This window comes from Vulpes vulpes, chromosome 9 (genome assembly GCF_048418805.1).
Source record: "Vulpes vulpes isolate BD-2025 chromosome 9, VulVul3, whole genome shotgun sequence".
NCBI lineage: Eukaryota > Metazoa > Chordata > Mammalia > Carnivora > Canidae > Vulpes > Vulpes vulpes.
In genome coordinates, this window is record NC_132788.1 from 105,954,495 (window position 1) to 106,076,390 (window position 121,896).

General features: G+C 60.5%; 1 protein-coding gene across 1 annotated transcript; it reads left to right on the forward strand.

The window, feature by feature from the left end:
* The first annotated feature begins 26,035 nt into the window (after window positions 1-26,035).
* Window positions 26,036-121,421, forward strand: PTPRS (protein tyrosine phosphatase receptor type S). The gene is made up of 38 exons (XM_072721701.1): window positions 26,036-26,263; window positions 63,040-63,238; window positions 68,557-68,702; window positions 69,220-69,361; window positions 73,913-74,101; window positions 75,658-75,666; window positions 77,316-77,333; window positions 79,965-80,075; window positions 81,925-81,936; window positions 91,384-91,653; window positions 93,079-93,660; window positions 94,567-94,700; window positions 95,642-95,786; window positions 100,460-100,765; window positions 102,029-102,222; window positions 102,371-102,397; window positions 104,679-104,796; window positions 106,300-106,905; window positions 107,345-107,442; window positions 108,058-108,311; window positions 108,947-109,040; window positions 109,135-109,350; window positions 109,777-109,934; window positions 110,598-110,609; window positions 110,860-110,972; window positions 112,551-112,598; window positions 113,627-113,724; window positions 113,806-113,929; window positions 114,450-114,625; window positions 115,370-115,489; window positions 116,741-116,895; window positions 116,972-117,257; window positions 117,412-117,590; window positions 118,247-118,373; window positions 118,447-118,572; window positions 120,075-120,229; window positions 120,389-120,524; window positions 120,856-121,421. The coding sequence occupies exons 2-38, from the start codon at window positions 63,148-63,150 to the stop codon at window positions 120,922-120,924; spliced, it is 5,844 nt and encodes a 1,947-aa protein (XP_072577802.1). The 5' UTR covers window positions 26,036-26,263; window positions 63,040-63,147; the 3' UTR covers window positions 120,925-121,421.
* The last annotated feature ends 475 nt before the right edge of the window (window positions 121,422-121,896 follow it).

Here is a 121,896-nt window from a genome sequence, read left to right on the forward strand (position 1 = left end):
GCTTGCGGTGTGACCCAGGGGCGGGGGGGGGGGGGGGGGGGGGGGGGCACTGGGCATCTCTGGGCCTCCAAGGGCCCCACCAGCCGGAGGGCTCGGGCGCTGCTGCTGCTGACAGCTGCTGTCCCGCGGGTGTTGGTGGGACAGACACGAGGGACAGGCCGCTGCCCTGCGGAGGAGCTGCTCTGAGCATGGAGGTGAGGCCAGGCTGCTTGTGACCTGTCTTCCCTCCTCCTGCATCCAGCTCCGCCCACTGAGACTAATGCCGCCAGCGCCGCCCCCCCACCAGTCTGTCCTCCCCATCGAGGCCACCCGAGTCACGTCCGGCCCTCCACCACCCACAGCCCTCCAGGGCTCCCTCGGGACAGAAAGCCCACATCCCCCCCCCCCATGGCCCCGAGGGGCTGCACGGCCTACACGGCCTGCCCGGCCTGCCCGTCCTCTCCCCGTCCTCCTGTCCTCCCTCTCTCGCCCCGTCACTCACACTGTCCCAGCCACACGGGCCTCCTCGCGGTTCCTCCAACACGCCAGGCCCAGTTCTGCCTGGGACCTTTGCACGGGCCGTTCCACCCGCCTGGCACGCCCTTCCTCCACAGGCCACCATGGCTGTCTCCTTCTCAGTATTCAGGTCCCAGCTCAAATGTCACCTCCTCCCCAACAGGCCTCCTTCCCTGACCATCCCGGCTAAAGTTGTACCCCTCCCACCTTGGAAAATGTCTATCAGTAATTTTTTTAAAAAATATTTTATTTATTTATTCATGAGAGATACAGAGAAGCAGGCTCCCTGCAGGGAGCCAGATGGGAGACTCGATCCCAGGACGCCGGACAATGCCCTGAGCCCAAGGCGACACTCAACCGCTGAGCCACCCAGGTGTCCCAGGATTGTCATGTCTAACCCCCAGTTCTGCCACAGGCCGGCTGTGTGACCTTGGGGGGCAGCTTACCCCCTGCGGCCTCCACTTGCACATCTGTGAAACGGGTGAGTGTGATGCAGTGATTCACACAGCGCCTCCCAGCTGGTCAGCGCCTGCCATGCAGCTCCGTGACCGCGACGGGCAACCAGCGCCTTGGAGACCTCCCCAGACCTCTGTCTCAGTGACTGCACATAGTTTCCATAAGAGGCACACCAGGGGCTCACCTGCCACATCCCCACCTGGCAGACAGTACCCCCGGCAACCCCGCGGGCGCACCTGTAGCTGCCCCTTGGGGTTTCTGGTCCAGGGCGCCGCGGTCCCACCGGAAGTTGCCAGGCTGCACGCCAGCAGCGTGAGCCCCGCGCCCCCTCACCCTCCTCAATACTGGGTTCTACCCACCTTTCCTCCCAACTCTCTGCCCTTCTGGTGGGCACACAGCAAGATCGCGTTCTGGTTCGATTTTCCATTCCCTTGACCACGGTGACGCTGCCCCCCACCCCCCTGTCTCCTTCTCTCCGTAGAATGGACGTGTCCCTGTGCCCTGGCTGCTGCCACCCACGGACGCGCCCCAGGCCCCAGCACTGCCCGCCAGCAAGGCCAGCTCAGCCCCGGGATGTGGGGGAGGCCAGGCAGCAGGTGCGTGTCTACAGGCCGGGGCTCCCAGCTGCTGGTGGGACCGGCGAGCGCGGTGTGTCCCCCCTCCATCAGATCACGCACCCCTGGGGCAGCCTCTGGAGGGTTGTTTGTTGGGGGGTCAGAGCAGCAGCCCGGCAGCCCCCCACCCCCACCCTGGACACCCTCAGATCAGAGCGCAAGGGAGGAAGGAGAACCGAGTCTGGCCAGTGGGGCTGGAAGCCCGACTTTGCTCCTGATGCCTCCTGCCCCCATGGATCTGGGAGGGCACCGTCACCCTGCGTCCAAACCTGTGTCCACACCTGTGTCCCTGTCCTAGGATTCATTCGTTCTTGCACTCACCCATTCTACAAGCGTTTATCGAGCACCTACTGTGTGTGTGTGTGTGTGTGTGTGTGCGTGTGTGTGTGTGTGTGCAGAGGCCGGGAGCGAGGCTTTGCCATTTGCAACAGTGAGTGAAACAGAGAAAGTTATGGTCGCGCTGGTGAAAATCTGATGGGGACACGGGATGATCGGCGTGGAAAATAAAAAATGGTTTTGAAAGAGCAGTGAAGACAAATGAAGCTGGATGCGAGAGAGAGAGAGAGAGAGGGAGAGAGAGACCCAGGAGGGTCTCTGGAGGGGGAAGCACAGCAGGCAGAAAGAACAGCCAGTGCAAAGGCCCTGGGGCAGGAACGTGCCTGGCCTGTTGGAGGCCAGCCTCCGCGGGTCCTCAGCATAAATCCACGCGGTCATGCAGAGCTTGTTCCCAACATTTTGCAGGGGAGACGCCCAAGGTCACTTCTCCAACGCGGCCCCACAACCCACCCCCGGCTTCCCTCGGTGCTCCTTCCCTGCCTCGTGCTCCTTCCGTGGAGAATCCCTGCTCTGGAATGATTTCTTTTTTTTTTTCTTAAAGATTTTATTTATTTATTCATGAGAGACACACACAGAGAGAAAGAGAGAGAGAGAGAGAGAGAAGCAGAGGCACAGGCAGAGGGAGAAGCAGGCTCCATGCAGGGAGCCCGACATGGGACTCGATCCCGGGTCTCCAGGATCATGCCCTGGGCTGAAGGCGGCGCTAAACCACTGAGCCACCCGGGCTGCCCTGGAATGATTTTTTAAAGACAGGCATGATCATAATGACACGCTTCCTCCTCCTCCTCCTCCTCCTCCTCCTCCTCCTCCTCCTCCTCCGTCATTAATTTTAAAACTACTTGATCGGGAGGAAATTTCTCGTGACCCCCCCTTGGCTCCGGGCGGATCTTCACATGAGAGAATGGTGACGCGGCCCCTTACGGGGAAGGGGGCCGTTCGAGGTTCTTGATGCAAAGTACCGTGCGACTGAGTCCTTGGTGAGGGTGACCCGCGGAGATGAGACCACCCTCGCTTTCTCGTGTCCTCGGCGGTCTTGATCTGCACTGGGACGTCACCATCATCGTGGGCCTCCCGGGCTCCCACCTCCCGTGGCCGCTGTCCTTATTGTTACTCAGGTGAGATTCACATAGGGGGTGCCCGGGTTTGGGATGTTAGCCTCTGACGCAGATCACCCCACTCCTCGGACATCCAGCCTCCTCCCATCCTCCTCCCGCTCCGTGCCCCGAGGTCACCGTGGCTCCTCATCCATCTGTCCCCTTCCGATCTTCTTTCAACGCCTGCGGCCACACGGTCCTCTCTGCCTTTGCTTTGTGTTTTGTCGTCGCCACAACTTTAACTTGGCGGATCCTTAGAACGAGGGCAGGGGTGTTCGTCGGTGACCACGCCGCCCCGGGTGGCTAGAGCAGCCTGGCACACACGCTGGGGGTTCGGAAGGCCCGGGCTGGGGTGGGGTGGTTCGCAAGCGGCTTGTTCAAGTCTCCAACCCGCCTCGTTGACATTCCAGGACCTTTTATTTTTGCCGACGCGTGAACTGGGTGTGAAATGATGAGGCTGAGGACAGGTGTCCCTCTGATTCACATGGACATATGAGGGTTGCACCCCCGCTTCCCCCTGCAGACAAAAATGTTTCCTCCTGTCACGCTGGGCTTGGCGGAAAGTCAAGGTGTCACCAAAGAGCCCTCCAGAACCATCCAGTCTGCTCCTCTCTGTAGAGACCCGGCTCACACAAAGGCTCGGAGGCAGGCCTTGGAGAAAGCACAGAAGAGCCCCGTGCTCTGGGGGTGACTCCGTGCCAAGCCCAGGCCTGCATGCTGTCACACGTCCCGACGATCGTCAAAGAGCCCGGACGGTCAGTCAGATGGAGGAGGAAAGCGAGCCTCAGTCTAGGGGAGTGGTGTGCCCAAGCAGAGAAACTGAGATCCGGAGAGGGGAGTGGGGGGTGGGGGTCCCAGGTGAGAGGCCCGTGGCCACCTGGCTGGGCGGGAGGTGCTCTCACTCACGTCAACATCGCCAAGAGGCCAGGGTGGATGATGATAAACCCTCCCGCATCCAAAATTAATAGGGAGTGGCGTGTGGATGCACCTCGTTGTCCTCTTCCCTCCCCTGGGCCCCACGCAGAATGGGGTAGGGAGGTATGAAAAGAGGGACCCCGGTTTCACCCAATGGGATGTTCTCACTGGGAGGGCAGAGGAAAAATAGTCCTATATGTCCCCGGTAGGGAGGGGAAAATGCGCAGAGCAGCAGGCATAGACTCACCTCTTCCGGAGAGAGCCACAGGCTCCTTCACGAGGTGCCCTTTCCTGCAGGCCAAGCCCTGATCCTGCTCAAGCCCCCGTCTGCAGGCAGGGACCCTGACCCTGGATGAGCCCCGTCTGCAGGCAGAGACCCTGACCCTGGAAGAGCCCCATGTCCAAGCAGAGATCTTGACCCTGGTTGAGCCCCATCTCCAGTTTTGCACATAGTCAGCATTTCAGTTGAGCTACTTGTTAGGACAATCACACACACACACACACACACACACACACACACACCAGTTTGCATGGAAAGAGACTGGCCCAGGAAGCTCGGGCAGGTGACATGCCCAAGGTCACTCAGCTAGGGCCAGTTGGCACTCAGGTTGGCTGAGACGAGAGCCTATACATTTTCAGCTGCACGTAGCTCGCGCTCTCTCTCCCTCCTTCCCTCAGAACCATTTAAACGATTACAAAGATGCTATTTTTATCTCAGGGAAAATTCAATTATAGGCATTGACCTTTACGTGTTTTTCCCAGGCTCACGTGCTGCTGGCCCAGGGTGCAAAAGGCTTCCGTGAATATTCTCAGAAGAGAAATTTCCTCAAAGTCAGAAACCTGAGGAAGGTGAGGGGGGCGGGCAGAGGCCAAGGGTGGAGGTCCAAGTCCGTGGGACCAGAGGTGGGTCTCAGTCCTCAGCCCTCTGGGAGAGCCGGGGGGGGGGGGCAGGAATCCACTTATGTTGCCACATTTTGGGGCCGAGGTCAGTAAAGTCTGGTCTACACTGGCCATGGGCTTACCCACCTGTCTCCAATGGTGTTTTCTCTTTTCCTGGACACATCTTCCAGGGTCTGGCAGTAGTGGATGCTTGTTCAACGCGTTGGGACTTCCCTGAAGTATTTAATTATTCAACAAATATTAACTGTGTGTCAGACGCTGTCCTAGGTGCTGGGAGGAAATGGTAAACAGAACAGAATGAAAATCTCCGTTTTCAAGAGCTGACGTTGTACGCTAAAAAGTAAACAAGTAAAACAGACAACGGGTCAGATGGTGGTGAGAGCTAAGGGGAAAAACCCAGCAGCAAAGGCGGATGAAGATTTGTGGGGAAGGGCTCACCACCGAGATTTAAAAACAGAGTAAATCTTAACCAGGGTGGCCTAAGGGAGGTCCCAGCGAGAAGGTGGCATTTGAGTAGAGACCAAAGGAGGTGGTGGGGTAGGGAGGCAGAGGGTGCGGCCTGTGCAAAGGTCCTGGGGCAGCACTGTGCCTGTGTTGGAATGACAGTGAAGAGGTCCATGTGTCTGGAGCGAGAGATCAAGGGGGAGATGGGGAGGAGGGAAGAAGGGCAGGGAGGGCACGGGGCGAGTCCTGCAGGGCCGGGGGGACTGCAGGGAGGACTTCAGCTTTTCCCCAGGGAGGTGGGAGCCCTGGAGGGCTGTGGGCAGAGGGCAGGACCTGGCTCGGGGGCTCATGGGCGCCCTCTGGTGGCCGCTTCAGGGAGGGCTGCCTGTCAGGAGTCTGGCACTAGGGCAGCCGGGCCTGTGGGGTCCAGGCTGGCGCCCTTGGCGCTGGACCAGAGGATGTAGAGGAGGGAGGAGGATAGATCATGAGGGCAGAGTCAATGGAATGTTCTAAGGAGCTGGTTGTGCAGAGTAGGGAAAGGAGGAGAGCCGAGGGCAATGCCAAGGGTGTCTGCCCTGGGCGCCTGGGAGGGTAGAGTTGCCCTCAGCCTACAAGGGAGGATGGGGGCTGGGTGAGCTGGTGGGGGTGGGGTCAGATCTGAGGTCTGGTTTGGCCTGTTAGCGGGCACCCACCTGGGGATGTCAAGGGGCCAGTTGGATATTGGGATCTGGGGTCCAGGGGACAGATGCCCTCTCTTCACGGTGGTCCATGATAGGAGAAGGTGTTTGAACCCCTGGGGACAGACCAGGGGGCAGGGTGCAAAGAAGATGCCCAAGGGCTGTCCTGCGTTTGGAAACTAGCAGAAACGGGGAGAAGCTGGCGGAGACATTGACGGGGTCCCACAGAGAGGATGGGGTGGGGCTGGGGGGGAAGCCAGGTGAGGTGCAGGCTCCTGGGGCCCAGGGAGGACAGAGTCCCTGGGAACAGAAGGAGGAACTGGCCGGGTGAGACGCTGCTGGCGGTGACCGCAGGGCAGGGGCTGAGGAGTGACTGCTGGATTTGGACGCTGGGAGGTCACCCTGGCAAGGGCAGTCTCGGGGCGGCAGCAAGAAGGGGCAGGGGTCTGAGGGAAGGGCTCTCAGCCTCCGGCCCGCAGATGCCCCAACGCAGGAGTCAAAGCATCAGTCTGAGGATTCGGTGAGGTCGTGGGCTCAGGACACACTCTGCTGGGTGAGGCCCAGCCAGCGGCCTACCATTGGCTATTGTCGTTAGAGTTAGGAACGCTGTTTGTCCACCCACCCACCCACCCACCCATCCACCTACCCAACCATCCATTCACCCGTCCATCCATCCATCCATCCATCCATCCATCCATCCACCAATCCATCTGCCTCTCTCTCCATCCATCCATCCATCCATCCATCCATCCATCCATCCATGCATCCATCAATCCATCTACCTCTCTCTCCATCCATCCATCCATCCATCCATCCATCCATCCATCCATCCATCTAATCCATCCACCTACCTAATCCATCCAGCTACCATCCACCTACCTAATCCATCCAGCTACCTTTCCATTCATCCACTCATCCAACCATCCACCTCTCTCCCCATCTATCCATCATCCATCCACCCATCTATCCACTCTTTTTTATCCATCCATTCTTCCACCCATCCCTTCAGCATCTACACACACTGGGTCCTATGCTCTGCTCAATCTCCAGGTCTGACCTGCTCCCTCCCCTGCTCCCTCCCCTGCTCCCTCAGGGCACCCTCCTCAAATCCTCAAACTAGTGCTAACATTCACCTCCATGGTTCCCTCCCCAATTCCCTTGCTCACCATCGTCTACCTGAGTTTGTCGAATGGACCAGAGCCAGCCAAGCTGTGCCTTCCTGCTCCCTGGCTGCGGGCCGTGCTCCATGCTGGACAGAAGTCTCTCCACCTGAGCCCATCTCTGGAGGACCGGCTCTGGGGTTCAAGCCTTGGGGTCCACAACACTCATATCAGCTGAGAAAAAAAAAATCCCTCCCTTCAGGGGGCCTTTCTGGCCCTGGAGCGAGGTTGGAAAGGCCGACCTCCTCTTGCACCACAAACTCTGAGCGCTGCTGTTCTCCGGGATCAGAAGACCCCTTAGTACCTGCATCAAACATTTCTTCCTTTGAACTGTGTCTTATTTCTGTGTCTCTTATCCCCTGAAAAATGGACAGAATTAGATAGATGGGGGGAAGTGCGAACCCTCAGAGGCGTCTCGCCCCGGCCCTGCCCCTCCGTGCTGCGTGATCTTCAGACACGTCCCCTCTCCGGGCCTCAGTTTCCTTGTCCATACAATGGGGTCACCATCACCCCCACCTCCAGACTAAACAAGTTCTGCATCTAAAGCACATCACGCTTAGTAGTTGCTTAGTAAGTATGATCATTAGATTATTATTATTCAATTGGTAAGTTACAAGTGTTATTTGAATTACTATACAGTGGCTATAAAACACTAATAATGCTTATTACTTATACCGCGGCTCCCAGATAGCAAGCACCACGATGGCCGCCGGGGTGTGTTCATCACATGTTTTTCTAGGCAGGAAAATAGTTTGGGGACACAAGTGGGGTCGTGTTTAAGACCCCTCTCGCCCGGTGAGAAGATTAATCGCAGCAACAATACTCCCAACAGCCCTGGAGAGGAGATGATTTTATTAGTCCTAATTCACAGCAGAGGAAAGAGGCCCGTGACCAGAAGAAAGTCTGGATGTGAACCCAGATCAAGCAGGGTGGGCAGGCCAGGCCGGCGGCTGGTGGGAAGGGCGAATGGGGCTCCTCCAGGGGCGCCCCCGGGGGCCAGGCTCCACCCCAGACCCAGACTTCCTCCTGAAGCCATGGCAACCAGCTCCTTCGAGATGCTAATTACGGGCGAGTAGGAGCCGATTCCCACCCTCAACTCTCCCCTGAGGACAAAAATGCCTGGAGGGCCCTCCCTCTCCCCATCCTCTGTGCTGGCAAGGTGTCGCAGGAGCGCCTGTGGCCGGAGGGACTCGGTTTCCCCAGGTTGCGTCACTTGTTCTAAGTCTGGGTCCCTGGAGGCTGAGGGTGGGAGCAGAGAGGGGAAGGGGTGAGCTCACCAGCTCGGGGATTGCAGATGCCAACCACGGGCTGGGTGCCAGGCCTTACGCACTCTCCATGCACCGTTCACTCGATGTTCCAAAAATTTAGTCTTAGAGATTTCTTTGTTTGGATTGGCCAGGAGAGAACAGAGTGTACAAGTCAAGAGCAACCCTTAGGTGGCACCTGCCTGATGCCAAGCCCTATTTTCAGCACCCGATGGGTGTTAATTCGTTACCTCCTCATCTGCTCGGCCCTCCGAGGCGGGTCTTACCACTCCTGTTTTGCAGGCAAGGATACCAAGGCACAGAGGGGTTAAGTGACTTGCCCAAAGTCACACAGCTGGTCAAAGGCAGAGCTGGGCTTTTTACCAGCTGCTTTTCTGCCTTTTGGACTACGAAAGAGCTCACAGGGGTTTAAAAAAAAAAACACCCAAAAAACAAAAAACAAAAACAACCCAGTCCTGCTCTCCCAGCTGGCCCCAGCCACCCAGCGCCCTTCCCGGAGGCAGCATCGCTCTGGGTCCCTGCGTCCCTCCCCACGACCACCTGTGCACGCAGGAGCCCCGTGAGGGGTGTGGGTACCCAAGTGCTGTCCCGCGCCTTCCGTGCTGTCATTTAGCACGTTCCAGAGAATGTCATCTGGGGCCACGGCCTCTGACCTTCTACGCGCTCCTCTGACCGACTCACCCAGGCTCTTCTCTCTCATCATCGTCGTAAGACTCCCACAGTATAAAATTCACCATCATAACTGCCTCTAGGCGCACAGCTCAGGGCACGGAGTACCCTCACCCCACCGCGCACCCTCCCCCACCACCGCCTCCAGAACCTTCCATCTCCTCACATGGAGGCCCCGACCCCAGGAAGCACTGACCCCCACCCCCCGCCCCACCCCTGGCTCCCACCACCTCCTCTGTCTCTGTGGATGGGCCTCCTCTGGGGACCTCCTGGGAGTGGGGTCCTGCGGGAGGTGTCCTTCTGGGTCTGGGTCCCCTCCCTAAGCCCAGTGTCCTCGGGGCCGTCCACGTGGGGGCAGGTGTCGGGGTCCCTTCCTCCCTGAGGCTGGACAATATCCCAGTGTGAGGACAGCCCGCACTGTGTTATCCGTTCGTCTGTCAGTGGACATTTGGGCAGTTTCCACCTTTTGGCTACTGTGGCTCGTGCTGCCACGAATCTGTGCCCGCGGGTTGTTGTTGGGACACCTGTTTGCAATTCTTTGGGGCTATTAAACCAGACTGTCCGAACCAGTCCCTGGGGAGGGACACTTAGGTGGTGTGCATCTTCGTCTTGCTGCTGCCGACGACACGGTGGGACATGTCCTTCCCTGCTCTGCACCTCAGGCGACACATTCCCTCCCTCAGTTCATCAGCTTCCCCACCTGGAATGTGGGGCTCATAATACCTCCCACCCCAGAGGACGGTGGGAGAATCAAACGTGGAGGCAGAGCCTGGTATACAGTAAGAGCTTCATTAATGTGCATCCTCCTGGGAATTTTGGAAGAGCCTCACCTTTCACCCAGGTCCAGAGTGTCTGCTGGCTGACTGTGTGAGGGGGGCGGCGGGATGGGGCGGTGGCGGGGGGGTGCAGAGATTAATAGGGCGTGTTCTCAAGGCAATCAGGAAAGGCTTCTTAGTGGAGGTGATATTTAGGGTGAGGGCTCAGGGATGAGGAGAAGCTTGGGGAAGCTGTGTCAGCCTGACCCAGTGCATGCAAAGGTCCTGGGGCAGGACCGGGCCCGGCGTGTTGCAGGAGCAGCAAGGAGGACTGGGTGGCTGGAACAGAGTGAGCAAGGGGGAGAGAGGTTGGAGGCGAGAGCAGGGAGGGGATGGGGCAGGTGGTGCAGGGGGAATGCAGAGATTATCGAGAGGGCCCTGGAGACCTGGGGCAGGGGTGACTTGATCTTCTGAGTTAGGTTTTTGTTTTTTAAGATTTTATTTATTTATTCCTGAGAGACATAGAGACACAGGCAGAGGGAGAAGCAGGCTTCCCACAGGGAGCCCGATGCGGGACTTGATCCCGGGACCCTGGGGTCACGCCCTGAACCGAAGGCAGATGCTCAACTGCAGAGCCACCCGCCGCCCCCACCCCCCCGCCCAAGTCAAGTCTTAAAAAAACTTCTGCCACCGCGTGTCACACAGGCTGACGAGTGCGATTCACTCATTTGTTCATTCATTCATTCACTCAGCCATTCCCTGAACGTGTGTCACCGCTGCCACCATCTGCAGAGGAGGAGCTGGTCCAGGGAGGGTGGGAGCCCCAGATCCAATGTCCCGCGGCGCAGCCAGGATGTGAACCCAAGTCCGGGGCAAGCCTGAGTTCTAGTGGCTTCCATCAGTCCCAGGTCCATATCTGAATCACGGGAACCTCCCCCCCCCCCCCTGCCCCCTGGAAGCAGCGCCTGAGAGCGACTGGAATGTCACCGAGGAGGCACATGTGAGCCGGGAGCGTAGTGGCGACTGGGGCTCCGATGGTGCCACACAGGCTGCGGTAGCAGCCCTGGGCAGGGGCATTGGGCCTCCCCGGGGTGGGGGCGGGGGTGGAGGGAGGAAGGGGAGAGGGGGGCCCGGGCATGGGGTGGAGGGCCCCTCCGAGGATGTGTGGGATCTTGGACTGAGCCTGGGGACGAGCGCAGCCACAGATGGGACGGGGCTGCGCAGGGACGGGGGGGGGGGGGGGGGGGGGAAGCTCCGTGGGGGGAGCAGGAGGGAGGCTGGTCCTGGTCCCCTGTCTTCTGGTCCCCAGACTGCTTCACCTCCACAGCCACCCCCACGTGCACTGCTTCCCAAAGTTCCCCCTGGGTCACACACCAACGGGATGCTCCTGAGGGGCCCCCTCCTCACAGTGTCCCCCCAAGGGCCCTGCAGTCTATGCCGTGTGGCAGAGGAGGCAACGCGCTCCCGGCCACCTGCAGACGTACACGCTGACGATGGGACGGCAGGCCAAGAGTTGCGGGGACGGTCCCCACTCAGGTTGGCAGAAGCAGCCTCCCTGGCAGGCCCAGGTTGGGGAGCGAGAGGAGGCCAGGTGGGAGACACCCCCTCCCCCAACACACACACGCAGAGTGGAGTCCAAGGCCCAACTGTCCCTGTGCCCATTTTGTCCCATGCATGCCACCCCAGGTGGGGGCATGATGATGGTGGACAGCGGACGCCAAGGCCCTGGCAGTTCTGGAGGCAGAGCCCAGGTGCAAGATGCAGCCTGGCGGACCTGCCAGGTCCGGAGGGCCGAGTTGGAACCAGCCCTGGAGCTGGGTCTGCAGATAAAACTGATCCGGTCTCCGACTCTGGGCTGCAGCAAGGGGGGTCTGAGGAGGCCGACACCAACCTCGGCCGAGCCCATCACCTGCGAGGTGGTCACACATCCCACTTCATGCCGTCCACGGTATAACAGCACGAGGGTGAGGTTTCTCTGCCTCCTTTGCAGAGGAGGGACGGAAGCTGTGCACAGGGAGCACCTTGCCTAGAGTCAACAACACGAGGAGGAAGCAGTCCAGCCGACGTTTTGAGCCCAGATCGGAGCCCGGGATCTATCCTGGTGTCCTTCCCAGAAGGGTGTGGAGAGTGTTCTGTGGGCAGAAGCACCCCCTACATTCTGGGATGGCTCCCCCACAGCAGACGGACCAGCACCCACCCTTCGGTGCCCACGACAGGCATCACCAATCAACGACAGAACTCCTTCCCCGGGAGGCAGGGCCCAGGCATTGCTAATAGATTGCAGCATCCCTTTTCTCCCCAGAAGCAGCCGTGGGCTCAGAATCCTCCCCAGCACAGCCCCCGGCAGGCAGCGGCTTCCCGGCAACGAGCAGGTGTGCAGTGGGGAGTTGGGCGGTAAACACAGGCTGACTCCTCTTTTCAGGAAACGCGGAGTCTTCATCTTCTGGAATGACATATATTTTTTAAAATTTTTATTTATTTATTCATGAGAGAGAGAGAGAGAGAGAGAGACAGGCAGAGGGAGAAGCAGGCTCCATGCAGGGAGCCCGATGCGGGACTCGATCCAGGGACTCAAGATCATGCCCTGGGCCAAAGGCAGGCGCTGAACCACTGAGCCACCGGGGAATCCCCCCAGAATGACATTTTTAAGTCACATGTGCACTCTTTCCCTGTTAGCCCTTTAGCTTCATTTCGTCACCCCAGGGATGAAATCCAAAGTCCTGGCCCTCGCTCAGCCCTCGCCAGGCCTGTGGCATCTCTGAGCGCCTCGGGGAGACCTCCCCTGCCCCCCACCACCCTGGCTCAAGTTTCTGCCTCACCCTGCTTTTATTTCTTGGGAGCAGTTGCTGCAATGATCTGCAATGATCCTCTTTGTTCTTCGGTTCGCTTGGCCCTCCCACGAGGCAGGGTGTGGTCCGCGGGGGCTGGAACCTACACTGGGTGCCTTAGGGCCCTCTCTCTAACCCTCTGCCCCCCCACCGGAGTGAATAATCGGATTGGCTCAGCCGGGCCCCTGGTCCAGTCTGTTGGGACAGGAGGGTGGGGGTCACACTGTGAATGAGGCCGGGGGAGGGCGGGTCACTGCGTTAGTGAGGCAGACAGTCGGGGCAATTCTTAGGGTTGGGGAGACACCCCAGAAGAGGAATGATAACAGTAACCACAAAACAATAAGAAGAGCTAATAATAATAGCAAGGAATCGCAGTTAATGTTAAAATTCCAATAGTAAATATTACCTGTATGTGGCAGATGGAGAAACTGAGTCACAGGGAGGGAATGCAATGCGCCCAGGCTCACAGGGTAAGTACCCAGGCTGGGTTTTTTGCTTTTTAATTTAGAGACAGAGAGAGGCAGAGACATAGGCAGAGGGAGAAGCAGCCTCCCTGCAGGGAGCCCGATATGGGACTCAATCCCAGGACCCCGGGGTCACGACCCGAGCCGAAGGCAGATGCTGTCACTGAGCCACCTGGACACCCCAGTACCTGGGTTTTCACTAGAAACTTTGCTCCCCAGGAGGATAAACGTGCCCCTAAGACCAGACCAAGACAAGACCCCACGCGTGATCGACGACAGGATGCGAGAATCCCGTCCCCTGGGGGCTGTGCCCCTGCCCTTGGCATCTCCTGCCAGGCCCCAAGGACGATTCCCTCCCCACGGTGTCTCCGGTCCTCTGTGACCTTCACTCAGCCTTGGCAGGGCTCCGAGAACACAAACACGTAGGGCTTTAACTCCGGAGCAATTACGTTCCTTTGTGGCTGCCCCTGCCCCAGCCTCCCTGCAGGGCGGGCCTGCCCCCCCCCCCCCCCGCCGCTGCCCCCCCTGCAGCTGTGGGTGAAGTTTGCGCCTCGAGGACAGGAAGTGTCTATCTTTATATTCCCGGCCCGTTAACTGAGCCCGTCTCATTGAAACGGCATTTTCTTTCTCCTCCTAATAAATGAGACCATTTTTTTTTTTTTTTTTTTAGCTCTTCCGCCATCACTTGATTCTCAAGTCTGAACTGTCTGAAGGCTTTGAAACCCTTCTGACTCCGTCAACGCATTTTTAACGTTTTCCACTCCGGAGTGAGAAGCACAGGAAAAGGGGTTGGGGTGGGGTGGTGGCAAGTGAAACCGTTGTGATTGTATTAGCAGGGGTATGGAGCATAAACACGGGGAGGTGATTGTGCCACTTTCTCTGCTTGAACCTTCACCGGGAGGAGTGTATTTAATTCAGAAAACTCTGATAAATGGGAGCACAGAGGAGAAGCAGGCAGGACTGGGTACAACACGTGTCGTTCAGGTGTTTCTTTCTTTTTTTTTTTTTTTTCATTCACCAGCACTGCTTGAGCACTGAATGTGTGTCAGGTGTAGTCCAAGGTGCCGGGGATACAAGTGTGAACAGGCAGGGCGCACAGAATGTGGGGGGAGACAGATGTTCTGAGGTTAATTAGACAATTAGCGCTCACAGTTAATGATTTAAACACAAGCCGTGGCAGGAGGCAGGGAGGCAGGACCGCAGCTGAGTTCTCAGCTACCAGCGAGAGCCAAGGGCCCGGGAAGAGCGTGCCCAGCAGAGGGAACGGCACGTGCAAAGGCCCTGAGCCAGGAAGGAGCTCGCGGTGGAGAAGGAGGAGACAGAGCAGAGAGAGGGGTTGGCTGGGCCCCGGAGGTCCTGGGGATGGGGAGTCACCCTGTGGAGCCCTGGGGTGCTCTAGAGAAGAGTCAGGTTTGGAGCATGCGAGGAATAATCAGCGGACTGACCCTTGAGAGAGAGAATATTCACTTGACAAACGTTTCCTGAGCATCTGCTGTGAAGCTGGGAGCCACAGGCCCACGGGACCAGCGAGAAGGGGGATATTGCCCTCTTTCTAACAGTTGGAGGAGAAACTGAGACTCCGAGAGATGACTTGGCTTGTCCGGGGCCACGGAGCTGCCAAGAGGCAGGTGGGTGACTCCAAACCTGGGATTCATCTGGTCTCCCATCCTGCTCCTCAGGGGAAAAAAAAATCTGAAGGGCTGCCTGGAGGAGGAAAGGGGAGAGGGAAGGAGGATTTGGGGGAGGAGGGAGACTTTCTGAGCACCCTCCAGGCAGCAGCGGAACCAGGCCAGGGAGAAGACCTTGACCAGCCAGGTTACAGGAAAATAGCTCTTTGCGACGCCCCCGAACCAAAGTGGCTCTCCCATGTGGGGAGTGAGGGTCCCATCACTGGAAGTGTGCAAGGCCAGCCCGTGTCAGAGAGGGGTTTCTGCTCAGGGAAATGCACTGTCCTCCCAGCCCCCCTCGACTGTCTGGGAGCCCGTGGTGGGAGGGCAGAGGGGGCCTGGGCTGAGACCCCGAGGCAGCCCCTGCTCAGCTGTCCCCGGTGCCACCAAGACCCGGTTTCCAATTCCAGCTCTGCTGTGCAGGCCCCAGGTGGGTCCTCAGCCTATTTGTGCCTCACCTGTACGACGGGGTCACCGCACTTCAGATCCGCCAGGGCTGCAGGGGGTCCCCGGGAGAGCACCAGGAGCGGCATCTGCAATGGACCATGCGCCCGGGGGACATCATGCCCGGTGATATCCCTGACTGTGGTCCTCAGTGGGACCGCGGGCGTCGCCGCCGGGGCCTGGGCGGGGTCTGGGGCTCACTGCAATGTGCCCGGAGCACGTGGCAGGCCCCTGGGAGCAAGGTCGTGGGGCTCCCCAGCTCAGCCCTCGGGGACAGCTGCTCAAACGCCTTCACTGAGTCCTGGGGCACACGCAGCCCTGCCCGGACTGTCTCATAGCATCTGGGCCTGTCATCTCCCCACCAGCTCCCACTCTCCCTCCTCCACCCTGTGGTCCTCCCCTGAGCGACCAGAGAGCACCTGTAAACACCTGGATCAGGGACCACACTCCTCTGCCCTCCAGGGGTCCCGCCTCTTTGGGTAAAAGCATGAGATTAAGAGCCCACAAAGCCCCGCGTGACTTTCCCTGTTCCCTCCCTGCCCCTCCGCCCCCTCTCACTCTGCTGCGGCCACAGGGGTCTCCTCCAACACACTAGGGTCTGCCCTGCCCCAGGACCTTGGCACGGCCATGCCCACTGCCTGGGATGTTCTTCACCCATTGCCTTCAGGCCTTTGTCCACACCTCCCAGCGAGGCCTTCCCTAATCACCCTATTAAAGGCACACCCCCAACCCTTCCCCTTTCCTGCTCCATGTTCTGTCCTAATACTCCCCACCCTGGATTTGTTTGTCTGCTTTTGTGTCCGTCTCCTCTTAGCAGAGTCAGCCAGGGATCGTGGCCTATTCTGTTCCCTGCTATGCCCCGAGGGCCTGGCACACAGTAGGTGCCCACTAAGTATCTGTCAGACGCATGGATGGATCAAGGAATGAGCTAAGTCAGACCCGGGACCCAGAGCGCAGCCCCGCGTCTCCCAAGCTGCATGAATGTCAGGCCCCCACCCACCTCCACCCCGAGCCTCAGTTTGCTCTGCTGTAAAAAGGGCAGAAATCCTCAGTCTTGGTGCGTGAAGATGATTCTGGCAGCTCGGCTCTATGGGAAGCTCTCAGCACCCCCCACCCCGCCGCCGCCCTGCCAGGGGCCCATGGGATGGAAGTTTCTGTTGTCGGGTGGGAGACCGGCCGCCCCCTCCGGCTAGCGTCCCAATATCTCAGTGTTTTCCTGTTCCAAGGAAAGTCATGACAATGCTGGGGTGACGAGGACAGCGACCGTGGGCTGGGGGGCCCAGCATGTGCAGCGTCTGAAAGGCAGCAGCCCTGCGTCTCTCCAGCCCCGGGGGGCGGGGGGAAGCGCCCCCCTCGAGGGCCCTGGAGCGCCAGGCACCCGGAGAGGAGCTGCACGGGTAACTGGGACGCCAGGCGAGCGGATTTATTTAGCACTTCCCGTTTTATCCTGCGCGACATCTCCGCTGCCAGGACGATCCCACTCGCAGCCGCGTGGTCGGGTGGGAGCTTGAGAGGGTGGCGGGGGGAGGGAAGCTCCAGCAGGCCCACTGTGTGTCCTGGCCCAGCTACATCCCCTCTCCCCAGAGAGGCACATTTCCTTGGGAGGGGGGCGGGGGTGTGAGACAGCAACACCTTGATGTCTACCGCGTGCCTACCTGCCTACCGTGCGCCAGGTACAGAAGCACAGGTGACCGAAGAGGCCAACCCAGTGACAGGTGCACCGTGGTCCACACAGGCTGGGTTGGATGCCCTGCCCCGGGCTGCTCCTCATTCGACTTCTGGAAGGACACAAACCCCGGGTTAAGGATAGCTCTGTAACCTTCTGGGGGAGAAACACGCTTCTAAACGCCTGCTCTGATTGGCTTGTCGTGGGGAGACAGGTGCCCCCCTGACCCACCCCACGGCAGTAAGAGTGATCTGTCCCTCATCCTGCCCACTCGTGCCAGCTCAGAGCCTTCTATCTCTGCCCAGAATAAACCCGTCACCCCTTCGTCTACCTGTCAGGGTGCTCCCGGGCTAGCCCCCACCCCAGGCAGCTGTGATGCAGCCTATTCCCAAGATGCACCTGGGTGTGGTATGCAAATGAAGGGAGTTAACCCTTTCCGCACAGAGGGGAGGGCCTGCCCACTCAGCAGGTGTTCAGCTACCCCCAGGGTGTGCTGGGCTCTAGGGATGGGCCGATGAGCCCCCTGCCATCCCCTGTCCCCAGGTCCCCAGTCACCTTTCATAGTGACTTCTACATGGAAGACCAGGGGTTAGGGCTGGAGGGGTCAGGAGGGCTTCCTGTAGGCAGAGGGCAGGGAGAGGCAAGATGGGGAGTGGCCAAAGGGGACAGAGAGGGGCACCTGGGGGGCTCAGTCAGTTCAACATATGCCTTCGGCTCAGGTCATGATCCCAGAGTCCAGGGATCAAGTCCCACATCGGGCTCCCTGCTCAGCAGAGAGTCTGCTTCTCCCTCTGCCCCTCTCCCCCTCTCCCCTGCTCCTGTGCTCTTGTGCTCTCTCTCTCTCTCTCTCTCTCAGATAAATGAATAAAATCTTTAAAGAAAGAAAGAAAGAAAGACACAGAGAGGGCAAGCCTGGCAGTAGGCACAGGAGGGGAAGACGTCCAGAGGCAGGACCGTCAGGGCAGAAAAGGTTATGGTTTCTGCAGGAAGGCCGCTCTTTGCTCCAGTCTTGTCCCCTGAGCCCGTGAGGTCACCTCCTGGAGCCTCAGTTTTCTTATCTGTAAAATGGGTCTCAGGAAGGCCAGGTTTCAATAAGATAATTCAAGGTGTGTTGGGCTTTGGTGCTCCTCAACAGCAATCTCTCTGCAGGGCTGGACCACTAGTTACTTAGTATTTTCCTTAGATCCACGTGCTTCCAGGTAAGTAAACATCCCTTTTTCTTTTTCTTTTTCTTTTTTTTTAAATTTTATGTATTTATTGGAGAGAGAGAGAGAGAGAGAGCGCGCGAGAGAGCACCAGCCAGGGGAAGGGCAGAGGGAGAATGAGAAGCGGACTCCCCACTGAGCGGGGCTGGATCCCCGGGGCCCCGAGATCACGATAGGAGCAGATGCTCCAACCCACTGAGCCCCCCCAGGCGCACCCCCAGGAAGTAAACTTGCTTAAAAAAGAAGGACCGTTGTATCACACCTCTCCAGGGCAGGATGCGAGTATAAACGGAAGGGATACAAGACAAATAAAAATAACAAGTCAAAGGAATAAGGTGAAGTTTCAGGAGACAATCAAGTCCCAGGTGCGCAAAATTAACAAATGTTGATGAGAGAAATTATGAGATGGGAGCTGTCTGCCTGTGTTCTCCCGCACGGACTCCAGAGCCAGGCCGTTCTCCTTGTGGGGCAAAGCGTGGAGCAAATGTTAGCAGGTCGGCATTCGGGGCTCACCCAGCACCCACCTGAGACTTCCTCCCGGACAGAAGATACAGGTGCAGAGCTCTGGCAGTCAGCGACTCTGTGGTTCTTCATGCTCTGTGCGAAGTATCTCGATCACCCCGTGTCCTCCCGGGGTCCAGCTGCCAAGTGTGGGGCCTGTGTTTTGTTTGTTTAAAGATTTTATTTATTTATTCATGAGAGACACACACAGAGAGGCAGAGACAGAGGTATCAGGGAGCCTGATGTGGACTCGATCCCAGGACCCCGGGATCACTCCCTGAGCTGAAGGTGGATGCTCAACCACTGAGCCCCCCAGGCGGCCCTTGGGGCCTGTGGGAAAAGTGATGGGAGGCCCCTGGCTTGGCGAGGCTCGTGGCAGGGGGTCTGGATGGCAAGGCTGGGTGCATCCCTCGGGCCCTGGATGCAGCACCCATCACGGCCCCCCACCACACCCCACCCTGCGGAAAATCCAGGTCTCTGTTGCTGAGAACAGCCCCGTCCACTCCAGCAGCTGGTAGGGCATGACAGCGGCCAGTTTTGAAGACTGTCATCGGATTCCCCAGTGAGGTGGTGCCATAAAGCCCCTTGATCTCTCCATGTGCCCACCAGGACCCAGACCTGGCCCCTGGGATGGGGTCCCCCAGCCTTCCCCAAACACCCAAAGCCCCAAAGCCTGGATCTCATTGCCAGGGTGCTCCTGATTTAGGGTCCGGGCCCCGGCGTCTCCAGCAGTGTGTCTCGGGGATGCCAAGCCCCTTAATTATCCAGGAGCAGCGAAGCGCTAGATGCGTTTAAGCTGAGTCACCTTCTGGGCACGGTTCTGTTATAGCTTGAATTGCGCTCCCCTAAAAGAGATGCATGGGAGTCCTAACCCCCCCGGGGGGGGGGTGCTCAGAATGTGATCTTATGTCAGAAGTCGGTTCTTTTCAGGAAGTCATTAAGCTCAAACGCCGTCGTGTGCGTGAGCCCTAATCCAGTATGACTGGTGTTCTGTGAGCAGGGACAAAGGACACAGAGGAAGACGGTGTGAGCCGTCCAGGGAGAAGAAGGCGGCCGTCTATAAGGCAAGGAGAGGGTCCTGGCCCAGATTCTCCCTCGAGGCCTCAGAAGGAGCCAGCCCTGCCGACAGGGCTTCTGACTTAGGGTTTATGGCCACCAGGGCTGGAGGCAACGCGATTCCACTGTTTGCCACCCCAACGGGTGGTACATCATTATAGCAGCCCCAGGAAACAAACAGAGGCTCCCGGGGCTGGGGGTCCTGCAGGGTCCGGACCCTCCACCCCACTAATGCCCTCTGATCTTCTTGCTCCAAAGATTTAGGTTCTGCCTTGCTTTCTTCTCTCACAAACTGTCCCTAAGCACTTACACGGAGAATGGCGGGGATCTGATGGAGAGTTAGGGAAAGCAGCTCCCGGGGAGCGACCCGAGGCGGAACGTGCAGCCTGGCGTGGTTCACAGGCCCCGAAAATCAGAAGCAACACTCATGCCCAGCCATGGGGGACACCCTGGACACACACACCGGGGGCATGCGTCTTAGCCTTTCGACATGCTCCTTTAAAAACACTTTATTTTGAAATAATTATAGGTTCAGGAAGAGTTGCAAAACTAGTACAGGAGCCCACGGAGCCCCATCCCCAGCTTCCCGCAACGGTCACATCTTCCAAAATCGGAGAATACTGTCAATATCCGGAAATTGGTGTGCTACAACCTACCCATGTCTTTGGGACTTTTCAGGTTTACACATGTGCATGTGTGTGTGTGTGTGTGTGTGTGTGTGTGTGTGTGTCGTTCTTCACCGGTTTTCACACAGTCAGCTTTCCAGGACCATTACCTCAACGGAGATGCACAAGTATTCCATCACCACAAAGACAGAAAGCTTCCATTTTAAGAAAGAATTGTTTGAACGACCCGTCAATTCCACTCCTCATTTTATGTGGATGGTGGTGCTGACCTGGGTCTGACCTGACATGCAGATACATGCATTTGCTCATGTTGCAATAATGGAAAGGTAAGCCGAAAACTTCGATGGAAGGCAGAACACGATCATCAAAGCTCTCCACTTGCATTCGTCACTAACAAATTATCCTGGAGATCCTTCCCCTTGGGTGTCCATGCTCCCCATCCTTTTTCATAGCTGTAGGCTACATTCAACAATGCTGACTTCCACCTTGTTGAATGGATAATTCAACCTCGTTCCCTCCTCTGGGATATTCAGATTCAATTATTTCTTTACACTTTCCCCTGCGTCAGGGCTCTGGTGACCCTTGCAAAAACCATCATCATCACCGACCACCCACAATCTAATTTTAGAATATTTTCTTTCTTTAAAAAAAAAAACATTTTATTTATTCATGAGAGACAGAGAGAGAGAGAGAGAGAGAGAGAGGCAGAGACACAGGCAGAGGAGGAAGCAGGCTCCATGCTGGGAGCCTGACATGATCCCAGGACTCCAGGATCACGCCCTGGGCTGAAGGCGGCTCTAAAGTGCTGGGCCACCGGGACTTCCCAGAATATTTTCATCAGCCTGAAAGAAACCCCAACAGAACTCATTGTCTGATCCAAGATCATCAAGATCTACACCTATGTTTCCACCCAAGAGTTTTAGCCCTTCTGTTTAGGTCTGTGATCCCCTCTGAGTGAATTTTTATCTATGGTGTGAGGTAGGGGTCCCAATTCATTCTTCTGCGTGTGGATATGCAGCTTTCCCGGGACTACTTGCTGAAAAAGACCATTCTTTCCCTCACTGAATTGATGACCTTGTTGAAAATAATCGACCCTGGGGTGCTTGGGTGACTCAGCGGTTAAATGACTGATTCTTGATTTCGGCTCAGGTCATGATCTCAGGGTCAGGCTCTGAGCTCAGCAGGGACTCTGTTGGGATTCTTTCTCCCTCTCCCTCTGCCCTTTCCCACCCCTCTCCCCCTCAAATAAATAAATCTTAAAAAGAAAAGAAAACCAATTGACCCTACATGTTTATTCTGAGCCCTCATTTCTATTCCATTGATCTACATATCTATTTCTACGCCAGGACCACGGTGCCTTAGTGACTGTAGCTGTTTTTTTGTTTTGTTTAAAGATTTTTTATTTATTCATGAGAGACACAGAGAGAGAGGCAAAGACACAGGCAGAGGGAGAAGCAGGTTCCCGCGAGGAGCCCAATGTGGGACTCGATCCCAGGACCCCAGGATCATGCCCTGAGCCAAAGGCAAAGTAGCCCTCAACCACTGAGCTACCCAGGCACCCCTGTTTTTTGTTTTTTGTTTTTTAAGATTTTATTTATTTATTCATAGAGACACAGAGAGAGAGAGGCAGAGACACAGACAGAGGGAGAAGCAGGCACCATGCGGGGACTCAATCCCGGGTCTCCAGGATCACACCCCGGGCTACAAGCGGCGCTAAACCGCTAAGCCACCAGGGTTGCCCTGTTTTTTGTTTTTTAAGTAGGCTCCCCACCCACCCAGTGTGGAGCCCAACACAGAGCTTGGACTCATGACTTTGAGATTAAGACCCAAGCCAAGATCGAGTCTGTTGCCCAACTGATTGAGCCACCCAGGAGCCCCCAGTGACTGTAGCTTTGTAATACAATTGGGAAATTGGGACGTGCAACCCCCCCCCAACCTTTGTCCTTTTTCAAGAGTGTTTTGGTTATTCTGGGTCCCTCAAATTCTCATATGAATTTCAGGATTAGCTTATCGGTTTCCGCAGCGAGGCCAGTTGGGATTTTGATAGGGACAAGATCGAGTCTGTAGTCCAATGTGGGGAATACTGCCATTTTAACACTATTAAGCCTTCCAACCCTATCCACAAATGCGCTATCTTTCATCTATTTAGGCCTCCTTTAATTTCTTTCAGCAACTTTGTTGTTTTTATAGTATAGGTTTTGCATCTCTTTGGGTAAATGCGTATTTTATTCTTTTTGATCAGTTGTAAATGGAATTGGTTTCTCAACCTCATTTTGTTTGTTCATTGCTATTGCATCCGAAGTACAGTGGATTTTTGTGTATCGATCCTATATCCTGCAGCCCTGAGGAACGGGTTTACTACTTTTAATACTTTCTTAGTGGATTCCTTAAGATTTTCTAAATACAAAATGATGTCATGCACGTATAGAGCTAGTTTTACTTCTTCCTTTCCAATCTGGGTGTGTCCGATTTCACTCTCTTGCCTAATTGCGGGTTATAACCTCCAGGACAGGGTTCATTAGGAATAGTGACAGCAGACATCCCGGTCTTGTTCTCGATGGGCGGGGCGGGGGGGGGGGGGGAGAAGAGATACAGTCTTTCACCATTAAGTATGATGTTAGCGATAGATGTCAGGTTGAAGAAGTGCCTTTCTATGCCTTGAGTGTTTTTATCACGCAGCGATGTTGAATTTTGTCAAATGCTGCAGCCAAGATTCGAATTTATGTTTCTCTGACTCCGGAGCCCTGGTGTTTATCCGATACACTAAATTAGTGGACCCCCTGGAGGAGCCCCACATGGAATCCACTAAAGAGCAGGTGGTCAGCAAATGGAGTGTTCCCATCTGCCCCTTTTCTCTTTGGCATGTGAGGCAAACCTGCAAAGATAGAGACAAAGAGTGAGCAAGAGAGCACGTGTGCATCATGTTTAATTGGAGGGAATGTGTAATGACGGTGAAATTGCTGGCATAGGGGCAAACTTGCTGGGGAGACATTTTGGACCGGTCTTGTAGGGCTTTAAGGCTGGGTTCTGTGCAGACAATCCTGAACTTGGCATGAAGAGTCCTGTTTATATATGGTAATGGACAGCTGATGGTTCCCTTGCAGTTGCCTGGACAAAAACACGTCGGAGCTAATTACCAGGTTCTGGAAGACGCTGGGGCAGAGGCTGGGCTGGCAGGGAAGGAGAAAGCCTTCCCCACCCTCCTGCAGAAGATGGAAGTGTTCATTGACTGAACTTTTCATCCAACAGATGATGAGTCACAACCCACAGCTTGCCAGGTGCTGTGGTCTGCAGACACAGAAGAGACCCAGAGCCCACCAGGCCCCACCTCCCGATCCGACTCATTCCCACAGTGTAGAACTTTGAGGCTTAAACCATGCCCTGGGGAGAACATTCCCTCCCGGTTCTCTTTGAGCTTTGGCTTACAGGAAGTCTTGGTTTGGTGTTACCGAATCCTTAACACCTTTCTGACACTTGTCAAACTCCTGTGGCTGCCAGAAAGCTGTGACAGTATCAGACTAGAGTGTTCTGTTCTCCTTGTATTGATTTTTTTATGGTCACCTAGCTAGGTACCCTGGTTTTCCCACTTACAATGGCCTCATTTATCAAGAAACCTCTTCTAGGTTCGGTGCCAGGTGTTTGGCACGATGTAACCCATTTTACCCTCCCAAACACCCTAGGAGATACAGTTACTGTCCCCCATTTACAGATGGGCAAATGGGGTCAAAGCTCCCATGGGGAGACAGACAAAAAAAAAAAAAAAGCAAACTGACCAAAATATAAAATCAGTCCAAATTGTAATAAATACATTCATATTGACACAAAATGAATGTTAGCGGAATGGTCAGGGAGGGTCTCTCAGACAACCGAAGGAAGAGGGGTATCTGACCTTGGGAAGAGAAGGAGGAACAGTATCCTAGGCAGAGGGAACAGCCAATGCTAAGGCCTCGAGGATGGACTGTGCCGTTTGCAAGGAACAGTGAAGAGGGGGTAGGGGTGGAGTGGGGCGAGCCAGGGGTACAGCTGGAAGTGAGGGCAGCCAGGTGACAGGGGCACGTTGTTCAGGACCTTGTAGACCACAGGGAGGATGTGGGTTTCACCCTCAGATACCATCTATCTCCTTCCCTGGATCGTTAACGCCTGGAAGGCAGGAATTTTTTTTCTTTTTTTTAGCCTGTTTTGTTTACCTCTGTGTCTTCAACCTTTAAAACAGCACAGCACACAGAGTGACGGCCTGGGCGGACCCGTTTCCTGGGCATATGCTGTACTGGATCTTACGCCCTTTCCTCTGCTGCTCGGGAGAACTCTCAGATGCGGTTGCCCCTTTAGCAGATGGGAACGGCGAGGCCGAGTGGCTTGTTCCAGGTCCCTCCCCTAATAGGTGGCGAGGCTGGGGCTCCTGCCACATGCAGCCTTCCAGAGCCGGCAGTCTCCCTTCACTCTGCCCTCACCGGGCACACACCGCCGCCAGATAACCTACTGTGTATGAGAAACCATCATCAAGACGGGGGTTGGGTCTCCCTTGCCTGGATGAGAAAACCAAGGCCAGGCTGCCGCCGCTTAGGTCAGGGTCACGCAGCTAGGAAGGAGAACCAAATAGGCTCTGCAAACCTGGCCGCTGCACTGGCCGCCGGGAAACTCCGAGCTTAATTTAGGTTCCTTGTTTAATTATTCATTCTCTCCTCTCTCTTCTCCTATTTATGACTTCCGCCTTCTCATTTTGTTCTCGGGGTTAATGCCTTTTGTTTATATCTGCATCTTTGGCCTGGAATGAATGAATCAACGATTTTGGAGGAAAAACCCAAACTCTAAACTTGTGTCCTTTTGTAGGCGCAAGGCCCTGTCCAGATACATCCCTTGGAGAAAAAAACCGCTTTCAGCGTGTGCAGAACTCACCCAGAAGCGTGCAATCTTGTTTGGTATCTTTGGGCCCTCCAACCTCCCATGGCAATCCTTCCCCTTTGTTTCTTTTTCTTTTTTTTTTTTTCTCATTCCATTTTCAAGCCGCTAAGAAGACAGGCGGGGCAGCACACCATCACCAGTCCACCCGGAATTCCACTCTCTACCTTGCCCCACTTCACAGACAGGACACTGACCCCCCAAAGGGACAAGCCCGTTTTGCAGGCGGGAAAACTGAGGCTCACGGACCCACACAGCGACTCAGTGCCCAAGCTGGGGTTCCTGTGATGATTCATGCCGACTCCAGCCAGGGCAGCAGGGAACGGTAATGAGGGGGGAGGAAAAAAATGTTCCCTCGTCCATTCGACCCATAAAAGGGATCCCCCGGCCATTTGGAGTCACACCTTCGTGTGACCAGAATGAAAGCAGCCCTGATGGATCAGAGAATGGGGCGCCGGGAGGCTGGTGGCGGCGACCCAGGAGGGCTTTTCCCCGGAGCTGCCATCGGAGCAACAGCCGCAAGAAGGGGAGGCCCCCGGGGAGCGCTATTCCGGGCGAGGGGGCCGAGCCCGGAGGGAGCCGGCGGGGCTGCAGCACGGGCACACGTGGGCGTACTCGAGGGGGGCTCGGGGGGCCACAGCGCGTGCCCCGCAAGCACCACGCCCCGGGGACCGAGCGTCCCGGGGGTCGGACGCCGAGCAGCTGCCGGACGAGTCCTCGCGCCGCCGCCGCCGCCCACGCGCCCCGCGCCCCACGTGCTCTCGCGGCCCTTTAAACGCCCCGGGGCCACGTGACCCACCCGCGCCCTCTCATTGGCCGGGGGCGTGGCCGCCGCGCGGCTGCGCAGTGACGCGCGCGGCCCGGCCCCGCCCCGACCCCGCCCCCGGCCGGCGGCGGCCGCGGCGGCGGCGCTGGCGGAAGGGATGACGTCACCGGCTGGGGGGGCGCGCGAACCGGCGCGAGGGGAGCGCGAGCCGCAGTGAGTGTCCTCGCGCCGCCCGCCCGGCAGCCCGGCCGGCGCGCGCACGCCGCGAGCCGCTGGCGCCCGGGCTCCGCTCGAATCCCATGCAACAGCCAGGATGTGAAGCGGGGCAGAGCCGGGGGAGCCCAGCCCAGCCAGCCTCCAGGTAAACGGGCGGGGGGGGGTAAAACGCGAATTGGATCAAAAAAAAAAAACCAACTGCAGGCGCTCCGGCGGGGGTCTCGGAGGCGGCGGAGTGGGCAGCGCGCCGGCTTTGTGCCGGGAGAGCCTGCACGGCCATTGTGCTCGGAGGATGCTCCGCTGCAGCCGGCTGCACGCCCAGCCCTGCGCCCGGCTAGCGGCGTGCGAACAATGCCCCGGAGGGGCCGGGCCGCGCCGGGCGGGGGCCGCGGGGGGTTCGGCGGGCGGGGCCGGGGGCTTCGCCGCGGCGGGGAGGGGGCTGGGCTGGAGGGCCCGGAGCGCGGCTGGAAGCTGCCCAGCGCCGCCGGCTGCACCACCCGGGCGCGGGCGGGGCGGAGGCGCGGAGGGGCACGCGCGTGTGTGCGGAGGGGCTGCTGGCCCCGGCGGCTCCGGCCCCGGCTTCCCGGGCGGGTCCGGGAGGCAGGGGGCGCTGTGCCGGGGGAGGGGCTCGCGGGCGCCCCGGAGCGGAGGCCAGCCCGGGACCGGCGCTCCAGGTGGGAGCGAGGGCGGAGCGGCCGGGGCGCCCGGGGGGCTGCTCTGCCCGGCGCCCGGCTCCGCAGGCCCCCGCCCCTGGAGACCTCGGACTCAACGCCGCCTCCCCTTAGCGCCCTCCTGGCCGCGTAGGTCCCCGGGGGAGGCCGCGCCTCCAGCGCCCCGGCCTTGCCCCACCCTTCTGCGGCCCCGGCGCCCCCTCCCCGTCCCCCAGGCGGGGCGAGGCTCAGCCCCCAGCCCCCGGGACGCGGACGGACCGACGGACGGGTGCGCGCGCCCGGCACCGACCTCCCCTCGGGGATCCCGGGAGAGGGGAAGCCGCCCCTCGAGCCGGCAGCCCAGGGGGTTTTGCGCGCCCCGGGAGCCCCCTTAGGGGCGGGGGGAGGGGAGGTGACGTCATCCGGGGGGCGGAGTCGCCGGAACCCGGTGAAGGGGGCGCTGGGGGGGGGGTGTGCCCTGAGGACAGCGCCCGGAGTCGGGGCGCAAGGCTCTCGGCCAAGTTCACTGCTCCTTGTGGAAATCTCTCCCAAATTTACGATCCCACTTAGCACCCCCAAGTTCTGGTCACTTCCCTCCACCCTAAACCGGAGAACTCCCCTGCAGCCGCCTTTCTCCAGAATTCTCAAATCAGGGAACCCTTCCGCAAACTGGGATTTTTTTTTTTTTTTCCAGACACAGCCTGTGTCGCCCCCCTCCCCCCCCCCCCCCGCCCCCTGCGTCTGGAACCTCCTCCTTAGCGACCCTTCCCCCAATTTCAGATTCTCCTCTGGTCGCCCTGCAAATGGGCAGCTTTGAGAATACCCCTTTCCCAAATGTAGTCACCCCCTAGGGACCTCGTCTCCCAAATTAAGAAACCTCCCCAGCGCCTCCCAACTGGGGGACACCTCCCCTCCCCTTGCTAGGCTCAACTGGGATTCCCCCTGTATCCCCCATCTCACTCTGGGGGAGTCCCCATTCTGGAGCCCAGGGCCCTTCTATCACCCGCGGAACCCCTGAAAAAAAAAACCGGCCTGGCCAGCACAGCTAGTGGAGGGGGGTGTCTGAGGCGTCCAGGTTGTGCGTCCGTTCTCACTCCAAGAAGCCCGGACAAAGCTGGAGGGTCCCCGAGAGTCCCAAGCACGGGGACCCACCTGCTGTGGGCCCCCAGCGGCCTCCGCCCAGACTTTGGCTGCTGGGGTTCTAGCTTTCCCGGCGTGGCCCCCATCACTACTGTTCCTGGGGTGCAGAGGGCAAGGTCTCCTTTTGTTTGGGGCGCCCTGCTTCCCCCTCATCGCCGCCTCCCGCCTGCGAGGAGAGAGCCAGTCCGCGCCTCTACTCCTGCGCTACCAGCTGCTGCTGCTGCTGCTGCTGGAGCTTTTATTAATGGCCGAGGGATTCGGTCGATTGTGCTATTTGCATAACTCCCCTCCCCCTCCCAGGGTCCCTTCCTTTGTGCCCCCCTCCTCCTGCCAATCTCGCCCGCCTTCTGTCCCTCCGCTCTCTTCTTCCTCTGCCAGCTGATACTTTGGCTGCGGAAGGCGGGCAGCTGGGGCTGGGGGCGGCTGCTTCCCGCCCCCACCTCCCGGAGCCCACCAACTTGGACTTGGGTCTGGGCCGCAGCCCCCTGCCCCCTGCCCCCTGCCCCCTACGATGCCCTCCGCTCAGCCTCTGGGCTGCCTGCCGCCGGCGTGCATCTCCATCATTCTTCTCCAGAAAGCTCCGTCCTGCCCCATCCCCTGGGCCCGGGGGGTACCTCGCCATGACGGTGCAGTTCTTGGGGCCCCGGCCCCCCACGGCCCCAGGGGGATGCCACGCGCCATACTCTATCGCCCTGAGACTTGGTATAATTGGGCTCAGGCAAACAAAACGTCGCGGGAGACCCGGCCTGCCGGTGAGCTCATGTGCTTTTCTATTCCTGCCATCCTGGCCCCGATGACATCGGCCCCCCAGGGGGGTGGCGGGGGCTGGTGCTGTCATGCCAGTGGCTGTCCTAGGGCAGAGGCAGTGGCCTGACCCACTCCCCACCGCCTGCAGGAGACGGGATGGGGCGTCCTGCTATGGCCGGGTATGGCCTTGGAGGACGCTGCCGCTGCCCGGGTGGTCGCTGCGCTTCCCCGGGGATCCGTCCTTCTCCCGGGTCCCTTGCAGGGCCCTGAGCTGGCCGTGTGGGGGGTGCGGGGAGAGGGGTCCTGAGAGCCAGGCACCTGCCTGCTGCCCGCCCAGGTCATCACCCATGGCCCGTGCCTCTGCTTCTGTCCCCTCTGGCAGAGATTCTGAGCACCCTTCTTGCTTCCCTGTTTCCCAGGGGATTCCGGGTGTCTTCGCCTGTCCCTGGGCCACACTTGGGGGACCTGAGGCATTTTTCTCCCAACCCTGGGACTGTAGCTCTGGATGTGAGGGTGTGAGGAGTGGGTGCGAGGGGAGGAGCTCCCTGGACGTCAGGAATTTAGTGGTGGCATCTGGGTGGGTAGTTCTGGAACCATCACCATCCGCCCATTTGCTGCCTCTTTGGGTCACACCGAGCTTGGAGCTCAGCCTGGGCTTCTTTGGACCCGGGGCCGGAGATGGATCTACCTCCACTGGCCAACTTTCCGGGGGGGGGGTTGTGTGACTCAGTTTCCCTTCCTGCTTACTGGGTTGGCAGTGAGGCGCTTGTCACAGGCGTCAGAGTGCAGTGCTCACCTCCGACTGCTGCTGCCTGGGGCCGGGCGCCAGGAGACCTGTGGCTCCGCTGATTGCTCCAGCCGCCAAGTGGCCCGGACGATGGTCAGCGAGGTGGCCCGGAGGGACGGGGGATGCGCGGGGATGACGAGGCTCCAAGGTGCAGCGTGGCATTTCCCCCCGATTGCCCTGCAGCCCCGCATTCACCTGCTTCCCGTGACTCGTACAGCCGCCGGGTATGGGGTGGGGGTGTGTGTGTAGAGAGTTCGGGATTGGGAGGAAAACCCTAAAAATAAAGGTGGATATTTATAAACCCAGTGGGTTTGGGGATAATTGACAAAGCTTAATGTTTTCAACCGAGAGCGATCCACCCCCCCCCCCCCCCCCGACTGCATTAGTTCCATTTGTAAAGTCATTGCGAACCAGCGGAAGGTTCTTGAAGCGTGCGAGTTGCGGGCTGTGGTCCCTTTCCAGGGGTCTTGTGCTTCTGGAGGGGAGGCAGGGGGCCCAGGCAGGGATGCTGAGACGCCGGAGTCCCCAGCTCTCTAGCGCATCCAGCGCAGCCTCCTGGCATCCCCTCCTGCCGGTGGGCATCCCGTTTCCCAGAATTTGCAAGAAGGAGGCTGCCCCTCTCCTGCGAAGCTGGCGCAGGCTGCCCTTGCTCTGTCCTTCCCCGCAGCAGAGGGTGCCTGGGTGGGGTGTTTGGAGAGACCCCAGCTGCCTGCCTGCCGGGCAGGGTGCCTCAGCCTCCGGTGGAGACGAGGGTGAAAGCATAACCACCGTGCCTGTGTCGGATCCACGTGCCAATCCGATGGCAGACCTGCCGTGGGTCCCTGGACAGAGTCGCACCATCCGCCTGTATGGGGGTGGGGGGGGTGGGGGCGCAGGATGGGGTCAAGGGCTTTTCAGATGTTTTTAAAATTTTGTCTTAGCCTCACCTGGCTTTGGTCTGGAACCAGAAAGCTGCCGGCTTGGATTGCATGGCTCGCGGGGCGGGGAAGAAGGGGCTGGAGGTTCAAGTTCATGTCACCCTGTCACAGGGAGGAGGGACAGCCCAGAGACAGACACCTGCTAGCTCTGAGATGCACAGGTGGTGCTGACACTGGGGTCTCTCACCACCACCATCCCCGCACCCACCTCCCGGTCCAGGTTGTCCCCCCCTCCCCAGCCTTCTAGAAGCTCTAGGTATCTAGTGTAGTATGTGGGGTTTTTTTTTTCCTTTAAGGAAAGAAAAGACACTCAGGGAAGAAGGAAAAAAAAAAAAAAACCCCGACGTACCATTTCTGTCTTGTCTCTGGCTGATATTTCAGAAGCGTGGGGGGGTTGTGCGTGGGGAATATGAAAAATCAATTGGCTTACACTTCTGCAAAGGCGAAAATTAACGAGCGGGCGGGAGTGACTCATGGACAGGGCCTCGACTTTCGCACTGCCTCATTTTTGTCTTTCCTCTCGATGCCCTCCTCCGAGGAGACGCTGGTCCCCCCCCGAGACGCTGGTCCCCCGCCCGTCCCCGGGGGCCTGGCTAGACTGGACGTTGGAGGGGGTTGTGGGCAGCGGGGCGGGGGGGCGTTGAGGGGATGGTATTCGAGCTCCCAGGAATCCCCTCCTCTGCTCCCTGGGATCCAGGCCTCCTCAGTCCTGTGGAGGCCAAAGTGATTCCACACCAGAAAATACACCCAAGGTTTTGTCTGGCATTTGCGTGCCTGCGGACTTCACCCTGCTGTTAGGGGGCGGGGTGGGGGGGGAGGCTCGGAGCTTGGGTTTCTGGATTCCAGTGACCCCTCCTCCAAAAACGCCTTAACTGGGGCTCAATCACATTTTTTTTCCTTTTTTTTTTTTTGAAGGGTTGAGAATTTGTCTCGAACTCTGTGGAACTCCCTAGGTGGTGTCTGTGGTTTTTTTTTTGAGTTGTAGATTTGTTGGTTTGTTTGTTTTTTAAATCTTTCCTGCTAGCCCCTTTTAGGAAGGCCAGGAGTCTCCTGTCCTGCTGGGAGAAGTGAACATCCCGACTTTTTCTCCTCCTGCTGGATTGTCCTGTCGTTCCCCCCACCCCCCATCTCCCTCTCCGGTGGCCTCACAGCTCTGCCCCTTGACCTCTCTGTATGGGAGCCTCCTGGCTTGCAGAATGGGGTTATGCCTCTGGCTTCGGGGTCCTGACTTCCGCGGCTCTGCTCTCCTGGAGCTGCGCAAACTGGCAGGTCGGTTGACCTCTCTGTTTTTTCATCTCTGAGATCAGGACAAGCCCAGCCCCCTTCCTGGCCCGAGCCAGGACAGGAGACAGATGCTTCTGGCAAAGCCCCTCCCTCTGTTCTCTCGGATGCGACCGCTGCTGGCCATGCAGGCCCTGTGACGATACGCGGACCCTGTGTGGTGCAGCAGCAACAGCCCCAGAGGCCTGGGGGGCCTAGGACCCTGGGATGGAGGCAGGCTGGGTGCAGAGCGGATGGGAGGATGCTCTATTGTCATGCTGTTGCGTGGGTAGAAATTCAGGGGTTCTGGGGAAGCGAGGTCGACGCGCCTGTGTGTGTATAATTTAATGCCGCTTATAATTAACCCCGTGATCAGCAAATGAGGGGATGTCGGGGGGATGATAATAGCCACTCCGCCTTATTTGGACTTGGCGCCGTTTCCGGGCCCTGTGCTGAGCAAGCACGCGAGGAGCGTTCTCGTCGCCTTTAACCTTCACTCCCCTCCGCCACCCCCCACCCAGCAGTGCAGTTTTTGAGCTCCAGAGCCCCATTTTGCCGAGGGGGAAACTGAGGCCCATGAGGTCACATAGATGAGTGACAGAAAGTCTTCACCCAGGGCCACTGATGCTAGAACCTGAGGTCTTCACGCCTGGGCCTGGGAACAGGGGCCTGGCTCTCGTTTGGATGATGGTTCACCTGCTGGGGCATCTGGGGGTCGCTGTGGAGACGCGGGGGCCCCCCGGGTGCCTCCCTCGGAAGGTCAGAGCATGCATGCCAGGCTGGGGCTGCCTGAGGCTCGCATCCCCGCTCCGGCTGGGCCACGGGGCGAGTTGCTCAACTTCTGTCCTCCTGTTTTCTCGTCTGCAGAATGGAGGATAATGTACCCCTCGCGCGGCCTCATTGGGGGGCCTAAGTGGATATGTGGATTGCGCTGCACTGACCTGCGGCTCGACCCACCCGGCAGGGGCTCCCCGGCGGCCCCTCATGGGGTCCAGCCTGGGAGAGCTGTCAGGATGACTCAGCCACTGCAAACTGGGGCGTTCCCCGTCACTGGCTGCCTAATCAAAGCCGCCCCACTTCTGCGGCAGGATCCGAGCCACAGGAGGCCCGGCGAGGTCGGTGGGGAGGGTAGGCGGCGGCCACAGGCGGGGAGGGCACAGCGGAGACCCCGGGTGGCCCCCCACCCCCCGGCTTCCCAAGGCCCAGGGTGGGTCTAAGCGAGCACCCCTGGGGTGAGGTCTCCGCTTTGACGGCCGCCCCATGGAGGGGCACCCTGGAGAGGGGTCAGTGTGCGAGCTCGGCGCAGGGCCATTCATTCATTCGCCAGTTCGTTCGTTCGGTCAGTTAGCATCTGTTGCATACCGGCCGCTAGAGCACTCTGGAGCCAGACCTGGGTTCGAATTCCATCCGGCTCTGCTACGAACTAGCTGCGACGCACCACTGTCCCTGGCTAGTTCTGTAGCCGACCAGTGCCTCAGCGTCCTCATCTGTAAAATGGGTGCTTTGGCGCAGCCTCACTCACGCTAGGGGTAGGGTGAGGGATATAGGAGCTAAACTGTGCCTGGCAGACGGAGAACTCTGTGTCCATTCTTTTTCCTTTTTTCTTTTTCTTTTTTTTTTTTTTTTAAATAAAAGCAAATTGAAATTAAATTCAGGGGATGCAGCGATAAACCAGTCAGTCTTGGTCCTGTGTTTCTCGGACCCTGCAGTTTCCTGGAGGACAGTGAGTATTTACATAGGCAAGGTGGGGTTCACAACAGTCCGGTTCTGCTGAGACCGGAAATCCAGGCGACACCCAGGGGGACACGGAGGGCCCTTATCAGGGGCTGACCTCAGACGGATGCACAGGTGTCCGGAACGGCAGGTGTGAAGCTGGGAGCGATCTCTGGTGGGAGAGGTGGGAGTTAAGTGGGCGGCCCTCCCCCCCCGCCAGCTCCTGGCCAGGCCCCCAAATGGCTCCCCGGCCAGGCCCCCAAATGGCTCCCCAGCCAGGTCTGAGAGAAACCAGAAATCCCGATTTTACATGAAATCGCCCCGTTTTACATCCTTGGATCGTTTCTTTTCCTGCAGACGCCTGCTCTTGCTGATCGTGACCTCAACCCCTCCTTTGCCCATCGCTGGGCCTCAGGTGCCCTCCTGGGCCGTCCTACAGGTTTAGGAGCCACTGCCACCTGGACGGGTGGTTCGGAGGCCCTGGCGAGATAACTCGGGGAGGGCTGAGGACGGCCGGGGCCAGCGTCCATGCTCGATAACTTTGGCTCTGATTATATTAATATTGGTCGTCACGATAAACTTGACTTAGATGAAATGCGTCGCAGAAGGGAGCTTGCTGGTCCCGAGGGGCAAGGCTGTGAATTATCTCCTGGCTGCAGGACCTGTTCCTCACACGCTTGCCGTTTTCTGGAACGTAGCCGTTTGGTCTTGGGCCGGGCCGCTGGTCACCGGCATTAGCCGTCGAGTGTGTCGTAGTGGTTTGTAACCCGAGGCGGTTTTGCTCCCCACAGGGGACACTGGGCCGGGTTTGGGGACATCTGTGGTCGTCAGGACGGGATGGGGGGGAGCATACTCCTGGCATCACGTGGGTGGGCCCGGAGATGCTGCTCAGCCCCCCACAGCACCTGGGATGTCCCCTGAAAATGATCTGGCCCTAAATGTCGATAAGGCCGAGGTTTGGCCACCCCAGTTGGTCCTGAAGACCTGCGGCGGCGGGGAAAGGCCGCGGGCAGCTGCCCGCTCGGCCGTGACCGTGTGCCTCCCACGCTGCGCCGCCTGCTGGACCGGAACGCCGGGATTACCGATGGGATCCCGCCGCACACCTGTCCCGGCCCCGCTGCCCGGTTGATTTGCAGAAGCGGGTAATTGCCCCTGACGTATGGATTCTGGAAAGCGTGGCCGGCCAGGCTTTCTGGCGGCGGTGCTGGGACTGGAGCACGGATTGGTGGCCACGGCCTGGCCTTTCTCCCTCCGTCCACCTGGCCCTGGGGACCTGGCCTCTGTCCCCACAGGGAATGGCTTAGGGCGGCCTGAGCACTTGAAGTTGGACTCCTGACACCGGCCGTCCCAGTTGTGTGAGGAGACCCGTGATTCCCCTCTCCCCAGCCCACCCCGAGCCTCGGTTTTCTCATCCATAGAACGGGGACACGTCTTGCTGCGGCACGGGGATTAAACGGTGTCACGTGGATAAGCCCCCGACGGCCGGTTGCAGGAACAGGGACTCGGCGCCTGTGCCCTCCTACCTGTCATCTCCATGAGGAGGAGTTGGAAGGAGGTGAGGATCCCCCCAAACCTTCAATTTCTCAGACTACCGCAATGGGGGAGACACTGCCCAGACAGGTGTGGGATCCCCCAGCCACATGCCCGAGCCTCTGGCTTTGCTCCCGTTTTCTCCTTTCACCCTGAGAACGGCCCCCAAAGTGGCAGCCGTTGCCACCACGTCGCTGGTGGAGAAACGGAGGCCTGGGTGGGGACGAAAAGCGGGAATGACTGGTCTTTTCTTGGGGCCGCCTGTCCTCCCACGGGGGCGGGGGGGAGGCCAGCAAGACCTGCACTGGGTAATGGTCTGTCCGTGCTTTGTGGAGCTGCTCATGTTTGCGCCCGGGGCTCTGCGTGGCTCTGCGGGGTTCTGCACGGGCCGCACGGTTAGGTGGCAAATGTGTGGCCGGAGGCTGCTGCTCACGGCGATCGGAGCCCAGGGTCGGGGCCGGGTGGTGGGGGGGCCTGGGTTCCAGATCTGGTCCAGAGCCTCTCACGAGCGGTGTGACTTGAGCAAAGCCGCACCCCACCACCCCTGTTGCCAGCCAAGCCCCTGCAGGCTTCCGCACCCTGTCCCGCTGCCCTCTCCCCCCCACTCCTTCCGCACCAGCCGCGTGGACCTTCCTCGCTGCCACCTCCATCCCCGGGTCCTTGCTGTTCCCTCCGACAGGAGCTCCGTTTCCGGCCAGGCCGGCTACTCCGCCAACGTCCCCAGCGCTCTTATTTTTACTTTCTCAGTTGCTGTTTTATACTCGGTCTGCCTGTCCTTTCCAGAAGGGGAGTCCTCCCAGGCCCTCCCCAGACCAGCCTGCCTGGCTTCTGAGAGCTTCCGCCACCCCCACCCCACCCCACACTGGCATCGGTGTGTCTCGTGGTCCATCCGGATTTCAGGTCGTGGCGGGGAAAGCTCGCTGGGCAGGGAGGCCAGGAGAGCAGGTCCCCAGTGGAGGTGCTCTGTGACTTCGGCCACTTGCTTGCCTTCTCTGAGTCTCTGCATGTCTCTGGCGTCTGGCACAGGAGCGGAGGGGAGTGGCTGCTGAGAGCCAGGGGTCCTGAGGATGGGGCTCAGGGGGCCCTGGAACAGTCTATGAGGTTTCCTGTCTTCCGGGGAGAAGATAAGAAGCCCAAAGGCCAGAGACCCCACCCCCCCAATGCATAGTCGCCGGGCTTGGTGATTTTGAGACTCAGTCAGCCCCAGCGTTTGTTTGATACCCTGTGGGTCTGTCCAGATGGGTAGAGAAGTTGCCAAGGAGCCCCCAGGAACAGGCCAGGATTTCTGTAGAGGATCATCTTGAGCATCCGAGGACCCGCATTCAGGTGTCGGCTTAGCCTCATGAGCATCGTGTCCCTGGGTCAGCAGATTCATCCCCCGGGACCTCTGTCTCCTTGTCTGTAAAACGGGGGTGGGCCTGTTTGGAAAGTGCTGGTCTGCCCAAAGCCCCCCAATAGCTGGCTAAACGTCGTCCCACACTATGGTGGTTAATGCCTTCTGGGAGTGCCTGCCGGGGTGGGGGGGGACACCCGCATACAGGACTTCAGTGGACAATGGGTTTGGGGCCGCTGGGCAGCGGTGGTTGGGCCCCCATCGGGCTCAAGTGAGGCCCGGAGGCCTCCCTGCAGTAGAGCCGAGAGCAGGCTGGCAGGGGGCTGGTGGCAGCCCCGGGCACACAGAACCGCAGGCCACGCCGACGCTGTGATCACGGGGACGGGAGGCTGCCCCAGGACCGCCTGAGCCACCGCGGGGCAGCCCATCACGCCAGCATGGCCGGGGTGCGTGGCGGGCGCTCGGGTGACCTCGTAGACCTGTGCTTTGGTCACCCTGCGGGCGGCATCGAGGCCTCTGGACTCCCCGACCAGTGCTCCGCTGGGCACCAGCCACATTTCAGCCATCCCCTGTGATGTGTGTGCCTTTTGCGCCCTAATGGTGCCCCCCCCACCGCCCGTCCGCAACGATCACCGTCTTTGAAGCCATCTCTTTTAAAAACAACTTAAAAGAGAAAACTTTGGTGTCATTCTCATGAATGGGGGACCTGGTCCGTCCTTGACACAAGCAGGTGGAACCTTAAAAATAAACGTGATGAGAGTAAAAAATAAAGTAAAATGAAATAAAATAAGGTAAAATAAAATAAAGTAAAATAAAATAAAATAAACCCCTGACGTTAGATCATGTTGCTGCCGCCGCAGGCTTAGCGCACAGGCCAGGGGCGACTGAGGCACGAGGCCGCGTCAGCACCCGCCGCACACGTCCAACGTCCGGAGGCCGGAGGGAGCCGGGTACAGGGGCGGCCCCCTCGCTGGCCACGTCTGTGCCACCCAAGGCGGTGCAGGTGCGTGGGGTCTCGTGGCCGCGCCGGGCGGCTGGGTGCCCTCCCGCCTCCCCGGCAGAGGTGCCTGGCCTTCTCCCTGGCATCTGAGTTTTCTTTCCCGACGGTCTGGGGAGAAGGTTATTTCTCCCTGAATTCAATTAATGAGCCTATTAAAAACTATTTATTTTCCCTGACAGTTGTTTACTGAGGAGAAGGAGATGGATTGGCCGGGCGGCCTCGCCAGGCAAGGCACAAGGCAGGACGGGGCGGGGGGATGCCGGGTGCCCTGGGCCCTGGCACTTTTGGGAGGCGTGGACTGTAGGTGGGGGTCCTGCTCCTGGGGAGCCAGGAAACGCGGGCTCCGAACTTGGGCTCCGGCTGCTGTTTCCCACCTCGGGGTCTTTGGGGAGGCAGAGCCGGGGACGAGTGAAAACCACACAGGTCGTGGAGGCAGGGGGGCTGGCTCCAATGACGACCTCGTCTTCTGCCCCCCCCCCGCCCCGCCCCCCATCCTCGGGCCGGGGATGCACTGGTTTGACACCTAAAGCCTCACCCCCGTCGGGCCTCATGTTTGTGGTGGGGTCTCCCCATATCCCTTCACCTCCCCTCCTTGGTGGTTGAATTTCTACAACTAATCTGGATACACGGCCACCTGGTCCGGGGGAAAATAATTTTTTTTCCAAATACACGTCATCGCTGTCTGTGCTACGTGGTTCGGTGCCGTCCAGTAAGATAGGCCAACAGAAATTCCCGGAAATGCCTTTGAAGGGAGCAGAATGTGCTCCCTTCTACCCCCCGTCCTTCCGCCGCTGGAACATGGAGGTGATGGCAGGCATTGGGGCAGCTATTTTGGACCAGGAGGGAGGTATCTCGGGTAAGACGGGGGGAACAAAAAGATGAAGGATCCTGAGTTCTGGAGACTGTGAGGTGAGCCAAATAGCCCTGTGAAAGGTCAACCTAGGAGCTTCCTTTACGGGAAGACAGGAATGACGCCTCCCCTGTGAGTTTTTTGGCACCCGAAGCCCAACTTGGTCCGATGAGTGGTAGTACATGAGCTTCCAGACACAGTGCTCTTCTTCTATCCTTCAGGGTCTCTGCTTGCTGGGGAGCGAGACCTCCTCGATCTCCCTCGTAAGGTCCACAGAATCATCATTTGCAGAGTGACGGGTGGGTGAAGTAATCGCTTGCAAAACCCGCCTCTGCCCCACTCCTCGTCCGGCCCCTTACCTGCCCTGATTTTCCACGAAGCACCTGCCACGGGCTTCAGTGTTGTAGGCATCTTACTCATCATCTGCCTCCCGTGTGGGCTGGGACTCCCCGGGGAGGCATTCCCCCCCCTTCCCCCCGCCGTGTCCCCTCCGGTGTCCCCTCCGCCGCTGTGGCCACAGCAGCAGCACCTTGCACACAGTAGGGCTCCGTGGATGTGTTTTGTATTAAACGGGCCTCTGCTGGCAGGGGGGCGGGGAGACGGAGGCCCTGGGATGGGGTGCCCGAGGTTTTCCAGCTGGCTGGTGGCTCCCCAGCTCTCCCCGGTCCCCGCCCCAGAGTCGGTCAGTCCCCGGCGGCAGCTCCTGATCCTTCCTCTCGCCCCCGTGTTCTCACCTCGCCTCCAGAAATAGCCCCTTTAAAATAGCCGCGTCCCCACGTTCCCGGGCCTCTGCCTGCCTACGGTCGTGACGCGTGCTGACGGGCCGGCCTCCTTATTGCTGGGGGATTTTTAAAAATATAATTGGTGTTAGGTGGTGTTTTTTCCCCCCTTTTATGCCCAGAGATGCCCAGCCATCGACAGGATTGCTTCCCTGTCCCCGACTCTTCCCTGCGAGGTTTTCGTGTCGCTGGGGATGCTCCCTTGAGCCACGGCTCCCCCGCAGGGGTGGGGGTGGGGGGGTGGCATCTGGTTTGTGGGGCCTGCAGTTCCAAATCTGGCTGGGAAGCCCCACGTTGGAGTCCCAGTGCCTTCCCTCTTGCTGGCTGGCTTTGTGACCTTGGGCAAGTGGTCGGACTTCTCTGAGCCTCGGTTTACTTGTTTGGAAATGGGACCAGTCAGGGTTCGGTCAAAGGGTGGGACTTGCCTGAGCCTTGGTTTACCTGCCTGCGAAATGGGGACATCTCGGGGCTTAGGCAGATGGCCGAATCTCTCCGAGCCTCAGTTTATCCTTCTGCAAATGAGACGCATGAAGATTGCCCTCCGGGGCCCGGCCCACTGGGTTTCCTCGAGACGTGAGCCAAGCTCCTTACGACACTCGATCCCTGTGGAGTGAGCGCCGCCACCCCTCTGAGGGAAGGATGGAGCAGATGGAGCAGCAGCTCTGGGCCTGCCACTTCCGGGGAATCTTCAGGAAACCGCTCCCTCCCACAGGGACTCGGTTTTCCTCATCCTTAAAATGGGCCTGTTGGCACCAGTTTGTGTGTCAGGAGGCAGCGGGAGAGGAGCCTCCTCCGCCGCTCCCCTCACCTCTGGGCTGAGCATGCAGCAGACGCTCTGGGATGCCACAGACGCTTTCCTGCCATGTTTACTCTTGTCACTGACCCGGACCTCGGGGACCACAGCTGAAAACCGGACTCTGGGACCAAGCAGCCTGGGCTTGGCACCCAGCTGCCTCCTACTTGCTGTGACTTTGCCTCTCCTGGCTCAGGGTCCTCCTCTGTAGAGTAGGAGAAACTGGTGACCCTGCCCTCCCGGGGTCCTTAGGAGCACCCGAGGTGTCCCTGAGGGTGAAGCCCTAGGGCGGCACTGGGGCCTGAGTGGGGGGCATGTGGCACTTGAGTGTGTGCATCCACCGAACCTCAGGCCCCTTGCATGGGCATTGGGCCCCTTGCACGGGCAGCAGGCCCCTTGTATGGACTTCAGGCCCCATCCACGGGCATCAGGCCCCTTGCATGTGCATCAGGCCCCATGCACGGACTTCAGTCCCCTTGGACAGGCAGCAGGCTCCGTCCACGGGCATCAGGCCCCTTGCACGGACTTCAGGCCCCTTGCACAGGCAGCAGTTCCCTTCACGGAATCAGGCCCTTTGCACAGGCAGCAGGCCCCTTGTACAGATCTCAGGCCCCTTGTACGGATCTCAGGCCCCTTGCATGGACATCAGGCTCCTTGCACAGACTTCAGGTCCCTTGTATGGACCTCAGGCCCCTTGCATGGACATCAGGCTCCCTGCACGGACCTCAGGCCCCCTGCATGGACTTCATGCCCTTTGCACAGGCAGCGGGCTCCTTGCACGGACCTCAGGCTCCTTGCACAGACTTCAGGCAACTTGTATGGACTTCAGGCCCCGTGCACTCTGGCTCTGCGGGGGGCGGGGTCAGGGAGCCGGACCCTTCTCTAGCCTGTCTGCAGGCTTGGCCTCAGGGTCCTGGCTCCAGCTCTGGGGCCTCCCGCCCACCGGGGCTGGGATTACACCAGCCGGAGGAACGTGCCCAGCCGGCCGCCTCTGCTTCCTGCGTTTGCTCAGCAGGTGTTGGGTGGCCGGCTGGCACAGACTGGGGCTGGCGGCTCAGGAAAGGGCAAGGGGGCAGCGTCCAGGGATGGTTCAGAACTGGGGACAGGAAGGGCCCCCCAGGAGGAGGCGTGGAAGCTTCTGCTGCCAGCCCTGGAGGCCCAGCGGCCGGTTTCAGCTGTGGCTGCTGCCTCCCTCATATCAGTGCCCTTGGTTGTCTGGGCAGGTTGCTCGGACGCCTACCTCCTGGGGGCCGGGCTCTCCCCGGGACCCAGCAGGGGACAAAGCACGTGCCTCTGTGGGACCCCAGGTCCGGTCAGGGAGACACAATGAGCAACATAAAATCCTTGTCGTGTCAGGTGGTGATCCAAGAAGACCAGAAGAAATGGGGGTTTGGGAGTGAAGGGGAGAGGGTTGTCATTTTAAGCGGGGTTGTAGGGACAGCTTCGCCGAGGACGTGACAGCTTGAGAGAAAGCCCTGATGGAGGCATGGGAGGGAACCAAGCAGATATGTGGGGGACAAATGGTCTGGGCAGATGACACTGTCCATGCAAAGGCCCTGGGGCAGGACGGGGCCTTGTTCATGGGAGGAGCAGCAAGGTTCCCCCCCAGGCACTTAGCGGCTGTCGCTCTTCCCTCACTTACAGATTTGACCACGTGCATTGAAAGGCTTGTGTGAGTTTGTGTTCTCTGGCTGTTGCCCGATGTCCCCCAACTCTCATCTCCCTATGAAATCGGGCTCAGCTGCTGGCTGGTTCGGCCCTGTAACGTATGTTGCACGCCTGCTGCATACTGGGCCGTTGTAGGCACAGTGGTCAGTGCCGCCCTGACCTCCGCCGCCCCCAAAGTGTGTGCCAACAGCAGCAAGGGTGGGTGGGAGAGCTCGGGGGGTCGCCCACAGAACGATGCTGGGCTCTGGGGCTTGGAAGCACGGAGACAGGGGCTCGTGCTGCGTGCAGAACCCCGACCGGCCCAGTCTGGGCCACACAGTAACTCAAAAGAGCCAGGCTCGGGGACACAGAGGGGTTTCAAGTTGGACCTGCTTTAGGGACACTTTCCATTTATGTACCTAGTTTGGGAGGAAAAAATGATCAGAACCTATGTGTCTTTTTTTTTTTTTAAGATTTTATTTAGGATCCCCGGGTGGCTCAGCAGTTTAGCACCTGCCTTTGGCCCAGGGCGTGATCCTGGAGTCCTGGGATCGAGTCCCACATCAGGCTCCTTGTGTGGCGCCTTCTTCTCCCTCTGCCTGTGTCTCTGCTTCTCTCTCTCTCTCTCTGTGTATGTCTCTCATGAATAGGTAAATAAATCTTAAAAAAAAAAACAACATTTTACTTATCTATTCATGAGAGACACACAGAGAGAGGCAGAGACACAGGCAGAGGGAGAAGCAGGCTCCCTGAGATTTCTTTCTTATCCTCAGCTCACTGTCTTGCTCCTGATGAGGCCCCATCGTCAAGTGCATTTTATTAAAAAAGCGGATGAAGCAATTGGCTTATATGTCTGAGAAGGCTGATATTAGAATAGCTTCAGGCATGGCTTGATCCAGGGAGTCACACAGGCATTTTTCACAGATGACAAAAGCAGGGCCACCTGGTGGCTCAGTGGTTGAGCCTCTCCCTTGGGCTCAGGGCGTGACCCCGGGGTCCTGGGATCGAGTCCTGCATCAAGCTCCCCTGTGTCTCCCTCTGCCTGTGTCTCTGCCTCTCTCTGTGTGTCTCTCATGAATAAATAAATAAAATCTTAAAAATGAAACAAACCAGATGACAAAAGCAGACTCAGGTTGCTCCAACCACATGCCTGCGACCACACAGCTCAGAGGAGGTTAAGCCACGGTTCAGGCTCACGTTGCTCTGAATCTAAAGTGTGTGGCTTGGGAAGGAAGGAGGTCCTGGGTGAGGGGGCGACAACTCCCACTTCACAGACGGGAAGACTGAAGTCCACAGAAGGGCAGTGACTTGCTGAAGTTTACGCGGTGAGCAGGGAGCAGAGCATGGACCGAATTCACGTCAGAACCCTGTGGCCTTGGACCGCACAGATGCAGGTGGACTGATGAGTTGGTCCCACTGAGGCAGAGGAGGAGAACACTTGTGCCAGAGGTCACACTGACCTTGTGCCAGCTCTCTCCGCCCGACCCAGGCGGCGCCCGCCTGCATCCCTCCTGCCAGCTACCCCGGATGGTTGTGACATTCGCTCCCCGCACTTGATGAACACATCGTGGGTGACAGGTGACAGGTGGGGCGGTCCCTGCCGCCCCTGGCTCGGCGCCCACCTGTCACAGGAGGAAACGGGAGTGGCGGCCAATTGTTCTCAGCCAGGCCAGCCGCCTCGCTCCCCGATGCCACCGTCCCCGCGCGTTGGTGCCGCTGTGCTCCAGCCCGCACCCCTTCGCCCCCACGGTCGCCCGACTGACAGCTGCCTGCCTGCCTCCCGCCGTCTCCACCTGGGCGCAGCCCTGCCCCTGCCGGCTTTGTGTCCTTGGGCGGCTCCGTGGCATTTAATGGGCACCTACTGTGTGCCAAGTGTTGGGCTTGGCCGCTAGCCGACACGGCCGGCGGGTACCTCCCTCTGCCACCTCCAGCCCGTGACCTTGAGCGAGTGGCCCAACCTCTCATGACGCTGTTTCCTCATCTGTAAAGTCGAGAGCACAAGGTGAGGTCTTAGGGGGTGCAGCGCTTTGAACAGTGCCCGACACAGTCTGCGGCCTTGAACCCCAGCGAGTGTTACCGCTCTCCCGTTCTCGGGTTAGTGAGTGCAGGTCCGCGGTGCCCCCATCCCCCTTTCCACCCATCCCACACCTGTGGTCCGGGTCGTGCTCTGTCACCCACAGACCCTGCGTGCAGGGTCGGAACCGGGGTTGGGGAGATAGATCCTTCTTGCCTGGCGGCTGGACCTGGTCTTCGCTGTCTCTCCCTCCCCTCCATTCCCACGAGACGCACCTGCTCCCACATGGGCTTGGAGCACGAGTGTGAGTGAGGCTCCCCACGGAGGGCACCCCATAGCCTTGGCTGGGGCTCGTCGCCTGGTCACCCTCCAGAGAGCCACCAGCTTCCCCTCGAGGGGATGGGTGCCATGTGCCATGTGGCTGTTCTGTGGAGCCCGTCTTGCTCAGGGGACCGCATGGCTTCGGATCCCAGACTTTCCTCCAGGCCCCAACAGGAGCTTTCGGGCGTTAAGAACCATTGCCATGTCTTTCTGGGACGTTCACCAGTGGGTATTTATTGAGCACCTTCTGTATGCCAGGCCCCGAGCCACGTGCCGGGACCAGCGTGTTGAAGAAGACAGAGCCCAAAGCCTTGCCCTCGTGGGGCATAGTGGGGGGCATAGCTGGGGGAGGACAGGAAACAAATAAATAGATGATTAACTGTTTAACTAGGGCCTTACCCTGGATGCGATGCTTTTAACAAACTGATGAAAAGTTTAAGAAAATGAAGCCAGGGAAGGGCAGAGGTGATAAGGACGGGTTATTTTAGGGGCACCTGGGTGGCTCAGCATTGAGCCTCTGTCTTCGGCTCAAGGCGAGACCCCGGGGTCCCGGGATCGAGTCCTGCATCAGGCTCCCCCCAGGGAGCCTGCTTCTCCCTCTGCCTGTGTCTCTGCCTCTCTCTCTCTGTGTCTCATGAATAAATAAATAAAATATTTTTAAAAAAAGGGGGGGTTAAAATCCTCAATCTGGCATAGTAAGTCATATTCTGCAAAACTTCTGAGAATTTACCTCTGAAAACAAGAAGTTTGGATAAATTAATATTTGCTCTAATCAGCATATACAAATAAAAATACTTTCATTTTTCCCTTTTGACTGCCTTTCCAGAGTGGTGACAATTCAGTAAAACTGGCAGGAAGTAAGGGAGTGAACTGTGTGGAGTTCTGGGAGAAAAGTGTTCCTGGGAGAGGGAACAGCCTTTGCAAAGGCCCTGTGACAGCAGCAGGCCTGGTTCATTGGAGGAGCACAAGGGGGCCCTGTGGCCGGAGCAGAGTGAGCTCGGGGTGGAGGGGGGTGGAGGGGACAGGGCAGGTCCTGCAGGGCCATGGGGATCACTGGAGGGATGGAGCTTTTACCCCGAGGGAGGTGGGAGCCCTGGAGGGCTGTGGGCAGAGGGTGGACCTGGCTCAGGGGCTCATGGTGCCCTCTGGGGGTTGCTGGGGGGGGGGCGGGGAGAGGTGTCAGAGACAGGAAGGGCAGGGTGCCGAATTTGTCCAGGTGAGGGGTGACGGGCAGGGGCCCAGATGGAGAGGACAGGGGAAGAGGGTGGATCTGGAAAAGTTTTTTTAGAAGAACTAGTGGAGCTGGCCAAGCAGTGGACCCAGGGTGGGGTTGAGTGGGATCCAAGGTGATGGCCCCAGCATCCACAAGGATGGGAGGGGTGGGGCTGGGCACCCGTTACTGACCCCCCCATTGAGTTCCCAGAAGGCAAAGGGGCAGGCTCTTCCTGGAGGCGCTGGGGTGAGCCTCCTGGAGGTGGTGGCTCAGGGCCGTGGCAAGGCACAGGCTCAGTGCTCAGAGCGCCAACCCCAGCTCCCCTGCGCCCCAGGGACATGAGGCTCCCCCGGCCCCCTCCCCCTCTGTCCCACCCCCAGGGCTGCCAGCTTGGGCTCTTGGTGGTTTCCAGGCCCCCCAGGCTCCAGCTTGGCACTCACCTCCCGCCTCCGCGCGCTTGGGGCCTGGTGCCAGGCGGGCTCGGGGGACCGGGGTCTCGGGGAGCCCCCCTCCCCCTGAAACCCAGGGTTTCCTCTGCCCCTGCCCCTCCCCCCACGCTCCCACTAATGATGGACGAGGAATGGGAGGGAGCAAGCGAAATTATATACACACGAACATATAAAAATTAGTTTAGGATCTGGGCCAAGAACCACTTGCGCTTGGCCGGGCATTGTGGGTAATTCATCGCCGATTACCATAAAAGCCAGAGCCTGGCTGACAGGCGGCTGCGGGGCTTTTGTTTAAGATTCTGATGAATATATAATCCTGCTCCCAGCCTGGAGCCTGCGGTCGCCCCCACCCCCCTTGGCCGTGCCCCCCTCCCCCCATGGCTGAGCGCAGGTCCCCCCCCCCCCCCCCCGAAATGCTTGGATCCATGGGGGACACCGCCTCCGGGAAGCTTGGCTTGGCATTCAGTGCCCACCGCCATCCCTGGTGACCCCAGGCCCTGTGGTGCCTCGTGCCCCAAGGCCCGGGTCCGCAGCCCTTCCTCCACTCAGCGTACATTTATTGGGCTCTGACTGTTTGCGTGGCCCCATGTGGGTGCTCTGGGTGTTGGGGATGCTGAGGTGGATGCTACCCTTTCAGAGTCTGGGGGCTCATGGCTGATGACTAAGTAAGACACGCAGTTATCCACCTTTTATTTTATTTAAAGATTTTATTTATTCATGAGAGACACAGAGAGAGGGGCAGAGACACAGGCAGAGGGAGAAGCAGACTCCCTGGGGGGACCCCGATGTGGGACTTGATCCCGGGTCTCCAGGATCAGGCCCTGGGCGGAAAGCAGTGCTAAACCACTGAGCCACCCAGGCTGCCCTTTATCCACATTTTAAAGGTTCCCCATCTCTTGCCCAGGAGATGCAAATGAAAATAATAAGATCCCATGTCTTGTCCACTCACCCGGCGAAGTCACATCTGAAGCTTTTGTAATATCCAGAGAGGTCCGGGCAGCAGGCTCATGCCTTCCAGGCGCCACCGATGGGAGACCAAATAAGTGTCCCCTCTTTGAAACATCTTTTCTAAAAACAAAAAAAAAAAAAGGGAAACATCTTTTCTTTTTAATTTATTTTTATGGCCAGATAACGCATACATGTGGGACATAATCGAGGACCTAGAGAAGAATGCGCAGAAGGGGAAGTCCTCCACCGCCCCCCAGATCCTCAGTTCTCTTCCCCTCCTTCCCTGGAAGCAGCTGCCACCAGCCTCCTGCTAGGACCAGGGGTCCACAGACATTTTGTAAAGGGGCAGATAGTAAATCTTTACTGAGCTCCTCTGTGGGCAGGAGGTGTCCATCGATACTGCTCAACCCTGCCCCAGCCGCGTGAAGGCAGCCCGATTGTGCAGGGGAATGACTGGGTGTGGCCGCGTGCCAATAAAACTTTATTTATACAAACAGCCGGCGGGCCGCGTGGGCCTGTGGCTTGTAGTTCGTGCCGCCTGCCCTGTTGCCCATCTGTGCGGGCCACTATGACCTGTGTCACCATAGAAGTGTCCCCTCCCGGCATTTTCTTTCTTTCTTTTTTTTTAAAAAGATTTATTTATTTACTTATTTATGATAGACACAGAGAGAGAGAGAGAAAGGCAGAGACACAGGAGGAGGGAGAAGCAGGCTCCATGCAGGGAGCCCGACGTGGGACTCGATCCTGGGACTCTAGGATCGCGCCCTGGGCTGCAGGCGGCGCTAAACCGCTGAGCCACCCAGGGATCCCCTCTCCCGGCATTTTCTAATGTGCATGTGCTGTTGAAATGGGAGCAGCTGAAATGTGGCCCGCGTAGCCGTGGACTCGAATTTTACATTTTATTGCATCAAAGTATAAGCAGCCACATGCGGCTCCCGACTGCCGTTGTGGACAGTGCGATTATCCGGAGATCTGGGAGCGTTTGGTGGGCGGATAGATGCACGTCCCTTTGTCTAACCAATTGGTAGCATGTTTTAAACACCTTGTGTTTCTGTACCTTGGTGCGTGCGTGTGTGTGTGTGTGTGTGTTTTTTCTCCGCCACTTAAAAATATAGCATCTTAAAAGTAATTTCATAATTGTGCATCTGGCTTCCCCGTTCCTTTTCACAGCTGCTGTACTGATCTCATAACACTAAGAGATACTAAACTTGCCTGTCGCTCTTTGGTCCCTTGTTCTATATTTAACCAATCCCCCATCGATGAGTGCTTAGGTTGCTTTAAATTGTTTGCCACGGGATTTTCTATGCGCGTCATTTCACGGGAATGTGTCTGTGGGATAAGTACCTGGAGGTGGTGTTAGCAGGCCCAAAGGGCGTGCACAGCTCCCTGCTTTCCAGCCCCACTCCCCTCAGCATCCAGAAAGAAACCTGCTTCCCTGAGAGCTTGGGAAACATTGCCTGAGGTTGGAGGGGTGGGAAACGGAGCCAACCTAAGTGTCCATCAATAGGGGATGGGGCTAACGGGGCACAGCTTTGTGAGGGAAGATGACATAGCAGGTGAAACAACAACAACAAAAGAGTCTGGGGATGTGTGGGCTCAGAAGATAAGAGGTGTCATGTGAAAGAAGTGCTCGCCGGGACACGACCCAAACAGGAGAGCAGAGTTACCTCTGCTCCGTGACTTCACGGCAGAGCTATGCAGAGACTGGCACAAACCCACAGCAGGGGTGGCTTCTCGGGGCAGAGAGGAGGGACTCTCCCTTCCTCCCCTCCACAAATGTATGTGTCTGCGGCGTGCCAGCTGCTCTCCGTGCCAGGCAGGAAGAATTTTAAAAAACAAATTTCCTGCCCTCTTGCAGCTAGCACTCCAGTTGGGGACATGAAGAGAATAAACAAAGCGCAGAAGAAGGAGAAAGAAAAAAAAATCCCACATCAGATGTCAGGGGGTGTTGTGTTGATCTAGGGAAAAAAAAAATTCAGGGAAAGGGAAGGGGGAGCGCCGGGGGCGGGGCAGGGGGCGCAGAATTTTAAAGAAGGGATCTGGGAAGTCCTTGCTTGAATAGCGGTGGTGAGGGAGGGAGATGGGGACGTTTCTGGGGGAAAAGTGTTCCTGGCTGGACACGGAGCCCAAAGGCCTGGTGGTGAGACCTCCCGAGACGCTTGCAGAGCCACTCACGGATGCCAATGGCTCTCCCGTCACTGCTCCTGATGAGCACTGCTTGCCAGAGGCCGCTGCTGGTGAATAATTAATAATAAAAATAAAAATAAAAATAATAATAATATCGTGGTCTGTCCTTATGCCTCCAAGTGGCAGCCAGCCCCTGCACACATGTAGGCTGCTTAGTCGCAGGTGGGCTCCGTTAGGGATGCTGTGAATCTCAGCACTGGAGGGGAAACTGAGCCCCAGAGCGCTGGTGGGAGAAGTTGAGAGCCAGATTGGGTTCAAATCCCCCAGCTGTGCCAGTTGTGAGTGGTGAGAATTGGGGCCCCACTCCTGTGCCTCAGTTTCTCCAACTGGAAAGTGGGAGAATAATGAAACCGAAAGCCCAGTCTTGGAGGGGATTTGGGGACATGCGCACTCGGCAAGCCTCTCCTGTGAGCCTGGCTCCCTTTGCAGGGCTTTGCGCATAGTAGGTGCTCAGTAGGCATCTCTAGGGCTTGGGGAGGTGGGGCGGGGTCCTCATGCAGACCCCTGTCCAAAGATGTCCCCTTCTCCTGGTCTCCCAGCGTCGGAGCTGGGAGCTGCCCCCAGAGAGGTGGTGCCGGCCACGAAACGCACCCAGCAGAGAGCCAGCACTGCTGCCCCCCCCCGCCCCCGCCCTGTAGCAGGTGTCTGGTCCTTCCTGGCTTCTCTACCTGGCTTCTCACCTGTCGGCTGCGACTTGGCCCGAAGTCCCTATTCCCGCCTCTCCCATTCTTCTCAGTTCTGCTCACCCTTCCTCTCCTGGTTTTGCCTTTTCCTTCACCTCTGAGATCTATCACCTCCTCCCTGAAGCCTGCCGCTGCAGGGGAATCCCTGGGGTTGGGCGGGGGCTGCCTGGGTCATCCTGTGGTCCCTTCCCTAGTGCTCAGCCTCTGGGAGCCAGGTATACAGTAGGTCCTCTACAGATGCAGGAGTGTGTGTGGAGACGGAGAACGTTCCATCTTCAGGTGACACGCTCCACCTTGTGCCCCGAAAACCCTGTTTCCCAGCTGGAGCAGCCCCCTCTTTCCCTAGAACGGAGCGTGCCCACTTGTGCCTCGGGGCCTTTGCACATGCTGTGCCCGCTGCCCCGAACTTCCTCTTTACTCCCCCTCAAATCCTGGGAGGTTGACACACCGGGTCCCACCTTCACGAGGGGAGTCCGTCAAGGGCTGCACCCAGCTCTGCCTCGGTTTCCATGATCTTACAGAGGCCCTGAACCCACACAGCTCAGCCCCAGGCACCGGAACACCCAGCCCGCCCCTACGCAGGTGGGAGAACAGGCCCAGAGAAGGGCAAGGCCTTGTTTGGGGCCACGTAGCATTCGGGGGGGTGGGGGGGTGGGCAGAGCAAACGGGAGATACACCCCAAACAGAGGCTGTTCTAGGGGGAGGCTGATAGGGAGGAGGCATCTGGCCTCACAGACCAGCGACAACGATGACTCCCCTTTCGTTTGGTGACAGTTCAAGGAGAAAGGCTCAGTTGGGCGCAGGGTGATCTTCACCGCCAACACCTGCCAGTCTCTTTATAACCATCGGGCCTCTGGCTTTAGCAACAGTATCCAGGGAAGATGGAAGAACCGGGGACATGTTTTCATTGTAACATTTTTTTTTTTCCTCCTTTCTGGCGACTTTCAGGGCTTGGCAGTTAGAGCCCTGCATTATGGAGTTAGTTTCTAAAGTAAATTAGTTTAAGGGAGAGGCATGAGCCAGTTGAATGAAAGATTTAATGAGGGATTTGGGGGATGTGGCAGGAGTTGTGAACAAGGAGAGGAGGATTTTGGGGGCGGTGGTGGGGGGGAACACCAGGCGCGTCCTCCCTGGGGACCTGGCGAGTGCGGAGGCACCTCGCAGAAGAGGACGCAGCCAGATCCGTGAAGGTTTGAGGTGGGAGATGGGCCCTGGCGGGGCTCCAGCCCGGAGAGGCCTGGGGCTGGCAGGGGGACCCCTCCTCCTGCCGCCTTCTAGCTGAGTCAGCAGCCTGGCGCCGGGGCGGCCAAGTGGAGGCCGGCTGTGGTCGGGAGGCCAGCCTCTTACGCATTTCTGCCCTCGGGGCTGGAGCGGCGCTTGTAAGCCAGGTGGGCCCAGGTTCGAAGCGCAGGTGCGTGGGCTTCTGGCTGCAGATGGTGCCTGCCGACCTCTGCCCTGCGCCCCCCCCCCCCCCGCCAGTCACCCCTCCAGGCCTCACCAAGTCTCGTAAGCCGTTCATTCATTCATTCATTTAGAGCGCATTTACTGAGCGCCTACTGTGTGCCAGGCTCTGGGGCCCAGCGGTGACCAGAACTGACAGGGCCCTGCCCTCCCCACCCCCTTCCCCCCCACCCCCCCAACCCCCCCCCACCACCCCCTGCAAAGCCCCACAGAACTTCCTGTGATGACAGGTGCTCCGTCTGCGCGCCCCTGTGCCGTGGCCGTGAGCCAGGCTGGAAACATGGCCAGTGTGACCCAGGACCTGATTTTTGAATTTTACTGAATCTCATTTTGTTTTGTTTTGTTTTGTTTAAATATTTTTTTATTGGGATCCCTGGGTGGCGCAGCGGTTTGGCGCCTGCCTTTGGCCCAGGGCGCGATCCTGGAGACCCGGGATCAAATCCCACGTCGGGCTCCCGGTGCATGGAGCCTGCTTCTCCCTCTGCCTGTGTCTCTGCCTCTCTCTCTCTCTCTCTCTGTGACTATCATAAATAAAAAAATAATGAAATAAATATTTTTTTTATTCATAAGAGACACAGAGAGAGAGAGGCAGAGACACAGGCAGAGGGAGAAGCAGGCTCCCTGTGGGGAGCCCGATGCGGGACTCAATCCCAGGAGCCCAATGCTGGACTCGATCCCAGGACCCCGGGATCACAATCTGAGCTGAAGGCAGATGCTCAACTGCTGAGCCACCCAGGGGTCCCTGAATCTCATTTTTTAATTTAACCAGTCACATTTGGGTAACGGCTCCCATATTGGACAGTGGAGATAGTAAACAAGTGATGCCTTCTGATGAAAATAAGTGTCAAAAGAGAACAACAACAACAACAAAATAGAGAGATGATTGAGGATGACAGGGGTACTGTGTGAGCTGGAGGGATTAAGGAGGGCATCTCTGAGGAGGTGATGTTTGAGGGAGACCTGAGTGGTGAGAAAGAGACAGCCATGAAAATCTGGAGATGTTCCAGCTGGACCAAACATGTGCAAAGGCCCTGGGGCTGGACTGGTCCTGGAGCTTTTTGAACCTGACTCATGTGCTCACACATGCTCTCTGGTGGTGGTTGTGGGGGAGCGAAGGCCGGAGCTGGAGGTAACGGGGGGGGGGGGGGGGGGGGGGGGGGGGGCTGGGTGGGAAGGGCGTGTGGAGAAAGATGGACAAATTCCCAAGAAGTTCAGGAGCGAAGCTTGAGGGCACTTCCAGATGCGTGCTATGTGGGGGCGAGGAAAGAAGAGGAGTCAGGGCTGGCCCCCGACCTCTAGCCCAAGCCCTTGGAGGGACGGAGCTGCCATCCGCTGAGAAGGGGAGGCCGTGGGAGGAACAGCTTGGCTGGATCCAGCCACACCTGAAGCCATCCTAGGTTTGTCCAGGAGGGAAGGACGGCAGGGGTGGGGCGGGGTAACCAGCAGGTGAAGGAGGCAGCGGGGAGCCAGGGCGTGCCTGCGGTGGGCCATCCGCCTGCCACGGAGTACCTGGCAGGCAGACGTGGCGCCGGGAGCGGGCATGAGCGTGGGTGAGGCGGGCTCCTGGCCGGTCGGCACACGCTCACGGCCCCAGGCCCTGAATGCCACACTGGGCAGGAGGGGCTGTTGGGCAACCCCCCGGGGCGGAGGAGTCCTAGGGCTCGGAGAAGGGAGAAAGCTGCCCAACCAGTTTCTCTCTGTCTCGTTCTCTCTTGCTCTCGCTCTGGAAGCAAAGGATGTGCAGTTTGCTGCTGGCCCCTAAATAAAACTTTTATGAATTTTTTTTAAAGATTTTATTTATTCATGCAAGAGACACAGGCAGAGGGAGAAGCAGGTCCCTGTGGGGAACCCAATGCAGGACTCCATCCCAGGACCCCGGGATCACGCCCTGAGCCCAAGGCAGACGCTCCACCACTGAGCCACCCAGGGGTCCCAAAGTTTTACAAATTTTGGCCACAAATGTGAGGGAGGTGGGACAGCTTGAAGGGTATGGGGTGGGGGGACGGCTGGGCCTGGGGGTCCTGCCCCAGGTGTGCAGTCTTGCCTGCATCCACCTGTGGGCCCGACACATCCCACCGGAGTCATCCTTTGCTTAGACGTTACCTGCCAGCAGGGGGGAGCCACAGCTTCCTCTGTGGCGGCCCTTTCTCCCCTTCCTGTTGTTCGCGAGGGGTGCGGTGGCGGGGGGGGGGGCGCTGATTAAACTCTCTGGGCAAACAGGCTCATGATATCGAGATATCGATCCCCTGTGGGCAAAAGAACAGAGCGCACTTGCGCTAGGTTCACTAGGACAGTCAGCCAGCCCCAGGACCTTTGTACTTGCTGGTCCTCCCGTCCCAAACTCTCTTCCCATGGGTCTTTGTCCGTCTGGTGTGCTTGCTCCATCCAGACCGTCGGAGATATCCCCTCCCAGACCTCTCTGGGCTCTCGGACCCTTATAGGGAATCTTATTTTCTTTCTGGCATCTCCTGTAACCGCCCGGCCTTAGTAAGGACAGTGTTTCTGCGTGGGTGTCCGCCCCCCACACCCCCACTTGTCTGTGAGTCCCGCGAGGGCAGGCCAGGGCCGGGGCTGGGCCCAGGGGTAGGAGCTGGCTCTGGCAGGCCGCCCGCCGTGTCTTCAGCAGCCCCGCACACAGTAGGCGCTCAGTAACTGGTGGCGGCGGGTTGAATGAAAATGACCACATGCCACCGGTTTCTCTCCCTCCGGGCGAGGGGTGGATTGTGGGCAATTTTTATTTTCTTCTTTATGCTGATTTCCCCTAATTTTCTGCTGCACGCGCCTATTTTATAATTAGACGAAAAGTTATTTTGAAAAAAAAAAAAAAACAGCCCCAAATGTCCCAGCTGCGGGCGCTGACGTGATGTGGCCCCATGCTCCTCCCCAAGGGCAGCTGCCTTCTGGGTGTATACAGAGGACACACGAGCCGCGCCGTCGGGGGGGCTCCCAGAACCAGCCCCCGGGGGCACCGGGGGGGACGCGGTCAGGTAGGTCTTGTAGGACTGGGCCGCCCTAACCTACGAGGTGTCCCGGGGGCGGGAAGACTCGAGTCCTCCCCTCTACCCTACGCCCTCTTTCTGTGCCTGCACCTGCCCCACAGCCCCTGTTCGCGGGGCTGAGCCAGTGCTGTCACCTCCTCTCTGGTCCCCAGCTCCCTGCCCCTGCCCCCCCCACCTGTCCCCCTCGCAGCAGCCACCAGGGAGCCCCGGTGAGCACCGAGCCGGGTCCCGCCCTCCTCCTCCGTCCTGCCAGGCACAGTCCTGTGCCCTCGCCTGGAGTGCTCCTCCCAGACACCCGTACCTGCTTGCTGTTCTCTCCGCTCTTTCAGATCTCAGATGTCACCTTCTCACCCCCCACGCTCCCTCTTTAGCCTCGCATCCCACCTCAGCCAACATCCCCCCCCCCCCCGCCCCGCACACCCACACACTTTGTTCATCTCTGTAGCCCTTACCACCAACGGACCCACCCTGGGCTTTATTTCTCTCTTTGCCCATCTGTGGCCCGCACTGGAGTGTCAGCTCCGTCAGGGCGGGGATCCCTGCCAGGCTCCGTCACTGCTCTGTCCCCAGGACCTCAGCCCCACCCGGCACACAGTAGGTGTTCAAGGAGGTTTGTTGAGAAACAACGTGGGTGAAAATGGCTGCAGCGCCAGGGTGCCACACAGGGCGGCCCTCTGGGGGGAGAATAAGCTCCACCGAGGGCTCTCCTGGGTGACGAGGGTCCTGGCCACTTACGTAAACGTTTGCTGAGGGCCTACTGTGTGCCATCAGGCCCGGTGCTGGGGATATGCTCCGCCCCAGACAGGCAGAGTTCCAGCTGTGCCCTCTGAGGTCGCAGTCTGGGGGGAGAGGTGGACCCCTGACCAGGCAGGGAACGTGTGGGGTGATTGGAGCCGTGGTGACGGATGTATGGGGCGCTGTGTAGATGGGGCACCCGGCGGGGACAGGCCAGGTCCAGGCCTTCTGCCCCAGAACTCCCCACCCCGACCGTGGAGGTGGCTGTGGTCAGCACGACTGCATGGAGGCAAGAGGTCATCTCCAGGGAGACATGGGCAAGAGGCCCAGATGGGGCAGGGCCAGTTGGGGAGGGGGGGGCAGGTCCTCAGGCACTGTTGCCCCAGGTCACACAGCCTTAGGCGTCTGACAACTGGAGGCATCGAGGGCCTGATGGGTGGCTTATATTACAGATGGGGAAACTGAGACCGGGAGAGGTACAGGCTCTTGCTTGAGATCACATGGGGGAGTGCCTGGATTCAGACCAAGGTCTTCAGGAGCCCTGTGCCTGGGCTGTCAGCACGCAGGTGCAGGCGGAGCCCCTACTTCACTCCTGGGGGCCCGCCGAGTGCCTTGCTCAGCTGGGGGACGTTTTGCTGCCAGAATCCACCCCCATGTTGACAGCGGGACACCCCGTATGTCCCACGTGGTGCTGGGGTGCCAGGCATCCCACCTGAAGCACCTACTGCGTGCCTCCCAGGGCTGGGGCTGGGGCCAAGAGAGGTGGGAGCGTCCCTTTAGCGGGACCCACCCTGTGTCCCTCATGAAAGCGGCAGGTGGAAGGTCGGCACGTACACAGGCCAGGGCACCTGCTGTGTGCCCAGCGCCTTGGGGACCCCAGCACGGGCCTCTCCAGTGCTGCTGGCGGTGGGATTAGATGCTCCGCTTTGCAGAGCAAGAAACTGAGGCACAGGACTCCGAAGGGGCGGCTCACCTGGTGAGGATGGGGGGGAAGGTGAGGAGTGGGTGACCCGCCCAGGGGCCGCTGCGGGGAGTGGGTTGTCCCTGGTCGCCTGTGCTGCCTGTGTGCCCCTCACCCCAGCCCGCTCGCTGGGCAGCCAGCTTCGGGAGGGCGGAGGGCGGGGCCTGTCTGTCTCCTGCACCGCCTTATCCCCAGGGGCTTAAAATTTTAGTGGTTTGTTATTTTTGGGCTCCCGCCGCCCGCAGCATTGTGGGAAAGGGCTCAGCCTCGAGACCCAGGCAAACGTTGGTTCGAATCCCTGTGCTGCCTGACCTTGGGCAGGTCATGTTCTCTGTGTCCCTCCTCCCTTTCCTTTGCAAAGTGGGGGTGACGGCGGGGTGGCGGGGGCGCGCTCAGCGCGGGGCAGACACTGGGAGCCGCCTACATGTGGGTTACGGGCCTCACCCCCAGCCCCCGTGGTGGCACCCGAAGCAGGCTCGCCGCAGAGGGGAGCCGATGGGGAGGCCTCCATCAGGGTCCCCGGCCCCCCCCCCCCGACCGCTCCCCGGGCCCCCGGACCGCTGGGCCTCCGCCTTCCCCGCCTCGCCCGCCCCGGGAGCTTTCAAAGCCGCACGGGGCGGCAGCGCGGGCCGGGATTGGCTGCCTGCGTGGGTGGGGCCGCCCCTCCTCCTCCTCGCCCCCCCCCCCCCCGTGTCTGGGACCTGGCACGGTGACCCCATCTGTTTCCAATCGGGCCCTGCGTGCACTCCCCGCCCCTCGTCAGGGCTGTGGCGGGTGTGGGAGCCCCCGCGTGGAGCCCCCGTCCATCCTCCCAGACCCCCGCGGGGCTCGCGGCGGGGAGGGGGGAGGGGGAGGGGAGGCGTCTCTGTGCCCGCACCCCTCCCCCACCCTGGGGGCTGCGAGGGCATCCTTCTGCCCCTCGTCTGACCTCCTGTCCCCGGGTGTGTGGGGAGCCCTCTGCCGCTGTGTCCGGCATCCTGCCCCTTCATCCGTTGCCATGGCCACGAGCGGTGCCTGGAAGAGCAGTGGGCGCGGGGTGGGGGCTCCCTCCGGGGTCCGGCTTACAAAGCGGGGGTGGGGTGGGGTGGGGTGGGGGCATCCTGGGCTCTGCCCCCTGGGCTCCGACCCCCCGCAGGTGTGCGCGGTGCGGGAACACGGCTGCGCCCCGGCCTGCACCGAGGCTCCCTCCTCCCTCCTCCCGGACCCCGGGCCCCGGGCCCGCCCCGCGGCCCGCGCCCCGCTTCCGGCCCCGCCCGCCCCGCGCCCCCTCCCCGCCCGGCCGCCCCGCCCGCAGGCCCCGCCCCCGCCCCGCCCCCGGCCGAGCTCCTGGGCCGCGGCCTCTCCCGAGTCCTCGCTGCGCCGCGCGCGCGCTCGGGCGGACCCAGGGCCGGGCCTCCGCGGCCGGGGAGGGGGCCCGGGCCGATCTGCGAGCCGGGAGCCGCGGGGTGAGTGCGCCCGAGCCCCAGGCCCCGGGGCCCGCGCTTTGTCCCCTTCCTCGCCCTCCCCCGGCCGCCGGGAGGGGACCCCCGCGCGCTCCCCACCCCCGCGCGCTCCCCACCCCCGCGCGCTCGGGCCCCCAGGGCGGCTGCAGCCCGCTTCTGCCCGCGCCCCCGCCGCACCCCCACCCGTCCAGGCGGGGCGCCGGGTCGGGAAACTCCGGACCGTTATGCTCCGCGGGGTCCCCTCCCCCGCCTGGCCCCCAGCCCGACCTCCTCCCCCACCTCTGGGGGCGGAGCCAGCCCCGGGCAGCCCTCTGCCAGCCCAGGGGCGCCCTGATGGGGGCTTCGGCCTCCTTCCGCCGGGACGCGGGAAGCGGGATGAGGCGCTGGGGTTGGGAGCCCTGTTCGCGGCCACCCCTCCCCACCGAACTCACAAAAGTTTCCCTCTTTTTATTTGCCCCTGTTCCCCTGGGGTTTGAGGATCCCAGGTTCATGCTATACCTTCCTGGGGGGGGGTGTTAATAAGCCGGGGAATCAGGGCAAGTGCACTGGCTCCCACCTCCCAGCTCCCTGTTGCGGCCCTAAGCTCCGTGCCTCAGTTCCCTCATCGCCCACCGGACTCATGCCTCAGCACCCCGGTTGTTGCCTTCAGAGTCCTGGGCTTCCTGTGACTTCCTGGCTAGGGGTCCCGGCCCCCCCCCGAGTCCTGGCCTGTCCTGAGCCTCGTCTCCGTCTCCATCCCCTAAGGCTGGATCCAGCAGACCCTCAGAGCAGATGTAAGTTCCAGCTGGAGGCCGTGTCCTTGTTGGCCTCCCCTGCTTGTGGTGTCTCCTTCTGGCCTCAGTTTACCCCTCTGAAATGGATGTGACCACGAGAATGATGTGCGTAAAGTGCCAAGTGGGGCTGGGCGGGCAGTAGGTGTCTGATATATGTAGGGGCCTTGCCGCGACCCCAGGGTGGGGAGGAAGCTACCGTCTTGGAGGATGATCGACCTGTGACGGGAGACACAGGGTGTAAGGGGAACCCTGAGGGGGCCCTGATCCAGCCTGAGACACCCAGGAGGGTATCTTGGAAGAGGTGACAACGGATGAGCGTGAAGGCCATATTTGGGGGGCAGGGGATGAGGAAAGGTATGCTGGGTAGAAGGAATAGCAAGTAGTCCTCCCCCCATGTGAGCCAGAGGGGAGTGAGTAGAGGCGCCAGTCGGGCAAGTGAGGTGCTGGGGGTGCAGCATGGTGGGGTCAGCGGTTCTGAAGGCTGAGGTTAGGAGGCTGGATTCTAGCGAACGTTGGTGGGAGCCATGGGATGTTTGAGGGCAGAGGAGGGCCACAGTCACGTGGCCACTCCCAGCCCCAGAGTGGCGGGTCAGGGCTGGGCTAAGGCAGGGTCCTGGGATGGGGGTCCAGATTCAGTCTAGGGCAGGGGAGATCTGTGGCTATGCCTTGGGGGATAGTCCACAGGTGGACCAGTTGGAACGGGCACCCATGGTCAGAAAGGCCCAGAGGCCCGAGGCACAGCAGTGCCTCTCGGGAACTACAGTGAACTGTGGGACCAGGTAGCAGGGGGGGCCCAGATGCCGGGCACAGGAGCTGGGAGCCCTGGAGGGTGTGAGTGGGCAGGAGGGCACCAGGTCTCGGCATCTCAGGCTGGCGGGCGGAGGGGAGCCTGGCAGCCCAGGCACTTAGGAGGTTGATTGAGAGCTGGTCTCTGGCCTCAGATCTTACCCGGCCCCCCGCGCTGCCTGCCCCTCACCGGGCAGCTGCCCCTCACCGGGCTCACTTCGTCTGTCAAATAGGAGGACGGGTGGGGAGCACTGAAGAGGACTCCGCACACAGTGGGGGCACCGGCTGGCGTTAACCGATTCCGCCCCGTGGGACTGGGCCTGGGCCTGGCTGCCCATCCACACCTCCTGTCCACTCCCGGCTGCGGGGACCCTTGGGGACAGCACCCAGTACAAATCTTTAGTTACTTAGAGGCGGATCCCTTGCTGGTGTTAGCGCATTCTCGGAAGGTTGGCGCGGCTGGCCTCACTCGGCCCCACCCGGAGCCCTATCCATGGGTGGGTGGGGGGCACCAAGGGCGGGGGAGGGCTTGGCTGGAGCTCTTTGGAGCCCGCTGGTGACCACAGAGCTGGAGCTTGGACCTTCCTTGACATTCTGGGGACACAGGAGTCCAGCAAGCCTAGAAGCCTGGGTCCTGCCTATGAGGGTCTGCCTTGGAAAAGGATCTGTGGGCCCGGGTGGGGGGCATGGGGGATGGAAGGTTGTGCAGGATGGGGGGCTTTTCCCTAAGACCCACAGCCAGCGTCACCAGCCTTCCCTTCCCCCTCCTGGGCCATGGCAGTCCCTGGGGGTCAGGGTGCTCCCATGAGCCCCTGGCCCCCCCTAGGGTAGGATAGACCTTGAGGTGGGGATGGGGAGAGGCAGCGGGGTGTCCTCAGGCCTCAGGAGACAGTGTCTCGTGCGGGTGACACAGAGCCTATTTGCTGCCTGGTCTTGGGTCATAATTGCCCCTTTATGCTTCCTGCGCCGCGTGGGTACACAGGGCTGGCTCCGGGATCTCGTGACCCACGCCCTGGCGACTGGCGAGCTCGCATCTCTTCCTACTCCAGTTATCAAGGCCTCCGAGCCCCCAGAGGCCGCCCAGCAGGCTGTATTGAGCCCAGAGAGGATCGCCCACTCTCCTGCGATCACAGAGGCCAGGAAAGGACATGGTCGTGTGATGGGGAGCGGGCTCTGGACCCAAGTTCCCACCCAGCTGGGGGCCTTGGGCGAGTCCCTACTCCTCTGTGAGCTTCAGTTTTGTCATCTATGAAAGGGAGCATCTGCCTCCGGCTGGCTGCTGGGAACAAATGGGGAGGGGGGCCAGTTCCACACCTGCTCTGTCACTGATGGCCGGGCGGGTGGGGGACCCTCCTTGGCCCTGGGGTCCAGGTCCAGAGGTCATTCACCCCCCTCCCCCATCTTCCCGAAGCCCAGCCTCGTTTGCCATCCAGGTTACTTTCTGCAACTCCCGCGGGTGGCTGCTCCGTTGTTAGTGGCCACACCTTCTAGGAACTCGGGGATTGCTGCATCACGTGGCCCCAATGTGCCTGCCTCAGTTTACCTTTCTTGGCAGCGGCAGGGGTGGTGGTTCAGGCTGCTTTGGTGCAAGAGGTGCAGGGAGGCGGCTTGGCCAGGGCCTACCCAGCCAGGCCCCTCCCAGTGCAGAGCTGCCTAGGGCTCCTTGATGCCCTGTGGGTCCAGTCCATACCTACGTCTCTGCCCTGATCTCTCTCCCAGGATCTCTGGGTACTGCGTCTTGCCCTTCCTCCTGCTGCTCCTTGTGCGGAGACACCCTCCCTGATCCCATTCACCCTTCCATTCGCAGCCATATAATATTAAATTTGTGCAGAGGGCGCAGCATATGGAAAGGCCCTGGGGCAGGACCCTGCCTGGCATATTGGAAGAACAGAAGCCTGTGTGGCTGGAGCAGGGGTGGGGGGTCAGGGGATGGCTTGGGCTTTTATCCCAGGGTACGGGGAGCTCTGGAGTGCTCTGGGCAGAGGAATGTGGCATCTGATTCAGGCTTCGGGGGAAGACAGACTGTGGGGGCGAGAGGAGGACGTGGCTGCATTGGTCCGGGTGGGTGATAGTGGGGCAGGGGCTCCGGGGCCCCCTCAGGGGCTCTGCAGGGGCCTGCCTCAGTCTCTTGGGCAGACCCAGGACCTATTTCTCTTCTTTGCCTGGGGTGCGCGAGCCTCTCTTCCTCGAGTCTGGTCCCACCCCCACTCCCCAATCCCCATTGTCCCATCCAGGCCCCTGTCCAGGCCGCCAGCACCCCCAGCGCTGCCCATTCCCTCCTGCTGCAGGCCCGCGTGGCACATTTGAGGGAGCCTGTGCCCAGATCAGCCCCATCCTGCCCAGATGTTGAGAAGGTGTGGGCCCTGCGAGGCGGGGGTTCTGGGAGCCAGGGGGTAATTAGGGGCCGCTGCGATCTGAAGGCGGCTGCCCCTGGCTCTCCTGGGGTGCGGGGAGTCGGGGGGCTGCTCGGCCGCGGCCCTCCCGGTGGGGGGCCCTCCGTACAGGTGGCCGCTGCCCATGCCTGTGCTCTGGGGAGGATGCTGAGGTGGGGAAGGTCACCCTGTGGTGGCAGGAGTCCCTGGTAGGCCTGGCAGCCCAGAGTTTGAGCCCAGGGGGGCTGCAGCCTTTCTGCATGGCCTCAGTTTCCCCAGAGGCTCTCTGAGGGCCTGCCCTGCTGACCCAAGTGGTCTGGGCCACAGCCCCCTACTGGGATGTACAGCAAGGGTGCATCTGTGGGCCGGGCCGGCTGCCTGTGTGTGTTGTGGCAGGGTCACCCTGGGCCTCCACCTTCCTCCTCTTTGGCCCCCTCCGCTCCTAAAAGGGCTGGTGGTAGGTGGGGGTACCAGCGCGGGGTAAGGGGCTGTGTCCGGGCTTCTCTTTCCCCACCTGCCCCCCCAGGCCCCCCTGGCCGCATCTGAGTATGTACCTGGAGTGGGTCAGCGTGCGGGTCCACTTGGGTGCTTAGAGGCGGGTTCTGGCTTGTGCCTCCAGATTCACTGTCCGGGTGGTACAGGTGCGGTGCGCTGACCGCTCGGCGGGTCCCTGGGGCCTGACCACACGCACACAGCTGAGCCTGAGCTTCGTGGGTTCTGGGTGCCTGTGTGCCCTGTGGACCTCTGACCTGACGGCGCCCCGTTTGTATTTGCCCACAGCCCACCCCTGTGTGTGTGTGTGTGTATTGTGTGCCCGACTGCGACCCTGTGTGTGCATCCGGTCGTGCTATTGGTCTGTGGTCTCTGCCTGGACCCGTGTGTCTCTGATCCCACTGTGCCTGTGGTCTGACTGGTGTGTGGATTGTCTGCCCCATGGTGACCTGTGTGTGTGTGTGTGTGTGTGTGTGTGTGTGTGTGTGTCGTCTGACCCCGTGTTTCCGAGCTCTGATTTTGTGCCTGTTTGTGGTCTGTGTGCAAGTTTCCTTTGCCTGACTGTGCGTGTGGACCTCTGTGTGTCGCCCGACTGTGTGAAGACATCTGGTCTCCCGGTGTGTCTGTGGTCTGTCTGCCTCGGTCCATGGTTCCCGTGCCTGTCCGCTGGCTGTGTGCAGGCCTCCTTCTCCTGCCTGGTCTGCCTGTCTGCAGTCTGACTATGTGTGCACCCCCGACCCTCTCACCCTCCAATCCTGGCTTCCCCACCCCCACCCCCGAGCCCCGAGCAGGCCGCCACCCGCCCAGCCTTCTCCTGAGGCCTCTCTGGGGCCAGGCGAGGTGACCGCAGCTGGGTATTTTGGGAGCCAGAATCACAGGGGCTTACCCCATCATTATGTGGCACCCATCCCTATGGTCATGGCCTGGACCCGCCCGGGGCATGGCCTGCGGTGGGTGTGGGGCTGACCCGGCCGCGGAGGCCTGCTTCGTCCTTAGGCCTCTTGCTGCCTCCCCCCAGCCCTCTGCCCTGGCTCTGGCCAGCGTGGAGATTGGGGAGGGGCTTTGGCCCTGGGACGAGGGACTCTTCGACCCTAGAAGAGTTGAGATTCTTGTGGGAGAAGCAGACCCAGTGACGAACACTCGCAAACCGGGGTAAAGGCGTGGAGGATGGTCTTACTCATTTCTGCAGCTGTGGGATGTGGAATGGGTGGCGGGGGTGGGCTGGGGAGCTTCTGGGGAAAGTGACAGCTGAGCTGGGACCTGTCATGTAGTGGTGGTGGTGGTGGGGACAGCAGGGGCAGGGGATTGAGCTCAGGCAGCTTGGCTGCACCTCCGTGAGAGGAGGAAGTGAGATCAGCAGGAGTGGCTTCCTCTGGGGGCAGCGGGAGCCGCAGAGGCACTAGAACAGGGCAGGGGGCAGGGGGCAGGGGCAGGGACGGGCAGGTGTGCGGGGCGGGCTGCAGAGGCAGCTGGCCCGTTCCCTGGAGCCTCGTCCCTCCGAGGCCCAGCCTGGGAGGGGAGAAGCTGGGATTGTGAGCACCTCTGGCGCTGGTGCTCGGTCCTGGCTGGGGTTGGCCGGGGACCGGGAGCTGGCTCTGTCCGCTCAGGGTGCTGTGCAGAGTCCCACAGGCCGGGTGGCTTGCAGACGGCAGACACGTATTTCTCCCGGTTCTGGAGGCCGGGAGTCCCAAGATCAAGGTGCCGGCAGATCTGGGGTCTGGTGGGGGCCGCTTCCTGCTTCCCTACCGGCCCTAACGCTGTCCCAGGGAGCGTGGGCATGTGAAGCTCCAGGCCTTCAGCAGGGGCTCTGCGCCCACCTTCTGGCTCCCCCACCCCTGTGACTCTCCCCTGCCCCCCTGTGATCCTCCTGCTGCCTCCCCCATGGAGGCCCCCCGGATTGCCCCTCTCCCTTCTCACGCTGCCTCCCTTGTCTCCGCAGACGCTGCCCCGTCTGACGCTCGGCTCAGCTCCAGGCCTCTGTGTGAGGGACCGGGGGGGACCGTCCCCCTCCAGGGTGGAGGCCGGAGGCTGCAGGTAGCCGCCAAGCATGGCGCCTGCCTGGGGCCCCAGCGTGGCATCTGTGGTTGGTCCCATGGGCCTCCTCGTGGTCCTGCTGGTCGGAGGCTGCGCAGCAGAAGGTGAGTCCGGTGTGGGGCGTGTGGGCGTCCGAGTCCGTGTTGCGTGTTTGTGAGCGCACATGTGTCCCCACCTCCTCCCCGGGGCCCCTGGTTTTGCAAGCAGAGCCTCTGTGCTCCACGAAGGCGGCTGAGCCTAAGTGCCTACTGTGCGCCAGTCCTGGGAGGCTCAGAGGCCAGTAATGACGACGGTCGTAAACGCAGTAGCAGTAATGACGACGAGGTCCGTTTCCCCAGCCTCAGCTCTGCACCCAGCCCAGTGCGAACTACAGACTCCACCTGCTTCATTCATCTCCCTCCAGCCTCCAACCCTGAGCCTGCTGGTTCCATTCATTACCTTGCACGTTTTCCAGTAAGAGAAACTGAGGCTCACGGGGTGGGGACTCACTTGAAGTCACTCCTTGAGGCTACGGAGATCACCTTCCCTTGCCACACATTGAGACACCAGGGCCCCAAGTGGCGGATACACAGGTGACCAAACCTTCCCAGGTGGAGCCAGTCAGGAGAGGCTGCTCGGGAAGGAAGGCATTGGAGCTGGGGCTTTGCGGGTGTGTAGGAGTTCTCTAACAGAAATTGCATCACTGGTGAAGGTGCTAGCGCGCGGAAAGGCCCCGAGGTGAAGAAAGGGGTTGGTGTAGTTTGGGGCAGGCCAGGTTTTGTTTGTAGCAGGCACGTGGAAAGGATGACGGTGAGATCTCAGCCCAACACCAAGCTCAACCCACCACGAGGGGCCTAGGGGATGTGTCACTCAGGCCCCTGGGGATACACAGGGTCAGGCCAGCAGGAAGGAAACTGGGATCTGTAGTTAGTCTGGGTTTGAAATCCCGACTTTGCCATCAACCTGCTGTGTGACCTCGGGCTAGTGACTCAGCCTCTCTCCGCTGCCGTTTCCACCTTGACTGAACGGGACCCATAACGTGTCCACGCCGTGGCAGTCCCACGGCAGGGACACGTGAGAAGCCCCTGCGTGCTGCTTGGCTCGTAGCAGGCCCACAATCCCACGCTCTCCCCGTGAGCACAGTAGTTACTGCTGCTGCGTGAGAACACCGGGCACAGGCACACGCACACTTGCCTCGGCCATTCTTGCTGCTGCTTGGTTTTTTTTTTTTTTTTTAAGATTTTATTTATTTATTCATGAGAGACACAGAGAGAGAGAGAGGCAGAGAGAGAGGCAGAGGCACAGGCAGAGGGAGAAGCAGGCTCCATGCAGGGAGCCCAACGTGGGACTCGACCCTGGGTCTCCAGGATCAGGCCCTGGGGTGAAGGCAGCACTAAACCGCTGAGCCACCCGGGCTGCCCTGTGCTGCTTCGTAGTAGATGCGTAACATTCAGATCAGCCACGACAGGCTGAAGGGATGAATGCTCTTCTCATCGTTCCCATTGTACAGATGGGGAAACTGAGCCTCGCCGAGGCTTCATGACAGTCGGGAGGTAGCCACACGGAGGTTTGAACCCGGGCTGCGTGGTGTGAGCGCCCTGACCATCACACCACACTGCCTGTGGGCCTTAGCCAGCCGTGGCTGTGCCCTGGTCTGTGGTCACCTGCCAGGGCCTGTGCCTTCCTGGGCTCTGTTCCCTGCAGTGAGAACAGCAAGCCAGAGGCGACAGGCAGTTGAGCATTTCATCCATCCATCCCAGGGTCAGCCCGTTCCCTGGGGCGGGGCGTCTAGGGCACTGTGGGGGGTCAGCAGCATCCCTGGCCCCACCCACTCCATGCCAGGAGCACCCCCAGTTGTGATGACCACAAGGTCTCACCCCCGGCCCCAGGTGAGGATCGCTGGTTTAACTTACGCTGGTGGGATAAATAACGCGTTTGCTACTTTGACGTCTTTCTCTTACAATAATTAACCAGCCTCAGGGGAAACTGAGTCTGCCCAAGCTGGAGACCCATCGTGAGGGGTTGAGGGGAGCGGCTACAGAATTTGGAGACCGCCTCAGCCTGGGTTCAGATCCTGGCTCTGTCATGTGGCCACAGTGGACCTGTGCTCTCATTCGTTCAGTGTGCCTTTAATAAGCACCTACTGTATGCCGAGCACTGGCTTAGCCACAGGGGACACTATGAACCCTCCACCCCTTTACGGAGCTTGTAGTCTAGTGAGGGAGACGCACTACGTGCCTCTGATGGTGGGTGTGCTGGGGATGTGGGTGTGAGGGGAGGGCTGGGCTCTGCATTTGCAAGGGGTGAGAGAAGATCTGGGAAAGGTCACAGTGAGGTGGCGTCTGAGCAGAGACCTAAGGAGCTGAGAAGTGCACCCTGTGGGTGTCTGGGGGAAAGGTCCCAAGCAGAGGGAACGGTATGTGCAAAGGCCCTGGGGCAGGACCCAGGCATGTTGGCTGGAGCAGCGTGGGCGACATGGAGATGGGGCAGAGAGGAGGGCAGGACCCGGAACGGGTCGGGTCCTGTAGGGCCTTGTGGGATTCAGAGAAGACTCCCGGCTCAGCTCCTACCCAGGGAGGTGGGAGGGGGCCCTGGAGGGCGGGTGGAGACTCGAGTGCTCACAGGCGCCCCCTGGTGGTCCTGTGGGGAGCACAGCGGGGCCCCGGGGAGCAAGGAGGGCTTGCGCCCCAGGATATTAGGCCCTGGCGTGCAGCTGGAGCGGCCTCAGCGGGTCCCCCCAACGAGTCCTGGGAGTGGCATCACCACTCTGACACCCGGGGTGCTCCCAGGGATGAAGACACAGCCCTGTTTATGGAATTCCCGGGGGTTGGTCGCTGGATCCCGTCCGGCTGGAGTCCCAGCTCTCGGCCATCGCGGGTGGGGTGACCCTGCGCCCGTCTCTCCCCCTTCCTGACCCCTGACCTGGCTTCTGTGTGGCCCAGTGGACCCAGGACACACCAGGGGGCTGCTCCCCATAAGTGACTGCCGTACCCTAGGGTGTCTTTCTTGTGTCAGGGGCCCCTGAGCCAAGAAGAGGAGGGAGAGGATTTGTCCAGAGGAGAGAGCCCGAGCGTCTGCAGGGGATTTTCTGATGGGGGTGCAGTGAGCGGACAAAACTCTTGCAGGTCACCTGTGACCCCAGGGCCACCTGGAGATGGGCTGAGGAGACCTCAGGGCCGCCGGGGATCTCAGGAGCGAGTGGGTCCAGTGTTAGGTGGGCAGCAGGGGTCACCAGCTCCCTGGGGCCGGGGGTGGGGGGCTGCCCTGTGCCCACCCTGCTGAGTGGCACGTGACCAGCTCTTTGGGCCCAGCGTGATCACGGTGGCGTGATGGGGGGATGCCCAGGCAGCAGAGGAGCTCCTGCCCCAGCCTGTGGTAATCTGAGAAGGCTCCCCAGGGGAGGTGCTGGCCTGATGAAGGGAGGAGGGAGGGACTCCAGCGGGAAGGACCAGAAGGACCAACCAGGCTCCCTCTGTGTCTCCTCCCCTCCCCACCCAGGGTGCCGGGGGTGTGTCCCAGCTTTGAGGCATAAACAGCTGGATGCGTCCAGTCCTGTCCCATCCAGTAGCACACATCTGCCCTTCCTCCCAGGGGCTCCCAAGGGAGGAGTTTTCCCCAAATTAAGATTCCTGACCCGGCCACAGTGACTTTCCTCCATGACATTGGCTGGGGACACTGGAGGCCCCAATCACCAATCCTGAGGCTTGGAGGAGGGGCCGCCCAGGCTGCCAGAGCCAGGGAGGAGGAGGGCCCAGCCCCAGGCCTGGGGGTGATAGGAGCATAGGACACATGCCTGTGGATGGGGAGACTGTCACCTCCGGGCGCTGCGGGTGTGGCTGCAGCTTCTGCGCCCTGAATCTGCACGATGTGATTAACCACCGCGGCTTCGCAGGGCTGCGGGAGCTGAATGAGGCCCTGCACGCCCGCGTGGCGATTTTCGGAAGAGACAGACACACGGTCACATCAGTGGGTGCGGAGCCTTGAGTAGAGGGAGGCGAGGCCAGTCGGGCCACTGGGGTGGGCACCCCATCTTGGTCAAAGAATTATTATTACTATTTTTTAAAGGTCTTATTTACTTATTCATAAGAGACACAAGAGCGAGGCAGAGACACAGGCAGAGGGAGAAGCAGGCTCCATGCAGGGAGCCCAGTGCAGGACTCGATCCCAGGACCCCGGGATCACACCCTGAGCCAAAGGCAGACACTCAACCACTGAGCCACCCGGGCGCCCCTCAAAGAATTATGTTAAAAAATAATTTCTGTTAACCTTTAAACAGTTATAAATCTCAAAAAGGCAACCAAGTAGGAAGAGTCTCCCCCTCCGCGGTGTCCTGCACCCCAGTTCCCTTTGCCTCCCCTCCTGATTTTTCTTTTCACACAAACTGTAACCTTCCCTACACCTTCTACCCCTCGCAGTTTTGCATCTTACGGTATCTCTACCTTGCTGTTCCTGCCCTGCTGGCTAGGAGAGTGTCCTTGTCCCCTTGTGCTGCCTGCTGTCCCATTTCGGGGTGGTCCCCTGTCCACAGTCCCCTTTTGTTGGATAGATAGGTAAGTGGTTTCCTACAGGACCCCTGCCTGCCCTCCTGCTGCCGCCCTTGAATCTATCAGTGAAAATCTCAGGACTCACCGAGCTCATTTAATGGGCTCCGTCGTAGCGTCCCCGCCCCCCAAGTGGAGGTCCAGTGTCGCTCAGAGATTTCGGTGAAAAGTCAGCAGCGAGAAAGCAACAGGAATATACTTTCACAGGACGCCTGGGTCCGTCCCCAGTGCAGGGTGGAGGCTGTAGGGGGTTAAGGACCCCGTAGGCCCCACTCGAGGCTCTCTCACTGGAGGGGCCGAGAACATGATCACGGGTCCAGCCTGGTTCGAACCCCGGCTCAGCCACGGGCTGGCTGTGTGTCGAAGCAGAGGCTGTGCCTCTCCGTGCCTTGGCTTTGCTGTGTGTCGGACGGGGACCATGGTGGCCCTGCGCTCCGTGCCATCGGAGGGTTAGATGTCACTGAACTACACACCCCTGCATACAGTAGGTGCTCAATAAGTGCTTGCTCTGGTGTTGGCAGCATCTTACCCTTGGGAAACGCGGTCAGCCTCTCTGAGCTCCTGCCCCCAACCCCTCGTGTCTGGATGCCTCCCAGGATGGAGCCAAGGACCCCCCCCCCCCCGCCGCTGCCCTCCCCCCCACAGGGTTTGGCTGGTCACCACTAGGGGCCTCCAGGTGCTAAATCTGAGGACCCAGAGTCTTGGGGGAGGGCTCCCCTCCCATATCCTCTGGGACCCCTGTGAGGTTGGAAGCACATGTGAGCCTGCATAGCTGTAGTCCGGGGGTGGGGGTACGCATGGGGACGGCCCGGGGCGGGGGAGGTTTTTGCACGGCCCTGTGGGGTCTTGGCCTCCTGCCTGGGCCCGCCGAACCCCTCCTTTTCTTGCTCTACCCTCCCCAGAGCCCCCCAGGTTCATCAAAGAACCCAAGGACCAGATCGGTGTGTCGGGGGGAGTGGCCTCCTTCGTGTGTCAGGCCACGGGCGACCCCAAGCCACGGGTGACCTGGAACAAGAAGGGCAAGAAGGTCAATTCGCAGCGCTTTGAGGTGAGTCGGGAGCTGAGGGGGGTGGGGGGACAGTCTGGGGCCAGCACCCCGTCTCTGGACGGGGCCACGGGGGCTCAGCCGCAGATGTTGCAGAGGCGGCTCCCGGTAACACAGGCGGCCAGGCCGGGTGTGCCCCACTGGTGCCCACTGTGGCTGGGGCAGCTCTCACACCTTCCTGCCGCGTGTCCCACCTGCCGTGCCGCCGCGTGCTGTGTCCCCTCAAGCACGGCCCCAGCCTCTCGGTCTCCTCTCACACACAACTCCATGACACGCACCACCAGACACACGTCTATGGCCAACGTGCCTCCGCACGCCTGTCACGCGGACTTGCCTGTGCTTCTCACCTCCCCCCCCCCCCAGACCCTCATACTTGCACAGACCGGACCCAGTTTCTGTGGGCCGTGCATTTGCACGGGACGGCCCCCCACGTGCACAGCACTGCCCCCTGCTCCTCTCCCAGCACCCCCACCCCCCGGACCGCAGCCTCACCCTCCTCTCTCCCTGTTGCCCACGGCAGACAATCGAGTTTGACCAGAGTGCGGGGGCCGTGCTGAGGATCCAGCCGCTGCGGACGCCCCGAGATGAGAATGTGTACGAGTGTGTGGCCCAGAACTCTGCCGGGGAGGTCACGGTCCATGCCAAGCTCACTGTCCTCCGAGGTACTGGGCTCCCCAGGGTAGGGGGTTGGGCGGGGGGATGCGTGGGAGGAACCAGGCCTTGGGGCTTTTGGGACAGATGCTAAAGGAATTGTTGAAAATCTTGCTTTGGATTTTCTCTCTGGAGGACCTTGGTCTCCCTTCCCCAGCCCGTTACGCCGGCATGGCCCAGAGCCTGCCAGTAGGGATATAAATTCCTTGGACCTTGACAGGAAAGAGCAGCATTAAGGGACCAGTGTCATCCCCGTTTGTCACCTTCGTCACTCTCCTCTGATTATCAGAGCCTGATCCGCCTCAAACTGGTTCACGTGAGAGAGAACACATTCACTGACCTGTGTGTTGAGAATGTCAGTGGAGTAGCCAGCTTCAGGTTCAGCTAGATCCAGGAGCTCATACTCTGTCTTTAGAGCTCACCCTCCCTCTGCCTCTGGGTGGGTTTCCCTCCATAGTGACTGGGTCCTCTGTGGGTTTACCCCCAGTAACTCCAGACTCCCAGGCCCTCACCCCAGAGAGGACCAGGTGATCCAGGACTAGTGCTCATGGTGCAGATTGGGTGAGAGGGCCATCCATCCTGGCTCCAAATACTCCAATCGGCAGAGGCCTCCCTGGAGTCGGGGGGTGTCAGCCCACACAGACCGGCTCAGTAAGGGGCGGTTCCTCCCAGAGGACGAAAGGAGGAATAGATGTTGGACGGGTGCAAACAGCCGCCCACCGCCTCCCATACATTGACTCCGATCCTTCGGGAACGCTCCCTTGCCCGGCTGTTTGCTAGCCTCGCTCCGGCGGGCCAGGGGGCAGCAGGAAATCGCTCTCTCGTTGCGCGGCAGCACCCTTCAGACAGCCTCGCCACAGACCTCCCACCCCCAGCTGCTCCCTCCTGCCTGCCCAGTGGCAAGGGCCCCTGTAGCCGCGTGACCTGGGCAGGGTAATAAACCTCCGTGAGCTGCACTTCTGCACCTCCCAAGGTGGGAAGGGGAATAAGGATGCTCCCGTGGGGATGGTCCCCACACTGTACACGAGGGGTGGTCACGTGAACCAGGGTGAGCCCGGTGGGTGGAGCCTGCGCGGGAGAGACTGGCCACCCAGTGTCACTCCGAGGTGAGTGGGGACGACTGCCGCTGCCCTCCTGTAGCTCTCACATGCATGGGCTCTGCCCGGGTCAGCACCCCGACCCTCTCGCATCTTCAAGAGTGAGCCACCGACGGGCCCTGGGTGGGAGGTGGCTCTCAGGGGTGGCACCCCCCCCCCAGCCTCTCCCAGGGCCGCAGAGCCGGGGCGGGTGGTGCACAGGCCCCGGGGTGGGGCGGGCACTCTGTCTGGCACCCTGGGCGCAGCCTGCACGGGGTGCCTCCCTCGGAACGCTCCGCCCAGACCATCTGTTTAGCAAGAGGCCCGTGGGTCCTGGAGCCCGTCCTGCGGTGGGGGGGGGTGCAGGGAGCCCGCGTGGCCCGCCTCTTCCCAGCAGATACTCCCGCCCTGACCTTTCCCGGGCACAGACGGAACAGCCTGCCTCCCGCTGCCCGTGCCAGCCTCCGTTGTGAGCGCGCCGAGAGTTAAAAGGCCACGCTGTGAATCTATTAGCCGCCCGCCGCCCCGAGTCTGGGAAAGCCGAGCGCGCTCCCTGCCCCCCAGCAGGGCCTCCTTGGCTCCGCTCATCCTGGGGCCGGATGCCCAGCCCGGGAGGCCTTTGACCCCGGAGCGCCTGTGCCCCCCTCCCTGAATGCAGCCGGGGGGGCTAGGCCCAGGCCGCCGGGCCCCCTCTGCCTGCCCCCCTCCCCGCCCTCTGATCGGGACTCCGCTCACGCCTTCCATGCTGTTGTTTTAATTAAACTCCGAGGAATCGGGCACAATGCGGTACGCGGCGAACATTTTTGTTTAATTAGGAGCTCTCGGTAGCGCCGGGCGGCGGCCTCCCCCAGTGCCCGCCCCGCCGGCGGCCACCCACACGCTCTCACAGGGACCCCCCGGGGGCTGCACGCGCAGGGGAAGCACTCACGTGTGAGCACGCGTGGGGCGTGGATGCGTCCTCGGGGGAGCGGGCGCGCACATGCCCGCCTTGAGCGCCAAGACGCGGGGCCTCGTGGTTTTGGCCTTCACATCCAGTGACGTCATGGGTAGCCAATCAGAACCACCTTTGGGGTTCCGGCCTCGGGCCCAAGGAGAACAGACACGGGGCCTGGGCCACACTGGACACGGTCCAGCCACCCGCTCAGACTCGAGTAGGTCCAGTCCGGGGGATGGAGGTTCCAGCCGGCCCCTCCCCAGCCTCCCCAGGCCTGAGCGCAAATCCCAGCCTTGCCGTGTCCTGGCTGTATGAGCTGCAGCGGCTGTGTTTCTGCCCCAGCCTCAGTATCCCCCTCTGTGAACAAGGTCCCATCCTTGAGGAGGGCCCAGGAGAGTGCTGGTACAGAGTGTGCCAGGGCCATTTGCCCTCCAGGCACCCCTGGACCAGGACCATAGCTCTCCTTCCGCCAGAGGAATGGAATGGTGCTGCCCGGCCTGCCTCTCCCCTGCCCCATCTTGGCCTCCCGACCTCCCCCTGCGCTGTGCCCCGGGCTCAGATTCCCTGCATGGTGGTCTCTCACCCATCTCTCCCCCCGTCCCCCTGCCCCAACACGCCCACCCATGCCCACTGCCCCTTCTGGGCATCTGTGAGCAAACACCCGTGCACCATTTCCCTTTGCACAGATAGCAGCACCGTCTGTTCCAGGAGGCAGCAGGCCTTTTCTGTAAAACACCAGATCGCAAATGTATATATATTTTTTAAAGATTTTGTATATTTATTCATGAGAGACACAGAGAAAGAGGCAGAGACACAGGCAGAGGGAGAAACAGGCTCCCTGCGGGGAGCCCAATGCGGGACTCGATCCCAGAACCCCGGGGTCACGCCCTGAGCTGAAGGCAGATGCTCAACTGCTGAGCCACCCAGGTGCCCCCAGAGAGCAGATATTTTTGACTCTGCGTGCCAGTCTTCATTCATCGCAGCTTCTCAGCTCGGCTGTCCTAGCCAGGAAGCTGCTGTAGGTGACGTGGACGCAGATGGGCATGGCCACGTGCTAATAAAACTTTATTAATAAAAACAAGCCAAGGGCCAGGTTTGGCCTCTGGCGATAGTTTTCCCTCCTTTGTCTATACCATCTTTGATTTTGAACCCCGTCCACTTAGCATGCCTGGGACCTCCTAAGGCAACTCCTGCCTGTTTCAATATCGCGTCCCATGGGTGGCCTGGGGTGTGTATGTGACAGATCCCCATTGGCAGCTGTTTAGGTTGCCGGCAGCCTCCTGCTGTCCGGGGACACTCTGCATTCCTCTTGTAGCGCACGGCACGTGGAAACCATAGATGTGGAGCTGAGGGTTGGGGTCTCTGGCGGGTGGCCCCAGAACACCCCTCCTCGTACAGTTTGTACCACCCACGTTCCCACCTGTTTGCCTTCGGTTTAGCAGCACCACGTGTGATCAGTTTTGTTGTCACTTGGCCGTCAGGCGGGGTGGGGACTGCACGGGTTTGCCGTAACTGAGTCCCACCATCTGGGCAGCTTGAACCACATATTCTGTCCCAGTCCTGGGGGCGGGGAGTCTGAGATTGGTGTGTGGGCAGGGCTGGTTCCTCCCGGGGCCTGTCTCCCAGGCGTGCCAACGGCCGTCTTCTCCCCGTGTCCTCACGTGGTCAGCCCTCTGCGTGTCTGTGTCCTCATCCCTCCTCCTCCTAAGGACACCGGTCAGGTTGGATCAGGACTCACCCCAGCGACCTCATGTTAATGTAGTCACCCCCTTAAAGGCCCGACCTTCCGAGAATCACGTTCTGAGGACTTCGGCATGTGAACTCGGGGCGGGGGGGACGCAGAGGGAGCTTGACATCTGTGAGGAACAAGGAGGTTTCTGTGGCTGGATGGGGAGAGCATGAAGGTGGCTCAATATGGGGCTGCCGAGGCCGGCGGGTTGGTGGTGGGCAAGGATCCTGGGTCCCTCCAGAGGACAGTGGGGGCCAGAGTGGAAGGGCATGCAGCCAGGGGGTAGTGGGCTTCAGCTTATGTTCTAGAACGAGGGCAGGGGGAGAGAGGGACTCCCCAGTAGACTCCCCGCTGGGTGTGGAGCCCCACACGGGGCACAGGATCAGGACCTTAGCCGAGATCAAGAGTCGTTCTTTTAATCCACTGAGCCACCGAGGTGCCCGAGTTTGTTTTTAAAACTGCCCCTGGGTGTTGTCAGAGACCCCCAGGGTCTCCCCCGCTGGGCACTGCTGACTTGGGGGGGGCGCCGCAGAGGAGGCATCCTGGACGTTATGGGATATGAGCAACCTCCCTGGTCCCCAGCCCAGGTGCGACACCCAGAATGTGCTCCAGACTTCTCCACTTGTCCCCTTGGTGGCAGAGTGGCCCATGGTGAGAAGCACCAGCTGGGCCTGATGCCCCCCCCCCCAGCTCGCCCTTGAGTGGGAATGATCCACGCCCCCCCACCCCCCCGCCCCATGTGGCAGGCGGGAAACTACTCTGGAGGGCTGGCCATGTGGTGACCCGGCCCCCGCCCTGTGTTCTTCCCCTATGTCCCCCTCAGAGGACCAGCTGCCCCCCGGCTTCCCCAACATTGACATGGGCCCCCAGCTGAAAGTGGTGGAGCGGACGCGGACGGCTACCATGCTCTGTGCTGCCAGCGGCAACCCCGACCCCGAGATCACCTGGTTCAAGGACTTCTTGCCTGTGGACCCCAGTGCCAGCAACGGGCGCATAAAGCAGCTGCGGTCAGGTGAGCAGCGGTGGCCGGGAGGGTGCGGGAGCCACGGAGGGCGGCGTCTCCAGGGCCCAAGCCCTGCCAGCTAGTGGGAGGCGGAACGGCGGAGGGGACGTGCAGCCGTGGGCGGCGTTGGTGTGGGGAGTGTCCTCAGAGCTGAGCCGGCGGGGGTACCATGGGGCATCCCCAGGCAGGGGTAGCAGGGAGCTAGGGCGGATGGTAGGGGGAGAGCTTGTCTGCACCCGAGGGGGGTTGTAACGATGCACCCCGCTGTGCACAGTGATGGGGAGCTGGGGAGACCGGCAGGGGCAGAGTGTCCCCAGTCCCCAAGCCCTGCAGTCCTGTCGAGGCGCAGACAGTTGCAGGTGAGGGAAAGCCACAGAGGTGGCGGGTGCCCGCACGGCCCTCGCAGCAAGGACACAGTGCGGCTCACGCAGAGGTGCAGGGGAGCCAGGGAGAGAGTGGTGAGGGTGGCCGTCTGCAGGGCCTCCCCACTGAGGGTGTCACGGGGCACAGACAGGATGGATAGTGGGGCGGCTTGGAAGGTGGTGGAGGGAGAGGGTGTCCCCTGCTGAGGCCGTAGGCACGTCCCGCGAGGATATAACGGGGTCCAGACGGGCCGTCCGGCTGCTTGTCAAGGCCTCGGCCGCCTCGGGATGGGCGGTTCCACGGCCGTGTCTCGGCCTAGTGCCCACGTGCCCCATCTGTGAGTCCGTCCGTCTGGGGGCCTGTGTGTGTGTGTGTGTGTGTGTGTGTGTGTCGTGTCGGTTGTCCCTCCTGCTGCTTCATGACAAGTCTGCGTGTGCGTGTCTGGCCTCCCTGTGCCGGCCTCACCTGCTCCCCGGGGGTGTGGGCCTGCCAGCCGCACACTGGGGGTTCGCCTCCTGCCTCCTCCCTCCTCCACGTGTGTCCCTCCCGGGCGCCCCTCCACTTAGCACTCTCTCCCCCTTCCTCTGAGGACCCCGCCTGGAGCCACCCCCGCCTAAAGGCTTCCCGGTTGTTCTTAACACCCCCACGCACACTGCCCGGTCTCATCCTCCGGGGGCGGGGGGTCCGTCTGCCCATCCTCTGCACCCCACTCCTCCCCAGCGACGACCCAAGCTGTGAGAAGGGGCAGATGCTAAGCCCAGAAATGTCTCCCTTGGGGAGAGACACGGCCTTTCCCCCTCCCGCCCCCCCGCTCCTGTCTCCAGGCACCTGCCACTCTGGGTGGGGGTCCCACTTGGGAGCGACAACAGCCCCGGGATCCAGCTGCTTCCCTGCTGGCCTCTGCCATCGCAGCCCCGAGGGAGTGAGCCCATGATGAGCATGGAGCCCGGGCCCCATTGCCTGGGCCAGTGTCACCTGTGTCCCCAGAGCAGGGTCTTTCATCTGGGTCTCCGGGTCACCAGGTTCCCCCCCCCCCCCTCGCCAGGGCACGGACCAGGTGCTCGCTGCTTCCTTGATCCTAATAAACCTAATGATTATTCTGGCCTCCCCTCCCCTCCCGCCCCCGAGAGGATACGGGTTTCTGCCTCACGCCCATTAATGATCCTGTTCTCTTTTCTTGTCCCCCTGTTGTAAACGTTCAGAGACCTTTGGTAAGTCTCGTTTCTTCACCACGTCAACAACTAACGTCCCCTCTTGGTTCCCCTCCCCACCCCACCCCCCGCCCCCTCCCCCCAGACTAACAGCCACTGTGACAGTAACAGTGACCCACACTCCAAGTGGCATGTTTACTAACGACCCCCTCCCCCACCAGCCGCCCAGCCCTCCCCGTCAGGCACCAGGGGGCTGCAGAGAGAGGAGTCCAAAAGGAAAAGAGGAAAACACACAAGGCCGCAGAGGGGGCCAGTCGGACCCCAGAGTGGGGAACTGGGGTGCTAAGGGGAAATTAGCGCAATCCTAGAGCTCGTGGGGTTCCTGGCCTTGATGCTGTTGGAAAATGAGGGACTTACGGAAGTTTGGGAGCTGGGTCTCAGGGCTCCTCTTTAACAGCATCTGGTCTGAATCCCCTGAAACCAGCTGCTGGGACTGATTCTTACTAAAGTGAGAATGACTGATATTGGCCCATGAAGTTCTTTCTCCTCTTTCTCAGAGTAAGCCGTAGAACCACCTTTCACACCCAAGAGGTTTATCCTCTCCTCCCGGTATAGTGGCCACGGGCTGCTTGGCCATCTTGGGAGGTCCCGTTCTTTGGCTTCTGGAATCCCACTCACCTGGGTTCTGGTCCTCATTGCAACTTCCTATTCTTCCCCCACCCCACGTAAAGAGGAGAAAGGGGCCTCATCGGGTTGAAGATTCTGTAAGAAATAAATAAGACACAGGCCTGGGAGGCTGCAGAGCTGGGTTCTGAGCCCACCCACCTGCTTACTCCCACCCAACGCCTGGTGTAGGACTTCGCTGGCCCCTCGGGGCTTTGGCTTGGCCACCGGTTTGCCCATGCCACGTGGAAGGAGCTATGTTCTCTCTCTCCCGGGGACGCCTCTGCCCTGGCCTCGGGGTCCCCTTGTTCTTGGCGTCTCCCGGGGGAGTCTGCAGTCCGTTGGCAGAGAGAGGAGACTGCACCTATCCCAGGAAGATGAGCGAGGGTGGGGTAAAGCGCCCGGGACCGCCTGTTTGTGTGTGTCCCGAGTTGCCCTGCCCCCCCCCCCCAAGGTCGCCCTTTCCTCTTTTCCTTTTGGACATTACGGGGGGCGGCGGCGGGCCCCCTCCCCCTGCCCTGGTCCCCTTTCACTGCTCCTCCCTGTCCCCCTTACTGGCCTGTCTGTGACGCCTCCCCTTTGCTTTATTAATGCCCAGCCCTGGGGCACTAACCCTCCTCCCACCCCCATCTCTAACAAGACCCTGAGCCCCTCCTCACTCCCATCCCTTCCAAGAAGGAAAGAAGGAAGGGAGGTCCGTGACCTCCCTCCCTTGGCCCACAGGGAAGGCAGCCGCCAGGGCCGGCCGTAATCCTCCCCGGGGCCATAGTGACCCCACTGAGACCAGTCTAGAGGGGCTCCTAGACGCAGTCCCTCCTTCTCCAGGAGACGGCCGCCTCCTGTGGGAAGCCTTCCTGACTGCCCAGCCCTCAGATCCTGCTCTGCACTTGCAGGGTCCCCTAGGCTCAGGGCTGGCTCCGTCCCCCAACCCCCTGGGGGCAGAGTGGACGGGCCTGGCTTGTGGCCCAGCCTGGCCTCCCTGGGGCCCCCCGGCCCCCCAGGACTGCCTTCTCAAATTCACCTGACTCTCTCTGCTTCCCTTACAGAAAGCACTCCGATCCGAGGTAAGAGGCTCTTTCCTCACCCACCCACTCACACTCTCTCTCTCTCTCTCTCTCCCCCCCCCCCCCACTGCCCACTCGGCCCCCAGGCTCCACGGGGGGCTTATGCCCAGGCCTCTTCCACATATTTCCCCATTGCCACCCTGCCCAGTGTCTGTCCAGTCTCTGTCTGTGTCGCTGTGTGTGGCTGGGGGGCCGAGTGTGGCCTCGATCGCCCCTCACTCAGGACCTGGCCGCAGGGCAGGGGCCGTCCCCGCAGGAGGGGGCAGTGCCTCCCACGTCCCCCCACTGCTCTGGGAGCCAGGCTTCTGATCGTAGCTCTGTACATGGGCCTTGTCTTTCTCCGGCCTCAGTCTTTCCATCTCTGAAATGGGCACACAGAGGGGGCCCTCTGGCTCTACTGCTCCTTTGGTTCTGGGGGTCCAGCCCAAGGGAGCAGAGAGATCTGCAGTCTCAAAGGCCAACCCCCACCTCCAACCCAGTGCTGACTGGAATAGACTAGAATAGGCCTGGGTGGGAGTCAGTGGCTAGTCCTGGCTTTGCCACAAAATGCTGTGCAACCTAGGGCAGGCTCCCTGCCCTCTCTGGGCCTCCGCAGTAGTGCCTGCCCGCCCGCTGTTCAGAGCCCTGGAGATCAGGGGGAAAGTAAGAAGTGGGGTATGGGGGGCAGCCTGCCTCTGTAGCCCCCAAAGAATCTAATCGGGGGTCCTCCTTTGGGGTCCCTGTCATTTCCATGGGACAGCCACGAAGAGCTGGGTAGAGGCGTCTCCTTGGGAGCTTGGGCTGGATTTTTGTGGCCTCCTGGTGCCAGGAACTCTGATACCTGTGATTCAGACACACGTGGAGATAGTCACTCGTCTTCCCTTCACTCGTGGTCCCCACGCATGTGCGGCCAGGCCTGTGATTCAGACATTCGTACTAATTTAGTTATGAGAACGAAGACTTTTGATCCAGGCCTTCGATTTCAAACATACTCGTGGAAACATTTGCCTCATCTTTTATTTACTCGCGGGCGTTGGAGTGTCTTATTGAGGTCTGTGATTTCAAACTTCCTCAAAGATGTTCGCGCAGCTTCGCTCACTTGCGAAAATGAGGGCTCGTTCCAGACTCGTGGCTTCAGAGATCCTCGAGGGAGTGTTAGCCTCGTCCTCGTTTACTCGTGGGCACGGCGGTGTTTGATCAAGGCTTGTCCTTCCGTATGTTCTCGAGAAGGCTCATTCATTTTTACATGTTCGTGGCAAGTAACGTATTTGACCGGGGCCTGCGATTTCAAACACAGACGGGAAATCGACCCTCTTTTCGTAGAGTCGTGGGCATTAAAACCTTCGACTTGGGCCTGCGATTTTAAGTATCCTTGAGAAAAATTGGCCCCTTTAAGCTTTTAGTCACTCACGGCCAACAGATTCTTTTTTTTTTTTTTTTCTGGCTTGTGATTTTCAAACACGTTTGTGGCATTTCAACCTCAGTTTTATGTGCGGGATCCGAGGTTTTCATTCGGACGTCTGATTTCAGACACTCGGAAGGTTTCCCTGTTAACCCACGAGTACGGTGGATCTGGGTCTAGGACTGTAATTGCAAACACACTTGAGGAAGTTCATTTGCTTCCTTGTCAGCGCCAGGATCCTGAATCCAGGCCTGTGGATTTTAAGACTTGTGGGCGAATTCAGACCCGCTTAGATCACGTTCAGGGGAGTCCATGGGGAAAGCCAAGCTCCTCTTCAATTGGTGTCAGGTACAATACGGGGGCTTTAATCCAGGTTTTTTTTTTTGTTTTTTTTTTTTTAAGATTTTATTTATTCATGAGCGACACACAGAGAGAGAGGCAGAGACACAGGCAGAGGGAGAAGCAGGCTCCCTGCGGGGGTCCTGATGCGGGATCCTGGTCCGCGATCATGCCCTGGGCCAAAGGCAGGCGCCCAACCACTGAGCCACCCAGGCGTCCCAATCCAGGTTTTTTGATTTCAGACATACTTGATGTTTTTCGGTCTCAACGTCTTTTATCTTAGCTCACGTGAGAGGTTTCCCGGTCCTAAAATTTCAGTTAGACAACCTCGTCTCTCCATTCATGGGCACTGCAGGCTTTGAGACCTGTCATCTCAAACACACTTCGAGGATCCCAGACCCCCGTTCATTTACACATGGGCAGTGGTTGGAACCAGCAAAGCAACCAGCAGCTTGGTGAACCTGTGCTATTTCCTGTGGTCGCCCCTTAGGCCCCAGGGTCTTTGAGATGACTGCTGTGGGTAGCGAATGCCAACTCAGCGTCCCCCCTGTCGCCCGGAGAGCCTCGCTCAGTGCTTTTGCAAACACACCTCCGTGGCACATACCTCGTTGGTAAACTTGGCAGTCCTTTCTGACGCACCAGCCGTGTGTCCACCGGTCACAGTGAGGATGGAGCATTTCGGGGGGGAACGCAGCGCATTTAGGCCGGTGTTGGGCTAGGCTTGGAGTGGGGGGGGGATGAGCCAGGGAGGCCCCCAGCCCGGCTAGGGCTTGCAGCCTAACTCATCTCTTCCGTCTGCCTCTCTGGCCCAGAGAGAACGAGAGACGGGTGCAACCGGGCTCTGGGACAGCCCGCCCAGCCCGTGCCCAGGCCCTCCCTGACTGGCCAGGCTTTCTCCCCTCTTCCCACAGGGGCCCTGCAGATCGAGAGCAGCGAGGAGACCGACCAAGGCAAATACGAGTGCGTGGCTACCAACAGTGCCGGCGTGCGCTATTCCTCACCCGCCAACCTCTACGTGCGAGGTAGGGAACGCCGTATCCAGGTCGAAGGCAGGGACCCGTCCTCTCCTGTTCCCCCTCCCTCCTTGGGCTCACAGCCTCCGGGCTCCCCTGTTCCCTGCAGACCCGAGCGGGAGGGCCCCCCCACCCACCCCCTGGTCGCAGCAGGACCTTGGGTGAGGGCGGCATCCCTCTCCGGACCTCAGTTTACCTCTCTAAAACGGGGGCTGTTTACACCACCCCGCCCCCGTGCCTGTGACAGACACCCCACGGGCTGCAGGACTTGGTGGGGAGGCAGGAGGGAACGGGGCAGGGCCAGGGGGTCAGCCTTGGGCCCACAGGGCTGGGGGAGCCTGCAGGCCTCTGCCCCGCCCGCCCGCCCGCCCATCTGAGTCGGCTTCTGTGGTGTGTCGTGCCGTGCCTTCCCTCCGCTGTGTGCTTGCTTTGCTTCTCCAGACTCCGTGGCCTCTCGTAGCTCCCCGCTTCACCCCCCCCCAGCGCCCTCAGTCTGAGAGCTGGGGAGGGGTCCCTGAGGCCGCCCCCCGCCGCCGGCCCCCCGCACCTTCGGCTGTCCCGGAGCCCGGTGCTCTATTTTTCCTCCTCGTTGCCCTCAGGAAAGGACTCGTTTCGGCCCAAGCGAGGCCGGGGCCACAGCAGGCGTCTACGCCTGGGGCTTGGCACCCCGTCAGGCTGCGGCAGGCACGGCACGCCGGCGAGGCTTGTCGCTCTCGTCAGGCCCGAAGCCCGGGTCCTGGCCCCAGCACCCCCCACCCCCCACCCCGTCCCCAAGGAGGCCCTGGGAAGCGTCTACACTGACTTCCTTCTGGGTCCCTTGGTGTCCCTCAGAGGCACCGGGGGGCTCCCCGGGTCCCCAGAGGCCTGCGTCGACCCCTCTCCCCGCTGTGTTGGTTCTCTTCGGTTCTTTCAGAAATTTTAATCCGCCTCCTCCTCCACCATTTGCTCTGCTCCCCTCCCCGCCTCCCAATAGCTGTTTCTGATCAGATTCGTGGTAGAAACAGCTCCTGCTGCCAGGAAACAGGGCCCCCTTCGAGCCCCAGGGCTGCCCTGATTGGCTCCGTGTACTTGACCTCACCCACACCTCCCTGGGCCTCAGTTTCTCCCACTTGAGGCACCGGATCCCTGCCATTCCCCAGCTGGGAGGCTGGGCAGCTCCTCCCTCCCCCCCACAGACCCTCCCCGCTTGGTCCCCACCAAGCACAGCCCCACTGGGGCTGTCTCTGAGGAGGAGGCCGCGTGGCGGGAGGGAACGGGGCCGTGGGCGCGAGGGTGGGCAGGGGGCACACACCGATCCGCTGCCACGGCACCTCTGGTGAGTTATAGCGCGTCCGTGACTCCAGCTGACTGGTCTTCGTCTAACCTGCTTATTTCTCTGCAAACACCTGGGATGGGGGTTTGTAAGTCTGGCAGGGTTCGAGGAGAGCGTGGACGAACAGCAGGCATGGGATGACGGGGTGGGGGGGAGGCCTCTAGCAAGGGTGCGACGAGGGAGGGGGACCCCTGTGTCCTCAGCCCCCTGGAGGTGGGGTCCCCAGCATGAGCCTCTGATCTTTTGGGGGGTCCAGCCTCCCAATCTTTGCCTGGGTCTCAGACGCTCCAGAAATGAATTAAAAAAAAAAAAAGAATCGTGGAAGACAAATGTAATATGTCAAGAAAAGGAAAAAAAAAAAGGTCATTGCTGTTCTTTTTTATTTTTTAATTTTAATTTTTTTTTTTGGTTTAAAGAGAAAAAAACAACAAACTATTGCAGCTTTTAGCCTTGGGAAGTCCTCTTTTTACTCTCTGTATCTCCCCTATTTTTTCTCTTTTCCCCATGTCATTGTGTTCTGCATCAAACCCCCTTTACATCCCTCAGAGCTTCGAGAAGGTTGGTGTGTTTTTTTCTTTTTTACTTTCTTTACCCACATTTTTACATTCTGAAAGTGACACACACACACACGAAACGCACACAGACACGCACACGCGCACACACGCAGACACGCACACGGAAAATGATAGCAAAAGAACTAAAAAATAAATAAATGAATGACGGAATATGAATAGTAAGCACAAAGCGAACAAAACAAAACAAAAAACCGCCAAGCGAGAGCAAAAACCCAGAAAGACACGAAAATTTCAGCCGCGCCCAGCCCGGCCTAGGGCCGGCCGCACACATGCGATGCTTGCATTGTGGTCGCCTCTATGCATCCGTTGGTAATGTTGTTGCTAAGTTTTTTGCACTCCTCGTCGTCATGGTAACTTGGGCCTGATGCATGCCGGGAGAATGTAAAAATTTCTCTGCATGCCACTCTTGTCGGTTTGGTTTGGTGAATTCCCAGCGCCTTCTGTTGGAGTGTTTCTCGTCTCCTGTTCTGTTTTTCTCCTTTGGTTTTCTTCGTATTTCTTTCTTTTATTTAGTTATTATTACTATTATTTTGGTTTTGTTTTGTTTTGGGGGGGAAAAAACCGATCAGTTCGTTTTTTTTTCCCCCTCCCATCCCCGTTCACCCGGTCCCCTTCTACCCCCAAAGCGTTTCGTCTTTGGTTCTGTCTTGTGTTCCTGTGCTATTTGGTTTTGGTTTCTTGGGCTGAGCTGTTCTGTGGTTGTTCTCCAAACGCATTGTGACTTAAAAGCCAGTGTTCCTGTCCCAGCTACCATCCGGGAGGGCGGTAGGGGTCCCACAGCTGGGATGCCGGGGCAGAAAGTGACCGCCCGGGCTCGAGGGCACAAGGGAGGTGACCTAGATGGACGGTGGGGTGCGTGGGGAGAGCAGCCCAGTTGGCCTGGCCTCGCCTTGGCCAGCCCCCTCTTTACCCAGAGCTGGCGCCCCAGCCCCGCAGCGCAGCCGTGTTGGAAGGGGGCTTAAGCAGGCCTGTCCCCATCTTTCTGCCTCAGCACGAGACCACCTCCCACTCTTCCCAGACAACCCAGAAAACAGGCATTTGAAGCACAGCTAAACGGGCATTTTGAGTTCTTGATCAACGTAGCCGCAGTCCAAATATGGAAAGTGGTTGCCTTCAAATTGGACCGTCCTCCCCAAATGACGCATGCTCGGCACACAGGCCGCGCTCAGGACGGAGGCTGGCCTGATGACTGTGGCATCCTGGCTGGGCACAAATACGGAACCGTCTGTCAGAAAATGTAGCATGGAAAAAAAAAAAAGAAAGAAAGAAAAAAAATGTAGCATGACCCGCTTAGGAAGAGATACGCAGGCAGTTATCCTGCCCCTTAGTGCTACGCCTGCGCCTCCCAGGCGGCGTTGGCCGCTTCCTCCACCCCTTCACGGGCTCTGGGCCCAGTCACAGGCATCTTGTCCAACAACCCAGCACGGTCACTTTCTGAGTACCTGAGCATCAGAACTGTGGAATTCTGGAGAAAACCCAGGGGAACTCTGGACGTAGCCTCTCCCCCCTCTCTCTCTGCCTCCCCGACTTTCCCACTGCCTGCCTCTCCCTCTCCGTCTCTCTCTTTCTCTTTCTCTCTCTGTCTGTCTCTCTCTCTCTCTCTGTCTTCCCCACCCCACCCCCACTCCCGCCTTCAAGTGTCTCTCTCACTCCTGCAAACCTTCGGAGATTCTGAGGTGCACACTCCCATCTTCTTCCCTGAAGAAATAAAGCAAGCCCTTGAGGATACTGCTCCAGCCCCAAATAAAAAAATTCATTTCGATTTCTAGCTGCCCGCATTCCCCCACCCCGACCCAGGCCCCCAGCTGACGGACAACCCAACGTTTGTGGTAGTTGAGAGAAGAGGTCAGCCTGTTGGGGCTGCTGTTTTTCCCCCCTTGTCCCTCCCCTTCCGTCCCTAATCACCCACATACTGTGAGGTCCAGGGCCAAGTTGGCGAGAGGACTTTAGATGCGATGAGAGATTGATTTCTCTGGTCTCCTTATTAACCCAGCGTGAGAGCTGTCAGGCTGACCCTCAGAGGAGCTCCAGAAAATAGGAGAGAGGGTCTCCCAGCCCGTCCACCAAAGCTGGGTCCCAGTGAATTGGAGCTAAGAGGTGGCTGAGGGTCTTGGGCTCCGGCCAACCTGGATTCAAACCCTGCCGCTGCCCCTTCCCCAGCTGTGTGACCTTGGGCCAGTCGCCTGATCCCTTGGGGTCCCACGTCCTCTGAACAAGAAGGAACATCCTGCACTAGCTCATGGGGCAGTTGGGGGGATCCCATTGAGCTAATTAATATCCAAGTGCCTTGGGTAGTTTGTGGCACACAAATCTACCAGTGGGGTTGTTGTAGAACGGGGACATAAAGAATTCAAGCAGTCACTTCCCTTCTTTGGGGACCTCATTTGGCCCATTATGTACCTTCACAGCTCCGCTGTTTGAGTAAGATGGGGATGGTAATGGTAAACCGCTTTGAAAAGAATTGTAGGGCAGAAGCTAATTCCTTTGCTCAGATCTCATTTTTTTTCCGCTGGTGCTCTTCTGAACCCATCCCATGATTTCATTTTCTCCTGGTTCCAACCCAATTCCTGTGAGATCAGTGGCTTCCCTAGAGCCACAGCTTTCATCTTGCCCCCTGTCACTCCACCCAAGGAGTTGGGTAGCCACAGAGTCAGAACAGGGAAGGAAAAAAAAAAAAAAAAGGCCCAGCTTGGGTGCTAAGCTACCCTTGCAGAGAATCACCAGCCCTGGAGAAGAGGTGGGCCACCGGGGCAGCCTGACCCGAAAGCTGGCAGCGAGGATCCCCTGCCCCCCCACCTCCTAGCCGAACCCCTTTAATTCACCGGCACCAGCTCCTGCTGACCCTGGGTGGGTCCGGGGGTGGGGGCGGGATACTCAGACGTGCCCTCCCCTCCTCCTTGAAATGTGTCTCTGAGATGCCAAGGGCCTGAACTCAAAGCCGAGCCCAGTGTTTAACACAGCCGGCAGTTGCGCTTCCAGAACTTTCCCCCTGGGGAGGACCCGGCTCAGATTTTTGCCGAGGTGGGAAGGTGACGATCAGGTTACGCTCTACCTGGCTGTTGATCTTCTAGTCCGTCTCCTCAACACTGTAAGGCCCTAACGGTCCTGCTTAGTGGCCACACGTGACATCTTTACTGCTTCGTCCGGTGACCATAGCGTCACCTGAGCCGTGGTGCACAGGACCTAGTTAAATAGTGTGCCACCCCGCTGATGTCATGAGAGCTTGCGGGGAGAATTGGCAGCGAGCTGGAGACCGAGGGCAGGGCGTTCCGTCCCCCGGGGCCTTGGGGTATCTTTAGGGTTTGGGAGGAGGAGGCCAGATGGGGCTGGGATGCCTTAATGACAGGTCTCGAATCCTGAGCTAAGGCGCAGGACTCGATGCTCAATGCCAGCGGTGGGTGTAGATCGCCCCGATTCGCAGGTGTTGCCAGAACTCTGTGACCCATCCCCGGGCCTTTGCAGATCAAACTGTGGTGTGGGATTTTTTTTTTTTTTTAATGGGACAGATTATTTAATTTTTAAAACTTCTGGCATCCAAGCCACGTAAAATTGGTGGCTAGGACCTCGAGATGATTTCCTTACTTCCTGCCCCCTCCCCCACCATCCAAACAGTAGTAGATACAGGTATGGGGCCTGGAACCCACCTCACCCCCCAACCCCGCACCCCAGAACCTCCCGTAGTTCTATTTTTTTTTTATTTTATTATTATTATTTTTTATTTATTTATGATAGTCACAGAGAGAGAGAGAGAGAGGCAGAGACACGGGCAGAGGGAGAAGCAGGCTCCATACACCGGGAGCCCGACATGGGATTCGATCCCGGGTCTCCAGGATCGCGCCCTGGGCCAAAGGCAGGCGCCAAACTGCTGCGCCACCCAGGGATCCCCCTCCCGTAGTTCTAGAAAGGCTCGCACTGGGGTGTGTGGCTGAGCTTCCCAGGTCCCATTGATCACGCCTGGCTGTGCCTCCCCCTGCCCTGCCCCCAAGGCCCCTGACCTGACCCTGACAGGCCCCAGCCCTCCTCCTCCTCCCACCCTCATCCCAAGGGGAGAGGGGGCTCCAGGGTGGGGAGGCAGGCTTCCCCCTGGGCGTGGCGGGCGGCAGGGAGGGGGCGTTCTGCAGGAACACTGAGCTCTAGAACCTCTCGCCTGCTGCCTGCCTCACACTCTTTGCATCGCTGTCTCCTCTGTTTTGGGGGGTGGGGGGAGTGAGGGAACCATTAGATTACACCTTGTCGTTTGGAGAGCCCCACGTCTCTGGCGGCCGCAGCGAGGGAGGCAAGGAAGTCACTCGATTGGCAACATGTCATCCCGTTTTCTGCCAGAACCAAAACCAAAACAAAAGGTGGGGCAAGAGAAAGGGCACCCCCCCCCAAAAAAAGTGGAAAGTAAAATAACGTCAATACCTGTAGTGCAGCAGAAATGCTAAAAATGCTAACAACTTGCCAAGGCCGCTGGTCAGCCCGTGGGCCGGAGGTGGGGGGGCGGGGGGGCGTCCGGCCAGGTCCCTCCAGGCCTTGCACGCTATCTTGATGGCGGAGGGAGCTGGCAGTGGGAGGGAGGAGGCAGGATGGGGGACAGGAGCAAGAAGATGCCCAAGGCAGGCCGTGGGGTAGTGCCCCCCCCCACTCCCTGGGCCACAGGCTGGGGTTCAACGGAGGGGCTGAGGATCAGGCTCGGACCCCCCTCCCTTCCCAGGACAGGTGTAATCTAAGCTTCAGTGAGCCCGTGGGGGCTGCAGAACTTGTTGGCATCTCTCCCCACCCTCCCAACCCGCATCCTCATTTTGGAGTCTGGAGGAGCACCCAGCAGCTCCTCTTACCCCAAAATGCCAGGCAGCGCTCCCCCCACCCCCCCCACCCCTTGGAGCTGCGGCTTGCCGAATCGTTGAGATGTCTGACACTGTTCCCTAACCTAGTGCTTCCAACCAGATCACCTCACTTTTGAGTTTTCCCTCACCCCTCACCCCCTCCCCACCCTTTCTCCCCCAAACCCCACCCCCCTTTTAGTTTTTGACTTTCTGCCTCTTCCTGCCTGGGGGAGGGGTCGTCTCCCGGTTGCTTTGACGGTTTTTGAGTTGTTTTTCCATGTGAATCGGGGTTTGAAGCGACCCACCCCCCCCAACCTGCCACCCCCCCCACCGCCCACCCTCCTGACCCCCCTCACCCATGCGGGTCCCCCCCGCTGGGACCCCCGGCTACTCGGTGACGAGAAGAGCTGGAAACGAGAGCCAGCTGGAGCGTGCTGAGGACCAAGGCTGGTGTGGTCCCCTTATAACCTGCCTGGACCCTCCATTCAGGTCGGTAATTGGGGGCGGGGGTCCCGCGGGGCCACTCCGTCCTGTGGGCTCTGCGCCCACCTTACTTCCTAACCCGCACCTCAAGCTTGCAGCCAGGGGTGGAAAGATGTCGTGGGTGGGCGTCAGCACCATATTGGGCAGAACACAGCGTCAGCCGCCCGCCCTTGCTGGCTGGGAGGTTGCCCAGAGGCCTCGTGAGACCCACCCCCCCGCCAGGGGGTATTCTGAGCCCACCTGATGCCAATGGGCACAATCCCCTCCCCCAAGCTCGTGGCAAACCAGCCCTCTTCCTACAGCACACCCTCAGAAGCAGATGAGGTGAATGAGAAAGCAGGTAGGCAAAGTTTCTCAGCTGTCAGCTTTTACAGCACATTGGCAAGCCCATTTAACTGATGGCTGCTGGCCATGCTTGGGATCGTGAGCACGAGAATTACTATTGTTGATAAACGCCCTTGCACGTCTTACTGACTTCTGGTCAACAGCCCTAGGCGGCAGGGCTTTTACATATTCAAGATATATGCTTGTCCCTGCTCCTGAAAAAGGTTGGAGGTGTCTTCCAAAATCTCCCCCAGCGTGGGCGGAGATATTTTAAGATAAGTTCCGATGTGAACGGGGTCTCTGGGGCAAGATGTTGAGCCTTACACGCAGATAAACATGGCTCATATTTAACTTTTAAATCGTAAAGCTGCCCCTTACCCCCTTTGATATTCCGATAATCCCTCTCTGTGTGGGTGTCTTACTCTCGTGGCTTCTGGACATTTGTTATGATCGCTGGATAGTATTCAACCGGTGGTCCCTGGCTATTGTACAGTTGATGGGGACTTTTGCCCTTTCTGCTGTCCCCAGAACCTAAAGACACGTGGGTCTGAAAGAGCCAGGTGCCAAGAAGCGACACCTGGCCGTGATTCTTGCTACTTGCCAAGGCGAGAGAAGGCTCGCTCTATCTGAGAGGTAGAGCCCAGGCAGTCCTGGCTTTGAGCTCTGGCCCCACCGCTTCTCTGGGCCTCTACTCCTTCATCCACAAGATGGGCCGTACAGATACTTGCCACACAAAGTTGGAAGGAATAAAGTGACATGGGGATTCTACAGAAATTCTGTTTCCTCTTTAATTCATCCCAAACTCCCATAAGGTAGAGAATCGAGTTGATCTCCACGCACCCGCGTGCCCACCCTGGAAGGCCAGGAGGAGACGTCACTGGCCCCATGCCCAGGCTGAGTACCTTCTGCATGCTGGGCACTGCCTCAGTCAACATGATACCTTCTGAGCAGGGCCCCAGTTACCCCCATTTCACAGATGAGAAATCGAGGCAAGTGAAGGATCTCCCGTCTCAGCCTGGAGAGGTTTTGTGTGAGACTGTGAGGTCGTGAGGAATTGCCCTGCCAGCGTGATCAGCGTGTCTGTGACGAGCCCTCAGCCAGGGGCAGGGCAGGGCAGGGCGTCCCTGAGAAGTGGGGCTGGGCTGGTTTGCCCCGAGGGCTCTTCCTCTGTGAGGCTCTCACCTCTGTGGCCACCTCGAACCCGCCGCTGGGGCCCTTGGGTGCTGGGCAGGGAGGCCAGACCCTGTGTTCTGCTGGGGGTGGGGGGAGTACCTCCCTGGGGAAGTCACAGCCCCCTCCCTTTCAGACCCCGATTTTCAGCCCCACACATTCCATGTCTTTTTGGTTTTTTGTTTTTTCTTTTTGGCTTTTGTTTTTGGTATTTTTTTTTTCCTCCTTCTTCTGCTTTTGGGTGTTCTGTTTTGTTTCAGAGGGGATTTTTTTGTTTGGGTTTTTTTGTGGATTTTTCTTTTTTTTCCACTTTGTGTTTTCATTTGTTCCTCCTGGTTTTGTTTTGGACGTCGAGGCCGTTTTCTCTCCTTGATTAATTAGCTCCCCCACGCTCATCCCCCATCGTGTTCTGTTTCCATGACAACGCAGCGTCGGGCATCCCACTCGTGCCTCGCTGTGGATGCCGGCGGCTGGCCTGGACCGTGTCCGCTGGCTGGCCAGATCCCATTCTCCCCCAACTCCCCCCCACCCTCCACCCAGCCCTGCCAGAAAGCCACCCCCCATCTCAGCGCCCTGCCCCGCCCCTCACCCCCAGTCTGCATGGCCCCTCTGTCTCCCCCTCTCCCACTCCTCCCCTCCAGCGACACCTTTCACTCCTTCCATCCCGTCTCCAACGTGACACTGGACTTTTCGTGGGGCTTCCTTTTCCGAAGGGCTGCCGCTTCCTTGCCCTGCCTCCCACCCCCCATGGAGCTGCCCTCTCCTCTCTGCCTCCATCCCTCCGCGGGTTCAGGGAGCAAGGAAGGGTTGGGATTTCCAGCTTAGGAGCGGGGCTGCAAGAGCGGGAACCGGGCTGCTGCCCTCTGGCCCCTGGACCCCCCTCCTCCGTAAGGCGAGCCACAACCCCGACGGCCACCCCCTACCAGCAGTGCGCAGTCAGAGGCAGGTCAGGGTGCCCAAAGGCGTTTCGTTGCCCCATTGACCCTCGACTTCCAGGTCTGTCATCTCGGTAGTTGCAGACAAGACTCTGGCCCACCGAAAGCTGAGGACCCTCCCATGCACGGGCAGGGGGTGCTTTTGAGACCCCAAGCTCTCAGCCAGGGGCAACCTCTTTCTGGCTCAGAAGGATCTCTCTACCTACCAGGTCAACGCAGGTCCCTCCCACTGCAGTTGAACACCTCCCGTGGCACAGCCACGCTTTTTGGAAGTTCAGGTGCCCATTAGCACCCCCCCAGGCCCAAAACCTGTCCAGCTTCCGAAAATGGAGCCCCCGAAATGCATCCTGCTGCCTTCACGGTCTGCGAGGTTGGAACAGAAGGCTGCACCCGCTTCCCCGCTGAGAAACGCACAGAACATGTCCCTGTTTTCTCAACGTTCCAGCTCATTCCCTCGTTTTATTATTATTATTATTATTATTATTAATTATTAATATCCTATTTATGATTCTGCTAGGGTTGTGATGTGACAATGTGACATGTCACATTGGGTCACATCCGCTAGAGTTAATATGCAGCATTGAAGTGGGCCCCCTCCTCCCTCCTTCTCTGTCTCTGCCTCCCTCTCTCTGGGCCTGTCTTCCCGCTCTCTCTCCCCCGTGGCTCCGCTCTCTCTCTCTCGCTCTCTTTCGCTCTCACTCTCTTGCTCTCGCTCTCGCTCTCTCTCTTCTCCGGCACCCATGAGTATGCACCGAAGGCCCCTGAAACCCAGGCCTCTTCCCTTGCATTACCTCTCTCTCTGTCCCTCCTTCTGCCTCTCTCTCTCTCTCTCTCTCTCTCTCTCTTTCTCTCTCTCTCAACCAACCTATTTTGCATGCTGTTTGTGATTCTGAGAGCTGCATCTATCAATGGAAACTTGTCAGACCCGACAGAAGCTTTTAGAAGGGTTTCTAAACCCAAAAACCACAAAAATTTCATTAGAGTTTCTCATCTTTTCCCTGAGGGCCCCCCTCTCCCCGGGAAGTGGGCAGGGCCCCCGAGTCACCGGCAGGGACAAGGGTTGGGGGGCCGAAGTCCCGGCCCCCTCCGCCTCCTGGCGCCGCTGGCCTCTGTGACCTCCCGGCTCCCAGGTCCAACTTCCCCCAGGGGCCCCCCCACCCCCCAGCCTGCAGCCCCGACACCTGCAGCCAGAATCTTCCGACGCTCCCCACTTGGGAGAGCCGGCGGAGGGGCTGCTCCCCGAAGCCACGTCTGTCAGCAAAGATGAGAAACAGCTGATAAATTTTTGTGTTCGTAACTGTGCTGTGACCAGCCACTCTGGTCTCTGAAACCCTGTTGCTATGAAATAATGCTTCATGTCTCTTTTTATTATATATCGATATATCTCTCTATATATTGTTTGTGAAGTACCTTCCTTTGAAGTTTTGGTTTCTTTGTGTTGAAATTTGATTTTTTAATTTGGTTTTTTTGTTTTCTTTTCATTTGGAAGAAAAAAAAATTTCAGCTTGGGGGGAAAGAAACAGCCCTGTTTATATTTAAATTGTTTTCCACTTTTTTTTTCCTTTTTTTCTTTCTTTCTTTCCTTCCTTCTTTCTTTCTTTCTTTCTTCCTGCTTTTCTTTCTTTTCCCCTCTGCATCCCGTCTCCCCACCCCACTCCCACCCTGCACCCTCCCTCCCCCCCCACCCCACCCGCCGCCGCCCACCCCCAGTCCGCCGCGTGGCTCCGCGATTCTCCATCTTGCCCATGAGCCACGAGATCATGCCAGGTGGCAACGTGAACATTACCTGCGTGGCCGTGGGCTCGCCCATGCCATACGTCAAGTGGATGCAGGGGGCCGAAGACCTGACGCCCGAAGACGACATGCCCGTGGGTCGGAATGTGCTGGAACTCACAGATGTCAAGGACTCCGCCAACTACACGTGTGTGGCCATGTCCAGCCTGGGCGTCATCGAGGCCGTGGCCCAGATCACAGTGAAATGTAAGCGGGGCCCATGGGGCCCAGGAAGGCAGGTCACCTCTTGACCCCGGGCCCAGGTCAGGGGGTTACAGGTGGAAAAGCTCTGCCATTCTGGCTTTGGTCAGTCATGGCTGGGAAGGGGACACTGGTTTATGAACAGGTATTTATGGGTTACACGTTATCCTGGGCCTGGCCCTGTGGAGGGCGACATGGCCTTGTTCTGCTGAAGGGAGAGTCCGGCGTGAGAGACACCCAGGTAGCCAGGCAGCTGTGATACAGCCTGATGGGGATGGTGACGGGGACCATGTGGCGCTGTTCAGACCCCCCAGAGCAAAGGTCTCAGCTCCCAGGAAAGTTAGGTCAGAGAACGGGCCAGAGAAGGTGGAGAACATTTCTAAGGGAAGGAAACAGCCTGTGCAGACTCAGAGAGATGGGGCCGGGAACAGGGGACTACGATTCTCCTGGCGTCTCAAGTTTGTGGTGAGATTTCCAAGGTGTCCCCAAAGACTTTTCTAGCTTTAGAACAGGGTCCGGCAAACTACCACCTGCAGGGTGCATCTGGCCCTCCACTTGTTCTTACAAATAAAGTTTTATTGGCACACAGCCACACTCATTCATCCATGCCTTGTCTGTAGCAGCGTTGGGGCTCCAGGGCTCCAGGAGCAGAGCTGAGTAGTCCCAACAAAGACTCCCTGGCCTACAAAGCTGAAAATAGTTAACCGTGTGGCCCGTTGCCCACAGAGTTTGCCAAGCCCTTGTCCTAGGGCCCTAGAAGGTGTCAGCATTAGCTGGTTGGTTGGTCATTTCGCTGAGGGATTGAACTTCTTCTGGGGCCTCTGTGACTTGAAGACTTGGGACAAGTAGGAGAGAAAGTCACGGTTATCCACGTGCCGGGGACACAGCTGTGAACAAAACCCAGGTCCCTGCTAAGAGCCGGGCTAGGGTGCCACTAGCCAGGGTGGTGTGGAGGCTTTAAGGAATGAGAAGGAGCTGGCCATGTGGGGGGATAGAGCATTTCAGGTACGGGGCACAGCAGGTGTGACGTGTGAGCAGACGGCGTGGCTGAGCAGAGTAAACCACAGAGAGAGGAACAGATCAGGGGCACCAACAACTTCAAGAGTCAATATTTTTCTTAAAGAACACATTTTTTTTTTCTTTAAGTCAGTATTTTCAGCTATACGGGCCACCTAGTCTCCTGCAGCACCCTCCCACCCCCAGCTCTGCCCCTGTAGAGCAGAAGCAGCGATCTGCTCTACGTAGGCACGATTATGTTCCAATAAAACTTTATTTATAAAAACAGGTGCTGGTCTTCAGACCATAGCTTGCCGAACCCTGCTCTAGATGATGGGACGGGGGTCATTAGGGCAGTTGCATGGCTGAGAGTCCTGCAGCCTTTGGGGTCTGCAGCCAGCGTGCCTGATGTGTCACCGTGCCTCCCACCCACAGCTCTCCCCAAAGCCCCGGGGACTCCCGTGGTGACAGAGAACACAGCCACCAGCATCACCATCACGTGGGACTCAGGCAACCCAGACCCTGTGTCCTACTACGTCATCGAATACAAATCCAAGAGCCAGGACGGGCCGTACCAGATCAAAGAAGACATCACCACGACACGTTACAGCATCGGTGGCCTGAGCCCCAACTCGGAGTATGAGATCTGGGTGTCCGCTGTCAACTCCATCGGCCAGGGGCCCCCCAGTGAGTCAGTGGTCACCCGCACAGGCGAGCAGGCCCCAGCTAGCGCCCCACGTAACGTGCAGGCCCGCATGCTCAGCGCCACCACCATGATCATCCAGTGGGAGGAGCCCGTGGAGCCCAACGGCCTGATCCGGGGCTACCGCATCTACTACACCATGGAACCCGAGCACCCCGTGGGCAACTGGCAGAAGCACAACGTGGATGACAGCCTGCTGACCACCGTGGGCAGCCTGCTGGAGGACGAGACATACACCGTGCGCGTGCTGGCCTTCACCTCCGTGGGCGACGGGCCCCTCTCGGACCCCATCCAGGTCAAGACGCAGCAGGGAGGTGAGATGCCCGTGGGAAGTGCGGCTTCGGTGGGGACAGCAGGATTCGGGGCCATTGAAACAGGAGGAGGCAGTGGGGGGGGGGGCAGTCGTGGATCTCGGAGCGTACAGCTGGCTGATCTTGCCTGGAAGCCACAAAGTGGTTTATTCATCCTGCGTGGTGCTTTAAAATATTTTCGTGCGAGCGTTTCAAAGCAGGAAGTTGTCCCAGAAAACCCACATTTCTGTCTTCTCTTGGGAGATTCAATTTGGCAAGCCGGCAGGGCTGTGATTGGACGTCCAGACAGATCCAGCGGCTGTCTGAGTTTGAGATCCCCTGCTCTCCCTTCTCGTCGGGGAGATTGCTGCCACCTGCTTTGAAATTATAAAGGGAAAGCGTATCTGCCCAAAGGCAGCGGGCTGGCCTCCTGGCCGCTCAGGTCAAGGGGCAGGGTGGGGGTGGACCGTTCAGGCATGTGGGGCCCCAGCTCTCTGTGGGTTTCTGGACGGGCTCAGCCTTCAGAACCTCAAATCCAAGACTCAGCTGTGGCCCGAGAGAAGGGACAGAGGGATTGGTCCCCTGCTGCCACAGAGCACATAGAGGATGAGGAATCCATGGTTGGAAACATCACCCCTACAATCTCCGGCATTTGATTTAGGGGAAATCAGAGAGGACGGGGGAATTGAGGTGGGCCCCTGACAATGGGGTGCTGGTAGGGGGCCCCCCTGGGGAAGATAAGAGAAATAAGAAGGGTGGAGAATGTTCCAGGAGGAGTGTCTGGGAGCTGGCAGCCTTTCCTCCGGGGCAGAGCTGAGCTTCATGGGGCTCTCTCTGGGAGAACGGGGGCCACCCAGTGGGTTGGGCACCTCAGGTGGTGTGGACCGCTCCCCGGCCACCCCCATTTCCCCTCTTGTCCCCTCCCCGCAGTGCCCGGCCAGCCCATGAACTTCAGGGCCGAGGCCAAGTCCGAGACGAGCATCGGGCTCTCCTGGAGCCCTTCGCGGCAGGAGAGCATCATCAAGTACGAGCTCCTGTTCCGGGAGGGCGACCACGGCCGAGAGGTACTGGGGCCGGGGGGGCGTGGTACTGGGAGTGGGGGTGGGGAGGGGCGGGGCCTGTGGAGGCGTGGCGGGGTGTTGGGGGTGGGGCCTGCGGGGGCGGGGCCTGCAGGGGCGGGGCGTGGTGGTGGGCGGGGCCTGTGGAGGCGGGGCGGGGTGCTGGGGGTGGGGCCTGCGGGGGCTGGGCGGGGTGCTGGGGGACATGGAGGGGCGGGGCCTGCAGGGGTGGGGCGTGGTGCTGGGGGCGGGGCCTGCGGGGGCTGGGCAGGGTGCTGGGGACGAGGAGGGGCGGGGCCTGCAGGGGTGGGACGGGGTGCTGGGGGACATGGAGGGGCGGGGCCTGCAGGGGTGGGGCGTGGTGCTGGGGGGCGGGGCCTGCGGGGGCTGGGCAGGGTGCTGGGGACGAGGAGGGGCGGGGCCTGCAGGGGTGGGGCGGGGCCTGGGCGGGGTGCTGGGGGACATGGAGGGGCGGGGCCTGCAGGGGCGTGGTGTGGTGCTGGGGGCGGGGCATGGTGGTGGGTGGGGCCTGTGGAGGTGTGGCGTGGTGCTGGGGGCGGGGCCTGCAGGGGCGGGGTGCTGGGGGCGGAGCCTGTAGGGGCGGGGTGCTGGGGGTGGGGAGGCGCGCCCTAGAGTCCTGCTGACCGGGTGCCCGGGTGTCTCTGTGACCCCCCCCCGACCCCCCCACCCTGCATCCCCCCATCATCTCGGATGCTTCCTCCCTCCCCCTCTCCCCCCTCTCCCCCCTCTCCCCCTCTCCCCCCCCCCCCCCCTCTCCCCCCCTCCCCTCTCCCCCTCTCCCCCCCCCCCCCTGCATCTCTGTCCGGGTCCCTCACTGTCTCTGTCCATTCTGCTCTCTTGTGTGTGTCTCTCACCATCTCTGTGTCTCTGCCCCCTGGCTCCCTGGGTCTCCGTCACCCCCCCGCCCCACCCCCACCCGTCCCCAGGTGGGGAGGACCTTCGACCCGGCCACGGCGTTCGTGGTGGACGACCTCAAGCCCAACACGGAGTACGCCTTCCGCCTGGCGGCGCGCTCCTCGCAGGGCCTGGGCGCCTTCACCTCGGTGGTGCGGCAGCGCACACTGCAGTCCAGTAGGTGTCTCGTGGACCCCGCCCTTCCCCGCGGGGGGGCCCCGGCGCTCGCGGACCCGGCCGAGCCTCCGCAGCGGGTGGGGGGCGCCTGGCCCCGGGCGGACGAGCCCACCCGCGGCGCTGGGGGTTCCCGCAGGCCCCGCTTCCCCGCGGGCCCCTGGGCCTGGAGCCCTGGGGGGACGAGGTTCGCCCCCTAGGGCGGGGACGGGTGTCATCTGCACCTTCTCCCTCCTTCCGGGTCCGTCCTGAATCTGGGGCTCGCGGGGCGGCCTTGCTGTGCACCCACAGGAGTTGGAGGGCTGTGGGAGGCTCGTTCCCAGGGAGCACAGTGCATAGAGATCAGTGCCTCCCCAGATGGCCTTGCCCGCCCCCCCCAGACAGGGTCCCCATTGCCAGGGGCAGGAGCAGGAGGGGAGGGGGGCAGGCCCCAGGACAGGCTCTTGCATCCCTGGAGTCTTTGCCGTGCCCGCCCTGCCTCCCTGTCGCAGACGAGTCACCCTGTGGCCAGAACACCGCAGCCGGCAGCTGCCTCTGGGCCACTGTGTGGCCCCTACCGCCGCCCCCCCACCCTTGCCTGCTCTGAGCTCAGGGCCTAGGCAGGGCCCTGATCCCGCCGTCTCCCTGCTTCCCCTCCTCCCTCTGCCCCTCTTCTGCGCTCAGCCTAGCCTGCCGTGGCCCCTTCCCCCTCTCCCCTCCCCAGTCAGTCACCGCACCACCCCAGGCCTTGTTCCAGAAGCAGCCTCGGTGTTCAGACCTTCACGTCCCCCTGGGTGTGCGCACACAGGGTGGCACGGGTCAGTCGCGAGAGACGGAAGCTTGGGCCTGGGTGTCTAAGCCGCTGGGGTCAGGGGCCTCGGAGACACGGCAGCCCTGCCACCACCTCCCCCCCAGCCCCCTCCTGCCCTCCCCACTCCCCCCACCCACCCCCACCCCGTGCCGAGCCGAGAGCTCTGCAGCTCACAGGCGTCTGGGCGTGTTTGTGCGCGAGGCGATCAGTGAGGGTGTCCTGTGGCTTGGGCGGCCACGTGAGAGACTGGCACAGGTGCCGCGAAGGTGAGTACGCGCTGGTCTCAAGCAGGTTCACAAACACGGCCCACCCTGCGTGCCCCCCAGCCTGGGCTCCGGCAGCTCTGGGCTGCACAGAGTCCAGAGCCCAAATTTCGCCCCCAGAACTCTCCACCCCATGGCCAGGAGCCACATCTGGTCAGGAATGGGGAATCTGGAGCTCCCTGCCACCCGTGCTTGTCCGTGGGGCCGTCACACCGTCTCCCCCACCCCTGAAGATACCACGCAGGTTGGGCCGGATTGTGAAGGAGGCGGCCTCCGTGGTCGTCAACAAAGCGGCTTTGGCCCAGCCACACGCGAACCTCCGGGGCGGCCCAGGACAGGGAGTGGGAGAGAAGGGACTCCCCACTTCTCACCCCGAGACGGGTGGGGCCCGAGAGAACTGGCAGCAAGACTCAGGGCCAGGCATATCCCCCTGGGGACTGCGGGCTTCTTAGGCTGAACTCAAGGGTAGGTGGAGGCCAGACCACTCAGCCGTGGGTCTCCCCACACCGTCTCACCTTCCCGCCTCGTCGGCGCCAGTCCGGAACTGCAGCGTGCCCACACTGGGGGCCAGAGCAGGGCTTGGGCCCGCTTGCGTCCGGAGACCCACCCAGAGCTCGGTCTGGCCTTGTAGCTCAGCACTCCGCCAATCCCTCCCTCGTAAGAAAGTCTTATAAGTTAGCAGTTGAAGAGTGGAAGGTAGGTAACCAGACTGGGAGTTTTCTGGAAGGCGTCTTTCTTTCTTTTATTATGGTTTTTCTCATCATCATCACCATCACCGTTGTTTCTTATTTTATTATGGTTTTGATTTTATTTTTCCTCCCCCTTTCTCAGTGAATCCATTCCTTCCGGCACATTCTTTGGTTGGTTTTGTTTTGTTTTTTTTCCACTCCTGCCTGATTCCCCCAGGCACTTTTGGTTGGGGTGGCTGGTCAAGAAATGGGGGAGAGGGCCCCAAGTATCTCGTGTCGAGGAGGGGACTCCGGCATTTCACTTTAAGTGAGGCCAGAGGATTATTCTAGTTGAAATAAGCCATCGGAGAGGCCTCTGGGCTGTCTTGTAGCCTGATGTCTTTGAGGACAGGAGCCTCCGATTCATCTCTGGGTGCCCCTGCCTTGGGGTGTGCACATAACAAGTACTCTCTAAACACAAATGGGGCCGCCATGATGGTGAGGGCTGTATGTACCTTGACGTAAGGCAAAGCCAGTGGCCTCTCTGGGCTTCCCCGCAGACAAGGAGAACTCTGGAGCTACGGGCAGTTGAAGTAGTGTGGCTCCAGCCATCGTCAACTTGCCTGAGGCTGAGGTCTGAGTCCCCATCCTCCATCAAGGCACCCCCTCCACAACAGCGGAGCCTGGGTTCAAATACCTGGCTCTCACCACATGCCCTTGGGAAGGCAGCTTGCTTTTTCCGGCCTTAGTTTCTTCATCTGTGAGGTGGGAGGCGATACACGAAAAGCTTAGGTGGGGTCTGGCAGCCAGTAGGTACACAACTGGTGATCATAGAAAACCAGGCAGGTGGACTTTGAAATTGATTTTCCCACCTGTAACGTGGAAGGAGGCTGGAGGGGTGATAGCTCCAGCCACTTATGTGTCCTGAGAATTAAGTGAGGTATAATTGGGGGACACATTTTGAGCGTAAAGGGCGTAGGGTGTACAAAAGAGGCGATGCATAGACTGTGAGGTTTATTACTGGTGATGGCCTTAATACAGTCTCATAGTAGGTACTGAGCAGATGGGGCCTTAATGTCATTTAACAGAGCCCTTAGCACACTGCCTGGCACACCATAGGTGTTTCATAAATGCTCTTTTAAATCTGAGCACAGATTGGCACAGAATTGGCACCCAACGAATGGAAGCTTTTAGTCATTTTTAACAAGCTTTCCCTGGTGCCCGGTGCACAGTAGGTGCCCCCAAACATGGGGACTAAGATTATTATTCCGAGAAGCCCTTGACATAATGGCTGTCATACAGCAAGTGCTCGATAAGTGGCACTTTCTTTAAGGAGGTTGGCCTGGCTCTAGGCACATAGTAGGCACTCAGGTCGGAGCCATTGTGAGTCTGACAGGGCCTAGCACGGTCTTGGCTACACAGGTTTTGCTCAGAACGTGAGGTTGTCATCTGTAAAGCCTTTGGCAACTGGATGCACAAACAGTAGGTGCTCGAGAGTAAAAACTATTACCATTTATATATAAAGCCCTTAGCACAGCACTCGGCACGCAGTAGGTGCTTAAAAAAGCGAGAACTATGTTCTACAAGGCCCTTAGCACGGTGCCTAACACATAATGTTTAGTAGGTGGGGCTCTGTTGCTGTTGCTGTTTTTTCAGTAAGGCCCCTCGCACCGGGCCTGGCACATAGTAGGTCCTTTTTATGTGGACCTGTTTTAAAAAAAAAAAGTCCTTACCACACTGCCTGGCCTGCAGTAGGTTCCGTGTAAATGAGAACTGCCGTGTTTACCATTAGAGGGCTAGTACGATGCCCAGCGCATAGTAGGTGCTCAGTAAGTAAGACTTGCCATTGTTCTGTGGTGGACTTACTGTGGTGCCAGAAGAACTACGATCCGTAAAGACCTTGGCACATAGTAGTTGCTAATCGGGGCTATACTATCTCTAAATCCCTGAGGCTGGTAGCAGCACAGCAAGTGTCCAGTTAACGGGCGCTGGCATTATTCTTTAAAGCCCTCAGCATGCTAACTGGCAAACAGTAGGTGCTCAAGACATGTGCATTATTTTGTCTCCCACGTGAGGCCGAGAGGGTGGTCCTAGTTGAAGTAAGCCCTGGGGTGGCCTCAGGGGCCCCTGATAGAACCCAGGTGCCCGGTACACAGATGCTTCTGTTGTCAACCTGTGAAGCTCTTCCGCTGTGCCTAGCATACAGTAGGTGCCCAGTAAATGGGACTTTTGCTGCTTTTACCCTGGCAGTGCTGCTCTCCTGGCACCCCATTTACTGTTACCCTAGAAGGCCTAGCGCTGTGCCGAAGCACACAGTAGGTGCCTGATGAAGTGGGGCTTTTATCACAATCACCTGGCGTGGTGCCCGGCACGCAGGAAACGCTCAGCCAATTAGCGTGTTCACCGTTGGTCTATCCCTGTGCCGCGCCCGGCGCACAGTAGGTGTCCATTCAAGAAGTATTTTAGTGTGCTTCCGTCCTTGGTGCCAGGGCCGGCGCACAGTAGGTGTTCAGTGACTCCGTAGAGTCTGAAGCCCGTGGCCTGCTGCCTGGCACATCGCAGGGGTTCATTAAATGACGCTTTTTGTGTTATTCCGTGACGCCCCTGGCGCCGGGGCCTAGTGCACGGCAGGTGCCTCCCGAGTGGGGATGTTACCTCCGCTCCCCACACGCGTCCGTGCGTGCGCAGCCCCCGGGACTGGGGCGGCCTGCCCCCCAGACGTCCCCGCGCTGAGCGCAGTGTTCTTGGCCAGCCCTCCCGGCCCCATCCCCACCCGTCCATCTCACCTTTGGTTGACACCCGCTTCTTTTGGGTTCGACTTCTCTTTGGTTTGGTTCTGTTTTGTTTGTTATCATCTTCTGTTTTATTTTCTCTTTCCCATCTTTTGTTTCCCCGCCCCCCTCCCCGCCCATCCCGCCTCCCCTGCCCGCCCCCACGTTCTCCCCCCCCCAATAGAACCGTCAGCCCCCCCTCAAGACGTTAAATGTGTCAGCACGCGCTCCACGGCCATTTTGGTAAGTTGGCGCCCACCGCCGCCGGACACGCACAACGGGGCCCTGGTGAGCTATAGCGTCCGCTACCGACCGCTGGGCTCGGACGATCCGCAACCCAAGGAGGTGAACGGCATCCCCCCGACCACCACCCAGATCCTGCTGGAGGCCTTGGACAAGTGGACCGAGTACCGCATCACGACTGTCGCTCACACAGAGGTGGGACCAGGGCCCGAGAGCTCGCCCGTGGTCATCCGCACCGACGAGGACGGTAAGCACCGGGCCCTGCCGGGGACCCCGCAGGCCCCAGCCCGCCCCGCGCCTCGGCACCTTCTGCAGAGCTGGGCTGGCTGGTGGTCAAGAGGTAGAAGCCGCAGTCTTGAGGGGCAGACGTGAAGCAGGCGGCCCCCCCGAGGAATCCCGGGCTCCTTGATCCTGGAATTCTCCGTCCTAGACCTTCCGGGCCGTATTTCCTCCCCGGCCCTGTGCCTGGGAGCCTCAGCTGGCAGCCCTGTATTTTTGGGTCCGATGGTGGAAAGTATGGAAACAGTGTGGGGAACGGGCCGCAGCACTTGCACCAAACTTAATGGTCCTTGAGCCCCAGAAGCGTAGCTTGTAGATTCTTAGGATGAGGCAGGGGAAGCCAGATCTGCAGCTCAGGGCTGAGCCATCCTGTCTGGCGAGGAGGCTGCGGCGCGCCGGTGGTGGTAACAACCAGCTCTGGGGCGCGGAGACCTATCCGCAGCCATGGCCAGCTTCTGTGGTGTAAACACCCGGTGTGGCTGGGGCTGACTTCCCGCTAGAAAGTTCTGAGCTGCAGAGGGAGGTGACGCTCTGGTCTGGAGTCCGTTGGCAGAAACTGGGCTACAGGGGGAAAAATGCAAGCAGCTTCTCCCACAAAAGCGCAGGTCCGTGGCGTCGGGACCCCGGCCTGCCACTCGAGAGCCGAGGCCGGAGAGGCTCGGCGGCAGCCCCCACCCTAGGAGGGAAGAGGGACGAAGAGAAGCGGTTGTTGGTGCCAGATCTTGGGGTGTGGTTTGGGGGGGCTGGCTGCGTCCTGGAACGCATCGGGGCACGCAGCTGGGCTGCCTGGGTTCAGACCCAGGCTTTGTTTCTACCTGACCCTGCGGTCAAGGGCCCAGTGCTCAGGGGGCCCCGTTCCCCCATCTGTAAAGTGGGAGTGAGAGCCCCTGCCTGGAAGGGGTGCTGTTAGGATGGAGGCAGGTGGGTGACGCCCGTGGAGCGGGGCGTGCAGGGCCCACTCCTGTTGTGTGGCCCTGGGCAGGTGTCTTAGGCTCTGGGGGGGCCTTAGTTGCCCATCTGTACGTGGCGCCCAGCACTGGGCACCCCCCGCCCCCCCGTGGGGCTATGGGATCCGGGAAGGAGGCCTGCCCTCCCAGCTGGCGGTGAGCGCTCCGACCGCCCAGTTACCCGGCAGCCGCTTGGCACCCTGGCATCGGGCAGCGGTGCTGCCCGGGGGCAGGGCCAGGCGCCCCAGTAACGGCCCTGCCTGCCCCTCCCCTGCCCCCGCCAGTGCCCAGCGCGCCGCCGCGGAAGGTGGAGGCGGAGGCGCTCAACGCCACAGCCATCCGCGTGCTGTGGCGCTCGCCCGCGCCCGGCCGGCAGCACGGCCAGATCCGCGGCTACCAGGTCCACTACGTCCGCATGGAGGGCGCCGAGGCCCGCGGGCCGCCGCGCATCAAGGACATCATGCTGGCCGACGCCCAGGTGGGCGGGGGGCCGGGGCGGGGCGGGCCGGGGCTCGGGGGGGCGGGCGGGCTCCCCGACCCCCGCCGCCTTCTCCCTGCTTCTCTGCCCCTCTCGGGCCACCTGCTCACCTCCTCCTCTCTCCCCTGCCGCCTCCTCCCACGCTCAGTGGGAGACGGACGACACAGCCGAATACGTAAGTAGCACCCCTGCCCGGCCATTGCAGTGCTGTCCCGCGGGCCGCGCAGTGATGTGATACCCCCACACCCCTCCCCTGCACGACCCTTGTAAGAGGGTCTCCTCCCCTGGGCCCCAGATGCCTGCCGGTCACCTCTCGGTCTCCAGTCAGGCACGTGGACGTAGGAGCCCTGCCGGGGTCCTGGCCTCAGAGGTTACGCATCAGCCCTCCTCCCCGGCGGCCCCCAGACCCACCAGGCTCGTCCCGCCCAGCCCCCAGCCGTGGTTTCCACCCCACGCCTCCGCTCTAGCTTCTCCTGCCCTCCCGCCCTGCCCCTACACCCCACAGTCTCCCCCGCTGGGTCCAGGTTGCAGTTGGGCCACTTTCGAACCCAGCTCAGCCGTCTCTGGCCTCGAAATTTCTCTCTCTGGCTAAAGCATCCCCTTCACTGCAGCCCTTGAGTGGGGAGAGGGTCAGCAGGCCCGGGGCAGGGAAGGAGGCCTGCAGGACTGTCCTTATCCTCCCCGCCCCACCCCGTCACCCTCCCCCAGCTTTCTCCAGAGGCCCCGAGCCAGTCGGCATGGCCATGTGGCACTTGGGGCACGTTGCTGCCTCTCCCTAGGCTGTGCTCCTGCCCCGGACGGACCCACAGGCTCTTCTGAGAGCCCAAAGCCTGATGTTACATCGACACCAGCCCCACCCATCACATAGGCCCTGCCTCTTCCCTACCCCCAGGCCAGAGGGGCGTGAGTTCCCACGGGGGGCTCAGGGCCAGGAGACCCTCTCCGTCCCCCTGTCCCCCTCCTCGTGCTCCTGACCCCAGAGCCATCCCCCCCCCCTAGCCCCAGGCATGCTGGACCGTGTTTGTGGGTGTGCATGCGTGGGGACATGGGCACCCATGTGACTTGGCAAGGGCGGATGCAGCTACGTATGCAGGTCGGGCGGCTCCGACATGGGGCGGGCGGGCGCCTGCTGTATGTAGGTCGTGTGCCAGCCAGGCAGTGTGGGGACGCACCCCACTGAGCCCGCCGTCCCGGCCGTCGCAGGCCAGTGCGGGAGAGGACGGCTCACGGGAACAGGGCACAAATACACTTGACCTTGGACGACTCGGATTTGAACCGCCGAGGCCCGCCAATCTGCCGATTGATTTTTGACTAAACACGGACGGTGCTGTAGGCGTGCTTCCTGCTCGTGAGCTCCTTGCTCTTCCCTGAGCTGCTTTACTGTCCAGATACGGTCCCTAACACACGTCACATGCGTAACAGGCAAAAGGTGTGTTAGTTGACTGCGTCCTCCGTAAGGCTTCTGGCCGACGGGAGGCTCACAGCATTGGGTTTAGGGGGGAGTCAGAAGGTATATGCAGATTTTCGATGGCACGGGGGTTGGCGCTCCTAAGGCCCACGTTGTCCAAGGTCAACTGTACGTGTCCAGTTACAGCTCTGGCCGGGGCGGTTATAGACCGTGCTGTGAAGGTCTCCCGAGGAGCTCCCTGGGGGGCTGGGAGGGTGGGTTGCAGACCTGATTTGTAGCTTTTCCCCAGTTCTGGGATATAAATACTCCCACCGTGGCAATTTCGAGCTCCATGGGCGGGGGTGGGGGGGTGCGGGAGGTCGTCGCCCCACAGCTCTCCATTCAGACACAGGCGACAGGATGACCTCCAGAGCACGGACGTAGTAATAAATGTGGTGAAACAATTAGGAAAGACGGTGGGTTTGGAGCATTTATTGCCCTCGTCCTTAGTATTTATTTGTCAGCACGTTTATGGAATTTGCCTTCTGATAACGGCTGTGTTTAAAACTGGCTTTTGCAAAATTCCTGACACCCTAACTCCTGGCCCTCGTGGCCTGGTAGAGGGAATCCCTGGCTCACCGGCGGGGGCAGCGGAGGCCCGAGGCTGGGAGCATGCCCGGTGGCTGGAGCGGAGCGAGCGAGCGAGGGGGAGAGTGAAGGATTTGGGCTCCCCCCCTGCCCTGCCCCTGGGAGGTGGGAGCCCTGGAGGGCTGTGGGCAGAGGGCAGGGCCTGGGTGAGGTGCTTGCAGGTGCCCTTTGGTGGCCACTGGGGGCCGGGGAGGCCCCCCGAGGCCGAGAGGTGATGAGCAGATGACGGGGTGTCAGGCTGCGTGTGCCCATCTTAGCATGGACGTGCTGTGTGTTGGGGTCTGTGCATGAGCTCGGACGCACGCCTCTGCCCTCACACCAGGCCCCACGTCCGTCTTGCTTGACCCCAGCCCCAGGGACGGGGGCGGGCAGGGCCGGTCTCCCTCCGCTTGCGTCGCTGACCCCCCGGCCCTGCCCGCAGGAGATGGTCATCACAAACCTGCAGCCCGAGACCGCCTACTCCATCACGGTAGCCGCCTACACCATGAAGGGCGACGGTGCTCGCAGCAAACCCAAGGTGGTGGTGACCAAGGGAGCAGGTACGACACCCTCCTGCCGCGGCCCCTCGGCCTCCAGAGCACCATACTGCATTCTTGAGCTCGTGCAGGGGGAGAGGGCGGCGGGGACCTCAAGAGGCTGAGCAGCCCCCCTGCCACCTCCTCACGGGTCTCCCAGCCTGGCCTCCCCGCCCCACCCGCAGCCCGCCATCTCCGTCCGGGGCTCCCCCTGGGCACACCCGGCACCCCATGCCCTGCCACGGTCCCAGCTCTGATCACCCCGGGCAGCTTAGCATTTGGAGGTGGCATGCCTGGCTCCCCCACTGCACCGCACGGCCACTTCTCACGGCCCTGCCTCAGTTTCCCTTTCTGGCCCTTCCATCCATCCCAAGGGACCGTTGGTTTTTGTTTCTGTTTTTTTAAATATTTTATTTATTCATGAGAGACACAGAGAGGGAGAGAGGCAGAGACACAGGCAGAGGGAGAAGCAGGCTCCATGCAGGGAGCCCGATGGGGGACTCGATCCCGGGTCTCCAGGATCACGCCCCAGGCTGAAAGCAGCGCTAAACCGCTGAGCCACCCAGGCTGCCCTGTTTTTGTTTTTTTTAACCCCATGGTAAAAACGCAAGGCGGAGGTGGGAGAGGCAGCCACGAAAACACAAGGGGCAGGTGTTGTGGGCAGATGGCACAACCCGGGCAGCAGCTCGATGTGTTTCAGGGATGTCAGGCCCCGAGGCCTCCGACCCTTCCTTCCGGGGGGCCTCCCTCAGCCTGCGCAGCCCGATGTTCCAGGCCAGCTGGACGCGGCCCCTGCCCACACTCCTGCCAGTCCTTGTCCACGCTGTTCCCTCTGTCTGCCTGGCCTCTGTATCCTTCAGTTTCTGGCACCCTCGTTACCTCCTCCAGGAAGCCTCCCCTGATCTCTCCCTCTTCCCCCAGGCACGACATTGCCCCACAGCCAGGCTTGTCAGGCAGACCTACCCCGTATGCCGTGGCTGCTCAGAGCCCGGTTCATGAAAGGTCCTGATAAGTCCTGCAGGAGGAGAAGCCTGGTTTTACTTGTAGAGCTTCTCCTCCTGCAGGACTTCCAGGACCTTGGCACATTGATTGCTACCCAGGCTGTGAGAACTGTGGGGCAAGGGCAGGGTTTTGGACATTCCTGTGTCCCGTGGTATTAGTCATGTGCTGGCTGGAGGGAGAGGGAAATCAAAGAGGCAAGAGATGGCTGACTTATTAACTAAAACAAGAGGTAGACATAGGAGGGCCTGCTCTGACACTGCGGATGTTTTCCTCCATCGGGGTCTCTGAATCCCTGGCCTCCTCGCTCTTCCTTCCACTCACCCAGCCCAGGCCACCCCAGGGCCTTCGCACAGGCTGTTCCCTTGCTTGGAACACCATTTCCCCCAGATCTCCCTCCACTTCCCTTGAGGCTTTGCTTTCTGAGTGCCACCCTCCTGAGACCCACGTTTAAAAATTGCAGCCCCACCCCCGGCTTCCAGACTCGGGTGGCCCCGTGGTCCTGACGCCCGCCCCGTGTCCCCACAGTGCTGGGCCGCCCCACCCTGTCGGTGCAGCAGACCCCCGAGGGCAGCCTGCTGGCACACTGGGAGCCCCCAGCCAGCACCGCCGAGGACCAGGTGCTGGGCTACCGCCTGCAGTTCGGCCGGGAGGACTCGCCCCTGGCCACGCTGGAGTTCCCACCCACCGAGGACCACTACACAGCCTTGGGTGTGCACAAGGGGGCCACGTATGTGTTTCGGTTGGCGGCCCGGAGCCGAGGAGGCCTGGGCGAGGAGGCGGCTGAGGTCCTGAGCATCCCCGAGGACACTCCCCGCGGCCACCCGCAGATCCTCGAGGCGGCCGGCAACGCCTCGGCCGGCACCGTCCTGCTACGCTGGCTGCCGCCCGTGCCCGCCGAGCGCAACGGGGCCATCGTCAAGTACACGGTGGCCGTGCGGGAGGCCGGAGCCCTGGGCCCCGCCCGAGAGACCGAGCTGCCAGCGGCGGCCGAGCCGGGCGCCGAGAACGTGCTCACGCTGCAGGGCCTCAAGCCCGACACGGCCTATGACCTCCAAGTGCGGGCCCACACGCGCCAGGGCCCTGGCCCCTACAGCCCCCCCGTCCGCTACCGGACGTTCCTGCGGGACCAAGGTAGGCGCGCGGCGACCCCCGCACCAGAGCCGGACCGGGCCTCGTGCCCACCCCCACCCCAGCCCCCTCCCTCTCCCCCGCCCAGGTAAGTGGTCACTTTTCTGCTTCCTTGTGGACACTCGAGGCGAGTCCGGACCCCGAGGCTCCGGCGTTGGCAAAGGTGGGACGTGCCTAGGTGGCACCGCCGCCCCCACCGACCCCCCTCCCCTTCCCCTCCCCCTCCTGCTCCGCCTTCTCTCTGCAGCCGCGCCGTCTCCCCCAGCAGGGACTTGGGACAGGGCCAGGCAGGGCCAGGCAGTAAGGCCATGGGCACAGGCCCAGCGGAGGACAGGGAGCGCCTGGGCCGCCCCACCCCACCCCACCGGCCCACCCTGCCCTACCCCCAGTGCTCACGGGGCCTTTCTTCTGCTCTCTTCCGCTTGGCTGCTGCCCGGCACAGTCTCACCCAAGAACTTCAAGGTGAAGATGATCATGAAGACGTCCGTCCTGCTCAGCTGGGAATTTCCTGACAACTACAACTCACCCACGCCCTACAAGGTGCGGCCCTCCCCTAGGGAGCAGGCGGGCCAGGGTAGGGGTTGGGGCTTGGCCAGGGTTGGGAATCAGCTGGACCCAGGGCTGAGTGGGACCAAGCATTGGCAGGGATTGAGGCTCAGAGTTGGGGCTCATCTTGAGATCAGGGCTCAGCTGGGATTGAGACTCCATCTGTGGTCAAGACTTAACCTGGGATTGGGGCTCAGTCTGGGATTAAGGTTTGGTCAGAGTTGGGAGTCAGCTGGGATTGAGGTCTGATGTGGGATCAGGGCTCAGTCAGGATTGGGACTCAGCTGAGATTAAGGCTCCATCTAGGAGTGGGGCTTATTTTGGGATTAAGGGTCAGTCAGGATTGGGACCTGGTCAGAGCTGGACCTCAGCTGGGATTAAGGAACTCATCTAGGATTGAGGCCTATTCTAGGATTAGGGCTCAATCAACACTGGGCTTAAAGTTGGGGCTCCGCTGGGATCATGGCTCAGTCTGGGATCATGGCTCAGCGGGGCTGAGGCCCAGTCTGAGGTCACGGCTCAGCCAGGCTGAAGCCAGGTCTGGGGTCACGGCTCAGTCAGCATCGGGGGCTCGGCCCAGAGCCCCACTGAGCCAGTCTCGGCCCACAGATCCAGTACAACGGGCTCACACTGGACGTGGACGGCCGCACCACGAAGAAGCTCATCACGCACCTGAGGCCCAACACCTTCTACAACTTCGTGTTGACCAACCGAGGCAGCAGCCTGGGCGGCCTTCAGCAGACGGTCACGGCCTGGACCGCCTTCAACCTGCTAAGTGCCAAGCCCAGCGTGGCCCCCAAGCCCGACTCCGACGGCTTCATCCTGGTGTATCTGCCCGACGGCCAGAGCCCCGTGCCTGTCCAGTACGGTCAAAACCAGCCCTGTCCCATGGGACCCCTCGCACCCCGTTAGCCAGCCTGGGGCCGGGCCCGGCCACTCGACCTCACTGCTTCCGTGTCCTCACCCGTGTGTGAAATGTGGGTCGTGTCAGCCCGGCCCATGCAGTGCCCTGATGCTTCTCGTGGGCCCTGCCAGCACGTGTGGCCTTCAGTCTTCTCCTCCCACATTCCTGATTGTCCCCCACCTGTCTCGTCTCCTTTTGGCTCTGGTTTCCCCAACCAGCAGGGAGACAGAAGCAGAAACGGATACTTTCAGACCCACGGTGTGAGAGAGAGCAAGAGTCACCATGGTTGAGAGTCCCCAGGGAGGGATGAGGGGACCCTGCCTAGGACACACAGAATCAAGGATTGTGAGGATGTGTGGGTATGGAAGCTGGGGCTTTGAAGGATGCATAGGAGTTCAAGAAATACAACTGGGGTGGAGTTTCTAGCCAGAAGAAAACGTACTGAAAGCCCGGAGGCTTGAGTCTGGAACTACTGTCCTGTATGGCTGGGGTGTAGGGTGTAGAAGCACAAGGAAGACTCCGAGAGCGGGACCCCACACACCCACCTCCAGAAGGCATTCCTTGGACGTGCCCTGACCCTTCCTCTCCCCACAGGAACTACTTCATCGTGATGGTGCCGCTGCGCAAGTCCCGTGGCGGCCAGTTCCTGACCCCGCAGGGCAGCCCGGAAGACATGGATCTAGAGGAGGTAAGGCGGGCGCCCAGGCCTGCCCTGCCCCGCCCCTCGTAGGCCCTGGGGCTGCCGGCCAGCCTCTGAGCACCCCCCGCCTCCGTTCCCACAGCTGATCCAGGATATCGCCCGGCTGCAGAGGCGCAGCCTGAGGCACTCGCGCCAGCTGGAGGCGCCCCGCCCCTACATCGCGGCTCGCTTCTCCATGCTGCCCCCCACCTTCCACCCTGGCGACCAGAAGCAGTACGGCGGGTTTGACAACAGGGGCTTGGAGCCCGGCCACCGCTACGTCCTGTTCGTGCTGGCGGTGCTGCAGAAGAGCGAGCCCGTGAGTGCCCCCCATGTCTGTCCACATCCCACCATCCTGCCCCCGTCCTCCCAGCATCCTGTGGTCAGGGCTGCACAGAGGGAAAGACTGGAGGTCGGGTGGGGGGCCGGTATCCCAAGGAGGAAGGCTCTTTTGAGGAAGGGGCTTTGGAACTAGGGCTTCCGGGGCATGGTGGGAGTTCACCCAGGGAGAGGTATCTTCTGGGTCGGTGTGCGCGGAGGGCTAGAGGTGCGGCCAAAGCAGAGGGAGGGGTGGGGGGAGCGGAGGCTGGGGAAGGTCCATGCAGGCCATCAGGGTCAGGGCTTTCAGGAAGCGTCGGGGCGCTGAGAGAGGGGAGGGACGTAGATTTGCGTTCAAAGAGGCCCCGTCCAGCCAGCGTGCGTAGGACGGGCGCTGACTGAGGCCCCTCCTGCCCCGTTCCCGCAGACATTTGCGGCCAGCCCGTTCTCGGACCCCTTCCAGCTGGACAACCCAGACCCCCAGCCCATCGTGGACGGCGAGGAGGGGCTCATCTGGGTGATCGGGCCCGTGCTGGCGGTGGTCTTCATCATCTGCATCGTCATTGCCATCTTGCTCTACAAGAAGTGAGCCCCCCCAACCCGGCCCCCCCCCTCACCCCCCTTGGCAGGAGGGAGGGCCTCCTGGAAAAGGCGGGAGGTTCCAGAAGGTTCTGGGGGAGGGCTGGTTCTGCGGGAGGACCACTGCAGTAGAGGCTCAGAGAGGTCGAACCACTGGGCCAGAGTCACGCTGCCTGGGGAGGGGTAGGGCCGGGGTTCAGACTCCTGTCGGGCTTCACGCGCCCCTCAGCAGGATGGTTTGGGGCGGAGGCTCCCTCTGAGCGTGGTGAGGGTAGGAACCATTGCGGCCACACAGGACGCGTCTCTGCTCAGGAAGGGGAGGCCGGAGCTCACCTCCTTGAGATGGGGACCCAGGTGGGAGGGATTAGGCCCGTTTCCCAGTAGACCTCAAGGCTCCCAGCGGTTAAGAAAGCCCCACCCCCCACCTCCCCTTCCATACCCGTTGGGGGGTTGGGGTAGCTGGGTGACGGGCACTGAGGGGGCACGTGATGGGATGAGCACTGTGTGTTGGCAAATCGAACTTCAGTAAAAACAAAAAAAGAAAATTAAAAAAGAAAAGAAAAAAGCCCTACCCACCACTGTCACAGGACAGGTGCGGCGTGGCCAGCGCGCCCGCCCTCATCTGTCTCCTTTTCCCTCCTTCTAACCTGTGTCTGCTTCTGGGAGCAGCAAACCTGACAGGTAAGGACTGGCCTCGTCCTGGGAGGCTTCAGGCGAGGGGCCGGGGAGGGGGAGCGGGCCGGGGGCGCACCCAGGGGCTGAGGGGACGCCGTGTATGGTCCCGCGAACCCCAGTTGCGCCAGTTTGCAGTCCCTTCCCCCACCCCCGGCTGGGTCGCGCGTCCGTGGGCCCTGACGGCTGTTCTCGCGTGCACACGTGCGTCTCGGGCACACGCGGGTGCTCACCGCGCCCCCCGCTTGCTCCCACACAGTAAACGCAAGGACTCGGAGCCCCGCACCAAATGCCTCCTGAACAACGCTGACCTCGCCCCCCACCACCCCAAGGACCCCGTGGAAATGAGGCGCATTAACTTCCAGACGCCAGGTATGTCCCTGATCCCAGGATCAACGCCGCCAGGGGCAGGTAGCACGAGAGAAGAGGACGCGGCCCCTTCGGCGGGCCTCGGCCGGCCTCGGCGGCCCCTGGCAGAGCCGTTGGCTGCGGTTTAAACGCCTGGTTCCCAGAGCCCTCGGTGGACCCAGGCTTGGCAGTTGCCGAGGATGGGTTCTGGTTGCAACCAAACGAGGCTTCTGGAAAGCTGCGCTCACACACGTGGCGGTCGGGGGCGTCTCTGGGAGCAGGAAGGACACCTAAAAACAAAACCGAGATGAGCCAAAGGAGCTGCATTTCTTCAGCCAGAAAGCGCGGTGCTTCTGGTTCCCACTCCTGGTCTTAGGGACGCTCCGTGGGGGCATTTGGGGTTTTCCTTAGCCTTTTCCCACACCCCCCATGGGATGTCCCATCCCTCCCGCCCCCAGTGAGGTGCAAAGACTGTGCCTCCCCCTGCCCTGCACGTCTCTCGTCCACGGTGACCCGTGCTCCCCGGAGATGCGCAGGGGCTCCGCCCAGGGTCCCTGCCACACCTGGGAAGAGCCCCGATGAGCCATGGTCTTGTCCTTGATCGCTGTCACGCACGGTGACCCCCACACGCCCTCACCGTTCTCCCCTCTTACTGGGCCTGTGCCAGCTGCTTCTAACCAAAGGGAGGAGCTTTCCATTTAACTGATGGCCGCTGTTCTCCTTAGGCGGTCGCGCAGAGCGGTTACACCTGTCCCTCCACCCGCCCCAGCCTCTGCTTCCTGTCTCTGAACTTCCTGTCTGCTTCCTGTCTTTGTAGTAACCGTTTCCAGCCCCACGGAGGGCTTTAAACATTTGCGTGTTAACTGATGGCTGCAGTCCCCGTCCAGGGCTCGCGCATGGCCTCACACACTATCCTTACTATACGCCTTTTCTCTCTTCTGCGGCCGGACTGACTCGCACCGGTTCTGTTTTTATGCACATGAGGGTCTTGATCGCTCCTATTTAACTGGTGGCTGCAGTCCTCCCGAAGGGATCACGAGCGGCCCCACGCGGCACCTCGAATGTACTCCCTTCGCTTTTCTGTCCCTGGACTAGGTCACGTCGCTTCTTTTTTCACTCAAGTGAGGATTTTTAACTCACATGCGTTTAACTAATAGTCGTAACTCCTAGTAGTTGATCCCGTAAAGCTCACGGCACGGGCCCATGGGTCCCCCTGCCCTCAAGTTCCGCCCTCACTGCACCGCACCTCATTTGAAATCTCCTCTGCTGACCCCCCCCACCCCAGCGGGGGACCTGAGGCCCGGTTGGCTGGGGTGCAGGGAGGGGAGACACATGGACAGAAGGCCTAGAGCTTTGGAAACTTCCCGGAATCCCAGCTGCTCCAGAGGGATCCCCAGCGGCTCCCGTAGGTTCCTTGGGGGGGGGGGGGACGGGGCACCGGGGGGCACCCGGGCAGCGTGCATTCCCTTGTGCGAGTCTCTCTGCCCCTCTGCGTCTGTCGGCCGGCCGTTGTGCGTGCATCCCGCGAGGGGTGGGGGAGGCGGGTGTGTCCCCCCCCCCCCCCGTGTGTTTTCATTTATTTATTGTTTGCTGTTTCTGCAGATTCAGGCCTCAGCAGCCCCCTCAGAGAGCCGGGGTTTCACTTTGAAAGTTAGTTCCTGTGTCTCTCTGTTCTTGGCTTCCTTGCGCGCCCCCCACCCCCACGTCCCCCCGTTTGTTCTCATCTTGGTTCTCCATCCCGCCCCCGGTCTCTGTCCACCCGTCCTGCGCTGGCTTCTCAAGGGAGCTGGGGTCTGGTCTGTTGGGTCCTTAGGTTGCTGGTTGTGACTGCGTGGGTGTGGGGGGGGTGGGGGGACAGGATGGTCCTGCGTGAGAGGCAGGGGGACCCACAGGGCAAGCGGGTGGACCCCAGCTTCACTCCTCAGATAACGGTGCTTCTGGGGAGCACCCAGGGGGGCCGGGGACGGCAGGTGCCCGCCAGCCTGCAGCCTGCAGGGTTTGCCTCTGTGCCAGCACCGGGCTCAGCCCATTGGGCCCCAGGACAGGAGCAAGGTCTAGGGGAGAAAGAGCCAGGCCCCCCCCATTGCCCCCAGCAGCTCCCCCGCCCCGAGGGGGTCACTGTCCATGCAGCAGGTGCAGAGCCCTCAGAGGTCAGGGGCTCACATGGAGAAATGGGGACCCCCTGCCGGGTACACAGCCTGCCCGGTTCCTCAGCTCCCCACTCTGAACCCAGACGGGCAGACAGGGGTGTGGGCCCCCCGCCCTGGGGAATGCAGCCAGCTGTGTCTGCTGCTTTGTGTGTCACTCACCTGCTTCTTGCCACGAAGCACCAGAAGCTTGGAGACTTCCGGGGCCACCCCTTCCGGGCCCCCTGCATCCCCCAGCTGGGTCGGGGGCACCGGGATGGGCCGACATCACAAGCCGGGGGTGTCAGACTCAGCTGGGAGCTGCTCCTCCAACAGCCCACCTGCAGACAGGACCTCCCCACCCCCCCGCAGGCCTGGGCTCCGGGCTCCAGCGTGGGGGGGCCATCCAGACCCCTCCCCTCCCCGCCACGCGCTCTAACCACAGCTCGTCCATCACAGACTCACACCGCAGAGCGCCCCCCGCCCGCCGGCCCCCGGGCTGGCTGCTGAGTGACCGGCCCGCACCGCGGGGTCTGCTCTCCCCCCCACCAGGCATGCTGAGCCACCCCCCGATCCCCATCGCAGACATGGCCGAGCACACGGAACGCCTCAAGGCCAATGACAGCCTCAAGCTCTCCCAGGAGTACGAGGTGAGCCCCCCGACCGCCTCCCGCCCCCGCCACAGCCCCCCGGCGCCCCCCCTGAAGCCTCCGCCTCACCTGCCCCTGCAGTCCATCGATCCGGGCCAGCAGTTCACGTGGGAGCATTCCAACCTGGAGGTGAACAAGCCCAAGAACCGCTACGCCAACGTCATCGCATATGACCACTCCCGCGTCATCCTCCAGCCCATCGAAGGTAGCGGCTCGGGCCCTCCCTGCCTCCCAGTGCCAGAGAGCGTGCACAGACCCCGTGCGGACGAGCTGGGGCACAGATGGGGAGACACTGAGGCCCGGTGCTGGCCACAGGCCTGGCCCAGCTCCAGCCCGGAGCGACTGGGAATTTCAGGACGTGTAGTTAACTGATGGCTGCTGTCCATAACGTGGTTCCGTCTATCCCTCGACGTCAGTGGCTCTCAGTGCCCAGAGAACGTTCGGCGATGTCTGGGGACATTTATGTGCTCACATTCTGGGGGCGAGGGAACTAGTGGCACCTAGAGTTTGGAGGCCAGAGACGCCTGCAATGCATGGGATGTCTGGCCCTGGGGACAGTGGTGCTGAGGTGGAGAGACCGCAGAATTCAGGCCCCGTGGTTCCCTTCAGGGGGCAGCTTGGGGCAGTCCAGGAGGCCTTCCAGGACACGGTGGGCCAGATAGAACTGGTGTGGAAGACAGCAGCACCGACCCAGCCCTGATTTCTGGCTTCTTCCCTGGCTGTAGGCATCGTGGGCAGCGATTACATCAACGCCAACTACGTGGACGGCTACCGGCGGCAGAATGCCTACATCGCCACGCAGGGGCCGCTGCCGGAGACCTTCGGCGACTTCTGGAGAATGGTGTGGGAGCAGCGGTCGGCTACCATCGTCATGATGACGCGGCTGGAGGAGAAATCACGGGTTGGCCCCGACCCTGCATGCAGCCCCTGCGCCCCCCAGCCCCTGCACCCCCCTGCCCCTGCCCCGGCCCTAGCAGCCCCTGCCCCTGCAGCCCCCACACCCCTTTGCCCTGACCCCAGTAGCCCCCGCACCCCCCAGCCCCTGCCCCTGTCCTTGCCCCAGCCCCTGCCCCGGCCCCAGCAGCCCTGCACCCCCCCACCCTGGCCCCTGCCCCAGCAGCCCCACACCTCCCTGCCCCTGCCCCTGTCCCAGCAGCCCCCATGTCCACCAGCCCGCCCTGGCCCCTGGCTCTGCCTCTGCAGCCCCTGAGCCCTCCGCCCCCCAGCCCCTGTCCCTGCCCCTGCCCCAGCAGCCCCTGATCCCCCCTGCCCCTGCCCCAGTAGCCCCTACACCCCCCTGTCCCTGCCCAGCAGCCCCCATGTCCACCAGCCCGCCCTGGCCCCTGGCCCTGCCCTAGCAGCCCCCACACCTCCCCAGCCAGCCCCAGCCCTGGCTCCAGCAGCCCCTGCACCCCCCTGCCCCTACCCCAACCCCAGCCCCTGCCCCAGCAGCCCCTGCGCCCCCCAGCCCCTTTCCCTGCCCCAGCAGCCCCCACATCCCCAAACCCTAACCCCAGCCCCTGCCCCAGCCCCAGTAGCCCCCATGCCCCCCCCGATCCTGGCCCCAGCCCCCATCCCTGCCCCTGCCCCAGCAGCCCCTGCGTCCCCCGGCCCCTGCTCACCTCCATTCTCTCGCCTCCTGCAGATCAAGTGCGATCAGTACTGGCCCAACAGGGGCATGGAAAGCTATGGCTTCATCCAGGTCACGCTGCTGGACACCATCGAGCTGGCCACGTTCTGTGTCCGGACGTTCTCTTTGCACAAGGTGGGGCCCGGGCGGGGGACGGGTTGGTGATGAGGGCGGAAGAGGAAGAAGGAAGGCCAGCTGCCCGCCCAGGAGCCCCCCGTCAGGCAGAGGAGCATGTCGGCCCGGGCTGACCGGCCTGGGGCAGCGAGGCCCAGAGAGGGCACCGCTCGTGTCCGGCCACAGCAGGAGGACAAAACCAGCCCAGGCCCGTGACGGGTGGGAGGCAGAGCTGGAGAGTCCCTGCCAGCCTGGGCAGTCGGGCCTGGGCAGAGCGAATCTTTAGACACGTATTTAATGGGCGGCTGCTGTCAGCTCCGTCTTCTGTGTCGCCAGTTCGTAGCTGGGGCAGTTTGGCGTCCGGAGGACGTGTTTTCATTGCTGTGCTGGGGAGGGCGGGTGCTGCCGGCATCGCGGCGTTCCCCAGACTCCAGCCGGGTCCTCTGTCGACACGGAGCACCCACTGTGTGTCAGGCCCTGACTAGGGCACAGAGACGCAGCAAGGACCAAGGCAGACAAAGTATCTTGCCCTTTTGGAGCATAGTCTAGCAGAAAAGCGTTGACAGTAAATACGTAAAATGATGCATCTTAACGTGCAGAATGAGAAAAATAAAGCGTGTGTCAGGGAACCCGGAGATGGTGAGAAAGGGAGCCAAGAGATCTGGGAAAACAGCGTTGTTGGTAGAGGCTGAGCCTGTGCAAAGGTCCTGGGGCAGGACCATGCCTGGCATGATGGAGACACAATGGGGAGGCCGATGTTAGGTTGTAGCAGAGTGAGGGAGGCCGAGAGGTCAGGGCCTCGGGGAGGACTTGGACTTTTACCCTAAGGCGGGTGGGAGCCCTGGAGGGTGGGCGGCAGACCTGACTCAGGTGTTCACCCGGGCCCTCTGGTGGCTGCTATGAGGGGGGGCAGTGCAGAGTGTTGGGGCGAGGGTGGGAGCAGTGGCCCCAGCACGGAGGGGACTGGACCCCAGGTGGCCGCCACGGAGGGGGTGAGAAGTGGGCGGGTTTGGGGTAGATGGAGGCAGAGCCGGCGGGATTGGGAGGGGCAGCGAGTCTAGGGTGACTCCTGAGTTCCGGCCGGAGCCCCCAGAAGGATGGAGCCCCCACCAGCTGCGATGGGGGCAGATTTGGGGAGCAAGTCGGGGCATGGTATTGGCCACACTGTGACACACCCGTGAGTCCCCAGTGGGGGCCCCCGGGCGTGCACTTGGCCGCCTCCCTACGCACACGGGGGGCCGCTGTGACAGGCTGCGTCCCTGTGGCCCCCAGAATGGCTCGAGCGAGAAGCGTGAGGTCCGCCAGTTCCAGTTCACGGCGTGGCCGGACCACGGGGTGCCCGAGTACCCAACGCCCTTCCTGGCTTTCCTGCGGAGGGTGAAGACCTGCAACCCACCAGACGCAGGCCCCGTCGTCGTGCACTGCAGGTAGCACCCAGGCCGTCTCCCCCGCCCACCCCGGGCGCTGAGTGGGGGGCCCTGACCCGCGTGCCTGTGCCCACAGCGCCGGCGTGGGCCGCACCGGCTGCTTCATCGTCATCGATGCCATGCTGGAGCGGATCAAGCCGGAGAAGACCGTGGACGTGTACGGCCACGTGACGCTCATGCGGTCCCAGCGCAACTACATGGTGCAGACGGAGGACCAGTACAGCTTCATCCACGAGGCCCTGCTGGAGGCCGTGGGCTGCGGCAACACGGAGGTGCCCGCCCGCAGCCTCTACGCCTACATCCAGAAGCTGGCCCAGGTGGAGCCCGGCGAGCACGTCACCGGCATGGAGCTTGAGTTCAAGGTTGGTCGGGTTCGGGGTCCGGAGGTCAGGGCTGCCCCAGCGACGGCCGGGAAGGTGCTGCGCCCCCGTCCACACTCCACGTCCACGTGCCGGCTGGGAGAGCACCTGGCAGGAGGCTGTCCTGCTGGTGACCCCCACGCCCCTCGTCCCACAGCGCCTGGCCAACTCCAAAGCCCACACATCCCGCTTCATCAGTGCCAATCTGCCTTGTAACAAGTTCAAGAACCGCCTGGTGAACATCATGCCCTACGAGAGCACACGGGTCTGTCTGCAGCCCATCCGCGGGGTGGAGGGCTCCGACTACATCAACGCCAGCTTCATCGATGGCTACAGGTGCCTTGCCTTTGCCCTGTCCCGAGGGGTCTCCGGCCTCCCATGGGAGACAGAGCTGGGCGCGCTCCCCGCCTCGTGCGGTCACCCCTAAGATGGAGGGAATTGGCTGTGCATTTAAGTGATGGCTGCTGTCTGCATCGTGGTTCCATCTGTCCTTATGCGTCAGCTTCTCAGTCTGGGCGGTTCCACCACCCAAGGAAAACCGGGCGGCGTCTGGTGACATATTTGTCACAGTGGGAGCCAGGGAGGGCAGCTGTTCCTGGCATCGGGCAGGTGGAGGCCCGAGGTGCTACCCAGCACCCCACAGTGCCCATCACGGGCCGGTCCAGCCCCCAGTGTTGGTGTCGAGGTTGAGAAGCCCCAGCCCAGGGAGGGCGTTGGGCACAGAAGGCCCCGCCTGTGTTGAGGCTGGGGGTGACCGAGGGCTTCATGGGTACAGACACCTGCAAGGAGGGGAGGCAGGCGAGGTCAGCGGCCGTCCTGCAGCCTCCTGGGGGCGCTGGAACTTCTCCCAAGGCCCATGGCTTCTCACCTGTGCAAGACGGGGTTATGGGGAGGCTCGGGGAGATGCGGAGGGGCCGGTGTGCTGGGCCGCGAGCCTGAGGAGGCAGCGGAGGCCCAGCTGTGGCCCCGGCCTCACACGCCCCCCACCGCAGGCAGCAGAAGGCCTACATCGCGACGCAGGGGCCGCTGGCGGAGACCACGGAGGACTTCTGGCGCATGCTTTGGGAGAACAACTCTACCATCGTGGTGATGCTGACCAAGCTGCGCGAGATGGGCCGGGTGAGCGTGGGCCCCGGGGCGGGGAGGGGCGGGCCTCAGGCCGGGCTGACCGCAGCCACCGTCTCCTCCGCAGGAAAAGTGTCACCAGTACTGGCCGGCCGAGCGCTCCGCCCGCTACCAGTACTTCGTAGTGGATCCGATGGCGGAATACAACATGCCTCAGTATATCCTGCGGGAGTTCAAGGTCACAGACGCCCGGGTGAGTGTGCGGAGGGATCGCCGGGAGATGTGGGACCGCCGGGCCCTGCTGCATGGCACCTCGTGACGGCAGGGGCTTCCCTAGTTGGGGGCAGAAGCCAAGGTCCGGGGGTAGGAATGAGCGGTGAGGGCTGGGAGGAAGAAGAGGGTAGTGTCTGCTTGGCCTGTCAGTCCTCCCACCATGTGGTGAGAGAGCACATTGGTCCCACCTTGTCCCCCTGTACCCTGTGCTCCAGGGACAGAGGCCCAAGGGGATCGTGCAACAGGGAGTGAGTGGCGTGTTCCCCACAGACCGTGTGGCAGCGCTGAAAGCAGGACGGGGGAGGCAGGACGGGGGTGCAGGAGTTGGGCCGTGGTGGTCAGCGGGCACTGGTGGTAGCGCCGGGGTGGGAAGTGTGGGTGGAGGGTAGTGGTGGTGGTGGGTGAGGGGTTTGTTGGTAGCCAATGGACAGTGGCAGGTGGCCCCGGGTTGGGGGGATCACTCAGTGGTGAAAGAGAGGGCGTTGGAGGATGCAGGGGTGGGACAATGGGCAGTCACGGTGACGCCAGCGGATGGTGAGCAGCGTGGGTGGTCGTGGCACTTGGGTGGTGAGAGACGGTGCTGTTGGATTGATGGGACGGGGGGGCTGGAGAATCAGGCGGTGCTGTCGCACGTGGCGGAGGGGACACGCGTGGATGGTGGGGGGTCGGGGGAGGCAGGCAGGGTTGGGGCGGCGACACCAGGACAGGCAGAGGAGGAGGATGCTGAGAAGGGCAGGTGTGTGGCCCGGGGCGGGTGGAGACGATCACGGGAAATGACTGAGTAGCAAAGATGAGCTCCCATTGACCAGGGCTACTCGCTCCGTCGGGAGGGAGGGGGGATGGAGGGCATGGGGGGGTGGTTATCCCTGGGGGCACCACCGGGGGAGAGACAAGGCGATTGGGAACAGGTGCGTGAAGAGGTCAGTGGAAGACAGCGCCCTCACCTGGCGGGGTGAGCACTCACTAGTGAGGAGTCCCGGACTTGGGGCCATTGGGTCCCCCTGGTCGGAGCCCACGGAGGGTGATGGCGTTGGGTGGCGCTGCCAAGATGGGGACGGTGGGTGGTGGTGGCCAGGAATTATGAGTTACCCACAGTGGGCAGCGGGGAGGAGACGGGACAGGGTGTCGGGTGACAGTAACAGTGGACAGTGGTGCTCTGTTGGGCAAAGGGCGGAAGGTGGTGGAATGGCTGGTGCTGCTGCCGTAGGAGGAGGGAGGAGGAAGGGGAGGAAGGGGGAGGCGGGACTAGGAAGGGCAGGTGTTGGGTGCACGGCGGGGATGGCGGCCGGCGGCGGTGTTGGATGTCACTTAGGTGGCGGCCGATGGTTCTGGAGATGCCAATGGGGCGGGGGCATGTAAGGTGATGTCACTGGATGAGGAGGTGGGCTGAGCCCGGGGCTGAGGGTGGCGATGGCGGGAGGTTGGCCCAAGCGGGCGACCAGCCCCGAGCTCAGTGGTCCCGCCGGCCTCTCCCCGTTCCAGGATGGCCAGTCCCGGACGGTCCGGCAGTTCCAGTTCACGGACTGGCCGGAGCAGGGTGTGCCAAAGTCGGGGGAGGGCTTCATTGACTTCATCGGCCAAGTGCACAAGACCAAGGAACAGTTCGGCCAGGACGGCCCCATCTCTGTCCACTGCAGGTGAGTGGCCTCTCAAGCCTGTTGTCCAGCTGGGGAAACTGAGGCCTAGTGAGGCTTCACGCAGGCTCTCAGGTTGGGGTTCTCTCTGTCCCTGATGTATCGGGCGGTCAAGTGGGGTTCCCTGAACCCACCCCCGAACGCCTGTGCTCGCCCCAACAGCGCCGGCGTGGGCAGGACGGGCGTCTTCATCACGCTCAGCATCGTGCTGGAGCGCATGCGGTACGAGGGCGTGGTGGACATCTTCCAGACGGTGAAGATGCTGCGGACCCAGAGGCCAGCCATGGTGCAGACGGAGGTGAGCGCGTGAGATGGGCGCGGTCCACCTGGACTCGGGGTGGGCAGAGAGGCGCCCGGAGATCCAGAAGCCCCCACCCCGGCTCCCCGCATGGGACTTGGCCGCGATCACGTGCTGGGCATCCCAAGTGTCCTCGAGGCCATCCCGTCCCAGGGCCCTGCCACGGGTGGTGGGCGGGGAGGGGGGCTTCCAGGCCGGCGGAGGGGAGGGCGTCCTGGGGCCAGGGCCCGGCCCGTGGGGGTGTGGCCCCTGCAGGAGCTGAGGGCGATGGGGACCCCAGGGGTCGCCGGGCCGCGGAGGCCCTGACAGCCCCGCTCCCGCCGTCCCGCAGGACGAGTACCAGTTCTGCTACCAGGCCGCGCTGGAGTACCTCGGGAGCTTTGACCACTATGCAACCTAAAGCCATGGTCGCCGCTGGCCAGACTCCACCGGCCCCGGATGCCTCTGCCCCTGCCGGGCTGGGCCCTGGAAGCCTGGCCCCCCGGCGGCCAGGGCGGGAGGCGGCAGCGGCCACGTTTCTGCACGGTCTCCAGGGACGCCGCGGCCCCGAGCCCCCCGCGCGGCGCCCAGCAGCCCCCCGGCACCGGCCGCCGCCTTCCGATACTTGGCACATTCCTCATTTCCTTCCGATTCCAAACGAGAGACTCTGGGGTGGGGGGGTGGGGGGCAGCGAGCAAACAGGGGTTCTCCCCGTAACCCGAGGAGGCCGGGGCCGTGCGCTTGAGCCCCCCCCGGTCCTCTCCGGGGTGGGGGGAGCCCTCTCCGCCTGCAGCCTTGGGGGCGCCGGGCCCCGGGGGGGGACGGGGTTGCGAAATTCAGCTTTTCTTTTTAGACTCTGTGTAACTGTATCCAGTGACATTTCTTTTTTTAAATAGTGTATTTTTTTTCATTTTTTTTTTAAGAAGAAACAAACAGAAAAGGAAAAAAAAAAAAAAAAGACTTCGCCAGTCAACAAATTTAAAAAGAACTTTGCTTATTCCTGTTCCGTTCACAGACAGTCTATTTTTTCACCGTAGAGAACGCTCTTGTGCGGCGGCTGTGCTGGCAGGTGCGCGGGCGTGCGACCCGCCCCCCGGGGCCGCCTGAGCCCCCCCCATCTCCTGCCCCCCGAGGAGGACGATTGAACAAAGTAGAACGCCCTTGTGCACCTGAACTCTTCCCCCTTTTTTTTTTTTTTGCATTTTTCTTTTTTTTTTTCTTTTTTAATTCTGAAACATATCAAGGACCAGTGGGGGGGGGGGCGCAGCGGCGAGTGGGGGGCTCCGGCCCACCAGCGTCAGGTTTAAAATCCCATGGGGTGGGTGCTGCCGCCGAGGCGATGGCAGTGACCCCCGCCCCCAGCCCCGCCGCCACCGCGGCGCTCCCCCCTATC

What these genes read in the sequence shown, in the direction of transcription:
- PTPRS (XM_072721701.1), top strand. Translation starts at nt 63,148, where the DNA reads ATGGCGCCTGCCTGGGGCCCCAGCGTGGCATCTGTGGTTGGTCCCATG. An exon ending in TCAAGGTCACAGACGCCCGG is followed by an intron (nt 118,573 to 120,074) that starts GTGAGTGTGCGG and finishes TCCCCGTTCCAG; the next exon opens with GATGGCCAGTCCCGGACGGT. An exon ending in CCCATCTCTGTCCACTGCAG is followed by an intron (nt 120,230 to 120,388) that starts GTGAGTGGCCTC and finishes TCGCCCCAACAG; the next exon opens with CGCCGGCGTGGGCAGGACGG.